Consider the following 144179-nt stretch of genomic DNA (forward strand, 5'->3'; position numbering starts at 1 on the left):
TTCCATGTACTTCTCCCATATATGTAGCATTACATAGCACGGAACAGTCTCAACTCGAAGTTAGTGGTGTGAAGCGGCATTTCAAATCCAGCGGTGCCACAATCAGCAGAAACAACGCTACCAAGATAGACAAATTGATCGATGCCTGCGATGTTCCGTCCAATAATGCAAATAGGAAGAGTGCGCTGACCAGCGTAGTTGACGTGTTCGAAGCCCACCACTTCTTTTGGTGAAGGAAGCATAGAGAATGTCACCAATAACAAGAAGAAATGCTAGCCTAAAAAGATGGATTAGTAGACCACAAAAGGTAGAGGACAGTTTCTCTTCAATCTCAGCACTTCCTCAATTCCAAAACAAAAATAAATTATTTGAAATTTTGCAGATTGAGAACGAATTCAAACTTGGAAGTATTATCAGTAGAACTCGTCCAAATATGAATTTAAAGAGGTTCATCGCCTACCGCCTTCATCCTAGGCGTAAAGGATGAAGCCATCAGTATATTGCTGGAGTTTGATTGGATTTCGATTCAGTTCATGAATTACACTATGAACTCTTCCAGGAAGTTGAGGACAGAACGGGGCCTTTCGATTTTCGAAATGACACTGTCGCATCGTAAGGTCAAAACTGACTTGATTATCGTTTTATAAGGAAGGGTCTTGTAGTCCAGGCTAAATTTTTGTCTTTGGCTTGTTAGCCAGTGAACACTTCTGGCCTTCAGCATTATTTGGGTAAATTGGTTTATTTTTAAAGGCTTTTCTCAATTAAGGGGTCTATCGAGATGGGTTGTTAGATATTCTAATGCTTTGCTTGAGGAATATTTACTCCTTTCAACTTTAATTTTTTAAGCAGTTAATCAACTCATGTTCAAGGTTACTACCTACTGCACTCAGTACAAAAAGAATGAATAGTTTGACGAAGGGTCCAGCAGACGAACGAAGAGAAAAACCTTACAAATGAACAATATCGGGGAGAACTCAAAAGAGTCAAACGAAACAAACACTTGACGAAAAAAACGACCGTAGGATTTCAGCCTATAACCATATTTTTGGGGGGCACAGCAGAGGATCGTATTGAAGATATGGAACAGATAAAATATCAAAATATTTCGAGGAGCAACTCAATGCCACAGCACAATTTCCGCACAGCGTAGGAGCTGAGCCGTCACAGGTACTTGCCACACCATGCAGATTCGAAGAAGTTGAAGATACAATTAAAACACTCAGAAACAAAAAAGTGCCGGGTGTGAATGGAATATCTTCGAAGCTACTAAAAGCTGGAAGTATGGGGTAGCGACGAAGCTTAATGAGGTCTGAGCTTGCCTTAATAAGGTTTTGCTTCAAAGTCCACCAGTTCGATATCCCTAACAGCCTACGCCATCAGACCAAGATCACGATATTATCTTATAAAATTAAAGTGCGCATCGAAGAATAAAGTCCATAACATATAGTAATTTTATTCTTTCGGTCCAGTGTTACTGCAGCGAGGCGTAAACGATAAGCCAGGCCGGAAAATTAATGTTTTCGAACGTTGAGTCCTTGGGATAATTTTAGGTCCACGGGAGGTGGACAGTGAATGGTGAGCGACAAACCTGATGCCAGCATCCATACTAAGATTTAGAGGCTCCAGTGGGCAGGGAGGATTCAGTAGATGGCGCGAGTTGCACGCTGCTCGGTGTTCGAACTTCGAGAACGTGGTAACCGAATGAAAATGAAGACTTTGCGAAGCCGCGGACAGACAGAAGATTATTTGCCCTATATATTTATAGGAAAGGAGATATAGCTCAGTGCAGCAATTATAGAAATATTATGTTACTTACTATGCCCAGAACATCATCGGCCCTTACTAAAGTTTCTTAGCATCCAAAATCGTGCTTTTAGTCGCATTCGAGTACGAACAATTAACGTTCCTCCTATAGGAGGATGGTCGATTATGTAGCCTATATAACGATGAAATTCATGAACGACATCACGTCCGTCTGGTTGTAAATAAAATCTGGCTCAATAGACTGCAATGGGCAGTCATCTAAACCGTATAAGTGAGGATGATCCAGCGCGGACAGTATATAAGGGCAATATCTTTGGTAGAAAAAGAAGACGTTACAGACTCTGTCTCAAATGGAACGATCGCGTAGACCAGGATGCCAGACAGCTTTTAGGGATGTCGAATTGGGGGACCTCGGGGTAAAACAGGGATGTTTGGCGTTCCTTATTAAGACAGTGCTAGACTGAATATCGGTTGCTGCTCCGTTGATAATGATGATGCATATTTCATCATGTGGAATGCTTAGTAAAGCAATGTTAAATTTAAGTCTACTAACATCTTTTAGTGTCCGGATAACTTTATGGTTAGAGCGCTAGGCTGTTCTAATGTGTTTGAAGGTCCTGATCCAATTGGATTATCATGCTAACAATTTTTATTAACATCTTTTGGATAACGTTCTCCAGAGCGCTGTTAAATTGAAGTCTGGTGGGAAGTACTTGGTTACCCCAGTAGAAGATGGACTAGATCTTCCTCAAACCTTTATGTCAACACATAAAGGTAATGTGAAAAAAAAGTAAACTAAAGAATCTGGGCAGTACCTAGACAGAACCCAATTAGAACTTCCTAAATAGATTTAACTGAGAAAACGGCTGCTATCAATGAAGTTTCCTTACTCAAGACGAGAGTGTTATTATGTTGCCAGTACCAGATATATAATACAATTTCGCAATCAGTGTTAAATTGCTAAGAATCCAAGTCTTCGGGGAATACATCAGGACTAGCAAATTCGAGCGGAATAGTTTTGCAACTTGAAATAGGCTCTGTTGGCTGCCAACAACCGTACGCGGATTTCATGATCGTCTTAATTATTCTTGTATCTTTGTTATTTTCATTTGATCATTTGATGATCTTGTTTCTTAGGTTTTTGGTGCTGACGTTGCCACCATGAACTTCGTCTTGCCTTCAAGTATTTGCTTCACTGAAAAAAGTCGGGATATCGGCAGGTGGGTGCCTCTTTCTCTCTCTATGCGCAGTATTCCATCCGTATATAGCTAAAAATGCAAAATATTCCTTCATAAATTACTAAATTCCAGATATGCATATGTCATACATATCAAAGACATAAATATTGTGCTAATCCCAAATAAACCAACATTGCTCATCCAAATTGATCAAAGGTATCTTCATGCATTTCCACTTTAGTCCGTGCACAAAAGCATAACATACATATGTATGTGTCACGTCTTAGAGAGCAATAAATTTACGTGAAATGTAAATCTTTGTCATTCTATAACTTTGTTAATTGTAGTTGGATTTCATTCAAACTTCCCAAGGTTACCTTATATTGCCTCTTATACAAATGCCACATCTTGCACTTGAGATTAAGGGGGGTTTTCGGGTAATCAAATATAGTAATATGCTATTACTTATTTTATTTGAGTAGATATCGTAATGGGATGTATCCGAACGCCTAAATTACCTATAGATGCATCATTGTGATTTTTTCAGATTTTTCGGTTGGATAGGTTCTGAGAACGAGGCCTGTTTCACCTTTTAGGGCACACATTTTGAGCTCTCATTTGATACCATACGTGACCATATTCTGTAAAAATAATGTGCACCTCCCTTTTGCATAGATGGGGGGCCCCCTCAAACTCAACACTAGCGCCACTTGCAGACCACACTTTCTCATCAAATTTCGTGATAATTGGTTCAGCCATTTGCGAGTAAATCAAGAGACAGACAGACATTGAATCAATTTCAATAAGATTTTGTTTCATACAAAGCCTTAAGGATCTGGCCAACCATTGTTTTGCTTCGTTAAAATCCCCTCTATTGTTCGCCGACTATATTTATTGTAAAAAAAATAATCTGATTTTGATAAGATTTTGGACATCAAGAAATGAAGGAACTGGAGAACGAATTTTATGTATTTATAACTTGGCGATTGGGCTGGGCTGCCGTAACGTAAGCATGGCGCCGAAACCGCTAATCATTGAGCGGTTCGATGTTTAGGTGCAACAATGGCCAGGAGTTCAGCTTCGTCTACTGTGGCTGCTTTACTTCAACCCCAGCAGGTTCGCGTAAGAAGCAGATGAAGTGAATTGGGGAAATGAATCTCATCATTTACTCCTACTACGAAATCATAACGGCGGACACAAGTGCAACATCCCAACGTCCTTTGTTGTACGAACGATACGGTGCAGTGAGTTGCTTTATAAATCGCAGCGACACAATCCCGGCCATCATCAGCGGCCGTGTACCACTTGAGGTCATCATCGAAGGTGATCGCCATGAGGCGATGGACGCGGAAGCAACAACATCACACCGCATTGCTTCAGTACTATCTGAAGCATTTTTTTTATCGTTAGACACACTCATACAGAAACTTTCTGTCGCATGGTCCATTACGATACATGTTTGCGTTCACCAGGATCAGTACGAGGCCTAAGCTATCCCAAAACCCAAAGAAAATGTCGGAACTGACCGTGTAAGTACAGCTCTACTGAGATGTCTCCTCGACACGTTGCACATGCTTCCACGATTCTATGCTAACCAGGTTCGGAACTGTAAGGAAGGGGGCCCTTGGGGACACTTTAGAGTCTTTCATGTCATTGAAAAAAATTTCACGTGTCCCTATTCGATGCGTGGAACTGGGATAGAATCTGAAATACCACTGAGAAGGAAGGAAGTGTCAAAAGGACCCTCTCATATTCCCGAGTCTGCCTAGCACAGAGGATTGGAATGCAAGTACGTGTCGACGGGGCACTTCAGTAGGGCTAGTGACCTTGAACCCTCAATTTCACAATTTTTCAACGATTTTTAAGGATGGCTCTGTCCTTGTGATTAGCCATAGTCAACCCGGATGATAATTTCGACTACCTCACAATCCAATAATCATTACAGGTGGTATGGTGAAAATCACTCCGGACTTGTACAAAGAGCAACATATGCGAGGAATCGGCAGAGGTTTTTCAGATCACTTCACGATTCCTGTCAGAGCATCCAGACAGCGCATGTTGGGGTCACAGGCCAGCGTGCTGAGCATGCTGAAAGCACTAGCCACGTCATCATTCCGAGCGTGGGGTTTTATATATGTTACTGAACAGGAATGTGTCAAACCATAAACAGCTCGAAGGGGTCAAGCAGTGTACTGCAGGATACATAGCTCCCTGAGGCCAACCTATCTTTCTCTAAGGATGAGTTGTCTCTCCTCTGGGACGGTGTGTGCCTTTTCAGGGGCCAAGCCTCTCGTCTACCAAGACCGTTAGTGAGTGGTGATAGCCACACCCTGTACAAGGTGACCCTACTATTAACAAAACGCTACGGATCTAGACTGGGGAGTCGAAAAACACCTCCCCCAATCCAGGGTGTCGTGCGAACCGTGCCCATTGGATAGTTTGCAGTCGGGGGTAACTGACTGTATTCGAACGGAGCCTCACTGATACCTGGTCGCCTCAGTGAGTAAGTTAGATCTTACCGTGCTACGGGGGGCTATGGCACGGCGGACCTCTTAACCCCCATACTCGTGGGGAATCAAATGAGTACAAAACTGGAAAAAAAAAACAAAAACCAAAAAAGCGGGGCCCCGTACCGCACCAAAACTGGTTAATCAGGCGGAGGCACGTCTCCGAATTACTGAAAGCCAGGTGACAACACCCAAGAAGGAAGAAGTTGGGACGTCAAGCAGTGGATCCAAGGTGAGCATTGGTATACTGCATGGACTACAGCCAACGAACACCACTGCTCAAAGAGCAGGGACCAGCAAAAGCACGTCTGAGATAAATATAACAGACGTCAGGAAGGAGACAGGTCTCAGTGGCGCCGGGGTTAAATGGTACCTGCGCTATCTGAAGGAAGGCCTGAAACCAGAAGAGGCCCTTAAGAAGGTTCAGGACAGACCTAAGCCATCTCTACCGGAGCCGAGAAAGCGGGGAGCAGCAGAGATCAGCCCGCATGAAGGGAATGCTCCCAAAAAACCCAGACCTGAACCCACGGGAGGAGAAAACCCGGGCAGGTCAGGAGTGAAGGCAGGACCCAGGAAGCCCGGCATTAGCTATGCTAGTGCGGTCAAGGGCATTCGACTGGCCATACTGCCAAAAAGGTTTCCCGAGCAAATACTCACTCGGGAGGAACAGGAAATCATTGAAGAACTTGTCGTCAAGCAGATGATCAAGGGTTGGACGTCGAAACTGGTGTTCACCGGGATACGCTTTCGACCAAGCCTTATACTGGTGGACTGCGCGACGGAAGGTACCGCAGAATGGGTCAGAACCATAATTCCTAGATTGCCAGGCTGGGAAGGGGTGGAACTGTCAACATGTGCTGGAGATGATATACCAGAGCCCACATGGTGACAGTTTTTCTCCCAAAGGCCGCGGCAATAGTAACAGAAGACCTCATGAGACTCCTAATTGCTCAGAACGAAGATCTCCATACTCGACTATGGAGAGTCTTCAGAAGCAAGGTGGAGGGAAAGGGTAAACTCCTCACGATCGGGGTAGATGACCGATCCCTAGAGGCAATTAAACGTCGGAGTTGTCATATCAACTACCGATTTGGCAACATACCCGTGCATGTGCACAAGGAAAAGCCAAGGAAAGAGACCTCGGAGGAGGCATCGGGTGGAAAACTTACCGAGGTCCCTGAAGAAGTCGCGGAAGCCATAGAGGCGGAAAGAACTGGATCAACCAGGGAAATAGACCTGCTGCCCAGTGAAGAGCAGAAGCTGGACGACCTAGACCTAGGACTGCTAGGGCTCGGGGTGGACAGCGACGCGCAGGAAAGCGCCATGTCGGAGGAGGAGGGTGACACTCCGACAGTGGAGAAGAGCTCCAAACAATAACGGAGCCAATGGCCAGCACTAGGATAGCCCAGATAAACCTCCACCATGCGAGAGCTGCATCTGCAGTGATTGCAAGGGCAAATTCCAAGGAGAACATTGGAATAGTGCTGGCTCAGGAGCCCTGGGTGTACCGGGGGCAGATTCGCGGTCTGCAAGGAGGAGACATGCAGGTAATTTGGGACTCCTCTTGTGAAAAACCAAGAGCTTGCATAATTCTCAAACGTAATCTAAAATACATATGTCTTTCAGAGTTCTTAACCGGGGACCTTGTGGCTATCCAAGTCTCATTGGAAGCCGGGAGGAGCACTCGAAAGGTAGTGGTAGCATCGGGATACTTCCCAGGAGACGAGAGCCGGGCTCCACCGGAACAAGTCGCAAAGCTGACGGAGTATTGCGAGGAGAGGGCGTTACCACTTCTTCTCGGCTGCGATGCCAACGCCCACCACGAAGTGTGGGGAAGCAGTGACACTAATCGTAGAGGTGAGTACCTTCTCGAATTTATTCTTAGTAATAAGTTAGAAATATATAACGTAGGGAACACTCCAACATTTGTGACCAGCACCAGACAAGAGGTACTAGATATAACTCTAGGAAATACCCTAATGAACGGGATGGTCAGGAATTGGAGGGTGTCGGATGAACCCTCAATGTCTGATCACAGGATAATCAGATTCGACATTGAGGGTAACTCCGAAATAAAAAGAATAATAAGGAATCCCAAGAGAACGGATTGGGAGTCCTACACAATGCACCTGAGCAACAACATTGCCCACCTTCAAGGGAGCGGTGACATCAGGAGCGAATTAGAATTAGAAACGGTGGTGGAAGACCTCAACACAATCGTCATTGACGCATACGAGGCCAGCTGTCCGGCCAAGACAGTCAAGTCATCAAGGGATGTACCATGGTGGAACAGAAACTTAGCCAGAATGAGAACGGAGGTACGAAAACTCTTTAACCGGGCAAAACGAACCGGGGACTGGCGGAGGTATAAAAATGCACTGACTGCGTATAGCAACGCCATCAGGGAAGCGAAACGGAACAGCTTTAGGGAATTCTGTGAAGGGATTGAAAAGATCACAGAAGCAAACAGGCTGTACAAGGCTGTAGCCAAAGACGGGAGAATATCCTCTGTCTGCTTGAAAAAGGAAGATGGGACATTCACCGAGAATGAGGAGGACAGGGTACACCTGCTTCTCAGAACTCATTTCCCGGGGTCCTACCCCTCGGCGGCAGGCGACAATAATCTGCCTGACACCCCAAAAACGAATAAAAGGGGAAGGAAAGAGAGCTGGAAACTAGCAAAAGAGGTATGCTCAGAAGCTAGGCTAAGATGGGCAGTGGGAACCTTTCAACCAATGAAATCTCCCGGAGCAGATGGCATTTTCCCGGCACTTATCCAGAGAGGCCTAGGAATTATCTTAGAGTCTCTTCTGAGGGTGGTAAGGGGGAGCATAGCACTGGGTTACATACCAAGGGCATGGAGACGGGCAAAAGTGGTCTTTATTCCGAAGGCGGGTAAAAAGGATCCTTTTCACCCTAAATCTTTCAGACCAATCTGCCTAACATCGTTCGTACTCAAAACGGTGGAGAAGGTCATAGACAACTATATTAGAACTAACGTTCTAAAGCGTAATCCCTTACATCACTGTCAACACGCCTACCGGGCAGGAAGGTCTACTGAAACTGCTCTGTATCAGCTGACAGAGGTACTACGGGACGCCATAGAAACAAAAGAAATTGCACTGTGCGCGTTTTTGGATATCGAAGGAGCATTCGACAACCCATCGCACACAGAGATACAGCATGCCCTGAGCCGCAAAGGAGTGGGAAACACCCTGGCACTCTGGATGGGCAAAATGCTAGAAAGCAGACAAATAGAGGTACAAACAGGTACAAATTCTATTATTATGAACACCACTCAAGGCTGTCCACAGGGCGGAGTACTATCGCCGCTGATGTGGAGTATGGTAGTGGATGAACTCCTGGACGTGTTAACTAATACTGGAATACAAGTCCAGGGTTACGCGGACGACATTGTTCTAATCTGTAGGGGCAAATATGAAGATACCCTATGTGATAGAATCCAAACTGGATTAAGGGTTACTAGTGCCTGGTGCAGGAAGGTGGGACTGCGGATCAACCCAACCAAAACCACCATAGTACCATTCACTAGGAGGCGTAAGCTAGATCACCTGAAAGCCATAACATTACATGATATGGAGGTGAAACGAGAAACAGAGGTCAAATACTTGGGAATCACGCTAGACCAAAAATTACTCTGGAAGACACATGTCGGAAACACTTGTCGGAAAGCCACGAGGGCTCTGATGACTTGCAGATCCATAGCAGGAAAAAAATGGGGTTGTAGCCCGAAGATACTACTTTGGATATATACTGCAATAGTAAGACCAATGATTACCTATGGAGCGGTAATCTGGGCAGAAAGAACCCAACTCAGCACACAAGCCAGGGAATTACATAAGCTCCAAAGGCTGGCTTGCGTGTGTATCAGTGGGGCAATGAGGACATGCCCAACGGCATCCCTGGAGGTCCTTCTGGGATTAACCCTTCTCCATCTGCACATACAGATGCAGGCAAGGAGATCAATATTCAGGATGGCCGGTAGCATGAGGGAGGCGGGGAGCTGCCTAAATCGAAGGAAGATTGATATCCTTTCTAGGCGGTATCCCGAATTACTGATACCGAGGGACAACATGACAACGAGGTTTCACTTCGATAAGAAGCAGCAGAGGGAGCGGGTGCCGGTGTCATTGGTCCAAGGAAAATGTACTTTGAGCCAATGGGCAGGTACACTAGCATATTCCAGGCGGAAATTTACGCCATAGACAAATGTGCCTCCTTTAATCTGCAAAGGAACTACAGGGGGCAGAACATAGCTATTCTCACCGATAGCCAAGCAGCGATCAAGGCACTTAGGTCCAACCAGGTGAACTCTAAACTGGTATGGGAATGCCTTGAAAGACTGAATACACTCGGCTCGTCCAACAAGGTCTGGATACTTTGGGTTCCAGGCCATGCTGGGCTGGAAGGCAATGAGGCAGCGGATGAATTAGCCAAGAAGGGAGCAGGGATGCCTTTATACGGGCCAGAACCCTTCTGTGGAATCGGAAACGGTTTCATGGCTATGAATCTAAGAAACGAAGAAAAACGGTTGAGGGAACTATATTGGGCGGGCCTACCAGGGATGGAGCAGTCCAGGGTGCTTATTGGGGGATACGAACCCATGCGCACAAAGGATTGCTTAAACCTCACCAAAAAGAACCTCCGAATCATAGTGGGAATTCTCACTGGTCATTGTCGGCTGAACTACCACCTAGGAAAGCTAGGGATATCTACGGACACTGCCTGCAGGTTCTGTGAGGAGGAGGACGAAACCTCTATGCACGTCCTGGGACAGTGTCCAGCACTTGTGCAAAGTAGGTCGATACATCTGGGAGAACACTTAATACCAGATGCAAAGCTGAAACTTCTGGAAGTGGGGAACATACTAAAGTTCTTAACGGTTACTGGCCTGCTTGAGATACTATGATCAACAGGTACACTATAACCAGTAAAAGGGGCACAATAGTTCTTCAAGGACGCGGTGCGACTTTCCCTTAACAGAATAATAATAAACAGCTCGAAGAACTGGAAGGGCTTTGGCTTGGATTGGGTGTAAAAATTCTGATGCAAAAAGGTCACCAGCAATGTCGGTTTGCATATAGTATAAATCAAATTCTTAGTCGGTCGAGGGATAATTTGGGGGAATTTGGTTGAGACAAGTGTCGAAACCAAGCCATTCACAAAGGTCATCAGAACCGTATACCGAAAATAGCAGGCTGAAATGGTGACCTCCGTATTCAGGTTGTGATTGAGACGGACTGCTATAAATATGTAAGAATTCTGTAAGAAACCCTTGCTCGAGTTGGTGATTTCAAAGATGCTTTGCTGTCGAAATTTCTGTGACATCTGAAGCTAGTGAATGTATTCGTCATCACTTTAGAATATTGCCGGGGATTAAGACGGTTTTAGAAAACACTTGGCGGATCGGCCAGTAGAAGTCGAAGGTATGCATGGCAAACACGTGAATTTTCTCTGGTAACCGTTCCTTGCTCTCCATTAGTCGAACAGATGGCTGTGTGTGGAGATCTTTATGCTGAAATTCAGCGTGGTCCCACTCATATATATAGAGAGACATATATCTGATTTATTGATATGACGCGCACGTAGTACTCGATGTTGCTTTCGGAATGTATTGTGACCGGTAAGTTTAACCGATCATTACATTCCACACAGCAAGCCTGACGTGTTATTAGTTACCAAGGCAAGTCACTGCATGTATATATTCTTTATGTTGCTATGCATCCCCTCCGAGTACAGATTGCTTCTTCAAACAAAAAAGAAATCATCTTGGCCATCAATACACTCAAACGGAGTGAAGTCGTTGAGTTTGAAGATCTCCCCGCAGAGTTATTTACCGCTGCACCTGCAGTTTCTGCTGATCTGCTATTTCCACTCTTACCGGAATCCGAGACCTTTTCCATAGAGAGGAAAAAGGCGATGATCGTTAAGATTCCATCCAGACGATTGGAGGGGTACCTGCGTGCTCCTTGTCGCCTCGAAGATAATAGCTAAAACATCCTGGAACGCATCAAGGAACACCTCGAAAGCTTGATCGACAAAGAGTGAGCTGGTTTCCGCTCAGGATCCTCTTGAATTGACCACATCAACACCCTATGGATCATTTTGGAACAGAGTTTAGGCTTGCGCTTCACCTGTCCTTCATAGATGTCGGGAAAGTGGAAAGGAAGAGTGTAGAATTCTTGAAAAGTTGTGCAAGAGTTTGAAGCGCATTTCAATGTATCGTGTACGTGCAGGATGGTTCGTAAGCACGATTGATACGCTATGCCTAAGGATAGGAGGGGTACAGAGCATCGCAAGAAATTCTGGAAGAATTGAATCTAGTTCTTGTAACACCTTGTGACACACGAGAAGGATACGTATACTGAGGTCTTCTACATCGTTGGCTCACAAGCAGGACAAGGATCTGAGATTTGGGTCTACCTTTTGAAAAAAACGGGAAGTGGGCCTTTTTGTTTTTGAGACGAAATAGCCAAGTGTTTGGGCGTTGAGATATCTTTGGGTCACTTCACAAATTGACCAGGGATACAGAAATAGATTCATAAGAGTTCGATTTATCCCATGCCTTGAGTGGAACCAGCAGGAATGTCAATAACAGCGGCTAAGGCTGCTATCAAAAGGAGGAAACAAGCTTTCTATAAGGATAAGTGGCAGAGGCTGAATGGTGCTGGGCAAATCAGGAAAAGTTTGGTTTGCCTAGCACCATTTAGCCTCTGGCACTGTCAGGACCCGAAAAACATACTGCAAAGTTTATCCCGCCGAAAGTGGGAGGATATTCAGAAGTATTGTGGACTGGTCATAACTCATTCGCTGGAAAAATGATTATGTTCAGATTAAGAGTATTAGAAGATGATACGAGTCCACTCTGTAACGAGGAGGTGAAATTCACGAAACATTTCCTATGGGAGTCTCATCCACTAATGGAAATACTGCGACACATGAACGAATCCGGAGTATCTTGGAAAGCCGGGGGATTGCAATTGACAACAGTGGTGGACCTCCAAGGCTGTGCTTCTCTGCCGCCCATATACATAGATGTACTCGGGCTGATGAACCCTTATCGGCATAGCAAGCAGAAGTGAAAAATGCCCTGACATTTTATGAGTGTTCATTGGTTGACTTCTCAGGCAAAACAAACGGTTTAAAATGTTAAAAAATCATACTTCGAATAAGGAAATTACGTCATATTATTATACGATTTATTCGATGGCTTTGTTAATCATCAAATTTATGATTTAATACGAACCTAGTTAAAGATTGAACCGCATAGCCATTAATCAATAAATCACAATAATTTTTGATGAATACTGGTGTAAATGTAGATGGGGTTATTTGCTAAACATTGTTTGCGCAACTACCCCCTTTTTGTTGTACTATATGTCGCATGTAAGCTGAGTTCGCTTTTTTCCTTGATGGATTGAGGCGAATATCAACAATAACGTAAACTTTCGCTGATGTAGACTGCGAAGGGATACAGTTGTAGCCACGGCAAATTAACTGTCGACACCAAGTATTTTACAGTATTTGTTCAGATTGGTTTAAGGACTTGAATTTTGCTCACCAATTGAAACCGAGTAGCCAGTTATGCGCGTAGAAATACAATATATCCATTAATTACAGGCCATTTTTCTCGCATGGAGAACGAGACGACCCTTTATTTCTTCAGTAGGAAAAATAAAACCCAATCACAATTCAGGATTTCTTCTCAACAATGTGCTTCGTTTCTGCTTACGCAAAACACCCTTGCCATAAAGTTTTAAATGACTACAGGTCTTTTTTTAGGACTGTATACAATATTTACACATACGAACCATAAATCCTTTTTATAGAAGCCAAAAAGGCTCCAAAGTCACCAAAACAAGTATATTGTCTGCTTATTCGCCCCCTCATAAGCATCAGTGGAAGGAATTGGAAATGGGTCGTGCGAACTCATTAGCTATGCACCTTTTGCTAACAAATAAGATATCATTCAGCGGAGGTAAAAGGTCTATTGGACATTTATTGATATTAGACATTAATTGGGTGCAAACTAGTATAAAAGGAAATGACTTCGGGCGATTTTGTCCTGTTCGTAGAAAAGATCTCACGAGTTCGGTTGATAGAATGCTAGTCGAAACCTTAATGTTTTTTGTGGTACTGGTCATATACAAGACTAGCGGATATCGGAACCTTTTTATATCGAACAACCGCGAGGATTTAAACTCTGAGATAATCAATCAAATTTCAACTTTGTTAACATTGGAGACTGGCCTAGTCTTGGTCACCCAATCGACACAGGACTATCAAAATCTTTATGTGAACCACTTCCTGGAAAGTAGTGAATATCCTTTAGAAATCGCTCATAAAAGTATTGCATGGAGCCTTGTGAAATCAAAAAGACTTGACAATTTCATAATTACTACCACCTTGGACGCATTGTACAAAAACACCAAAACATTCGTGATGAAACGAGGATTTTATTTCTTTATCATTATGGATAACGTGATTGTGAATTATAATGAAACGAAACCCATTTTCCAGGCTGCTTGGGAGAATCACAGAACTCTCCATGTTTACCTTCTAACTTATAAGGAAGGAATCATCGCATTTGATCCATTTATCTATAATTACGCCAGTTCGGATTATGGCATAGTATTGCCACTGGCGGAGCGGAAAAGTGTAGAAGAATTATTTACAAATTTAAACGGTTATCCTATAAACATTGAAGTTTTCCGATCGGTGTATTCATATTTAGTGACCGGGAGTGATGGAAACGTGATTGATATCCGTGGAGCTGATGCTGAAGTTGCTTTTGAAATTGGGAAACAGATGAATTTTGTAATACTTTTACAAAAACCAGATAAATTCAATTTTGGGTATGTTCTTATGTAAGGCTGGGTGGCACCCTTTTCACACATAATATTGTTACAAGAAGTCCTGAAGAAAACATTATGCTTGATCATCAGCCCCGTGTAGAGTGGTTGCTAATACGTTGCTTATAGAACACCTAGTGGTTGTCAAGGTTTCGTTCAAAAACAAAACTTTATTAAAATTGGTTTACCATGAAAGGTCGAAAGGCTCAAAACCTACCCTTACCACGCGATTATGTGAGACTGAAACCACCCCGGGAGGCAGCTCAAAAGCATGGCGTCTCGGGACTGGGTCTTCCCTTAACTGCAGCTCGTTTTGGTTCTCTCCTTTCTTGGTTTCATCCGAACTACCTCACACCTATTCGACTTGGTTCCTATGTATAGCCTATATTGCCCCCCCCCCTGGTCTACGCCAAGGAGATGCCCTATCATGCGTCGAGAAAACGATCCGTGATGCTAAGGTAAATGCAAGAGGTACGATCCTCTTTAACGATATCGACATCCAGACATCCAGACATCATCATCCAGATTGAGCAGGCGGCGCGAGATCTTGGGCTGCACATCAATGAAGGCGAGACAAAATATATGGTGGCAACGTTACCACCAAAAACCAACCAACCAACAACTTCAAATCGATAACAGCTACGACGATGAAATCCGCGCACGGTTGTTAGCAGCCACCAGAGCCTATTTAAACTTGCAAAAACTGTTCCGCTCGAAACGTCTCACCGTACGGTCAAGGCTCTTACTGTACAAGACAATGATCTTGCCAGTCCTCATGTATTCCTCGACATCTTGGGTTCTTAGCAAGAAAAATTACGAACTCTTAGCCGCGTTCGAGAGAAGAATCAGCAATTTTTGGCCCCCTACATGAGGATGGATGATTCCGTAGCCTACATAACGACGAAATCTATGATCGATACCATGACCGTCAAGTTGTGGATAAAATCCGGCTCAATAGGTTCCCGTGAGCGGGTCACTTAATTCGTACAGATGAGGATGATCCAACCCGGAAAGGATGATACCCCGGTGCCGGAGTTTTCAAGGAAGCATGGAAAACAGACTTTAGTGAAATAAAGGAATAATAGATAAGACACTGGACCAGGATTTTCTCTCTACAACCCTGCTCCCAATTATTTAAGCACAGGCTGCGATAATTTTCGCTGTTGTCTCCTTCCTTTTGATCAGTACTACAACACTCCTGTTTTATGTTCAGCATGTGATAAAGTCAGTATTTTTCAACCAGGAACTACTCTCCTACATCGACTCGTTTCATGTATATCTCGATTTCTTCGGGGCGTTTTACTCGGATTGCTCCATCTTTCCATATCACACATGAAGCACTGTCTGTCTGTCTGTCACATTGACTTTTCTCAAAAACGGCTGGACTTATTGTAAAGAAATTTAGTAAACATATACACTACGCAATCTTATGCATGGGGTGTGATTTTTCGTGGAACTTAAGGGAGTTCCAATACACAATACACGCCTTAGGTCTAGTGCTTTATGAATCTGATTTATATTATTATAGTTGAGAAGTGGGTTCAAAATTGTTCATCTAGAGTGAAAATTATGCAGAAAAAATGGGCTAGGGCTGAAAATTATCTCTTTTTTCCCCTGTAATTTCTATTTCGGGCCCCGAGAACGTTTTCGACCTTGGGAAATCCCTTTCGCTACCTCTGTCTAAAATACATAAATGTTAGTAAAGTCTTTACCAGAAACTTCATTTGAATTCCGTTGAATTCGAAAAATGAGCAGCATAGGTTGTTTACGGGCGAGCAAGGACTGAATTCGTATTTTTATATGTCTAAACCATGGATTGACCTATAATCCAATTCGCTGATTATATAGATTTTGCAAATCTGATTCAGAATTTTCTAACACACATTCAGAATCTTCCGAACCAATTTAAGCATTTTCCAATCCAAATTCAGACTGTGTCAATCCAAAATCAGAATTTTTCATTTCACATTCCGATTTTTTTGAATATTAAATATAAAATTTTATTCCAACTTCTTACCCCTAGATAAGAATGGAGCTGGGATTCTTTGAAAACAAACAAGAAAGTTTCTAACCCCAATGAAACAGACAGGATTACTATTACACATATCGAAATAATAATCTCAGCAAATGCGCTTTGCGCTCAACCTGAATGAAGTGTCTTTCTAGAACTAGTGTCCTTTGTAGTTGACACACCACACCACACGTTTCAAATCAGAAATCTACGGTAAGGTCATGCCTTGCCCTCCTCTATGGTTTTGAGTCTTGGTCAGCTCTCAAAGGCAATGCACGCAGTCTCACAGTGTTGGAGAAAAAGACGTTGCGTAGGATTAGTGGAGTAATACGCTATGATCATCGATATGGGGATGCACCTCTCATGGAAACATTCTGGAGGAGGTGTCGGGGAAAAGAAATCACTATTTGAGATCGGCCTAAACATTGATTTCGATGGGAAATAATTGTACTAATAGAAACAGCGGTGGCTTTATATGTTAGGTGGTGATTTGAGAAACCCGAGTTTAGCCGAATCAAGCGGGCAATAAAAGTGGCAAATTCGATTTATAGAATATTTTTCGGATAATAGAATAGATCGAATCACATGCAACTGATAACTTTATGAAAAAACTCTCAACGTATATTGTAAATCTTCAGGAGTATAAAAGGGACAGTTTAACAAAAATCACCGATATGGCTGTTTTTACTTCTTTACCTTTGGTGTCATGCATTGCTCATTTAATGTATTGATTTTTTCACACCGCAAATTTACAAGTACAATCAGATATTCTCGGAATGTTTTGTAACCACAATCTATGTTATCTTTGACGTTACCCACCGCCGCGACATGTTGAAGAGAGGGTGCTTCTATTGTATGTAGGTACAACAGTGGACGAAATACAAAGCCCTGTGGAATAATATATTTCTTGACAATTTCTTTTTTGGGGACTGAGGAGTCCTAAGTCCGCATCCATTTAATGTCGGACCGGACCAAATGAAGAGCAGCTTGCTCCCATTCTTTATGGTCCACGGACTCCTCTTTTTGGGTTAACACTCAAAGTTCAAAAATAAAAAAAGGGGCGAAGACGGCTACTGTTTCGTACCAGGGTAGAGGCAACTCATAAGATGCTGCCTCACCTCTGCTCTGGGAGCAGCCATCCCAAAAAAATAAATTGTCCGACTCCGGTCAAGCTTTGGTCTCGTACTCTTGTTGTGTTTTACGAATTATAAAAGGGAGCGTACAACACATGCGAGCTGCTTCGGTCACTCTGTTCCCAGGGCAGAGTCTGATGAGCTGCGCGGTAGGGCGACAATTTCATTTCATTTCTGGCTATGCCATACAGTGGAATTCTTGCTCACAGGATGACCGCGAGTGGATCGGACCTAGAACACTTGGTGCAAAACTGTAGAGGAGATGGTGCGTAGGCGTAGTTGACGTGCAATGTCCCACCAACAGGTGAATGCCAACCATATATGGATGTTTGTGTTTGCACTTGTGCTAGTGCTGTAGACTGATCAGTTGAATAGCATTGAGTGTGATGATAATAAAACTGAGGCATATTCCCATTGAAACTCGAACAGAAGAAAAGAGACAACGTGGCTGGTCTATACTCTACCAGGAAGCAAACAAGAGATATACCACAGAACATTTTCGACTTTTTTGAAATTGGGTATAATTATAGCGAGAACTGGGATAAAGTGCCATCTGGCATGTGGGATGTTGGAGGTTATAGTGATGCCCTTATTCTCTGTAGAGATAATAGTGATAAGGGGTGAGATATTGTCTTCTAAAATTGATCAACCAGTAGCTTACTCCAAACTGTCCTGCTTGCTGTTTATGTTAACCGATTCGGTTTCATTGCGACGAATTAACTAGTTACGGGATTAACTTTCAAACAAACTTCCTTGGTTACATGTTAATGCTTGAAACATTGTCCTAAGCATCCGTGTGAATTGCTGAGATTGTCAGTGGAACGTGATTACATTAATGGAGGTCACGGATTTTTACTAGTTATGCGATGCAACTGTGTGTGTATATGTTTGTGGTGGAGAAGAAGCTTCTTATAGCCTCTGACTCAGGCCGTGGTGGCCCATTGTACTCGATCCCCCGTTTAATGGAATATCCCTGATTAGTTTATGTATCGCAGGTTTTCCGTTAGGGGATGTGATGTTACACGTTGTAACTGGACCACATCAGCACCAAAAATCTGGCGCCTGATGCGTCCATGAGTCCAATGCTACGAATCATCTTGTACAATTCCTATTCTGAACATATGTCCAACTAGAGAATTACGGTCTGTCAGAATACCTAAAATACTTTTGCAAGCCTTCCTGCTTTTCGTCAGGATAAACTTTGTGGTGTGCATGTTAGATTCTGACAGAAAGTTTCGTGTGTCTGGCAGTATTTAGGCTCATCCACCTGTTATTGTGGGAAGTCGTGACTAGGTACCCAGAATAGTTCTATCATATTGAATCTAGAAATAGAGTTCAAGCGGTTTCTACATTCCCGAACGATTTCCGAAATCATCAAAAAACTACTCAACGCCATCATTGCAGCCTGGGTATCGCTGCAGATTGCGATGCACCTGCCCTTGAACAGCTCGTCTTTCACCCAGTTTACCACTCTGAAGTTGAAAGGAAGTTATAAACTTCACTAGAAAAGGATAGATACCATGAAGCCTCGATCGCGTATGAACTGCAATCTCAGCTGCAAGACTTTGTAATTAGATAAATGGCCCTTTTGTTCATAATATCAATCGAAATGAGTTTTACAATGGAGGAATAATTCAGCCAGCTGCATACATATCTGTAGTAATCTAAGTACTCCATTTGTAAAATTAATAACATTTTCTAATTACATTATGTGTCCAGTTCATCCTTACAAAAAATCCTTCAACAGCATGTTTAAACTAAATGCGCATAAATGTTAAACTACAATTTGAATTTCTTTTTTAATTTCCAGATACTTAACAGAAAATGGAACCTTCAATGGTGCCTTGGGGCGTGCCATTTCAAATCAAGTGGATATGACATTAACGGGATACTTTATAAAGGATTACTTCACACGAGACGTTGAATTTACAGTTGCAGTTTCTGCAGATCAACTTTGCTGCTATGTTCCAAAAGCGGAGCGTGTTCCTCAATCAATACTACCATTATTTTCACTCAGCACAGATATGTGGATGTGTTTTTGCCTCACTGGGTTAGCATGCGGGGCAATTTGGAGCGCAATTCGTTGCTTTAACCTTGCCCTATTCAGGCAGCGCAACTTTAATTATAACAAACGTTGGAGACGTTTTCAGTTCGTACAAATATTCATTGATACATGGATTGTTTGGGTTCGAGTCTCTTTACGTAAATTTCCAGGTTTCGATGCAGAAAAGGTTTTTTTAGGATCAGTTTGTTTGGTTAGTGTTATATTTGGTGCTATATTTGAATCCAGTCTGGCTACAATTTATATAAGACCGCTATACTACAAGGACATTACAACACTTCAAGAATTAGACGCAAGTGGGTACGAAATATTATATAAATATGCTTCGATGGGTGATGACGCTTTTGCTAAAGGATCATCGGCGTTATTCACAAGACTTGCAAATAAAATGCGTTTCGTAGATTTCGGTGAGTCCCTAATGGACAGAATGATTAAAAAGAAAGGGTTTGCAAGCATAACACGGAAATCCTCAGTTAAATTGGATAATGTGAAATATTTTGCATCAAATGAACTTTTCATGATACCAGAATGTCCGAAAACTTATACCCTTGCCTATGTTTTGCCGAAAGACTCTCCTTTCGCTGAAAGAGTCAATTTATTACTTTTACGATTTCTGAGAGCTGGATTAATTGATAAATGGGTTGACAAAATGTATTACCAGGCGAAGTTAGATAATATAAAGAAAAATAGAAGAATTGCTGCAGTCGGAGCTAAAGTTTTGACAATGGGAGACTTGCAGTTACCTTTTATAGTTCTAATTTCAGGGGGCACTTTTGGATTTGTCGTATTACTTGGTGAAAAGTATCTAATGCAAAAAATATACTCTACCTATAAAAAGTTATATAAATAATACTTTTAGAGATTGTTATCACAATTTATTTACAAAAACTTTGTATATATCTTTAATAAAAACAATTTCAGAATGAACTTGCATTTATTACTACGGATGATACAATGAGCAAATGGAACACTGACAACACATGATTGAAATCTATTTGCAAGATGCATTTTAGGATATGATTGTTGTATTAATGTACATGAAAAATTAAACTTAAACTTTTCTTTGATGCCACTCCCATTGCGATATATCTGAATCACCAACTTTCTTAATAGTTTCATAAATATCTAATGATTCTCCCTTCGGTATTCCATAGCCAGCTTCTAGTCCGTGCGAATTTGATGGGGTTTTGCAATCCATGCTACTCTCTTTACGTAAAACTGTATCAACTTCAACACTTGAGAAAAATGCTACGGATTGCGGCAAATCATGTAACCCTATTCTGCTCGAACAAAATGACCTCGTTAGAAGATTTGTAACATGCATGGCCAACGCTGCCTTGTAAGCTAATTCCTCTTTAACTAAGTATCGCACCTCATCATGAAAACTTAAACAGAATCGAATGTTTGATCCCATCAGCCAACGCATTGACACGAGCATTAAATGCAGAAAATCAACTGCTCCACTTTGAACAACCCAATTTATCCTAGTTGGCAGGAAGCGCTCTTCGTTACCACCTATTTTAGGTTCTAGGGCGCGACTTAAACGGCAACCAAGAAATGGTGTGACTGGAGATTCACTGCCAGCAATCTCTTCTAAACGGTTGAACATAGCACTTTCCGTTCCTCCTTCCCAGCGTGGTTTCTCGAACATTTCAGGTACTGATCGACCATTTGCAGCAGCGATTTTAAGCGCCTCATAGGAAGAGAAGCTGGAAAAGGAGTAAAATGATATTTGCTGTTTTGGGGTAGTCGATTATCTAATAATGGAACTGATAGAGAAGCTGTCTTGCCAAATTATGCGATAAAGTAATTAGTATAAAACAAGAAGACAGATATGCGCATGCATTTCAAGCAATAATTTGAAGTAAGTATCAACAATTCGAACGTACACAACTAGTACCACTAGTGCTACTTTATTCAAATGAAACTTTCTCATTGAATAATTCAATAAATTTATCTAGTATATTTATAGCGTAATATAGAACAACACAGAACGGGTTTAAATAGATGCAAAAAGGCAGGCTTAAGGGGATTAAATAGAAAGCTTATTCATGGATATATGTAACGTTTGCTTGAAGTGTTCCCCGAATTGTAAATTCGTATACGTTGATAGAACCTGTCACACGAAATTTTGCTTCAAGTCCGCGATCACCAAGATTATGAATTTCGCTGCTTCCCTCTTTGTTAATGCCTGACAAATGCTTTGCACTGAGAGAGTACAATTTGTTTTCGAAATACCCATATTTCCTAAATAAAGATACACTAGTAATGGAAATGTGATTCATTGTTTTATTTTTTTTATACTGATCGTTACCAAATGAAGAGAAAAACTTTCCTCAACTTTTTTGATTCCTGGACCTCTCATTGTGAGCAAAGCATTCAATTTGGTGCAATTTCTGAGTTGTTTGAGCGTCAGCTCCTTGATCTCATTAGCCCAGGTTCAAATCTCGGTTTGTCATGGGCCTTTTCGTTTCTTTTAAAGATGTATCTTTTGCATTATATTGTTTGTGGGGGAGAAGCATAGCCTCTGAGCACTTAGACCATAGTGGCCGATTGTACTCGACTCCCTCGTCTAATGAAATATTTCAGATACATTTATGTATGTGATTCTACCCGTTGCAACTAGAGCACATCAGCACAAAAGATCTAATGTCTGATGCATCCATAGGCGAAGCATTGACATAGAAAATGCTCCGTGGCTTTCGCTTCCTCATTACAGGGGGGACACTTATCATCTTGTACAATTCCTATTCTTTATAGTATGTTTATTGGGTTCTGCTACCTGTCATTATTAGAAGCTTGTTCCCAGTTTTTGAAGACAGCCTTAGCCAACTGCTGGTTCCGGTCTCGACATAGATCACATTGAACCCTCTTTTGCTAAGGCATCCGAGATTTCATTTACCTCTATACCACAATGGTAGGTACCCAGAGTAGTTCCACCGCATTAAATCTAGAAATACAGTTTGATCAGTTTCAACATTCCGGAACGATTTTCATTGCGATCAAAGGACTACTCAACGCCCTCAGGGCAGCCTGACTATCGTTGCGTCGCAGGTTATCGCCCTTAGGATCGCATACACTTAAGCCTGAAAACCGCTGCATATTGTCCCAAAGGAAAAGCCCACCCTCGTTTCTACTCTGTGCCCCTCACGTCCGTCGTTTTCCCATAGATCTAAGCGAATTAGTCTCTGCCTCAATTGCAGTGCTTTGAAAAGTCTATCTAAAGGCTAAAAATTGAGTAATGGATCTAGAGTTGCGCCGGACGCGGCACGAGTAACAACCAGTTGATCAAGGCATTCTCACTCATCACTATCACAACATAACCTTTAGGAAGCGTTTCCCGGACAGTTGCCCATATACAGGATATTTCATTGGTCCATAGCACTACACCTTAAACTAGACAGTAGCACTCCAGAGTCATAAGATTCCATCTTGTGGCAGCTGTCATCACAAACTCATCATCGATTTCGCGTCTAATACTGCTATGCCCACCAGAATGAATACAGCAGGAGGGAGGAAAGTTCCCAGACCCAAAATATCCAGCGATTTTCCTGGGAACTTCAGTCTCTGCTCGACCGCCAAAGGACGTTGTCGAAAAGTCTATCTTTAACCGATGCATGTGCGCCCATAAACAGGGAATACTTTGAGTGATGGAATTCACCAACTCAACGGGATATTTGTTGCTTGAATTGAAAGTGACTACTACCTGCAGTAAATGAGCTTTAAACATATGTACATATGTACATCCACGTATGATAACAAATTTTAATTAAGGTAAATCTCTCCTCATTTCCTCAAATAGAAAATTTTGTCAACGTATGGAGGAAATACATATGATTTGAATTGATTGGAAAGAAAAAGTGGCAGTGAATAGACCACACATCACCGTAACGAACTTTCTGGGCAGAATTTCAGCACGTGGCCAGGAAGCGACAGCTATTTTATGGAATGTAGTCGCAGTACCATGTCCACCAACCTATTTGAATTTATTACTGACAGAAATTGTAATTGAAATAATAAAACTTGTTGTTTCTTTTTCGTTGGTGTTGGTTTGTATTCTTGCAAACCAACACCAACGAAAAAGAAACAACAAGTTTTATTATTTCAATTAATTAATCGTTGGAAACACCGCATAATTTCACTCTGACAGAAATTGTAGTTCTCCAGTGAAATATATTATTGATAAGGAGGAGGAAGATCCATTCCAGGATTGTAGTGGTCTCCCTCTTAAAAAGTTATGGCGTCTCAAAGTGAGGCTATTTTGATGTCATAACAGTACGCCTTAATTTTGAAGAAGGAAATGCAAAGAAGTACGCCACTTCCCAATCCATTGAAAAATCGACGAGGTCGCTCCCTCTTCGAAGGGGGTATTTTGATATCACATGATGATAATGTTTAATTTTCCAACCTCACTTTTGGAGAGGAAACCAGCAAGGAACTTATATAAGAGTCAGGTGGTCCGGCGAGAGGTCATCTACATTACGGTGGTCTCCCCTGACATTGCGACTCTTGCCGGAAAGTGGAAAGTATCAAACCCTATCATACTCTCGAATCACAGGCGCATGACTTCGTAATAATCATGATTCCAATTCCAACTGCTTCTTTACAGAATCTCCGGAAGACACTTTGGGAGGTGGATCAAATTGATTGCAACTAGCATGAGAAAAGCTTTCAAAGAGAGCTATCCACTCAATACACCAAAGAAGTGTAGAACACCATGGTGGAACTGGAATTTGGTAAAATAGAGAAGAACGGCAAGGGTACTCCTCAACCGAGCTTTAAAGACTGATTTACTCACTGGCTGCAATCGTTGCAACGAGACTCAGAAACCTCTAAAGAAGAACATAAAATCGGTTAAATGATCATCATGGAGACGCTTTTGCGAAGAGACAATCTTGAGGCAACCTCAAAGCTAAAGCGAATCCTTGTTAAAAACGTAGCCAGTAGCTGAGCTATCAATGTTTACAGAGCGAAAGATATACAGAAGGCGATGAAGAAGCGGCAAACCATTTGCTTCAATTGAACTTTCCAGGCAGCATCCAAAATTTGATCTCAGGGCCGACACTAGTTTCTTTGGAGCGAGTAAATTGGGCATTTAACTCATCACATAGATACAAGTCTGCGGGTCCGGATAACATTATTCCTGTTCTGGTACAGGGTATTGATGCCCTGGGTCTACATATTTGGTATATATTATACCGTACATACCTAGCACAAGCTTCTATTACAATTTACTGAGTGATGAGGGGTGATATTTATTGCCAAACAAGGGAAACCCACTATACACGGACGTTTCTGATTGATCATTCTAAGTTCCTTTCAAGGGAGAAAGACTAATAGATTGGTTTATAAGGATTATTTACAGTCCTAGGTGGCCACTTCACTGTAGGCAACATGCCTGTCAGAAAAGCAAATCCTCACGAAGAATTGAAAAGACAATGTTCGGAAAGAAAAATACAGCTTAGACGCATTCATGGATGTTGAATGTGCCTTCGAGTATGCCTCATTCACGGCGATTTATGACACAGCTACACAGCATATAATCGATCCGCTGGGAATCAGTGTTAATCAGTTGGATCCTTCACAAGCAGGAATGGAGAAAGATCCACATACTGGTCGGATAGAAGTCTATTAAGGGAAGACGTCTTATGGTCTGTTATGGCTCCTGGTAATGGACACCTTTCTATCGCTCCTCGAAAACACAAAGGTCTTCGCACATAATAATAACTATCGGTAAGTTTACGGACACAGTATGCGACTGCATGTACTCTACAGTTGGTGCCTCAATAGAAGACTCACGGTGAACGCTAGGAAAGATGGACTAGTTATGCTCACGTTATGTGAGACTGCTACACGCTACCCACTTTACCAGAGGGGGAAGTTCAACTAGTAAAAATAATCAAGTATTTAGAAATACATCTCGACTCCAAGCAAACGTAAAAGCACCTTATCCAGGAACAATATCAGAAATTCTGTAGATTGCTCTAGTGCTGTAGGACGGTGATCGGTATGACCTGGGGACTTTCACTACAACGCGTTCGTTGAACGTATAGATCCATAATGAATCCTATTTTGATGTCTTTGGGATTCAAGACTGAACTCTGCTAACACCAGGAAGCAAGCAGCAGGACGTGTAGCACTGATGAAGGGAACAGGTGGTTCCCGAAATATCAATATATGCGAATAAAATAAATGATAATAGCGAAAAAGCACACGGTACACTGAGTTCTCCTAACTCTACCACTGTCAAATCTACATTGAAGGGTGATTTTGCAAGGATTCCCGCAACCGAATGAAAAATTTCAACTCTTGTCGGTAGGCGAAAATGTTTGTAAAAGAAAGAATCCGTAACGGCTAGAGCGGCATTTATGTTATCCCTTAAGAAGTGGGACATGGAAACCCTAGAAGGGCTTTTAATGGAACACTGATTCTTAAACTATCACATCAAAAAACTTGGGTGCAGCCAATGTGAGGAAGAGGAGATTGTCCTGCCCCTATCTTCAACGAAGAATCTGCGCATTCGTCGCCTATTGAAAATGTTCTCGGATTTGCAAAAGCCTGCGAACGCCGCAGGCTTCCTGTCGTATCTTTTTAAAATGAGGTGACTGCCGCAATTATTTAACGAGGCTAGAAAGGGGATACATTTCCCTTTCTGCTGCATACATTCTTTAGTCCCTTCTCTGCTGATGTTTATAAAGCAAGCTTTACCAGAAAAAAAAAATTCCTGTAAAAGTCCCACATTTTTTTAAGAAAGTGTGACCGCTACAAGTTTTAAATGAGTTAGACAGAACTAACCTCCCGATTCCAAACGCTTCTTACTTCATCCAGGGGTGGTGTTCAGAACATCGAAATAGTCTGCTTTTAAAACGTTGTTTGTAAAAATACACTTTTTAATCAATTTAACTTTAAATTTAACAAAATTGAAAGTTGATGTTTTCTTCTCTCGATTTTTCTCACTTTCTGGCTCCCTTAGTTCAGCTAGCGCACGTCAAAATGGACGCGACGCACTCCTGTGGTGTGGACCTTGGTCGAGGAGCTCAAAGAGGCACTCGTAAGGTGGCTGTAGTGGCCTTCGGGAGGCGTCCGCTCTAATTAGGATTTGCGTGCAGGAGTCGATACCTCTAGGCACGATAGCCACGTTTTTTTTTGTATGGTCCTTGAGCAGACACCACGAACCGGTTGTGTTAGGTGCCGACCTACTATCGTGCACAGGGCTGCTGGGAAGTCTCAGGTTCTCCCTGTATAACAGCTCTGCAGGACTTGCAGCAAACTGTTAGAGTGACTGTCCGAAGGCCAAGTAGAACGAGTGGCAGGACTTGCAACCAAAAAAGGATCGTTTTGAGCAATTGTAGCGGCCTTCAGCGTCCTGGAGCACCTTTTTGGCATCTCATTGGATTGCGGGTGGAACGCGAGTGTACAGTAGCGTTTGAAGGCGAGGAGTTTGCCCAACTCCGACAGAGGGCCAATTAGATCGAGATGGATTGTGCGCAAACGCTGTCTGGACCGCAGAAAAACATATATCTCTTTCCTCACATGCTTTCTAGTCTTGCAATCCTGCCATTCGCTGTACTGTCTGGTCCAAGAGTTAATGTCCTTCTTTATGGATGGCCATGCGGTGGGTAAGCGATTCGTTGTCTGGATGCCTGGAGGCGTTAGATCGTAAACGAAGTGAAATACTTCGAAGAAGTTGAAGGTAAGCAGTGAGAAAAGAAATTGCCAGAATTCTAAATTATGAATCTCTCCAATAAGAAATGTCGTACTTTAACGCATGTTGCGATAATGTAATAATCAAAGAAAAGATAAAATAAACAGCCAGTACAAAGACGATATTGTTATAAAAGATTTAGGCAAAAGATTAATAATTAGTACAGTTAAAACAAATGTTTGTGGCGAAAGCAATCGGTGCAAATTTTTATTGATAAATCAAGACGTGTTAGTTTCCCAAAAAAGTACAAATATATCACCGCGACCCAAACGAAATAAATAAAAGTCATGCCAAAAAACCAATTACAAACACTAATTCAGGTCACAATGACTGAAGCGGTACTAATTTATATGTGTAGGAAAAATAAAGCGCTACTTGACAATTAATTGCTGTGATAATCAATAGAGAGATAATAGTCTTACTTTAGTATTATTTACATACATATTACGTTTTAAATTCCCCGAATTTTTCTGAGTGGAACAGTTTAACCATACTTTCCAAATAACCATACATAAACAAAATTTCACTTACCATCTTTTCCTGTATTCTTCCTCATAGCCAGCGAAAATTCGAAAGTTCTTCTTGCCTTTAGTCAATGCAAACATCTTCATTGCCTTCGAACGAGCTTCGCCATCCGAGATAGTTGGATTAAACTGTTTCAGCAAACTTTCCGCAAAATTCTGCCCAGCACCATAAATTCGAGCATAATTAATTACTTTGGCATGATCTCGAGAAATCCCAACGGCTTTTGCAGTCATGGAATGCATGTCAGTCCCTGATGATTTGGTTCCGCTTAGAGTCATCCAACCAAGAGGTGTTGCTCCATGCATACCAGTTGCATGTGCATCACCCAACACTGACGCTATCCAAAGCTCCTGCGAATCGACATCTGCTCCAACTATTTTATACCCTTTAGGAGCTTGAATCATAGATCTTAATTCAGAACCTACTCGTTCACGCTGTGCATTACTTGCTGTCATCCATGTGGGTTCCATTGCTCGACGAGTTAATGTACCACACACAACCACCTGTGGCAGAATGGCTCCATATTCATTGTCGTCCCGCTGCATGTGTTCGGGAAGACTTTCTTGTGGCAACCAAACAACTAATTGACTCATGATTCGATCACGATTATTTCTCCAGTAGGATAACATTCTTGCTATTTCTATTACCCGCTGGGCAGCCGTTCCCTCGCCAGTCAGTACATTTTCGGAAAATTTATTTAGGAAATCCTTTGCTAAAGGATTCCCGACGCGATGAGACGGTCCATTCTTGTGTGGTAGTTTAAAAAACCAACAGCAACCTTCCAAAACAGTATTGCACCATACACCTGTCCCTGTGTATTTTCCAAACGTTTTGTCTTTTTTCGCTTTGCGATAATAGTCTCTTTTGCTCAGGTTTTGCTCAACATCTTTCCAGAGTGAATTCATTGCATCCAAACTCTCATCAGCTGTAGCTTCTCCCTCTGTTTCCACAACTGGACACTTTTTGACTAGTTCTTGAATAGGGATAAGACCATCTTCTCCTTCTGGATGCGATGTTCGAAAAGGAACTAGGAAACCCCAACCATGTTCTCGAATATAGTGCAGTGGATAACCTTCCCAGCACAAAGACAACAGTTTTGGGGTCACTTGCATACCAGTGCCGATTTCACTTGCTCCTGGTGTCCAATTCTCAATGTCAGGTTTTGTACACAACTTTCGATACCAAGCTGGATAGCCAGGCAGAAGTTGTCGCCGAGCGGGTAATTGACTAGTATTATATAAATATTTGAACTTTAAAGCTAATCTGTCCTCTTCGTTGATTTCTTCTCCACTGTCGGTTGTCGGGTTAGACGGATTGGCACCATCGTTTCTGTTTGCTTTGCGTATCGCTTTCTTCAACTTAAAGGGCTGTACACTCCAGTCTTGATCCCACATCCACAAATCATTTTTATAGTTTTCGTTCTCTAATAGCTGGCAGGATTCGTCAGCGCGTCGGGAGAGATGATACTTTGCTTCGATGTCTAAATCTTCGTAGGTGAGATTTGCTTCATCAATGTAGCGATTCCAATTTGAGTTGACTGGAAGGTAAGCGGAACCTGTGGAATGAATTGAAAGAATCAAATAAAATCTGCCAATAAACAAAGATTTTCATCTTTGGATGACAAAAATTATAGAACGAAAGAAAAAATATTAATACATAGTCTAGAAGAAAGCATGTTTTTAATGGCTAATTCAATACTACGAAAAAATACTCATCATCAATATACGGATCTTCACATGTTGATATAAGGGCTATAAGGGCAATATCTATGGCAGAAAAAGAAGACGAGAGAGAGCTTTTAGAGATATCGAATTGGAGGACCTCGGCGCAAAACCGGGGTGCCTTGAGTTCCTTATTAAGGCAGGCCTAGACCGGATACCGGTTGTTGCGCCGTTGATGATGATAATGACATGTTGATATAGGAGAAACCATAACTTTCACATGAATACAAATGGAAATATACAGCGTTTTGTCAACTTTGCTTGTAGTAAGCATCAGATTAACAGCTCTACATGGTTTTCACAGCTTAACGATCGCAAAAGGACATTGCGCCACGAAAAGAACTAACTTCAGCCAGCCATTAATATACCCCGACCGGAAAAAGGGCAGCATCTCCTATCATTTATACTAGGATGTCACCACAAGATTCGGTGTTCCGAAATTGAAAAAAGGAAAAGAGTAAATAAATGCTTCTTTACGCAAATAAATGCTCGCCTATACTGGGTCAGAATATGCAGAACACGAGCACATGCCTAACAGTAAATGGGCTATGAACAAGGTTAAGAGACGGAATTGAAATGACGCCTGAATGAGTACGCAGATATTATCATTGGTGTTTACGAAGGAAGGATTAGGAGCGAACGACTATCAATAGATCAGGAATTTTGAATAAAGTAGATGTCAGCAAGGACGGCTGACGATATTGCGTTACCTCTGCCATAGGAGCAGCGCTACCAAATATGACTAGGGGCGGTAACGTTCCTATATGCATACATATAATCGCAAACACGACGTGAGTGCGAATTATATTTAAATGAAAAACGCCTCATATTCAGACCTCAGCTAGACCGAAGGGAAATACCCGTTTAGAATTACAATTGCATGTAAAGAAGCGATCACTACTTGTAGCCATTTTCGGTCACGCTACTCCCAGGGCAAAGGTACCTGATGCCCTGGACGAAACCGCTAGTCGTTCATTTTGAAAAAAAACTTGTGTGTTTAGTAAAAAGATAATTTCATATGGAGAGTATTTTGACTAGTTTTCGAGAATGGCTCCGTTAAACAAATGATCACTTTCGACCCCGTGCAGCATCAGACGCTGCCTCACCTCAACGAAACCGTCAGTCGCTTTTTTTGATAAACTTGGGTGTTAAAAGAGGAGTCCTGGACCACACAAGAGGAAGTAAGTTGCTTCTCAAGTGGTCCGGTCCGTCATCAAGTGGATGCGGACCCAGGACTCCCTACATCCTCAACAAAAAATTTAATCCAGCCTGGTCTGAACTTACGACGGATTTGATTTCAATATAATTTGTATTCATGTCATGTTTACGATTATATATAAATGGAACGATTACCACCTGCCGATACTTTCGGTTACACTGCTCCCAAGGCAGAGGTAAGGCAGTGTCTGATGAGTTGCCTTTCCCCTGGACGAAGCCGCTAGTCACTTGTTTTTCTTAAAAATGAGTATTCCAAGGGTCTACAATACCGTTGTCGAGGAGAATGTGCATAATCTAAAAGTAAATCAAAAGCCGTTTTCTATGGCCAAAAGCAGTGAGCAGTGAGGCGTTGTTGATGCTTCGATAGCAAGAAAAAAAGCTCATAAATTTCTTTCCTTTTTAGTCACCTTTTAGGACAGTGTATTCCCAGGTCAATTGGTGATCCTGGAAATTTCCACTCGAATGGTTTCTTTCCTCTTTTGTTTCGTTTTTCGTCTAGTCGTCGCGATGTCGATTTTCTTTTCCTAGGATCATCCTGCTACGAACTAAGAAGCAAAAGGCCTAAGACACGTGTAAAGTGACCGTAAAGTATTAACGTCGTCGCCCATATTCCATAGCCAACGCAGTGGCATGCAAAACACTTCTGTGAAGTTGCATTTAAATAGAGGTAGATCTGTACGATCAATATTTGACGCTTCCAGAATATGAAATATGGCTTCGTCCTCGTAGTAAACAAAAGATTATTTCATTTAACATTGGGCAGAGTTCTTCCTAGTCAGGTGCATCACACTTCCATTCTATGAAATGGATTGTTTCCGTTTTATCTATTCGATCTCCGAAACTAGATCTAGTCGGAAAACCGGCAGCTGGACGCTTCAAGTATAAACGGTTTTGTGTTTCCCTATGTGAGGAACTTTGATATATAAGATTTCGGCTTTTAGAGGACACCGCCCTAAATAACGTGTGTGCCTACATCCGTCAGAAGAATGAATGAATGTTGTCGGGGTAAATTAAGGATATTTAGGCGGACTAAGGTGCAGCATAACAAAATGAAAAGATGGCATTGTTTGAAATTATTAAAATAATTGGATCATTATAATTCACTATTTTGAACTCATAATGTCACAGTGCGCCTGTATGATAAAAGGACGTCTTAAATTATATGAAATAATTTTCACATTTCAATATTGTTTCAAAGTAAAGTGTTAATTCAACTTTTTCCATCGTAACATGCGGTAAACTGTTTTTAATTTTAAGGAAAAAAAATAACTTACCCAATTCCAACATGCCTGCTAACGTTGCCGGATGAGGAAACCTCTTCAAAAAGATCGGATAGATTTCCCCAAGAACTCCTCGAGTAGCAACCACATCGGTGGCGCAATAAGTCATCAAACTCTGAAAGTTGCTCCTGACATCGTCTAGGGATCCTTTGATGAAAATATCTCTAGGTTCCTTCTGCAAATCCTTTCCGCAATACAACTTATACACCTCAGCCAGGCTATTCAATGAACTCTGGGCTGACCATTCCAAGTCTTCTATATCCATTTCTTTATTGCTTTTCAAGATTGCCCGCTGGTAGCTAGTTATTCCACTGATACAAACATGAAGGGACATTGTATCCAAGAACCTTGACCCCACATCCTCAAGCAAATACTGCTCACGTACCCGTGCTCGATCGAAAGATACGTTGTGGCCTACTATAATCTTTGGACTTTTCTGTCCTAGAGGAATCAGATCGTCTAATGTATATCGTCTGTTCTCAACATGTTTGAAACTTGTGGCTTTAATTAAGTTGGGACTCACCCAGGAATACCAATGCCTTTTTCCTACGGCACTAGCGATGGTGGGGGCACTCCCTTCCGACATGCATACTTCAATATCGAAAACTAAGGCGTCCTCTTCCGGATAATCAACAGCTTTAGGACCGGAGTCTTCGTACCTTGTCCAGCCTGATTGGAAGGACCATTCCGTAGGCAGTGGAGGAGGGTCATTTAATAGATCTTTAATCAGATTCTTATACGGTTCACATTGTTCATTAGAAATGATGCGAAAATGTTCTTCAACGTCGTTTCCTTTCATAGGTGGCAGCTTGAGGGTAACATCATCAAGTCGAGGACTCTCTCCAATCTGGATTCCATGTCGTTTTAATTCCGCTACGTGTTTCAGGATGTTTTTCTTATCAACATTTCCGATAGTTTTAGACTTCTTGAATATTTGGTCAAACAGATTTTTGGATAGCATTTGAATTCCAACTGCATTTTCACGATATTCCGGCGACGGGTTTTCTACCTCCTTTTTCAAGACGGGATCTGGTGGATCTGCAGGTGCTGGAGGGTCGTCTGCTTGAACTTTGGGTAGTTTCCGGAATACTTTAACGGTGCTATAAGGGAATACTTCCTCTATTGATCGTGAACAGAATCTTCGGCAAATAAGCAACATCTTGGTTGATCCACATTTGGAGGGCGAAATATTCCAAAAACACAACAAAACTTGGAAGCCGGTAAGCAGCTGACTGATTCTAACCTAACAATCATAGTGTTGTCGATATAGTGGAGAGCCAAGAAAAGTTGTTTTTATAAATATACAAGAAACTTCTTGAATACCCAACTAACTGACCAAGACGGGAAGGAATATTTCCTCAATCGAATTTTATCTACTGTAAAAAAGAGTTACTTCCTTGCAGTTCTGATGATTATGACAAATTAGAGAGTGAATTTTTGTTCTTATAATTAGCGATTTACATGTTTCCAACCGTATTTCATTAGTTGAGCATTCAATTACTGTCTGTGTTATCTACACAAAAGATTTGCTTAGCAGAGAATGCGAAAACACGGCAATACTGTCAAATTGAATGAAGGTTGTCAGTTTGACGGCGCGGACGGGACCTGGGGCTGTGAGGTTAGCTCGACAGAAGTCTAGTGATCACAAACGAAGTCATGGCGCAGAGCAGGCTTGAGAAAATAGGGACAATCTTCACCAGGTAACTGGAGTCTTCTCCACACTAAAGCATCTTAGTAACCTCATTCGATGTTCCCCACAGAGTGACCGGACTACTACGATCCGGTGCGATGAAGCCGGAGGACAAGCCCATTTGGTACGATGTCTACGCTGCCTTCCCGCCCAAGCTAGAACCACGTTATGACCGACCTGCTCCTAGTATTCCACTTCGTCAAATATTCTATGAGGAAGACATAGTTCGAGCGTAAGTTCCAGCTTCACACTTTTTGTATCGAAATCAAACTCATGATCCTAATCGTTCCCTTCAGGAAGTTCCACAAACAGACCAAGCACATAGACACTGTGAGCTTAGCGGACACTTCCCGTAAATCAAATGCGCAACAGTTTATTGGCATTTACAACAATCTGAAAGGTCAAGGGGCGTTAGACGATGAAAAGATATTCGAGACAGCACAGGAAATGCTGAAGGAGGAAATACAGAAAAGGGCGTCCAGTGGTCAGCCAGGAGAGGAGGAGTATCGAGAGTCGCCGGGCTTAGTCAGTAGTTTTTCAGAAGCTAAGAATACTGCTACAGTAAATATTAAGGATATCTTTAAGGAATAAGGTATTGTTCTAGAATTTTGTTGAAAAAAAAGTTTAGTGTACATGAAAAGTTCGTTTTTCGAATCTTAATCTGACGAGAGGTGTTTATTGAGGCAACAAATTATGCCAGGTGACTTGCATATCATTTAATTACTTGAAATGCAATCTCCCTTATTGCTTTGAACTTTTAACACTCATGGCTTGAGTTAGTTAGGTGGTTTGTTGGCTAAGTAAGCTAGTCTGATAGTCGGTTTAAATGGCAGGACTTTCTCGCTGTGTTTTATGAGCTTCTCAGAATTGTCTCTCTAGCTTCTGTCACTTTGGTGCTAGAACAAACTTTTATTTTATTGTTTTATTGTCCAGGGACGGACTCAATTTTTCTCGCTCTAATTCTCTGGTTTCCTAAAAAATTATGTATTTGGCTTTGACGGTTTCGATCGCAGGGCAGAGGCGATCTCATCAGACGCGGCCTCAGAGCCGAAAGCGGGAACAGGTGGCAAACCCGACAGGGGTTTGAACCTAGACTGGTTTAAGCTAATGAAATGAAAATTTTGTTTGGAAACAAGGAGCGAAAGGCCACCTGTTGCCGCTTTCGGTCACGCTGCTCCGCAGGGCAGAGGCGCCGAAGAAGCGTCTGATGAGCCGCCTCTGCCCTGCGATCGAAACCATCAAAGCAAATACATAATTTTTTAAAGTACTGGGCGTTCGCCCACGAAAATAGTAGTCCGTGCACTTAACAGAAAGGGTAAGTTGCTTTTCGAACAAGTGGATGGCGGGCTCAGGACAACTCATTCCCAAATAAAATTTTCATTTCATTAGCTTCCTAATTTCTTGGTCTTAGTTCTCTTTCTTGCTTCGAAAAATAATTATTTTTTAGCTGTCAAAATTGGTTTCGACCGTGGCCAACTCATTCACAACTGCGTCACGCAACGCTCCAGCCAACTGATAGGGGTTTCAGCGTGGAATTAGACGTTTGGCTTCCTCAGCTCGGCCGCCGTAAGTCAAAGTGAACGCGTCGCGATCTTTTTTTTCTTGGAAGACGTCTGTCCTAATTAGAATATGCGTGCAGGAGTCGAAATCCCTGGACATGTCGGCTACATATTTTGCATGGTTGGTGGGTGGTGGCGCCTTCAAATTTCGCACTGCGTCCTTGAACAGACGCTGCAATTTGGTGGTTAAGGAACGACCCAAAGTCGAGTCGCCGAGGAGTCTCAGGTTCTTCCACTATACCAACTCTGCATGGCTTGCAGCAAATTCTTTGCAGTTGGCTGTCCGGAGGACGAGTGTCCAGACTTGTGACTATGAAGGATCATCTTAAGCCATTATAGCTACTCTCAGCGTCCTATGCCATATTTGAAGCATCCCCTTGAACTACAGGTCGTATGAGGTTATCCGATGATGCTCGCAGTCGAAGAGTTTGTCTAACTCCGAGAAGAGGGAGGACTCAAACTGCATTCCCTACCTATCGATGATTGTGAGCAATTACCTGAAACGGTGCGAGTTTCGCAAGTGCCAATTAAATCGAGCTGGATTGTATGGAAACGCTTGGTGGACCGAGGGAACACACTTACCCCACTCCTGACATATTTCGTAGTCTTGCATTTCTGGCATGCGATGCACTGCCTATCTCAAGAATTGGATTTTCTTGTTCATGGACGGTCCGGAATATTTTGCAATAATTACTCGATTCATTATCCGCATGCCTGGACGAGCTATATCGTGAATGGCGTGAAATACTTTCTTACTGAAATCGGCTGGAATAAATGACTTTGGTCCCTTGTCTGAACTCGCTGAATGTGTATTTAAAGGTGGTGTTAAGGCTTTGAAAAACTGCGTCGTTTTCCTGTGTCCTCGCGATTGCCGGAAAAACAACGGTGACGGGATCTCTGAAACACGTGACAAAACGTCAGTAATTGCCTTATCTTTTTCAGACACGAGTTGAATGTTGGAAGTGAACTGGTTCATAAAGCCCAGGTGCCGAAATTGGCGAGAGGACGCTTTGTCGGCACCAAAGCTGAGTGGCTTATGGTCTGTGCCGTCGTTTTCCTGTGTCCTCGCGATTGCCGGAAAAACAACGGTGACGGGATCTCTGAAACACGTGACAAAACGTCAGTAATTGCCTTATCTTTTTCAGACACGAGTTGAATGTTGGAAGTGAACTGGTTCATAAAGCCCAGGTGCCGAAATTGGCGAGAGGACGCTTTGTCGGCACCAAAGCTGAGTGGCTTATGGTCTGTGAACACTCTGAATGGGTTGCCTTCAAGGGAATACTGGAAGTATTTAATTCCGATGTACACGGCTAATAACTGACGATCGTATGAGCTGAAGCTTCGTTGAGCAGGGTTCAGCTGCATGGAAAAGAACCTCAAAGGCTGCCAGATTTGGTTCACGTTTTAGTGGAGAGCAGCATTTATAGCGATGTCTGAAGCATCGACGAATAAGGCAAAGGGTTTATCTTGCTGAAGGAATGCCAAAAGTGTAGCTTCCACTAGCTGTTGCTAGGTGATCTCAAAAGCCTGGACGGCCCAGACAAGTAAGCGTTAAGGATCGATTGCCCAAAAAAATTCTCATATCCTTAACTATTTTTGGAAGTGGGAAGCTCGAAATCGATTGCCCTTTAATTAGGTCTGGTTGGATGCCTTCCAGAGTAATCAGGTGACCGAAGAATCTTACCTGTGATTATAGGAATTTCCATTACTCAACGTTGAGTACTAGACCGGTTTTGAGGCAAATACATTCCAGGTGCTCTAAATGATCGAACTCAGAGGAAGATGGGATCAGAACATCATTCAAACAAAAGCTAAAGTTCTGAAATTTCTGCGTCGTATTGCATAGTCCAAAATTCATCTTAGCGAACTCGAAGAGTCCGAAAGGTGTGCATATTGTCGCTTTCGGAATTTGATTATATGCCTTAACTAAGTCAATAATAATAAACGTTGAATGTTGAAGGTCTGCAAATACCCTGCTTACCCCTCATTTCGCGCAACTGCCACCTTCTGTGGTGGTAATGGACACACCTTGGAAGAGATACGCACCCCAGCGATGTGAATGTGGTGCTGAATATCATTCTTAAGTAACTCAGAGAGACTATGTGGTGCTGAATATCATTCTTAAGTAACTCAGAGAGACTATGCTCGGTAGTGATATTGCGGTACATTTGAAGAAATGTGCAAATATGTGGGTCAGTGTCGTCTTCAAATACAATGGCAAGAGTGTTGGGCGTGCAGGTCGAGATTCTTTCTGATGACCTAAGGGAAATTGTGGAATCAATGAGGGACCTGCTGTGTAGATTGTGTAGATCCACTAACAATCCGTAGTGGCACAGGAAGTGTGCCTAAAATGGGAATGCCGACATCCATGAAAATGAAGCGCCAAGAAAATGCTTGTTGAAGTCCTAGACCTATATCTATCTGCCGGAATTTTTTAGAATTGAATTTTAAATTACTATGCCATGCGCTTAAAGTTGCTCACATAGGGAAGCACAAAACGTTTCATACTTGAAGTGCCCACTTTCCGGTTTTCCGACTTGTTATACCATTAACAAGTTTATTGGTAAGGCAATCAAAAAGGGGTTGGAAACAGAGGCCGCTTCGAATTTTTTGTGAGGCTAGAGAGGGGAATTTTCTTCCTTCCCCTGCATATGTGCCTTATCTCGTTTAGCCTAAGAGCAGAAACGCTAAATCAAACTCTACCACAAAAATATCATCCTTCTATGAGACGCCATAACTTTTTAATTCTTCAACAGAGTTGAAAAGAAAGGATCTCCCGTTTCTCCGTCTGCAACGTATAGCCGCCCTACTCTCTCTGGGAGTTAGGTTTAAAAAACCTTACCGCTGTGACTTCCAAATGGCCTTATTCTGAGATATCATAAATTTTTAAAGGGAAAGGGCGCCGAAATCCTCTGACGGGGTTACATAGGGGGGACCTTTCTCTTCTATACACGGGACAGGTTTGAAATTTCAAATTAAAATCAGTCCCCACTTTAAGACGTCATAACTTTTTAGGGAAGGAAGGGGTGAAGAAAGGGATTAATTCGTTACTAGTATCGCACGTTGAAGGGTCAGCCCTGGACAATGAGCAGCTGTTCTGCGGCTCAAATGATCTAATCATTAAATAGTATAGAGCCATTTTCATTCAGGAAATATGTTAGCTCAAATAACAAAAACATTCAAGTCTACTATTCAGTACGTGATAAAAAACTTTAAAGAAAGTAATTCCGTTTATCGAAAACAGGTAGCGGTCGACCTGTGAAAATATAGTCGGAGCAAAGAAAACGACAAACTTTGCGGAACATAAGAAATAATTTCAAGACAACTGCAGTAATTATTACAAAGAAAGGAACAAGGTATATACTGTACATTTTTTTAAATTTTCCTTTTGCATACAATTGCTTCGGAGACCACGTGCCTCGGCCATCAGTGCTAGCACCTAATTAATTAATCTGTCTTGAACTACCCCTATTTATAGGGTAACTTTTAACTCTACTAATTACTCTGTAATTGTTTTTCATTTTCCCCCTATTTTTTATTACATGCTGCTGTTTCCTTCATCGTGATTTAAGGTTGCCAGACTCCCTTCTTTTATGATACATATGCTTTCCGCTGCATCCAAAAGGTGTGTTTTCCGGACCCGCTTTATAATATCCACGTTGTCCATCGCTTTTTCGTTTGGTGTGCTCTCTTATGTGTACCTCGAATCTTGTGGTCACTAGGCTTTTAGTATGACCAATGTACACTTTTTCACATTCTGAGCAGCTGACCTTATAAATTCCACTCATCTCTCCTTTCTTTAATTTGTCTTTGGTTGAATCTAGCTTAGTCCTCAGTTGTCTGTTAACGCTTGTACTTACTACTTTGATGATGTGTTTTGAAAACGTATTTCTTATTTTGCTCGTTACCGATGATAATGTAATGCTCGCTCTGATAGGTGGGTTATCCCTTTTTTGGTGGTGTCACTAGCAATCTATGTACCATACTGTGGTAAGCGGTCATATTAGCTTCTTTCTTGAAACATACGCCCTATACCTCTCTCTGTGCATAAAATTTCGAGCGGTTTGAGGATGAACTCTTACTATACCTTTGTTCCAAAATTCTTTGCAATAAGTTGAAATCTATGAAGTCTTCGGTGTGTGAGTTTTCTTTCTGATTATATCGACCTCGAGTTTATTGTTGTTTCTTATTAAGGACGCGGTGTGGTGCGATAATATTAGATCATACAATGATCCAAAATACCTCCGTGTTCGTTAAGGAATGTGATTTAAATCACGAGCCCCGATTTAAATCATATAGAACATTTGTGTTCACATGTCGAAAAAGAGCTTCGCAAAAGAGAGGGAAAGAACAAAAAGGACTGGAAGAATCACATAAAGGATATCTGCAGGCTATATCTGCAGAAATTACCGAAAAGGGTCAATGGGAAAAAAACTCTCGCAACTTTGCTAATGATCATCATACAAAATATGAATTTACTCAATTTTTGGCATAAATATGTTGTCTTTGTATTAAATTTGCAGTGTCCAAGTTTTTTTTTTGATTGTCAACTCCCATTTTTTTTTATCACTATTCTCACTGTTTAAAATAAAATTAACAAAATAAGAACGGTAGAAAATAGTTTAGATAAAGATATAATCTGACTTTAGTGTTTCGCAGCTTCGCCCAGCATAACTACATTCAGTGAACAACATTTTTGGTGCACACTGTCCGTACCTCTCACAGCTGATTGTTGCAACTGTCATCGGCATGGGGGTTATGGATAAGGTGCCAAGGTCCCCAATATTCTGTTGAATTCTATTGAATCCGGGCGTTGTAATTTATTAATTAAGCAAAAGTATGTTGCGCTGGTGTTATCCCTGTGTTCGCCCATTTCGAGAAATATTCGTGACTCACAAGCAATTTACTGGGAAAGCAGCGAAACGCTTGTTCTGCTCAAAGGACCAACAAAGGAGTGATACCGCCTTGGCTCAAGAACTCGAACGTCGACGCACGAAGATTGACTTCACAGAAATTAAATATCCAACAAAGGTTCCTGAAACTCCGATTAGTTGCATAAATCTTGACAAGTCTCCGGACTACACCCCGTCTCAGATAGTCGACTCGCAAACCCTGCAGCTGCTCGAACGCCTTTCCTTGGTGGATTTGGATAGCAAAGAGGCTTTACGAGCTCTGGAAGACAGCATTGAATTCGCCGAAAAGGTGGTTAAAATACATACCGGGTGTGTACGACCCATGTACACTGTTCTAGAAAATCACCCACTTAAAACTCGCCCAGATAAGGTGACGGACGGTAATATCAAAGAGGACATTCTGAAAAACGCCTCCGTTACCGAGGAAGACTACTTCGTTGCCCCGCCTGGAAATATACCTCTGGAGACAAAGGAGAAGAAGTTTGATTGACAACTATGCGTAAATTATCTGAAATTTTAAGTATCTTAAAGGAATCAGGCTACATTGACGTGCAATTAATCAACCAAGCTCTTGTTAACAAAATCACATTCCTGCCTCTGGGATCTGTTCTTTTGGATAAAATTAGAAGCGAATGCCACTCGAATCGAGGCGGAATCAACACATACAACACGAACAATCAGAACGGGGAAACGATTGACTTATTTCAACATCGAGCAGAACCAAATTCTTTATATAAATCAAAAAGCTTCCGGGAAAATATCCTTCATATTAAAAACCAGTTTCAAACTGATATCCCTCTCGCAATTAGCGAGAATTTGAAATTCTCAAATCATCTAGGTCCCAACTCGGACACGTTTTCAGTAAATCTTCAAAATGGAACACTTATCTCGTGTTCGTATTTCGTTAACGAATCGGCTGCTACCGAATATTTCCACAGGATTCAGCGAGAGCGGAAAATTTGGTGGATGAAGTTCTCATTGAACCCCGGACGATACTTTCTTTCTGATCTGAGCACCCAAGAACTGAACAATTATAAAGTGCAAACAGTAAAAATAAAATCTAGATTCAATTTCGGCGAAATGGATTTGGAGTCGGTGGATGTTGTTCCTCTGAGGGCGTTGGAGTTAGACAATTTAGAAGATTTCTATTTTAAAGACGCTCGGTTGAAAAGAAGGATTTTACCAGCGGTCGTACGGTCTGAGCTGTGCTTAGAAGCGGCGGTTTTAGGTAAGGTATTCTCCAAATAGACCTACATAGGAAAGTATTGATCTCGTTCATTCTTTAGGAATTCTGATGGATTCGGTTGAAGATTCCCGGGACAAGAAAATTAATATCAATCGAAAGATAGCTCCCTACCAATGCAGCGTATTTTGCTTTTCGAAAGGTATTCACATACATTTTATCGTCGAAATAGTATTAACAATATTATATTTTCACGCATGTCTAAATTTCCCTTTCTTCACTTTTAAATTGGCTGAATTACTAAGATGAAAAGATTCTTTTAGAGTTGGAGGATTTGGCTGCGCATTTAACGAATGTAATACGGAGGAGCGGTCTCACGGCTCTAAATCTTCAAAAGTGTCGAACGAATTCCGATCAGATTTTAGTAAGAGAATTAAAGGACATGGACCAGGTAGGAATTCCATATTCGATTATCCTGGAAAATGAGAGTCTGCGAACTGGAGTAATGAAATTACGATCACGTGATACTGGCCTATCGGAAACTATTCATATTACGGATGTGCCTGATTATTTATTAAAAATTTTCAATTCCTAGTTATTTTAGTGTTTTTTTGGTCATAGCATGACAGTGTTGTTTTGGCACGCATAAGTTTGCCAATAAGCAATGCTTGCAGGAAAAGCCTTTAAAGAAGTATTACTGTTTGCTCTTGATAATTTTCTCCTTAGTGTGGTCTGATGAGTTGTCCTTAAATTCATCATCAACGGCGCAACAACTGATATCCGGTCTAGGCCTACCTTAATAAGGAACTCCAGACATCCCGGTTTTGCACCGATGTCCACCAATTCGATAGCCCTAACAACTGTCTGGCGTCCTGACCTACGCCATCGCTCCATCTTAGGCAGGGTCTACCTCGTCTTCTTTTTCTACCATAGATATTGCCCTTATAGACTTTCCGGGCTGGATCATCCTCATCCATACGGATTAAGTGACCCGCCCACCGTAACCTATTGAGCCGGATTTTATCCAGAACCTGACGGTCATGGTATCGCTCATAAATTTTATCGTTATGTAGGCTACGGAATCGTCCATCCATCGTCCATGTAGGGGGCCAAAAATTCTTCGGAGGATTCTTCTCTCGAACGCGGCCAAGAGCTCGCAATTTTTCTTGCTAAGAACCCAAGTTTCCGAGGAATACATGAGGGCTGGCAAGATCATTGCCTTGTACAGTAAGAACTTTGACCCTATGGTGAGACGTTTCGAGCGGAACAGTTTTTGTAAGCTGAAATAGGCTATGTTGGCTGCCAACATCCGTGCACGGATTTAATCATCATAGCTATTATCGGTTGTGATTTTCAACCCTAGATGGGAGAGATTTTCAACGGTCTCAAAGTTGTATTCTCCTATCTTTATTCTTCCCGTTTGACCAGTGCGGTTTGATGTTGGTTGATTGGTTTTCGGTGCTGACGTTGCCACCATATACTTTGTCTTGCCTTCATTGATGTGCAGCCTAAGATCTCGCTCCGCCTGCTCGATCTGGATGAAGGCAGTTTGTACGTTTTGTGTCATTCTTCTCATGATGTCGATATCGTCAGGATAGGCCAGTAGTTGGGTGGACTTAAAGAGGATCGTACCCCTCACATTTACCTCAACATCACGGATCACTTTCTCAAGGGCCAGGTTAAAGAGGACGCATGATAGAGCATCCCCTTTCGTAGACCGTTGTTGATGTCGAATGGTCTTGAGAGTGATCCTGCTGCTTTTATCTGGCCTCGCACATTGGTCAGGATCAGCCTAGTCAGTCTTATCAATTTCGTCGAGATACCGAATTCTCTTAAATTAGTGATTGTTATTGGAATGTTGCCAAAAGCAGGCCGAAAAGTAGCTTATAATAAAGGAGAGAGAGAGAGAGAAGAGTTTTGTCTATTCTTATCCATTATTATGTCTTTTTTCCTTCAGCCTTTGTCCCGTTCACAAGCGGGGTCATCGTGATCAGTTTCGCCGTTTGGCTCTATCGAATGCCTGATTTGGACGCAATCTCGACACTTTTAAATCCCCATCCAGCGTATCAAATCACGGTTGTTTTCGCCTGTCTTTTGGTAGTTTACTATTGACTTCGATGTTCAGACCAATCTTAGCAAGTGAATTCACTTTAGTGCGAATTGCGTGACCATACCATCGAAGACGCCTCTCGCAACTTTTCCACGATCGGTGCAACCTCATAACAATCGCGGATATCCTCATTTCGGATGTGATCAAAACGTATAACGCCACTAGTCCAACACAACATATTCGCTTCCATTACCGCAAAACCCCGTTCATTGTTTTTATAGTTGGCCAACACTCAGAATCATAGAGGGCGACAGGACATTGTGGTAAATTTTAGATTTGAGACGTTTGTTGATACGTCGATCACAAAGGACACCAGTTGTGGAACGAGACTTCATTCAGGTTGCATTAATGCGGGAAGCAATTTCATAACGCAGTTCTCCATTGGCTGATAGCGTTAACCCGAGGTATTTAAATTGCTCAGTTCTGGGCAGATCACTGCTGCTGACAGTGATTGTGACTGTTTCATGGGGATCGGTCCTCAAAAATTCAGTTTTATTCAGATTCAGAGGCGTTCATTCCATTTTTGGACAAGTTACTCGAGATCACCTTTGCTAGTAGATGCTAGGAAAAGATTATCTGCATAAAGCAGTGTATAGGGCGCTGGACATTCTATGTCCCGTGTGACGGTGTCCATAACAAGAACAAAGAGCGCAGCTTTATCCATTATTATATGAAATGGTAATTCTGATCTATGTGACGGTATTTCTTCGTCCTATTGAAATTGACTTGCGGCGAAGATTAAATTGAAAACTTGTTCCAAAAATAATTTAATAGAAACGATAAAGCGTTGAATTTTACACAAAACTTGGAGAAAGGAGAATCTTACGAATTATTTTTCTCTTTGTTGTTATAATGATCTGAGGTGATTTAGCGTACTATTGCTAGCCGCGATGATATACCAGCCCAAAGTTCCGCAAGCAAATATGCCAGTGCTTAGGGGTAGCAGCCATCATTGCCGCCATTTGAAGAAGACCCGATTATCAATCGGCTCTATTCAGGCACTTATTTGCGAGATACTACCGATCACATTATGATATATATAACTTGACATTAGTTCACTAACGAATTTTGTTGATTATCTAACTTTAGCAAGAAGGAAGTTACTGATGTTAAATCATCCAAGTAATTAGAGTTTAGAGCAGAACTTTGCATTGTTTCAAATTCATTTTTGGGCCATTGGAGCAAATTGATGCAAGTTACAATGTAATAACTCGACTGCCTATAATTTAACAATACACTCAAACTATTCCTTGCTTATAAACTGTGGCCAAAAACTGAAAATGCATAAGAAAAAAAGTGGTAAGATTGGTTTTGAAAGGAACTATGATTATTCACTTATGTGTCTTTACTGCGTCCACTCCCAGGAAAACAGATCATTGGCATTCAATAGGAGCCGTTTCTGCTATTCGACTATGTCGTTTAGTTGTGGGAACATATTCTTGCTGGGCAAACGACAAAACCTCTGAAGTACTCGCCCGAGAATATCGACGAAGACTCGGTAACCATTGAAAGTGCTTTTACCTCTAGCGCGAGTCAAATTGCCTTCATACAGGGATGCCAGCAATTGACCGACTGCGGAAATGTGGAGGCGGATCAACGAACGTATAGTGCATAATTACCGGGACGAACTGGGGGGAATGTAACGTACACCGCGACGAGGGGAATTCTACTATTGGGTTCTGAAATGTGCGCACGCTCCTCGACAATAGTAGCGAGGGTCCCTAGAATGCTCCTTTTCTCCAACTAGAGCGAGAATTCCATCGATATAAGCTATTCGATATAAGATATTCTGGGCCTAAGCGTAATAACATGCTGGGCTCCTTTAGAACAATATGCTTTGGAAAGGCAAGTGATAGCCAACGCGAATCCGGTGACGGATTGTTACAGACGGCTACCGCAGGGCACGTTCCCTTGACTTGGGAGCCGGTTTCTGATGCGTGCAATTACTATGAGCAATTACACGCAATTCGGGAGAGGCTTTCTAAAGGTAGCATCATGATCGTGATCTGAATGCTAAGCTTAAGTATTGTGCTTTTTCTTGGGTGCTACGCAGATCGTCGACCGCATTCCAACGGGGTGTTGTAAAATCTGGCTGACTGTAACGTTGGAAGCGGATTGATGAACGCAAGAAATTGATGGCTGCAAGCGATGGCGAGCGTAATATGCCCGAACTCCGATTCCGCGCGAATTATCGAGAAATTAAACGTATTGTGTGCGTTGGGACAAAAGGGAATTTGTTATTACGTGGGTCAGGTAAGCGGAAGATGCCGTAGATCGCAATGATTTCAGAACCGTATTCAGCATCACGAAGGAGCTTGCATGAGGTCGGAAACCTTTCGATGGCCCTGCAAAGCGCCTGATAGCGGTCGACTTCTCAACCTCGATGACGAACAGCTGAAGAGATGGTAGAAGCATTTCGCAACGATTGTTAACCGTGTGACATCCGATGAGGTTCCGGTTCTTGTGGATGAAATCGTTAGCCACCGTAATATGCGGATGCCGACTGCTCCTCCAAGCAGAAGAGCAATTATCAATGCACTCAAATGGAGTAAAGTCACTGCGATTGACGGTCTCCCCGCAGAGTTATTCTTCGATACATCTACAGTTTCTGCAGGTATGCTACTTCCATACGTACGAAAATCCTGGGAATTTGAGACCTTTCCCAGAGTGTGGAAAAAGGGCAGCATCAATCAATTTGTTTATCTAGGAAGTGTGTTTTTTGCCGACTGTGTCATTGAACTGGATGTCGTTTGACGCATTAACAACGCTAGATCCGCATTCGCTGTCTTATCTGAAATCTGGAAATGCAGTTATCTCAGCACTAACATTAAGTTAAGACTGTTCTTTGCTAGTGCTTTTTCTGTAATGCTATATGGGAGTAGCACATGGAAAGTGACTTAACCCTCGATAACTCAAAAGCTTCAAGGCTTCATAAACACTTGTCTGCGACTTATCATTGGGGTACGCTGGCTTGATACTATTTCCAACAAAGAACTTGGTGAGCGCACATTTCAATTACCCGTGTGCGATGTGCTCAGAAAGCAGAAGTGGCAATGGATAGGTTACACATTAAAAACAGGCGACAATTGCATTGCTAGCTATGCCATGCAGTGGAGTCCACTATCACGAAATGGCCGACGAATGGTTCATCCCAGGAAGAAGGAGCGCGAGAGTTCTGGAAGGAGATGAAGCGTATTTCAGCGGACCGTGTATTTTGGTGCGTAGGCGTCATTGACGCGGTCTGCCTCACCAAAGAGTAAATGGGAACCATATATATTTTACCTGTTATAAGCATTTCTATTTAGTGCCTCGAATGTGAATTTCAGGTTTCTTATGGAATGGGAGAACAAAAATCAGTAATGTTTGTGTTTCCTATCTAGAGTCGAAAGTCAAAACCGATAACAGTTATGATGACGAGATCTTCGCACGGTTAACGGCAGCCAGCAGAGGCTATTTCACCTCACAAAAACTGATTCGATCGAAGCTTCTCACTATAGGGTTGAAGTAATTGATGATGATACATATATTCCTCCGAGACTTCGGCGGCTGGCTACCAGAGAGTGTGCGATATCACAACCTTTTCGTTGTTGATGGCGTAGTTCAGGACGGTAGACAACTGATAGGGATATCGAACTGGTGGACCTCTGCAACTTCATACAAGCCGGATTGGCTTGTATGAAGTTCCTAAGGCAGGCCTAGATCAAACGCCGGCTATTGCGTCGTCGATGATGGTAATAAATTTAAACATAGATTAGCATTCGAATTGAAAAAGATAACTTGTACGGAAGAACGGAGTAAATTATTCCTTATATTTACGAAAAGTTGAGGGCATTCCAGCTAAACAAAAAAATATATACTTTACCAGGATGACTATGGGCTGTATCATGATTTGAAGTTAAAATAGACGATAATAACAATCATCTGTGACATTGACTGATCTATAAGGGGTCAAGATAGCGGGACTCAGCTAGAGAGCGCACATTTTAATCCTAGAGAATTATACGTGCTCACAGGATCTGGTTGTTCATTTATTGGACGATGAATTCCACAATGGCTTCGTTGACAATGAAATGTTTCGGAAAAATGTGCGACCTTGCCGGGAATTTACGTATTAGCAGCAAAATATTTAACTATGTATCCGCCGACTAGAAGATTTTCCGGGTTCATGTGCATGGACCGAATGATTAACTTACGCAAAATCTAACTTATAGATGTGGAGCAAATGGTCTTGCTTTTAAAAACAGCAGATGAGCACTACTTTCAAAAGTATAATGGGAAGAATTAGAAGTCATATGTTTTTGTGGACTCCGTGTCCCAAATGCGAGAAGACACTAATTGCTAATCGCCTACTCCCATCCAAAGAGAAGGGTAGGTAGTGAGCACCAAGTGAGGACAACCAAAAAGTTCGACAGTAAAAACCAAGGATGGTTCTTGCCCTCAGAAAGTTCTACTTGCGGTGAAATCATACGCAGAAGCGGGGGCGAACATTACTGCTGACTTGTAAAAAAAATCGGTTATGAAAGGTAGGCTTAGGCAATATCGCAAATAAACTTCAGAGATGCTTATCAGCATCAGTACAGAAGCCAATGCTGGCGGGAGGTGCAATTCATGAATAGTGAAATAATATGATTGAATTAACCATCCGAAAAAGAATAACACTTGCGTACTCTTCAGACAGAAAAATTGGTAATTGGTTGCAATCATGATGGACGAGTCCAGCAAATGTATATGATGTATGACATTTTGCTGCATGAGCGGAAGAATGTTTGTACGCAAGAATGAACGGAAGCAACCTTGTCGCAATGCTGTTAACGGTTACGATGAATACTTGACCTTGCAGACAAGTTCCCATAAGTTTGCAATTTGCGGAAATAATCCACGATGATGATTGATGATGCGTAAATAATTGGTTGGGAATAGATGGAGAAATGTATTTTGGGAATGTTACGATGGACACATTTATCTTTTGAACATTGAATCGCCTGAAGTATCCCGTGACCATTCTCTCGCGTGAAGAAAGATAATCTTTTCCATGAACTTGAGGTTGAGGAAACAATTATTTAATGCGTATATATCTTGGAATGAAACAGGAAAAATATCGATCATGAGTGAAGAAACTGCGTCGATGCCAACGGGCATAGTAACATAGATTTGATTAAATTCATGCAATCAGAACTGTTCGAAACTTGCCAATCATAGATCTGTTTTAATTCTAAATTTAAAATACACTCATGTGCAGCAACCATGGCGTCTATTAATTACTTTTCTTTCAAATTATCTGCAGTGATTCAGTGATTAGGAAGGATATTCGATTTTTTACATCTATAGTCTTCTATAATATTAAAGGCTTTCCTTGCCAGATAATTGGCCTTGTCTTCTTTCGAACGCTTGGATATGGTTTTTAAACGATTGTTTTATTCATTGTACCCTTTTAGTCAGGCAAGCCCGCTTATGTAAAAAAATTAAGTAATAAACTTAGACCGCGAATCAAAGATGATATTTTTCCAAAGCTGAAGAAGAAAGCCAATAATCGATGTATCACAGATATTATTGTAAGACATAGTAATCGCAGCAAACAAAAAATCGAGCAATATACTACCAATATATTAAATAAATATTTTTGTTACATAAAATCACACAGATACTGCATAACATTAAATCCAACGATTCTTCCAATATGTGAAACGAAATCAAGGCCAACGGTGCATTGTAATCTCGCAGATCCTTCCATTAGATTCCCTTCCCCAGAGACAAAAGACAAAAACTTCAAATGAACCAAACTTGAAATTTGCGATAATAAATTACAGGTCAACCCGACCTTTTCATCTAGAATTGCATAGAATATTGCTAATAGACGATCGACCGTGAACGATTTTGGGCCCAAGTTGGTTTGCATTTTCTCTGTTACCTAAAAGAAAATTAACAGGATCGATAAGAATTGTTCCTTGCTTCATACTTGATTTAAAGAGTAGATTACCTTTGCTTGAGCGTTGACTGTTTGGAGTCGTTTCTTTTGCTTCCCATGATTTTTGACGAAAAGCCGTTTATCTTGGTTAGCTGCATTGTGACTGGCTAAATATGCAGCTATTAGAAGATATTTTGCGTAGTAGGGCAGTTCCACAGATTGTGAGATTCGTTTGAAGCTTTGGTTGTCTTCTAATGCTTTGTTGGATTGATTCTGCAAACGCGAAAAAAGGGATAAAGTAACGACTAAACGCAAATATAATAAACAAGTAATGTTTGAATTAGCCAAATTCAAATTGATCTATCACTATCTTCATTAAAGTGCTCTACCAATCACAATCAAAACAACAAATAAACTGCCTCGAATATCAAATTTCCTCTTTCAGTATAAAAGCCGACGGTTATGTTGTTTCAGTCTAGATATCTGATGGTAATAATATGGCGTTTATTGACGTTACATCCTATAACTTGTACTAGGTGGTGATACGGGATCAAAATGCTTTATTATGTGGGTAATTGTTTAGATCTCTACTTTGGAGCTGCCATAAATTATATAATAATAATAATAATCGTTGGCACAACAACCCATATTGGATCAGGGCCTTGAAGTGTGTTAGAGCACTTCATTCAAGACCGTAACGGCACACTACAGTATACTGTAGGAGGCAAATCACGATACAAAACCCACTGCCATCAGTGAGATTTGAACCGCAAACTTCCGTACGACAGCCTTGTGCTCTAACCACTCAGCTATCCGGACACAAATTATATACTAAATTATATATTTTCAAACTTATCAGCTTATCTTGCAGGTAGCTGAAAGACAACTTCTTGAGGGACCAACGATGGCAGTAGTCGTGGCTAATACGCTATGCCCCACATATGGATCAATGGCTACCATACCGTACATAGACACATATGCCGAAAGTTCAGACGTCGAAAGGATTGATGCCTTTGGATGTTTTCAGTTTCAAATTAAATGAACAGATTTGTTTTTGTTGGCGTTTGTAACGCAGATAATTTGGTTTGGAAATGGATCATAGAAAAATTCCCGAACACCAACTAAGAAGTGAGGTGAAACGCAAACGGCCGCCTTGGAACCCCTGGAGTAAATGAGGGGGCTCAGTAGACAGCGCAAGTAACGCTTGCTTGGTTTGGCCAGGTGGAGGACGCGATCGAAAAGGATGCAAGCGAAGACTTAGGGACCGACTTTAGACTGGAACCCAAGACTTCGCGTTGCTTGCTCAATCTGGATGAAGGAAGTTTGCACTTCTCTGGTTGTTCTTGCCATGATGTCGAAATCGTTAGAGTAGACCAGTAGATGGGTAGACTTGAAAAGAATGGTGCCTCTCTGATGATGTTCTGGATGTATAGGGCTATCCAGTCTAGCATGATTGTGGAGAATATCTTATGGATCGTACTCAGTAACGTGATGTCTATAATTGCTTCACTGTGTTATATCCCCTTTTTTATGTATGAGACAGACAATACCTCTGCTACACGTAGAGCATAAGTTGATAAAAGGCCTCCATATTTAACCAGTTCGGCTGTAATTAAATCGACTCCTGGCGACCAATGATTCTAAGCGCGATGAATTACATGGACTGTTTCTTTCATGCTTGGTGGTGGCAACATTTGCTCCTCGTTTTCAGTTGGCGGGACTTCCAACTCACCGATATTTTGATTGTTGATCAGTTAATCAAAATACTCAACCCATCACTCCATTATGCTCATATGGTCTGAAATCAGATTCTCTTCCTCTCGGCAGGTGCTGGAAGGGCACACTGCATGAGAAAATGTGTAAATCGTTTGCCCGTTTTTGTTGCCGGGTCCCTCGTTGTAAAATCCGTTCAGTCTGAGGCTCACTTCGTCGGTTCATAATTTTGGTTTTCCGTGTAAGTTTGTCAGACCTACCCAACCTGGAGAGCCAGTTGGTACAATTTGCGCCGTTTTTAGGTGCGTTTTCATCTTTCACCGCCTGCAGTTTTTCATTAAGAAAGAACTCCCAGCGATCACCATGTGAAAGTGAAGGTAGGGTGGGATAGTATAGCTGTTGGTGTTGATTCAACAGGCACTTCCAGGTCTTATGTTTCGACATGGATACGAATACACATTTCGCCCTGGCACCCATACTACCCTTTGGCCGTCCAGGGAAAAAAAGCAAAAGTTAATGTTGATTCCCAAACTTAATAAGTCAATAAGATCCAGCATCATATCGTCCTGCTGGATACAATATGGGAATTGATGATGGAGAGAGTAATCTACAACAGATTATTACTTATTTTTGCAAGTGGCAATGACTCGTAGCAGCGCTAATATGGGGTCCGAAGAGCATACTCTACGGTGGATGCAATAAGCATGCTTATGAGCCTGGCAAAAGATGCATTGAATTCTGGATGCCAAAAATGCATTTAATTCCGGTAACTGGGGCTGAGTTAAAGGCGCACTGCCTAACATAGGTCTTTCTGCATATTTGCTGAGCTTAGTCGAGAATCACATCACAGGGAAAATTATCTGATACACGACAGATGAGGGCCCAAACAATACATCATCACTGCGTGGGTATCACAGGGCTTAGTTATGGGTCCCTTGGTGTGGAATGTCGTGTATTTTGAAGCGGTTGTGCTTCCCGTCCTAGAGGAGGCTGCGATTGTCCGCCAATTACCTGGCTGTAGTTATTGCATCAAAGCACCCAAAATGGAAGGTTTAAGCGACGGAGACAATAAGAATGGCTGGAAAACACCGGGTCGACCTTGGGGGTTGAGAAAATGAAAGGGGTTTTAATAACGAAGCGTAGAAAGAAAAACACCGAGAAGTTGGAAGTTAGTGAACATACGGTGGTCTCTAAGCCGACTATCAAGTACCTGGGGTTGCAAACTTATGCTTAACTGAGCTTTAGGGAGCACCTAGAGCATTCATGTCAAAAGGCAGCTAGTGCAATTGAAAGAATGTCGGCAATGTGGATGGGCCGAAACACTGTAAAAGACTGCTTTTAGCCGGAGTGGGGGGATTCATTCTGCTTTACGCGTCGCCTGTGTGGGCGGATGCGTTTGTGAGCTCACAAAGACGAAAAAAAGAACTCCGTCATGTTTGAGGCATCCTCAGTAAAACAAAAATAAAGCGCTGAGATCAGGGAAAGAGATAAGTAGAGTATAGTTGGAGTTATTCCACTATGCTAAATCCTACCTGATCTCTCTTGGTGACAGGTCCCGCGGCAGGCCGATTAAGAAAATGCATACAATGTCGTTACAAACATGATGATCGGATTGAGTCACAAGCCTCGGAGAAATACTAGGGCGTCCACTCCACTCGACGCGGCAGGACGGACCCCGTCCTGTCGCCAAATGGGCAAGGGTTCTTGACGCATGGACGGACTAACTGGAAAGACCGAGGAACTCGCAAGAGCCCTTCGGAAAAGGCGCATTGATCTCTGCGCTCTGCAAGAAACTCCATGGTCTGGTGCCAAAAGCTGCGACATTGAACGCGAATGCGGTAAAACCTGGCTATAAACTTCTCTATTCTGGTAGCACAAACACTCAATATGGTGTTGGCATTGCCATCTCAGAGGGTTTCTCTGATGCCATTAAAGAAGTCGAACGATTTGATAATCGGCTGATGAAGCTCACCATTATATCAGCTGATCGCACTATTCACTTCTTCACCGCGTACGCATCACAGACAGGTCGACCTGATGCCCTTTGGCAACTTCTCGATGAAAAGACTTGTCCCGTGCCTGCTGACGTCTATATCATCATTGCCGGCGACCTTAATGGTCATGTGGGTGAAAAGGCAGACGGTAATAGGTGCCATGGGGGAAAGGGCTTCGGAGCCTGCAATGAGGGTGGCGAGCGTATAATCGATTTTGCGGACACTCATGACCTTGTACTTATAAATACATGGTTCATCAAACGATTGTCTCATCTTCCTACATTTTATAGTGGGAACAGTAAAACGCAAATCGACTATATTCTCATACGACGCCGACATTTTACCACTGTCACTGATTGCAAAGCCGTTCCTGATGAGACCATCGCACGTCAATATCGGCCGTTGATTGCCGTCCTGCAACCTGGATGAAGTGGCGTTCCACAACTGGTGTTCTTTGTGATCGACTTATTAACGAACGTCTCAAATCTAAAATTTACCGCAATGTCGTCCGTCCAGTTGCTCTCTATGGTTCTGAGTGTTGGCCGACTATAAAAGACAATGAACGGCGTCTTGCGGTAATGGGGACGAAGATGTTGTGTTGGACCAGTTGCGTGACACGTTTTGATTACATCCGAAATGAGGATACCCGCGATCGTTATGGGGTTGCACCGATCGTGGAAAAATTGCGAGCGAGGCGTCTTCGATGGTATGGTCACGCAATTTGCGCTAACGAGAATTCCCTTGCCAGGATTGGTCTGAACATCGAAATCGATGGTAAACGACCAAAAGGCAGGCCTAAACAACGGTGGCTTGATACGCTACATGTGGATTTAAAAGTCTCGATATTGCATCCAGATTAGGCGTTTGATAGAGCCAAATGGCGAAACCGATCACAACAAGGCGGCCCCGCTTGTGAACGGAACAAACGCTGAAGAAAAAGAAGAAAGAAATACGAAAGAAGGTGAATTACCGGCCGATGGCTCTGAAAGTTTGTAACGCTTTTACAACTACATCAGATGATTCAGCATTGGTGGTGGCGGGCGTGATCCCAGTCGAAGTTCTGGCAAATCAAATGATTGTGCCATACTATGGAAGTTGTATCGAGGGGAACACAGAACGCAGGTATGCGGCAAGGTTAGAGTTGTATGATCTTTGGCAACGCAGATGGGACGACTCTTCCAAGTGTCGATCGACGCACAGGCTTGCTCCCAACATTAGGGAGCGGCTTGAGCGGAAACACAGAGAAATCAATTATCACATCACCCAATTCCTCAAGGGACACACAGGCAGCATCTGCTCCGCTATGGAATGGATCATTCGAATTGTCCTGTATGCAGTGGTACAGCGGAGGATCCAGAGTATCTAATGTTTCACTGCCCAAGGTCGGGATGGGGAGAAGGAACATGAATCAAGTTGGGAAGGAGTGTAAATCCGGAGAGTATAGAGATATTGAGATCGAGGGATGACTAGCTTACTGTTTCCTCCGTAATTGTAAAAATACAGAAGGAGGTAAGGAAGAAGAAAGCTCAAACGACGAGAATCATGGGTGCTTAAAAACAAATCATCCGCGCGAAGCAATACATAAATGGTGGTCCCACGCAGCTGGGATTCGAATGCCCGCTGGTGGTTTTTAGTGGCTATGAATCCTACACACGTATCTAAAGATTTTTGTATTTTAGATAAAAAGGAAAACAAAGCGACTTCTTACCTCTGCTGCGGAATCCATCCTCATATAAACTGCAGTCAAGGCAGCGCTCAAAGGCTTTGAAATATTTCGCCAGAGTTTGCTTACATCATTCCGATCGATGGTTCCATTCAACACAGGCTCCACATAGACTTGAAAGCAATCTCTGGATATCGATCTTAATTCCGGAAAGTCACGGCAGGCGCGATAGAACACATTAAGGAAGATATTCAGGTAGTTATCGTAGAAATCACTTTCCAAATCATCGAGAATCTTAGACCATTCATTGTTGTCCAGTTTCGACGCCAAACGTTTTTTCACATTCACAAAATCATTTCCCAGGATCGTCTGAGTTTCCGCTTTCGTGTATTGAGGGAAGAAAATCGTTTGAACCTCCACCAAGCCCGTTTTCAAGTAGAACTTATCGAATGGCAGTTGAGAGATCAAAATCGTGCAAATATTCAACCCTGTCATTTCTTGGAGGCGTAGTACTGTGGGTAGAATGTTGATATCCATGTCGCGAAGCCGTTCTGCGTCCTCCAAACAGATGATGTAAGAAGAATCGGCCGGAAGTTGACGCAAACTTTCAATGAAACCGTGCATTGATTCGCATTTTACGAATGGCGTGTAGTTGTTGGATTTGGACACTGTGTGTGAGTAGAATGAATTGAGGACATGTTCGTAGAGTAATTTGCTGGTGTAGCATTCAATGCAGCTGAGGATCTTCGATTTGATGGGGAGTGATTGCAGAAATTCAGTTACAATCGCGGTTTTCCCGGTTCCTGTGTGGCCGTAAACGTAAATTGCATTTGGAAGCGGTTCTGATGGGCTGCCGATGAGATCGTTTAGTTCTGTGATTATTTGCTCTCGACAAGGATATTTTCTCGCGATTTCAAGTACATTTGCGATTGACATAGTTGGCAATTAACTATGATTCGCGTCCTAACAAGAACTCACTCCGACTTATTAGGCCGTTTGTTTTCACTGGTGACATTTGGACTTGGCGCCAAAATCAATGTGTGGATGGTAGAAGCGGGGTATTTCGAAAGGAATCTGTTTAGTTTCGAATAGTGCATATTTTATTAGGAGAAAATGGGTCGTTCTTTTTTGTGTCTTCATATAAATCAACTAAGATGAATGGCAAAATAGGAACCTTCCGTCCTGTTATGTGTTCGAGTATTTACTCGATATTTTTTACCAAACACAGCATGTACTTTTCCTTTAAAAATGAGAGGCAAAATCACTGACAGTTCACCCAAGAACTTTTCTTCCGCAAGGTACCCACAGCTGATTTCATCCATGTGGAACGTGCCAGTGCCACAAATATGCAAATACGCCAACACTTGGCAGTCAAAACATTTCATTCAGACAGTTCGGTTTGCGGTGACAATGTCAGAAGTTTGTCGTGGAGATTTACGCCTTGAAAACAAATTGACTCATCAGTATCGTGACCGGTTGAAGTGAAAAGTTGTAATTTCGCGTGAAGTAAACAAATCTACCCGCGTCAACGTGTTTATCGTTTGGAATCTACAATTTTTGTAATGGGATTGTGCTTGCTAGGTTAGGGTATTTTCTGACGTCACATCGTATGATACAAATTCTCGTTTCTGATTGGTCGGGAGTGCGTTCATTGACTGACTAAACAGGAAAATATTGTGGCTGCGAAGAAGCCCAATTGGTTTCATAATTTGCCGCTCTGGTTGCGTTAATTGTGCTGAAGTGTAGTGAAACGTGTCCGCCGGAGGATGGACGAAGAATGGGAGAATTACTCCCGGAACGGGATGGACATGGACTTGTTCAGGGAGGAGGAGGCGATGTCGCTGATTAAGGACTTGACGCCAGGTGAGCGGTTTCTCTTGTTTTTCCGAAATGTTGTTGCTAAGCCCGGTCTTATCTCACAGAGATCTTGAATGATTTCTTGGACAACATCTACCCCATGGATATGGAGGAGATAAGTGCGATTGATCCTAACATGCTGGACATAAAACAGGAGAATAAAAACCAAACCGTTCCCCAGAACAACCTCCCCCAACCTTTCTATAAACCAACCATATCCGACCCCATGCTCTCTTCGAACTTTAGCCCCGTCCACATAACTCCACCGCAGTCAAACAGTTCCCAGATTTCAGCCCATTCGCCATTGCACACCCACTCTCCAGCACCCGTCAGCCCGCCTTCAGCCTCTCCCAGTCAGCAGGTTCCCAATGTGTCCTTATCCTTAAACCAGCAAACCCTCGCCCCGCAACCGGCCCAAGCACCTATGACGGCCGCCCCAACTCAAATCGTCTACACTCAGCCAACGTCTCAGGCAGTGGCACAGAAGCAGACTCCGACTTTCGTCCTGCAAAATGCCCTCGACTCAACAATCAACCAAGGAAAGTCTCTGCCCAGCTTGACGGCCGTTGCCCAGGCGAATGGAACCAAGAAAATCCAGCAGGTCGTGCATCAAGTGCCGCAGGTACTCACCCTACAGAGCGTCGGCAACGACAAGCAGGTTCTGTTGCAGGCCAACCCGACGGTCATGTACACCACGACGGCGCCAACCACCAACGGACCGGTGAGTAAAACCTCAGTAATTTTGATTGAATTTGCAACCGAACCTTATCTTTCCGTTTCAGAGCATCCACGCGCTGGTGAACGGCACGCTGTTGACTACGACGAGGATTCCGGTCGTTCTTGACACCGAGAACAAGGTGCCAGTTAGCAGGGTTCAGCCAAAGGTCAGTGCACAGATAAATTTTACGCGCAGTAAGCGTGCGCGTGATTAGGACTTCTGCTATCGCTTTGCTACTTGACCTAGTCGAAGTTTTGTGTGGAATTTACCGAGAAGATTAGCTCAGCTTGGGTTGCATAAGTTTGTTTTGCTAAGTTGTGTGGTCACTTGTGTCACGTTTACTTGATATGCGCGTGGTTGAGGAGCAGCGCTCAGATTTGTAAACTTCGAATGTTCGTAATGCGTACATGAAGCTTCTGCGGCGCACTCGATTTTGGTCTCTCCTTCATGGCTCATAAACTCCTTATTTTAAAGAGATGACACCAATTAAACCTTGGATGTGACCTGATTTACTTTGTTTTGTCTTCCGTCTGCTACGCTAACAACTTTCCGAGATAATGATGAAATTGTGGTATTCATCCTCACTCGATTGACCATGCGCGATCTATGCAGAATTTTGCATTCTGCCACATACTTCTCTTGTTATCGGAGAGTAGAGGCTATCGCTTTTATTGGGACAGTTGATACGCGCTTTTTTCCAAAAATTCATTGCGTATTCATCATTACATAAAACCCAAGGTCTTCCGTACTATATTAAGTGCTAATCGGGTCTGTAACAAGGAGGTGGGTAATGAGATGTATTTGAGTGGGCGTGGTTTCACAAAAAATCTGGTTCTGCCTACTATTGCTGTGAGAATTCGTTTTTTGAAGTTTAAAGTTCCGTCCGGATAGCTCAGTGGTTAGAGCACTAGGCTTTCATACGGAAGGTCGCGGTTCAAATCTCACTGGTGGCAGTGGAATTTGCATCGTGATTTGACGTCGGATACCAGTCGACTCAGCTGTGAATGAGTACCTGAGCCAAATCAGGGTAATAATCTCGGGCGAGCGCAATGCTGACCACATTGCCTCCTAGTGTACCGTTACGGTCTTGAATGAAGTGCTCTAACACACTTCAAGGCCCTGATCCAATATGGATTGTTGCGCCAACGATTATTATATATTATTATTATAAAGTTCCGTTCGATAGAGGGTTCGGCCTGTCTAGATCCGATTTTCCGTTTTTTTGCGGTCAAAGGCTTAGCCTGAATGAAGGCGAGAGGCTCTCCAATGACCTTCGAGTATATTAAGTCATCGCTATTTTGGTCAGACTTTGGGTCATTTCTTATCCACGTCGTATCTCAGCTGATAAGATCCCGTCTGCGTAAATTACACCATTAAACTAATTTTATCACGATGAGTGTTTCCCCGTATCGATCGCTGATGTTTTAACTTCGGACGCGATCATAACGTGTTAGTCACTGGTCCACCTGTATGTATACAGATGAAGACGTATCATCTGTATACATACCATCACGTAAAATATACAGCACGTACCGTAGCAAACACACTATAGGCAAAACATTTCGCAGCATTGTTCGCATGGTGAATATATGAAAGAATATTATCCGATACACTACGTGTTGGAACGTATAAATAGAACTTTCACGCCACCGCGAGGTGGCGTTGATTGTCCTTGGTAGTCGGTCAGTAACCAGAACAATACAGGCTAACAGAGGGAATCACACTGCGGTAGATTTTGGATTCAAGGCTAGTATATACAGTGCAGGTAAAAATGATAAGACACAACATGCTGACCTGTTGTATGCCAATGGAAGCGATCGACTCCGCTCCCGCGTGGTAGTCTCAAAAGACTTCCAGGCTAATTTGGTTAACCACCTATGTGATGGCGACACTACATCGGCTAAACAAACCATAAAAATACACGAGGCAGATAAAGAGATACTATGGTGCCCTGCATATTTCCCCTTTGACACAGAAGACGTTCTCAGTGGAACGATCATCAAAGCTATCCAATATGCCAAAAGTAGAGGAATGGGAGTAATAGCAGGATGTGATGGCAACGCTCACCACATATGCTGGGTAAGTTCGAACATCAATGCAAGAGGATCGAGACTACTGGAGTATCTAGTAGGAACCGATTTGCAGATTCTTAACTTGGGTAATGAACCCGCTTTTTTCAACGTGGTCAGGCGAGAGGTCATCGATATCACGGTGGCATCTCCTGACATCGCGGCTCTGATCGGAGTGTGGAGAGTATCAAACGATATCACACTCTCCGATCACAGACGCATTGATTTCGTAATGGGCATGGATCCACCTCCACCCACTCCATTTCGGAATCCGCGGAAGATAGATTGTGTGATGTATAAAATAGAATTGAGCGCCCGAGTCACGATCCCTGGGAAGCACAACAAATCCATTGCTGGAATTGAGAAGACAACCCAGATGGTCACAACTAGCATGAGAGAAGCTTTCGAAGAAAGCTGTTCACTCAAGATGCAAAAGAAGGGTAAAACATCATGGTGGAACTCGGATTTGGCAAAACAGAGGAGAACGACAAGGACGCTCCTCAATCGTGCTCTGAAGTGTGATTCAGGCGCTAGCTGGAATCGCTATAAAGAGGCACAGGATGCTCCAAAGAAGAGCATAAGATCGGGTAAGCGATCATCATGGGGACGCTTTTGCGAAGAGACTTACTCTCTTGAGGCAACCTCAAAGCTGAAGCGGATTCTGGTTCAAGAAAGTGGCTAGAAACTGGGTTATTTACGTTTACAGAACGGGAGGTACACAGAAAGCGATGCAGAAACGGCAAACCATTTGCTTGAAGTGCACTTCCCAGGCAGCATCCAAAATCTAATCTCGGGGCTAACAGGTGCATACAGCCCTCAACCGAGAGACTGGAATCTGGCATGCAAATTAGTATCACTGGAGCGAGTAAAGTGAGCATTTAACTCGTTCCATAGATACAAGTCTGCAGATCCGGATGGCATCATTCCTGTGCTAGTAATAGAGAGAATGGATGCCCTGGGTCTACATATTCGGAAAATATATCGGGCATGCCTAGCACATGGTTATATTACAAACTAGCGAAACCCACCTACAGAGACGCAAAAAGCTTCCGATCGATCAGTCTAACGTCCTTTCTGCTAAAAGGACTAGAAAGACTAGTAGATCATAAGGGATACACACATTCCTAAGTGGCCACTTCACCATAGGCAACACGCCTACCAGAAAGGCAAATCCACGGAGGTAGCACTCCATAAACTTACGGCAAAAATTGAAAAGGCGATGTTTGAAAAAGAATACGCCTTAGACGCATTCATGTACATCGAAGGTACCTTCAACTATGCCTCATTCGCGGCAATTTGTGATGCGGCAAGACAGTATGGAATTGAACCGCTGCTGTTGGATTCTTCACATGCTAGAGTGGAGAAAAATCCACATATCGGTCGGCCAGAAGTCTATTGAAGCAGGATGTTTCAGGGGCTGCCCACAGGGAGAGATTCTCTCTCCACTGTTATGGCTCTTGGTAATAGATACCCTGCTGTGGGTCCTGGAGGACAAAAAAGTCTTCGCGCAAGCATTTGCGGATTACCTAGCCGTAATAATTACCGGCAAGTTTGCGGACGCAGTATGTGATCGCTTGAATGCAACTCTGTATGAAATTCACAGTTGGTGCCTCCGCAAGGTGAACGCTAGGTCTACTCTCAAAGGTGAAATTGTAAGGATTCACGTAGTCGAGTGGAGAAATTTGGACCTTGCCGGCAGGCGAAAATCCTTGTGAAAGAGCCTAGGGCTACTAGAGTGGCATTGTTGTTGTCCCTTAAGAAGCGGGACATGAAAACCCTAGTAGGGCTTTTAACGGGACACTGCTCCTTAAACTACCATATGGAAAAGATTGGGGTAGTGGTTTCGGCTATGTGCAGCCAATGTGAGGAGGAGGAGGAGACGGCCCTGCACTTTTTATGGAGCTGCTCGGCATCCTCAGATCTGAGACGAAGACACCTTGGCAAGGTTTTCTTCAATGAAGAATCTGCACACTCTCTGCCTCTGGAGAATGTTCTCAGATTCGCTAAAGCCTGCGAACCCCGTAGGTGGGAAGCCATTGAATAGGCGATTTACGGGGATAGTACAATGGGCCTAACAATGGCCTGAGTGCTCGGAGCTGCGGCTCCCCCCAGTAAACTAAACTAAGTTTTCGGTCTGGACGGAGGATTATTAGATTAGCATCCAATTCTACGCTAACCGCACAACAAGTTGCGGGCAAGGCAGGTGTTGACACTGCCATTAAAAATGTCCGAAATATTATCGCACGAGCAAATCATCTTAAGTGCCTCAAATTACAGAGCAAATCGCCTCTCACAGAAAAGCACAAACTGGCCAGAAGGGCTTTTGCAGAAAATCACTTGCGTTGGAAGAAAAAGTACCGGCGTGACTGTTTTAGCTATTATTTCCATGACTTAAGGAAGGAAGAGAGAGTGTTAAGTAAAAGACAGTTTGGTGGCGGAAGTCTAATGGTTTGGGTTGCAATTGGATACAATGGGCGGTCAACTATTCGGTTTTTAAGAGGGAAAATAGGCAGCTCCAGGTATGTGCAAATGCTACTTGAGGTATTTGGCGACAATTTGGGGCAATCGCGGATCAGCCGTTTATTATCCAGGAAAACAATGCTGCGATTCATTGTGCAAAAGCAGTATTTTCAGCAGCAACACACTGAGGTCTCCTGATATTTTGCTAGGCCGGAGAGCCGCATATGCTCAGAACAGCATCGGCCCATATCAAAGAGGCTTCACTCCAGACAAATCAGCAATAGATCAGATATTCTCTCTCTGCGGCAATAGATGTTCCATCATTTCTTCATCGACATCAAGACCGCCTATGATAGCATAGCCAGGATAAATTATACACGGTCATGAAAGAGTTCGGTATCCCAACGAAACTGACTGACTGGGCTGACCGCGACCATTGTGTGAGGCCAGATAAAAGCAGCAGGACCACTTTCGAGACCTTTTAATATCAACAGCGGTCTAAGACGAGGGGATGCTTTGTCATGCCTTCTCTTTAATCTGGCCCTGGAAAACGTGATCCGCGATGCAGATGTTAACGTGCCATCTACACGTCTACCGAACTACTGGCCTATGTGACGAAATTGACTTCGTGGGAAGAACAACCTGAGATGTAAAAACTGCCTTCATCCGGATAGAGTAGGCCGCGCGAGGTCTTGGGTTGTAAATTAATGAAAGCAAGACGAGGTACATGCTTGCAACGTCACCACCAAAGAACAAAGAAGAACAAAGAAGAACAATAAAGATAGGAGACTACAACTTCGAAACCGTTGCTAATTTCTCCTAACTAGGATCGAAAATCACAACCGATAACAGCTGCGACGATGAAATCCGCACACGGTTGTTGGCAGCCAATAGAGCCTATTTCAGCTTATAAAAACTGTTCCGCTCGACAATGATCTCGCCAATCTTTATGTATACCTCGGAGACTTGGGTTCTTAGCAAGGATAATTGCGAACTCTTGGCTGCGATCGAGAGAAGAATTCTTCGAAGAATTTTTTTCATGTGGATGGACGTAGCCTATGATGAAATTAATGAGCGATACAACAGATGCCTGGTTGTAGATAAAATCCGGTCCAACGGGTTGCGGGGGGCAGGTCACTTAATCCGTATGGGTGAGGATGATTCAGCCCGCCGAGTCTATAAGGGTAATATCTATCCTGAATATCTGGCATATCTGGCTCAGACGGAGCGATTGCGTAGACCAGACAGCTTTTAGTGATATCGAATTGGTGGACCTCGACCCGAAGCCGGGATGTTTGGAGTTCCTTACTAAGGCAGGCCTAGACTGGATACCGGTTGTTGTTTATCTAGTGTCTCTAGCGTCTCTAGCTTGACCTTAGCTAGAACTGGGCAGTTAGAAGTACTTGTAGACTTCTCCCTGTTCTCCAACTTAATTCCAATTTTAGAGTTTGATGGGACTTGTGGACTGGTTCCCTATAGGCCAGTATCCCGTGCAAACCGTCGTAATTCTGTATGCATTCGCCTGGCCCAAAAGCTCTTGTGATCGGGGCTTGTAATAGGCGGGTGAAGTTCTCCTTGACTCCTTTATCATCTGAAGTCAGCGGCTACTTCCTCTCAGATCTGAGGAGGCCGGGAAACTGCATATGCAGGGCCAGATCCTCCTTTCCTTACATATAGCGGTCGCACATTGGTCGACTTTTCACACGTCAAGTATCAGAGCAATTTGAAGGAAACACAAACTTATCAAAATTTATTACGACTAGATCGTCCACGAATCCTTGGGTAAAGCCCATTGTGTCTTCCAGGAGCCATAACAAGGTGTCCACTGCCAAGAGAGAGCCCCTCCCTGTGGACAGCCCCTAAGACATCCTACCTCAATGGATTTCAGTCCGACCAATATGTGGATATTTCTTCCTTCACTCCAGCATGTGAAGGATCCAACTGATTAATAACGGATCGATTTCATGCTGTCTTGCTGCGACATAAATTGCCGCGAATAAACCACACTTGAAGGCACTTTCGATATCTATGAATGCCTTTAAGGCATATTACTTTTCGGATATTGTCTTCTCAATTTTTGCTGTGAATTCATGGAGTGCTGTCCCCATGGATTTACCTTTCTAGTAGGCATATTGCTTTGGTGAAGTGGCCACCTGTATGTATCTCTTATGAACTGATCTACAACTCTTTCCGTTGCTTTTAGTAGAAAGGAAGTTAGGTCGAACGTTTAACGGCTGTGTAGGTGATTTTCCCTGGTTTGCGAATGAATGTTGCCTTCACATCACGCTAGGTAATTGGAATATAAGAGTATGCCAGGCATGTGCGGTATATATTCCCAATAGGTAAAGATGATGCTAGTCTCTCGGTTGAAGACTGTATGTGGCTATCGACTTTCAGCTGTTCCATCTTGCTTGGGGTCTTGTTAGCACCTTTTACAGTGCAGGGAGGACGAGTCCCGCGCAGATGCTTCGATTCATTCCTCCGCCAGATACGCTTGCTCCTAACATATGACCAGCAGGTAAACTCGTCAGTTAGATGAACTTACTCCTAGTCCGGTTTTACTCCTTATGTTCAAAATAGTTCAAAGTTGTTCGACAACCAATTTTGACTTGTCTGGGCAGACGCATCATCCTACAGGAACATGTACGGATTTCCAGACGACACAGTATCGCTCTATGGCTTCACTACATTCTTCAAACTTTTGTATTTTCTTTTTATTAAAGAATTTCGGGGCTTCACATCCACTGGAAACAGCACCTAGCATGTGAACATTCATCAGAAATTTCGTTCTTACAACAATGAGGGTATCTTCAGGGTCGTGGATGAACCTTGGCGCTGTCTTCTTGTTCCTTGGTCATTCTTGCGATTGTTTTTTTGCATCCACAGTAAAAATTTTGTCGTCAAAGGTAACCCTGAGTTGTCTCGCAGCATTATTTCTTAAGAACCATAAAATTGTAACCTTCAACTGTCTTTGACTTAGCAGCTTCAGAATGCATCTGTTTCACTTTGTTTGTGAATGACTTATAGCGGAGATCCTTTTCAACGATTCGTTCTGCATTCACAACAACAACCGATTACAATTTTTAGTTAGCACGAACACTTTAAATTATCGCTGTTTTCATTTATACTCCAAATTTGGAACTTGGCGAGGGGCGACGACCTGTTCCTCTGCGGGTAGTTGCAACAGTGAAATATCAGCGAGGGTGAAAAGTCATCAGATGATGGTCCCTTTAGAGGTCGATGTCAGCACCTTTTTTGCTACGTGCATTCATCTGATGAGGTTTTTGTTACCGGTCAGGCGAAACTCAGCTGATCTTGTCGTAGCATTGTGTTCTAACAGTGCCGCCTATGTGGTGAATGTTGTAGAAATCTACAATCCTTTCACCGGCTTCCAGTCTATAAAGTAGAAGGTGGAGAGTACTCGCCAACTTACTTTTTTTTGAGCCTAGGATGTACAGAATAAATCGCCGGAATCCTAACCTAAGTTGTATAAAGCAAGCATTTTGGACGATTTCGACACCGTTGTCGGAGAGCGTGCGCATATTCTAGAAACCAATTAAAAATCATTTTCGATATGCATAGGTGGAAGCTGAGAGGTAGTTCCTTTCCGAGACGTGGATAACGTTTCATTGATATAATGAATTTCAAAATTCGCAAGTTTTTAGCTCACTAATTTCTATCCCTTTTTAGTCACCCTTTATGATGACAAACAGGGAATACTTGAAGCGAATTCCTAGCCCCCAACTTAAAGGGATATTCACCATTAATATCAATTCTTAGTAATTCAACCAGTTTAGACTGGAAACTCAGGATGCAGATACTAAAAAATAAAAATTTTTACGATTAACGCGGCATGAAGGGTTACCTTCCCATTTGACATACGTAGGAAAAAATATATTTAAAAATATTAACTTGAAAATGAAAGAATATAACGAGTAATTTACAGAATCTCATATATATTTGGTGTTCTTACAGGTAAAAGAAGTGAAACGATCAGCCCACAATGCAATTGAGCGTCGCTATCGTACGTCCATCAACGATAAAATCACCGAATTGAAAAATATTGTCGTCGGTGAAAGTGCCAAACTCAATAAATCTGCAGTTCTACGCAAAGCCATTGAAAAAATCAAAGATTTACACAAACAGAACTATGATCTCAAAGTGGAAGTACAACGCCTGCAACGTGAACTCATGGCCCGCGATGGTTCCAAGGTCAAAGATCTTCTTTTGATCAAATCGCATAAGAACATTTTGAGTGAGGATACCATGTTCGCCGGAAAAGTACCATTAATCACCTCCCCGATGACACCTCCTCGCAGCGATGAGTCGAATCCTTCACTCTCCCCATCACCATTGGATTTGTCGTTGCCAGCATCACCATACAGTGGTGAATCGCAAATGTCCAACTCGATAGTGAAGGAGGAACATGACCTGATACCGTCAGTGCGTGGTATGGGCTCACATTCGCGCCTCGCTTTGTGCATGTTCATGTTTGCATTTTTGGTGTTTAATCCGTTCAAGTCATTCTTGAATAATGGATTGTCAAATGACGGAAGTGGGTACGACATGGGCACGACCAGAAGGAATATTTTGTCGATCGGAGATGATTGTATGTATCTCATGTTGTCAGAATGAAATTTAGTTATAAAATTAAATTTTCTTTAATAGATTCTGGAATGATGATGAATGCAAGCGCTTCAATGATTCTGTGGACCGTAAATATTATGATTCTATTCTGCTGCTTGGTGAAGCTTCTCGTGTATGGCGATCCAGTGATGAGCTCTAAATCTCAAGCTGCTGGCGAATATTGGAAGCATAAAAATCGCGCAGACCTGGAGTTTGCTAAGGTAAGCTAATCTTAGATTCAGATTCGTAGATCTCATACACTCTTTTTCGTATTTTCACTATAATTGAAACTGTCTCAATTTGGAATTTTTGTTGCCAACAGGGGAATTCATCTGCTGCCTATGCTGAATATCTTCTATGCTTGAAAATCTTCGGACTCTCGCTACCCACATCGCGAATTGAAACATTGACGACTACCGCATGGCAATTTGTTCGACTTTTCTTCCATCGAATCTGGGTTGGGCGTTGGCTTTCCCGAAAAGCGGGAGGACTATTTTGCCCACAGGAAACTCGAGTTGAGGCTTTGAATTCCGCTAAGGAACTGGCACTAGTTTTTCATCGTTTGAATCAGCTCCATTTGTCGACGCAAATGAATGATTCGTATGGACTAATGTTGGCTCTATTCGCAATCAATATGTCCGAAGCGTCTGCTGGTGTGATGAATCCATCTGATCTTATTGACATTTATCTGACTGCTGCTTTGCGAATTAAGAAAAGTTGTCCAAAGGCATTGCAGTTCTGTTGTCGGTATTACGTGAGCAAAGCGAAGCAGGAGAATGCCAAGACGTGTGGGCATATTAGTAAGTTTAAGTGGGTTTTCACTCCGAATGGATATCGGTACTTCATAGCGTATGAATTGAAGTACGATCGATCATCGGTGGAGCCATTTTTCACGGCGTTGAGCAACAAATCGGATCCTATGTCTTATGTGGTGAAGGTGGGTTGAAGTTGAAATTATTATTGGCATCAAGACAATAATTGTTTCTCGAAATCTTTATTAAGAACATAAATCGCCTACAATAGTCGTCAGAAATAGAAAACATTTTGCTCATTTAACTCTTATTTGTATTTTATTAGGACTATCGCGAACATTTATTACTTAAAGCCCTCCAGCTTCTGGTTGGTGCTGGGCACGTAAAACCTGATCTTGAACAAGAAGCAATTCAAAGATCTGAGAGTACACCATCAGCTCCAAACATTCGTTTCGGTACTCTCATTGGTGACGTTCTCAACTACATTCTTTTGCTTAACGAAACAATGTCAGGGAAAGATGACTTTAGCGGCAAAGACGATCTAATTGTTTGGTGGTCGAGTATTTTGAGTGTGGCTGCTTATTGGCTTCTCGGTGAGGATACATTTGCGAAGGAGCTTTACGACACCATTGATAAATTACCGGAGCAGCTGAAAAGTGACGACGAAACTTTGCCCAGAGCTTTGTATAACATGTTCCAGGCGAAGAAAATGATCGTGTAAGTTTGAGGATTGATTTTTGGTTTGGGATTGTAAGTAATATTGGAGTTGTTTTTACAGAGGCGGAGACCTTTCTGAGAGCGCCAAGATTTACGAACTTTGCAACCGATCGAGTGTACTTTTGGAAGACAGCTTGACATGCAATAAAATCAAGCCAGCCGAGGGGATGAAGCTGGTGAGTAAAATATTTATTGCATTTCTTATATCCCTTTTCTCGAACATCAACGCAATACTAGTATTTTCACTCGAACCATAAACACACTTAGGTTTCCCCGTTAATTGGATCGTCTCTTAAATTGATAACAATTTTAAACTTCTTAGAGCATAGGAGTTGTTAAATTTTAAGCAATTTTCAGGTAGTGAAGGGTTTTATGATTTATTGAATGACCCTCTATACGCATACGGGAGTTGGACTGTAAGGGCAGATCCCTTAAAAGAAACAAGCTGAAATTTAAATAAGAAATTTGTTTACTCGAGCAGAATATATCTGTTCATAATTTTTAACGTCTTTGATCCTCCTGAAATGTACACATGCCTTATGAGTTCATGCCGTAATGCCTATCATTGTGTTTCAGTATTTTTCTTTTCAAACTTCAATTTTGGCGTATTCGTATTACTTGTACTAATGGTTGGATCCAGTGCCATCTGTCAAGGTTATTTAGAATAAAGCTATCTCACTTAATGTCGTATCTATAATTTAATTTTGTGCTTTTGAGAAGTTACTCATGGTAGGCTTAGTAAGCCAAACTCAGTCTTCTTTTTGCTCACGATATTTTTTGTGAAAATTAACGAAAGAAATCAGTATTGGGGAAGGTCTAGGTGCAATTATGTCGCTTTTACAAGCTATCAAACTGGCTAATAACGTCAAGCATGACGTAGGAGTCTCTGTCTTTATCTATTATTTGAGCATTGCAAAGTAAACGAAAAAAATTTAGCTGAAATTACTCTACTTGATAACGAAAATGGAGCGCACTTAATAGATAAACGTGGGATTTGGAGGTTACACGTTTTACGATAAAATACACATGTGGTATTGACACACTTATAATATTGTGATGAATTTGTGAGTCAAATATGTTTTATTGGATCATCCGGCTGTTATATTCTAACAAGCGTTCATTGAAGGCAAATGTAAAAAAAATGTCAAAATTTTAGGGCATTGTGGTCTCCTTTTTGACTTTCACTACTTTGATCAGTAGGAACAACCTGGTGATATTAGTTATGTAGATAAATTGACGATCAATTTTGCGATTAATACTTTAAACAACACCTGGAATCGTGAAACATCGACAGACATTCAATTGGTCGATTAAAGGGGGTTTTAAACTAATTCAATTGGTGCTTAGGAAACGTTTTAGAATTAAAGTCAACGAAGTCCACAGAATTAAGTCAAGAGCATAACTCCTTCATCAACAACCGGCAATGTTTCCTTGTGTTTATGGAAAAAAACGACAGCCCAAATTTTCGAAACTCATTCTGTAAGGCAGGAGCACCTTTGGGAAAATATATATAGTTATTTCCTGCATATTTGGATTAACAGCGAACTACAATGCAAAAATATGTAGTTAGTGATGAGGTCTTGAAAATGTCGAAGCATGACGTTGCATCGTTGTTGCTAGGTCTAAGGCTTTTTCCTCATCACTTAACACATCGTTCAATAAGTCCCGGGACTAACTATGAAAACAACATTTTATCGGCAAAATTCTTTATTATTTATCAACATAATCTCCTTCAAGGGTTATACAATCATTCCAACGCTTCTCTAACTTTTCAATGCCATGTTTGTAGAACGATTTGTCTTTTGATTCAAAATGAGCCTCAGTAGCAGCGATCACCTCCTCATTTGAGCCAAATCTTTTTCCCTGGAGCATCTTTTTGAGATCCGCAAAAAGCCAGCAGTCGCTGGGGGCCAGATCCGGCGAGTACGGAGGATGAGGAAGCAGTTGAAAGCCTAATTCGTTGAATTTGGTCATCGTTTTGATTGACTTGTGGCACGGTGCGTTGTCTTGATGAAAGATGACTTTCTTCTTCTTCATGTGTGGGCGTTTTTTCGCTATTTCGGCCTTCAAACGATCCAATAACACCATGTATTAGTCGCTTTTGATGGTTTTTCCTTTTTCGAGGTAGTCAATGAAAATTATACCATTCGCATCCCAGAATACGGACGCCATCACTTTGCCGGCCGACTGTTGTGTTTTTGGACGCTTCGGGCGGCTTTTACCGGTTGTACGCCATTCAGCTGACCGCCGACTTGACTCCGGAGTGAAATGGTGAATGCATGTTTCGTCCACTGTCACATATCGACGCAAAAAATCCTGCTTATTGCGAGTAAACAGTGCCAAACAGCTCTCCGAATTATTGATACGTTGTTGCTTTTGTTCCATTGTGAGCAAACGCGGCAGCCATTTGGAAAAAACCTTTTTCATAGCCAATTTTTGGTGCAAAATAGTAAATGCACTACCAGTTGATATCTTCACCATCTTAGCTATCTCGCGCACTTTCATTTTGCGGTCACCCATCACGATTTTCAATACTTGCTTGGTGTTTTCGGGAGTTACTTCCTAATTTGGCCAACCCGAACGTTCTGCATCATTTGTATCAGCACGACCGCGTTTCACGTCGAAAACCACCAACAAATGGTTGTTTTCGACGGAGTAGAGTCCGGATAACGATTTTCAAGCCATTGCTGAGCTTGAACAGTGTTTTTTCCCCATTAGAAAACAATGTTTTATCAACACACGAAACTCGTTTTGGTCCATTTTTCCACGATTGCAAAGGTAGCGTCAGTTTAACCACTATAGCTTTCTTAGTTATGTTTCGAATTACATCAAATTTTGACACATCTTATCTGAAGGTTGGTACTTCTGAACCTTGAACCATTATACGTATTATTAGCGCCATTTCTACGCTAGTCCCGGGACTTATTGAACGATGTGTTATTCCTATTTGTTATTAAAATCCACTTTGGCATTTAGATTTTCACTGGTGATTTCTCAGGACACTCAAAATAATTTATCGTTAAGTTTGTGGGTATTTAAATTGTAGTCAGATTCGCTAAAGACTAAAATTCATACTCGAAAAGACTGTCCAAATCATAAGTAAGGTCATGTTACTTGTAATATTTTTTTTCGGAAATGGTGATTGTCGAGACACTTGAGCATCAACTTCTTGATGATAATTGATAATTTAGTACCATTGTAAGGAAATTGAAGCACACGCTCATGGAAAATGAAATAGGGAAAAATCAATTACATAGTATAGCCATAAGTTCTGTCAGTCAAACAAATCTTTATTTCTCACGAAGTAATAAACCAAATCAATCGAGAAGTACACCATTAGAAAAGGGAAACATAGAGCTTTCAACCGAAAAAAAATATTCAAAATGGCCACCGCTAGCAGCTATACAGGTCCGAAGTCTGTGAGACCATGCATCGATCGCTTCACGCATGGTATGAAGCGGTATTTCTCGAGCTTCACGCACGATGCTGGCCTTCAAACTCTCCAAATCGGTGTAAGTTCGATCGTAGGTAGTCTCCTCTGACTTAGCCCAAAGGCTGTAGTCCAGATGATTCAAATCTGGGCTGCCTGAGGCCCTTTCATCCGCAGTTTTGAAATCAGGAACATGCACCGCTAACTACTGGTGAATTATCTTGGCTTGGTGAGCGGGGGTCGAGTCCTGCTGGAAGCACCACGGCTTTCCAGCGAATAGAGATACACTCAATAGCTCGACTACAGCCTCTAACATCTTTTCGTACACGCTCGCATTGGTTTTGATGCCGGCCTTGCCGAAAAGAATATCAGTTACTCCGTGGTATGTATGAGACGCCCCACCATACCATGACAGAAGTCGGGTGGTGACGACGTTAGAATCGCGAAGCATTTTCGTTGGCTTCATAACAATTATGAGCGTATGCTCGATCATTTTGTCGGTTGAATTTTTCCTCGACAGTAAAAAATTTCTCATCAGAAAATATAATTTTACAATAATTTTTATCGGGAATTCGTTGCAGAAGAGCAGCACACAGAGTCCGCCATATTTTCTTCAGTTTTGGTGTTAACATATGGCTAACGCACCGCCGGTACGCACCGAGACCGATGTCTTCTAGTAAAATACAACTCATACTTCGAGTTGGAACGCCCATTTCCGTCGACATTCGTTTCTGTTTGCAACTAACACGCTCGTGCACAACATGCACGACATTCGGGCGACGTACGGAGCGCGGGCGCCCGTCCCCGAATCCTTCGTTTAACGGCAGCTTTTTAAACAAACTATGAATCTTTCTCGGCGCATTCCCACATTGGTGCAATGCAATAATCGCGATTCTTTTTTCGTAGTTACCGAACTTCATCGTGTTGTTGTTCACGCGCTACTGACCTTCGGAACCTGCAAGTCTGACGGAAGTGGGGTATTTTGAGGTATTTTCCGTGCGGAGTGTTACCAGGCAGGCCTAATATTTCTCGCTATGCGGATCGACTGACAACTTATGGCTATACAATGTAGAAAGAAGATTCTATCTGAATTTTAATGAATACAACGCTTGAAGGCTTAGACTTCCATTTTGGCTGACAGAAGGCCAGAAAGGCAGAGATATCTTCACAACTTGTCCAGGTTCGTCAGCATCTACACGCGCTTGCACGCCTCTGCATTAGCCAAACTTGAGAATGTTTGGTTAATACTTTTTGCGGAAAATCCGCGTATCTAAATCACAGACACAATTGCGATCTGGCGTCAAGATGATGTTGAAGCGCGGCCATCTTTGGGCGTCTACCTTACTTCGGTATCCCGAGGGCTTAATTAATCCGAAACGCCTCTTCGGAACAAGTAACCGAACAGATCGCGACAAAAACCGCAAAGAATCCAAAAATACTTGCGGCACTTTGAATCACTCACAAAAATTAAACCGACAACTTGAAAACAAAAACAAAAATTATTTGTCGAGTCAATCCTCCCCCTCCTCTCATGGAACGTGCGCTCCCTGTACAGAGATGAAGCTGATAAGCAGCTAGCCGATACCCTGTCCCAATATAGGGCTGATGTAACAGCGTTGCAAGAGATGCGATGGACAGGGACCGGTTTCCTGGAGAAGAGCCACTACACCATATATTATAGCGGCCATCCAGTAAACCATGTGCTCGGAGTAGGTTTCTTAGTCAGCCAAAAAATGAAACCTGCTGTTATCGGCTTTGAAAGTATAAGCGAACGGCTATGCACTCTGCGCTTGCGAGGCAAGTTTAGAAATATAAGCCTCATAAACGTTCACGCCCCTACAGAGGAGACTGCAGAGTCGGAGAAGGATACCTTCTACGAGGCAGTAGAAAGAGCCCTCGAAGCCTGTCCCAGATATGATATCAAAATCATACTTGGGGATTTCAACAGCCAAGTAGGGAAGGAGCCCGTATTCAGGCGATACGTTGGCTCCCATAGCTTACACGAAAAAACAAATGATAACGGACTGCGGACTATTCAATTAGCAGGGTCACACGAAATGGTTGTTGGAAGTACCTGGTTTGCGCGGAAAGCGGTCCACAAACATACGTGGGCCTCTCCAGACGGGACCACTTTCAACCAAATTGACCACGTGTTGATCGAACGCCGCCACCTCTCAGCCTTGATGAATGTCAGAACATATAGGGGGGCCAATATAGACTCGGATCACTATCTCGTTGGCATGGTGCTCCGAGCTCGAATAACAATACCACCTAGAATCCCCTCTGACAATCAGGTGAGAGTGAACACTGAAGCCATCCACAACACAACCCTCCGCGACACCTATAAGAGGGAAATGGATGCCGCAATAGAGGACCTGGAGATGAAGCATCAACTAATGATCTTCACAACCACCTGAAGAACGTTATCATGGATACGGCCACAAATATACTTGGCCCCAGCCGCAAAAGGAGTCGGAACGGCTGGTTTGACGATGAATGTAAGCTAGCAACGGAACGGAAGAATGCCGCATACCGAGTAATGTTGCATTCTCAAAGAACGCGGGCACGCGCAGAGACTTATCACGAACTCCGTCGAGCGGAGAAGCGACTTCACAGACGGAAAAAGGAAGCCTGGGAGAACCAACAAGTCTGTGAACTAGAAAAGTACAGGGAGCAACCGCACCAGGCGCGGAAGTTTTACCAACAAGTCAGCAGGATGAAGCCTTATACACCTCGATGCTCATCCTGCCGAGACAAAGAGGGAAATCTGATTTCCGACAGAATGGGCATATTAGAGCGATGGGTTGAGTACTTTGATGAGCTACTGAACAACCAGAACATCGGCGAGTTGGAGGTCCCGCCAACTGAAGACGACGGACAAATACTGCCACCACCAAGTTTAGGAGAAACAGTCCGTGCAATTCATCGGCTAAAAAATCATAAGTCGCCAGGAGCCGATGGAATTACAGCCGAATTGGTTAAATATGGAGGCGACCAGTTACACCAAGTGGTTCATCAACTTGTGCTCAAGGTATGGGACAGCGAATCAATGCCTGACGATTGGCAGCGAGGCATAATCTGTCTCATACATAAAAAGGGAGATATCACACAGTGCAGCAATTATAGAGGTATCACGTTGCTGAGTACCATCTATAAGATATTCTCCACTATCTTGCTAGGCCGGATAGCCCCATACGCCCAGAACATCATTGGCCCATACCAAAGAGGCTTCACTCCAGGCAAATCAGCAACAGATCAGATTTTCTCTCTGCGGCAGGCGATGGAAAAACTGTTGGAATATGGACAACAGTTGCACCATCTGTTCATCGACTTTAAAGCCGCCTATGATAGCATAGCCAGGGTAAAACTGTACACGGCCATGGGAGAATTCGGTATCCCGACGAAATTAATAAGACTGACTAGGCTGACCCTGACCAATGTGCGAGGCCAGATAAAAGCAGCAGGATCACTCTCAAGACCATTCGACATCAACAACGGTCTACGACAAGGGGATGCGCTATCATGCGTCCTCTTTAACCTGGCCCTCGAGAAGGTGATCCGTGATGCTGAGGTGAATGCAAGAGGTACGATCCTCTTCAAGTCCACCCAACTACTGGCCTATGCTGACGATATCGACATCATGGGAAGAACCACCCGAGACGTTCAAACTGCCTTCATCCAGATCGAGCAGGCGGCGCGAGATCTTGGGCTGCACATCAATGAAGGCAAGACAAAATACATGGTGGCAACGTCAGTACCGAAGACGAATCAACCAACAACATCAAACCGCACTGGTCAAACACAAACACGAACAAGAATAAGGATAGGGGAATACAACTTTGAGACCGTTGACAATTTCTCCTATCTAGGGTCGAAAATCACAACCGATAACAACTACGATGAGGAAATCCGCGCACGGTTGTTGTCAGCCAACAGAGCCTACTTCAGCTTACAAAGACTGTTCCGCTCGAAACGTCTCACCATAGGGTCAAAGCTCTTACTGTACAAGACTATGATCTTGCCAGTCCTCATGTATTCCTCGGAAACTTGGGTTCTTAGCAAGAAAAATTGCGAACTCTTGGCCGCGTTCGAGAGAAGAATCCTCCGAAGAATTTTTGGCCCCCTACATGAGGATGGACGATTCCGTAGCCTACACAATGACGAAATCTATGAGCGATACCATGACCGTACGGTTGTGGATAAAATCCGGCTCAATAGGTTACGGTGGGCGGGTCACTTAATCCGTATGGATGAAGATGATCCCACCCGGAAAGTCTATAAGGGCGATATCTATGGTAGGAAAAGAAGACGAGGCAGACCCTGCCTAAGATGGAGCGATGGCGTGGGCCAGGACGCCAGACAGCTTTTAGGGATATCGAATTGGTGGACCTCGGCGCAAAACCGGGATGTCTGGAGTTCCTTATTAAGGCAGGCCTAGACCGGATACCGGTTGTTGCGCCGTTGATGATGATGATGAATCCTCCCGCGACGTTGTTGTCGTCAATCATTACAAATGCCTGCTTCACAAAACAGTGAAGAGGAAATATAATTAACTCTCAGTTGTAAAGCTGGTATTACTTGATCTTCGCAGCATCAATTTTTACTTATGGAAGTTGTTGGAAACATGACAAGTACTTTCCAGCCACAAAGTGTCGTGACCATTGAATCTACAATGTGGGACAGAATTGTGTAAATGTTCTTCATATTTTAGACTGTTTATGAATTGCCCTGAATCGAAAGATAAATTAAAAATCCTTTTTATGGTTTACGAAAGACAATTTATTATAGACAATATAAAAATCAAAAGGTGATGCAAAAACTTATCTATTTAAGCAAAAAACAAATCTATTTTATTTTATATAAACAAGTAGGGAAACCGGAAGCTTGACGCTTCAGGTATAAAAGGTTTTGTGTTTCCCTATGTGAGGAGCATAACGCAGTTTTCCATTGGCTGATATCATTGACTCGAGATATTTAAATCGCTCAGTTCTGTCAATGGTAGTAACCTGCTCAGAACTGAGCGATTTGTCTCTGGTCAACGCTATCAGCCAATGGAGAACCACGTAATGAAATTGCTTCACGCCCTAATGCAACTTGGTTGAAGTGGCATTCTACAATTAGTGTTCTTTGTGATCGACGTATTAGCGAACGTCTCAAATCTAAAATTTACCGTAATGTCGTCCGTCTGCCGCTCTCTATAGTTCTGAGTGTTGGACAATGAACGGCGTCTTGCGGTAATTTGGGACTAAGGTGTTGCATTGGACTAGTGGCGTGATCACATCGGAAATGAGGATATCCGCGATCGATAAGGGGTTGCACTGCGAGTGAGGCGTTTTGGATGACTTAATTCAATATGTACGGCGTTATTTCGCCAATGGCGTCTCCAATGTTGGATCCGAAGTCGTCCAAAGGCGGAGTAAGGACTTGACGTATTTCCAAAGAAAATATGTCAGGTCGAATGATCGCGGGAGTTAATTGATGAACGTTTGTCGGAAGGTGACCTAGCCGCTAAATTTTTCTTTCACAACTTCGATTGTTGTACCGTTTGTGACCCATGCAGCGCCGTCTTGTTGGAATCACAGTTCGGATATATTGATGTTGTTAAACTTTGGCCGCAGAAAGAAAAAAGTTAATATCACTCTATACCGAGGACTATGGATGGTAATGTTGTTTCCCACATTGCCATGCAATAACCTTCACCAAACTGTCAATTTCAGTGGATGCATTGATGCCTGGTCGAATACTTATGGATTGTGACCGCAATTGAATCATCAATCGCAATCACTGAATCAAAAATCGGCTTGGTACGAGAAGATTATATTTTTGGATAAAATCCGAACCGCCGGCCATTATTTCCAGTGCCAGTTAGCGAGCTAATGGTGTTGTATATTGTCGATCAGCTTCAATTATTATGTCAGCATAATCGTTTAAGGATGTTGGCCTAAATTCACCGGCAAAATGAGCTCGATTGGCTTTCTGGCGATGCTTAATTTAGCGGATCGGCGTTTCTTATATACTCGGCGCTCCTATGGCGGCTGTGTTTTCTGCAGTTTGCACAGATCTTTGTCTCATTCGTGGCTTAAGTACCAAAAGAGTATTTGCGCTCAAACTTTTCCAAAATTTTACGTTTCTTATTTGCAATGTGTTTGACAATCGTTGTTGTTTTTTTTGGTGGTCCACGGCGTCCCGGTGAGATGAATATCTCACGATTAGTTGTAATCCTAAGACCTGAATGGCACATTAGTGTCTCAAGAACAACTTGCTTCTTTCTTTAGTGTAAGAAGTCCTTGACATATAAAGACACATTACTAGCGAAGGAAACGGAGTTTACAATTGTTCATTTTTTTAGTTTCTTTGGAAACATGTTTTTCCTGACGTGTGGTTACCTACTGGGCTAAAAGTGTTACCTACAGAACGCGTCCGGTTTTAGTCGTCTCTGGGCTGGTGCAGGACGTCCGTTTACGTTAAATACGGAGGTCCGGCTCCGAAACGTTTCAATTAATTTAGTAATTTTTAGAAGAGATTTTCTGTCCAAATCAAATGGTCCAAAGTGCGCCGAGAAAAAGTGCCAAACTTTACAATGGACTTATATCAACCTCTTGAGTCAATGAAATGTGATAAGCTTTCGTTTGAATACAAAAGTGTTAAAATTTACAGCATTGTAATGGAAGATTTTCAGAAGGAAAAGTGTACATCAGCCTGATTTCAAAAGAGTTGATAGACGATCAAAAGGACATGCTATTTGTATTGTGTCAAGAACTCCTGGAAATGTTTGAAAATTTTAATTTTTAAATACACTTATATACCATTCGGACCAATTTATTATCCTCATTTGGATCAGAGGTTTTGTGCACTACAAGTTCGTACCCACCCGGATTACTGTGAATGCAATTTTCTACTTAAAACAGCTTGGAAGATTGAACAGAGGAGCCGCATATTGCCAAAGGGACATTAAGAATGCTTAAAAATCCCATTACAACAATAGAATTTTGATACGATTCCTGGCCAGGGCAGATAGATTTTCTCTTCGCTACCTAAAAAAGGCGCGCTTACTGGGACCAAATGTACCGGTGCAAATGTCTCACACATCAGACAAATGTTTGAGTCAGCATCAGACATCAGATAGACAAATCTCTGTGTCAGACAAATGTTTATTTCAGAGAAAATCTTTTTCGACATCAGACAAATGGTCTGTCTCACACATCAGACAGACGTCAATCAGACAAATGGCTGGGCCTGCGTCAAACATTAGACAGACGTCTGCCTATCTGCTTTGGCCACGCCCAGCCATTTGTCTGATACAGAGCCATCTTGAAGTAGAGGTTTGGCTGAGACAGACTGATGCAGAAAAAGATGTAGAAATTAAGAAAATAAAAAGGAAGAACATGAAAGGAAGAACTTCTTTTTTTATTCAATCGGAACTGGAGATAAAAAACTTATTTGTTTCGACTGTCTTACACGAATGCTGATTAATCTAGGCCAAATTTTAACACTGTAAGACCAAACCATCTGGAGAAAAGTAGTGGATGTGATCGAAACTATTTCCCTGTATTCGGATGGAAGAATAAAAAGGGAATGCTTTCGGAAGCAGTCACTGTGAAAATCAACGTGAAATGGCGTATATTTGAAATATACCGACTTCAATTGTTAAACTCGATCTACTCTCTGTCTATCTGTCCGTTCGTCGGTCTGTGTGTCATGCCTTATATCTCATAATTGCTTCCTTCTATTGATACGAAATTTGATACAAAGGTGGGACCTGTGTATACCATTGCCTGCAGGGAGTTACATAGTTCCACCTTGAATTTAAGGGGGCGAGGGATCCCCATACATGTAAAAGGAGGATGTACAATTTTTTTCACCGAGTATAGTCATGTGGGGTATCAAATGAAGGCATCGATTAGTACTTTACGAGGCCGGTTTTCGTTTTGACATTGGTTGTAAAGGGGAGGAGTGCGAGGTCCGAAAATGATCAGTTACTCCAACGACCTGTTCTGCGAAACTAGCGAACGCAACTATCTGAAAAAAATATTGTGGTCCATGCAGGTAGTATCTAGGTCTCAAAATACCAATACCGGTTTAAATAAAGTTATAATGGTAGATTACCATATTTATTATAAGTATATTTTTTAGAAATTGAGTGGAAACTCTTCCTAAGTTTATCCTAGAATCACTAACTTTTACAGTAATATAAGCTATACTATAGAGCATGATACTGCAAGCCTTGGTGGAAATCGCATGATTACTATCAAAGTTATATGTCAAAGTTGTTACTTTTGTGCAATTTCGGGCATTCTGAAAGTCAATATCATACTAAAGTGAATGCGTTGACAAACTAAATGCACGTTACGAGTTAGGTACAAATCGGACGATTGGCCGCTCAAATACGCTTATGTAAGCAATACGCAAAGTCTTTCATACCTGAAGCGTTCAGCTTTCGGTCTTTCATAGCTGAAGCGTTCATCTTCCGGTTTCTCGACTTGTTTCGTTTGAAATCAATACCAGGTTGTTCAATAAGTTTTGCGGTTCGATAAGAAATTTATGGGTTTTATGGGTTGAAATACACTTTATTGTTCAGTGTAGTCTCCGTGAACATCGATAGACCTGTTCTAACGAGATTCCAATTTATAAATTCTATCCCTGAAGTGAGAATCTGGAAGGGCTTTCACAGCTGTTATAACCTCATCATTTGATGAAAAACGCTTTCCACGTATGCATTTTTTAGGATTGGAATTGGATTTTTTTTCTTCTGCAAACTTGGTCTTTTTTCATGAATTTGTTCCTTCACCTGGTCTAAAAAATTACATTAATATTCAGAATTTGTTGTTTTACTAGTTTGCAAATAATCCACAAACAAAATTTCTTTCGCCTCCCAAAAAAACTGATGCTAATACCTCCTTGGTCGATTTCTGAACACGAACTCGTTTCGGAGCCTAAGAACCAGATTTGCTCCGCTCTTTGCCTTTTTAAGGTTTTGTGTAAAACAAAACCTTATTAAAATCGATTCAATGTCTGTCTGTCTGTCTGTCACACGCATTTTTCTCCAAAACGGCTAAACCGATCCGAACGAAATTTCGTGGACAGATGGGAACTATGAAATCCCACGCATACAGCGAGTGGCATAAATTTAGGTGGAGTTTAAAGAGGGGCTCCCCATACATGCAAAGGGGGGATTCAAAAATTTTTTTCACCGGATATAGTTGTGTAGGGTATCAAATGAAAGGTCTCGATTTGTACTTTCCGAAATTGACATTAGTTTTGGCATAAATTGCAAAGTGCGTGAGTAAGGAGTCAAAATGTACGCACTTGAAGTGAGACAGGACTCATTTTCGGAAACTACCCAACCTAAAAATCCGAAAAAAATCAGGGTGGTGCGCCTAGATGAAATCTAGGCCTCAAAATATGTCCCATTCCGATATCTGCTCAAATAAACTTACTAATAGTATATTACTACTTTTTAGAAATTTACTGAAAAACCCCCCTTTAATTCATCCTAGGACATCTGAATTCTGTACCAGCATAGGGGACAGTATTTCATATATATGTGCTAAATTTCATGGAAATCAGGCAATTAACGCCAAAGTTATAGCAGTTCAAACTTAGCAATTTCGCGCGAGTTTACTGCTTCCAAAGCCATGCAAATCAGATCCTGACGTCATAATTATCCGGAATAAGTGACATTCGCGTGGAATATTAAAGTCACATTTATGGAGAATCTATTTATCTGCAGCCCTTTTTAAGGTTTTGTGTAAAACACTTATATGAAATCTAATCTTCGAGAGATGTCCCATTCCGGTATCTGCTCAAAAAATTTACTAATAGTATATTATCAACTTTTAGAAATAGACTAAAAAACTCCCCTTAAGTTCATCCTAAGTATACTAAATTTTGCACCGACATAGAGTGTCATACACATGCCAGGTTTCATGCAAATCCAACTATTAGTGGGAAAGTTACAGCAGTTCAAACTTATCAATTTCGTGCTAATTAACAGCATTCTAAGCCATACAAATAAGATGCTGACGTCATAATTAACGAGAATAATTGAAATTCTAGTGAAATACTAAAATTCCATTCAAGAAGAATCTAATTCTCCCTAGCCCTTTTTGAGGTTTTGTGTAAAACAAAACCTTATTAAAATCGATTCAATGTCTGTCTGTCACACGCATTTTTTATATTTGGTGTTGGTTAAATTGTTGGCATTTTCTAATAATATTAAACTCAGAGTGTGAAGCGTATGAGGTTGACCATTATCAACACAGTGCTTTCCATCAAACGATTTATTTAAATCGCTTTCTAGAAAATAGAGGGCAATGGAATTTTTAGCTATATTACACGGAGCTGTCGTGCACTCGTCGCTCCTCACATCTTTTTCTTTGTCTTCAATCTTCAGTTCACAAGCGGGGTCGGCTAGTGGTGATCGGTTTCGTCATTTTATTTTATCAAATGCCTGATCAGGATGTAATCGCGAGACGTTTAAATCCCCATCAGCATATCACATAGGGAAACACAAAACCTTTTATACCTGAAGCGTCAAGCTTCCGGTTTCCCGACTTGTTTCTTTTGGTTCAGGATCATGGTGATAGACCCAAGTCTCAAATATAGTGATGAATCGATTCACAAAATTCACTTTATCCCTTCGAAAAGGCTCTAAATGTTGCTGACAAAGTCGCATTCGAATGTGGATTCGTTCCATTGGTAGCGAATGCGGCACCCACCCATTGTGCGCACAGCTTTTTGAAACCCAATACTTCAGTCAAAATATTGCTTACACTGCTCAATGAGATGCCTAGGGTTCCTACTAAATTTATTTCAGTCACTCAACGATCTTTTAATACGAAATCCTGCATTTTTCCTACGATTTCTGGCGTTGTTGCCGTTTTCGGACGTTCTTGACGTGGATCGTGTTCAAGGTTTGTACGGCCACGCCTAAATTCAGCAACCATCTTTATACTGTACTAATTGAAGGCAAAGAGTCCTTATACGCTTTCAACATTCATAAATTTCCTTTGCTTTTAAACTTTCCAAAAATAGAAAATTCAATCACTGCACGATACTTGATTTTTTCCATTGTAAAAACTACTGTGACAAGTCGATACTAAATGGCTTGTAAACAAAGAATGAATGACAGATTGAAATGAAACTTCACATACGTGTACGTGTAGTGTACTAACGTAACAAAATAAAAATTCGGCTAGTAGCAATGCCCCTCTTATCGAACCGCGAAACTTATTGAATAACCTAGTACAGGGTGCGGCAGCATAACTTCCTTTTTTCAAAACTCAATAAAAACTATTGTATGCGTCGGAAAATATTTATTTATTTTTTATAATGTAGGTACATGTCTAAAGTTTTTATTTACATTGTTGTGAAGATCAAATCTGTTAGGTGACGTCCTCCATTCTCCATACATTGCGTAAACCGATTTCTGGCGTATGTCATGACTCTTGCTAGCATAGCAGGTGTTATGTTGGCAATTTCTTCTTGGATGTTGGTCCTCAAATCTTGTAGGGTTCTTGGACGGTTCACATAAACACGGGATTTCAAAAAACCCCATAGAAAAAAATCACAAGGGGATAGATCGGGAGAGCGTGCCGGCCATTCCAAATCGCCTCTAATTGAGATAAGGCGCTCTGGAAAGTGTTCCCTCAAAACAGTCATCGATGCTCTTGAAGTGTGTGCTGTTGCACCGTCTTGTTGGAACCAAGTGTCCCCAAATCCAAATTTTCTAGCCGTGGGAAAAAAAATTCTGTAGCATGTTTACATACCGGTCCGAATTCACTGTCACTGTAACCTCATTTTCTCAAAAAACCAGGGACCAATAATTCCAGCTGAGGAAATTGCACACCACACTGTGACTTTGGGTGAATGCAAAGGCTTTTGATGCAATTCTCGAGGGTTGGTGTCAGCCCAGTAGCGCACGTTTTGTTTGTTAACCGACCCACACAAACGAAAATGGGCTTCATCGCTAAAAAAAACAATAGCACCCTCGGGAACGACATCAAGAAGAAGCTCACACGTGTTCATCCGAGAATTGGAGTCACGTTCTGAAAGTTCCTGCACTATCGCCATCTTATAGGGATGAAAATCAAGATCATTACGAAGAATTCTTCTCACAGAACGATCGAATAGTCCAAGGGCAGATGCGTGTTTGCGCGCAGAACGCCTTGGCGATCGCAACATTGACGCTCTCACTGCTTCAATGTTCTCAGGTGTTCTAACGTGCCGAGGGACTCCAGTTCTTCCTTTAGTCGCACTTGCAGTTTGTGTGAATGTAGTGACCCATGTAACAATTGATTTGCGGTCTGGGACGGGAGCCAACGGGGCTAAATTAAAGCGATTCCGAAATGCACGCTGTGTTGCAATAACCGAACATCCGCTTGAAAAGTAAACCTCAACGGCAAAGGCCCGCTCCTCACTATTCCAACGCATGATGGCGACTGAACCGTGGCGGGACAAAACTTTACAGTATCCCCTCTTGAACGAGACCACTAGCCCTCCGCTATGACACCAACTAACTGAGTGGCGCGCATTTTAAAAAAGGAAGTTATACTGCCGCACCCTGTATAAGATTTTTCTTACAAATTCTCATTTCGTAAGGATGTACTGAGAAGTTTTCATATAAAAAGTAATTTTATTTTATTTTGGTTAACTGTTCTTTAAGTCTCATCTTAACACATTTAATGTTTATTTTCAATTCTTCTTTTAGACTTGCTTTTGTTGTTGTTAGTGGTAACATCTTCATGCTTCCATTGTCTTATCTTCGCTTGTTTGATATTCATCAATGTGCTGCCCTTACATTGTGAGCTTTACGTTCTCATAACCATTTAAGAAATGATCGCGTCATCTTCATTGAGTAGTTTCGTCAAAAATCTGCAACATTCCAGTCATAGGATTGCATTGTAGTCGCATTGTATGTAGTTTATAAATGTACAGCACTTCTGCAATGCAAATTCAATGATTAGGACTAAACATCTATATTAAAAAACCATCCAAGTGTTTTTGTTATGGTTCTATCAAGTGAATTATTATTTTTTATGTGCGGAAGAGTAAATATTTGCAATTGTGTGATTTAAGTTTAATTAGGATCTTGAATAAATGAATATTCGCTGTTACTCCATGAAAGTTAGTGTTTTATTCAAAAAAAATCCCAAAAAACATGACGGCATTACTATTCCATGTCAAGCAAATGACATGTCTTTTATCTTTTGTCTTTTATCCAAGAGTCAACTAATTTGTTGGGATCTACATAAATTTTTTTTAGGCATTTAGATGGCACATTATACTATTCAGACCTGTCCAGGGGAGGGGGCCGGTTGGATGGAGTTCTCTGCGGGCCCGGACAATTTCGACAATTTCAGTGGGCCCGCGTGATTTTCACCCTGGGTCCGATATTCGTTTCCTAGGACTATGGTACTATCTTATTTCCCCTTGATAACCACGAACATTCGTCACCGTGATTCGAACCAGGGGCGCTTAGGACGCGAATCTGATGCCTCGACCACTTTGAAATTTTTCGTTGCGCCACAGCATTTTTTTTAACTTCAATACTAAAATGGTTGCTTTTGAAGCGTCTAAATCAATCTCTGTGTATTGTTGCCGACAGAGCGTGATCGCGGCAACTTTTAACGCGAATTCTTGCTACTTAAAAATAGTAGATGACAGGTGCGGTATCTTAAACTGCATACATACAATTTTAGTAACGTTATCTGCTCAAAAGTAGCTGAGAACTTATTCAGTCTTAACATGATAAAATGGTTCATTTACAAGACGTAAACTAACATTAATCAAACATTTCGGTCCAAATTGACCTTTAGTTTCCCAGGTTAACGCTTCAAAAAAGCTCATTTTTAGGTAGATTTCCATGAGACATAGTGACACTCCCATGAAATTTGCATTTGGATAAATTAGCTGAGCTTCATTATTGTTATCATGCTTTTATCTAAAAATATTAAATTTCAATGAAAAATCAATCACAAACGATTACAGCAATTATAATTTGGTTTCATCCAACAGCTATTTCAACTTTTAACTTGCGATTGGATCTTAGAAACCCGAACGGCCTTATGGGAAGCTGAAAACATTACATCAGACGACGATGGGTTCTATCAAGTTCCTGGAGATGTCCTCACTAAATTCCAGACCGATTTGAATTCAATGAGAACGATTGTTGAAGAAATTCCGGTATTTTTTTGCTCATTCACTTTCTATTTTCAATTTTTAAATTTTCATCTTGAAGCAGAACGGCCAGTCTCGCATTTACCTCTACGAAGCAGTTTGTCGTTTGATGGCCGGAGCCTCTCCAGGACCCACACAACAATTATTGGATCGAAGTTTGAGAAATCGCGTGTCAAAGACGTCGTTGATTTGCGGTAGAGATCGTCAGCAATGGGAGGGTGGCGAACGAGAACGGGCTGCGGCAATGTACGTTGCTTGCAAGTACCTACCATCTGCATTGCTTTCATCGCCTGGTGAACGGGCCGGAATGTTGGCCGAAGCAGCTAAAACACTCGAAAAGATTGGCGACAAAAGGAAGTTGAAGGATTGTTATCAGCTTATGAAATCACTTGGCAATAGCTCAGTAACAAATTAAACTGATCTTGTAGAATTTAAGAGTATATTGCTTCTAAGTAATGTAGGAGATTAGTTATAGGGTGTAAGATAGATAATTCACTAGGCTTCGCTTCAAAACAGTAAAGTGTACATTGTTTGCTTCTATTGTTGATTAGAATTGCGTTCATTGATTGGATAGAGTAGCTTTATAGAGACTCGAGCCGAAATCAAGCTAATATAATAAAAGTAGTTGCTTTGTTGAATTTCGAGCGCTTGTTCTTTTGCCGGAATTTAGCCACTTTGTTGTACGAGGCTCGCTATTTTTGGAAGTTATATATATATTTATTCAACACTTGTAATAAGCTTAAGTAATTGCTAAATAACAAACTAAAAAAACATATTAGAATATTTATTTCATTTGGCTGGAAATATTTTCCACAATAGAAAATGTCCTGATTAACGCTGTAAGAGTTCTTTCCGATCTTGTTGCATGGGATGTTAGCAAGATTAGATTTTAAAAGACATTTTTTGTAGTCTCTAATCCATTTAGAAAATACATTTTTATAGGATAATCTTGGTCTTTTCCTTTCCTGAATTGTTATTATTTTTAGATCAAACTAGGATGAAGTTCAAGTATACTTCCAGGATCTTAGGAAGTTACTTTTTGTTACAATTGTACGCGCAGGTTCGCTGTGGATCAAATTTCGACAACGACTGATTAATACAGAAATGTCATTGCTCTTAAAGAGAAGCAAGGTTGCCGTAATTTTACACTTCGTCTATTCTAACATTAAGACTGTCTCTAGGTTTGATTTTGGTGGTTTTGTTGCTCTGTATTTCCTCAATCATATTCTTTCTAACAAATTCGTATTCTCGTTCACTTTGGGCAAAGCAGTCAAATCATGGGCCTTAACATCGGGATTTCGGACTTCACTTTGTTGTACTTACCATACTTTACAATATTCGTCTCTCCAAACGATGCTATTTGAAAGCATGCGTTGTATTTTCGAATATACTGTAAAAAGTGTCTTGATTGTTTCTTGAGTAATTCTAGCAAGCTCAGTCAGTAGTGGCAAATGGAACAGCACGCACCAGGCATTTCTTTGTTTGCAAGAATTCCCAATAAAATCGTTTCCTGCACATTGCACAATTGACCAGCTTTAAGGGCCAATATCGGCAAGGTAGCAATATGTAAGGAAACATTTTTGCAGCGTAAACAGGTACGCAATAAGATGCCACTGAGGCAGCATGATCGTAACACTTCCGCATTCCATCACACACGATCGACGACCTTGCGTGTGTTTACTTCCGTCATGCCATCGGAATGAATAAAAGTCGTTGCTTAAGGGGGTCATCCCGTGTGAAGGCCGTTTTTTTTTGCTTTTTTTTGAAAAATGATTTTGAAGGACTGGATAAAGATAGAAACGTGATTTTTTCACCATATGTTTATTGATATCTCTAGTATATGTGATACATTTTTCAGCTTGATATCCTAGCTAGTTTTCGGAATACGTGTCAATTTATGCACCCATCTCCAAAAAAAGGTGTTTTTCGGCTGCCACGCTGGAGGGCGCTGTGTTCATCTGAAGGAAAAAAACTAAACGGCATTTTATTGTGGACAATATTCCACGGTCCGCAAATTAGGATAATTAGAAAATATTAAAAGGTAAATTTTTGGTGGGCTTTTAAACTTAATTTTTTTGATTTTGGTGTTTTCTTACGACTTTTTTATGAATAAAAAAAAACGACCCGTCCGATTGCAATTATCCTAGTTTGCGGACCGTAGAAATATGTACTAAAGAAGCCGTGAAAATTTCAAAGAATGTGGCTGGATAGATTTTGAGCTATGGTGGCAGGCGATTTTCAAGATGCAGTTTCGAGGAAAACGCATTTGAAAATTTAAATATGATTATCAACAGTAAAATTTTAGCTCACCATTAATCTGCTATACCTGGTCCATAGAGAGCACCCTCCGTTTCTTCAAAAAAGTCTTGTAAGGCCGATTGTTGCTCTCTGCTGTCAATTGTGGCTCTTTTAGCGAGGTCAGTCGATCGTTGTTCGGACCGCAAAATTCGCGCTTCATTACGGCGGTCGGCATAAACCTGACATATGTGACCAACTTGACATCCCATTGTCACTAGGATTCCATTGAATCCTTCATTGAAAATAATTACAGCCAGAAAAGTGGCTATTTCTACGACCTTGGCCCCACCATGAAGGTGTTTAGGAGCGAAAGTCCAGATCAATGCATTTGACGATTCATTGTTATTCTGGGTCTCTGCTCCTAAACATCTGTTCGAGAGATCATCTCGTGACAAATCTTCGTAGTCTTCTCGTGGTGGAAACTACCCAGTTCTCCTTTAGGTTCCGCTTTGCGTCATTTGCACCAACTGTCCTCGCCTGCTGGACAATTTTGATGCTGAGGATTTTCGTCTGTAGAACATTTATGGAAGAAAGTTGCCCAAATTTGTGTGTCGACGAATAGCTAGCCCAAAAAATATAGTGAGGTCGTTAATAACCTTATCAGTAAGTTTTCCTTTGTGATTCTTCTTTGCATTTCTAAGCCGCGTTCCCATTCTTTTCTCGACATATCCTACGCATTCCTTTTTTACTACCACGCATATTTTATTATTTGCAGAAATTTGCAGAAGTACCGGAGAAAACTCCAGCAAAATCCAATATACAATATACAAAAGTTGTCGCATTTGGAACATCCATGCTTGCTAAAAGTTTCTTTGCTGATGTTGATGCGAAGTCCTTTTTCTTCTTTGATAAGAATCGATTCCCATGAAATACTCGTTTTTTAGTGCGAGCATGACGTTGAACGTTAAAGCGATCTCCCTTCGTACGATCCATTTAAAAAAAATTACTGAACTCACAAACAGCACAATACTTACAACAAAATATAACTGAGTGTAGCTTGAAAGCCTTTTAGTGCTTTAGTGCTTTGCCTTTAGTGCTCACTCTAGACTGGATTATCCTTTTTATTCCAAACAGCAAATAAGTTTAGACAATTGATTGGTTTTCCACCTTTTTATATTTATACTTGTGTGCGAATTTATAAGGCTCAGGTAAAAAACTAACAGGTAAAAAAAGATTCGATGCTCTTTCTCATCGAGTACTCTAGCCGCGGCTGCAAACTCCTTACCTGTTTAACACTGTAATTTCTGAACGACTCGGAATATCAGAAAATCCCTTTGTCCACATATTCTCCACTATATATAGATACAATTCATGCAAAAAAAATCGATTTCTCCAACCCGACACACGGGATGACCCCCTTAATGGACAGGTGAAGTTGCAGCTGAACCCGGGAGTTCTGAGGGTAATAATGGAATAAAGTAGTTTTACAGTGCAACCAGAAGTAAGTTTCATTTTTAGCAGGCTTTAATCAGCAAGTCCTGGTAAGTGCATATTCTAACGTTGTTTCAGTCACGTCTTCCAGGGAGGTTCTGGAGCTTCATAAGAGAGCCCATGAACACATTGATTGCTGGTCCACATCAACATTTCGTGAAGTCAGGTGAGACCTGCTAGCGCGGATCAGGGGATTCACGAGCCGGAGTAACGATTTGGATAACTCCTTAACAGTCTTTTCGTCAATTTTTTGGGCGAAAAAAAAAATTTAAAATAATTATTTCAATTTATGGTTCACTTACCGGAGGAAACGCGCTTAAAGTAATTTCTTACTTTGTTGTTGATTTATTGTATTTGAAAACAATTGCTAGAGAAGCTGAAGCCCTTTCTCGTTAAAGTCGGCCCTAGTCAAAAGAATAAGGAATTCAGCATCTTGCAGTCCGATTCTATAACATGAGCCTCATTGCAAAAAAGACGGGTTGCGGACGTCCGAGGAAATAAGGTGGGTCCAGGGCCGTTTGCTTGTTCGTATTGTGCGAAAAGATCCGTTTAAAATGAAGTCTTCATGCCCCAGATTACGCCGACAACGCGTGGTGGTTGGGAATGACGACAGGTACGGCTAGAAATATTTTGCGGTGGACAACGAATTTTTTTATATCTTATTTATGTTACATTATATTGTTGTCTAGGTATGCAAAACATTAACATCGAAAAAAACTATTAAGCAAGATTAGAAGGAGAGCACGTTGAGTAAAGTTTCAAAGGTTACACCGCCGTATGGTATGGTGTGGTTAGTCAAAATTTTTGCTTTTTTCAAAAGAAGGGATTTGTCATATCCGATTTTGGAAAACATTAGGATGTCAAATACCAAGTGCTGGCAGTCAAACTGGATGCGGATCTGTGATGTTAAGGTCTTGTTTTCCTCGTGTTACAGCTGGCCGAAAGTTTAAGGTCGTGGGTGTAATGACTGCAGCTAAATACTGTAATTTATTATCAAGGTCTAGGCTAACTCATTCCGCGGCAAATTGGGCAATGATTGGATTTTTATGAACGACACTATTCGGAATGTTTCGTCGACAACCATGTAAATGTCTTTCAATTATCATCAACGGCGCAACAACCGGTATCCGGTCTAGGCCCGCCTTAATAAAGAACTCCAGACACCCTGGTTTTGCGCCGAGATCCACCAATTCGATATCCCTAAAAGCGGACTGGCGTCCTGGCCTACGCTATTGCTCCATGTCAAGCAGGGTCTGCCACGTCTTCTTTTTCTATTAAAGAAATTGCCCTTATAGACTTTCCGGGCTGGATCATCCTCATTCATATGGATTAAGTGATCCGCCCATAGCAACTGATTAAGCTGGATTTTATCCACAATCAGAAAGTTGTGGTATCGCTCATAAATTTCATCATTGTAGAGACTGCGGAATAGTTCATCCCCATGTAGGGAGTCAAATTTTTCTCGAAGGACTGTTTTCTCGAACGTTCCAGCGAAATACAACAACCGTGTGCCGACTTAAACTTCGAAGCTGTTATTAGTTGTGATTTTCGATTCTAGATAGCAGAAATTATCAATAGTGTCAAAGTTCTAGTCTTCTATCTTTATTGTTCTTATTTGACCAGTTTGACCGGTTCTTTGGTTTTTGTGCTGGCGTTACCACCATATACTTTGTATTGCCTTCACTAATTCGCAGCCAAAGACTTCGTGACTTCGTGCTCGGATTGTTCCTCTCATGATGTCGATATTGTCAGCATAGTCCAGTAGTTGGGTGGACTCGAAAAGCATGGTGTCTTTCGCATTAACATCAGGATCGCTGATTACTTTTTCCAGGGCCAGGTTAAAGAGGATATACGATAGGGCGTCCCCTTGTCTTGGACCGTTTTTGATGTTGAATAGTCTCGAGAGTAATCCTTTTGCTTTTATCTGGCCTCGCACATTGGTTAGAATTAGCCTAGTTACTTTTATCAATTTGGTCAGGATATCGAATTCTCTCATGGTTTTTCCGACTGGGTCTAAATAGGTTTGTGGCCGTATCAACGATAACGTTCTTTAGGTGGCTGTGAATATCATTTGTAAATGCTTCATCTAGTCACGATCTGATAGCTGCGATTATTGCGGTAAGATCTTAACCAAGAGGAAATACTTGCCGGAAATCTATACGACTGGAGTTTGGTGCGAAGCCAGGAGTGGTCAATGGAATCGAAAGCTTTGGAGAAGTCAGTATAGATTGCATGGACGTCCTTCTTGTATTAAGGGACTTCGCGACAAAGTTGATAAATTCCAACAAATTGGTCACAGTCGAGCGACCGTGTTCAAACCTATGATGCTCTTTCACAAAGAGGTGACCGAAATGAGACGAAACGTAGCCTTTTAAGTAACTTTAAAAAATTTTGGAGAACGAGGAAAGGATGGATATAGGTCGGTAGGTTTTCGCCCGGGTATTGTCACTAGAGGGATTCAGAAGAGGAATTGAGGCTAGTCAGGGAGAAATCAAATGTATGGTAAAGCTGACAATATTATGGCAACTACAACCACCCGATCAAGACGCCAAATTTCTTCGATTTACCGAGCCAGGGGCTTATAGTTCACCTTCTTCTCCACATATTTCTGTTCAATGTTGCTATTATGGGGGATAGCAATATCAATAATATACGCGGAGCGACCCTTCTTGGCAACTAACAGCATGTCAGGCTTCTTGTGTGGAATGCGCAAATCAGTTAGAACTTGCCGGTCCCAATACATGCTGTAAGCAGAACTATCAAGTATTGCTTGCGGCTCATATCGGTAAACTGGACATGTTCCCGTGATTAGCCCATGCTTGTATGCAAGGTTTTAATGAATCACCTTACATACAGCATTATGCCTGGTGGTGTATTACACCGGTGCCATAACAGTGCAACCAGAAATGAGTTGGTTCAACGTATCTACGCCGAACTACATATTCTGCACTGGTCGTTCTCCACCCGCTCTTTCATGATGAATTTTTTATAAGCTGGGGTGGCGACCACGCCGTCCTGAATGGCACACAGGAATCCTTCCGTGTCAGCAAAGAGCTCCCCAGTCACAGCTATCTGTTAGACAAATGCAAATCGAAAAATGACCGCCAAAGACAATTTACGTGTTTACCGTGCATTGCCTTCGACTTTTATTCATCGATCCGCTCTTGGTCCGACTTCACCCCACTCAGAGGATTGAAAGATCGATCCTTCAAGTTAAGTGGAGTTAGTCCACATTCTGCCTTACAGACAACTGCATGTAAGGGACTCGCCTGCTCTTTGCTGTCAAAGTAAGCCCGCAGCGAGTTGACTTGGCGATGATGTTGTGGCGCCACTCCTACCTAAGATGTCACAAGGCAGGTTCAGCCGCTCCACGGCAGACTTTAGATGCATTCGGACATAGTAGTCCGTATCCACCACTGGACGTTTTCCATGTTGGTTTCCGTCCACGGCAATATTTGCAGAATTTAGTACTAGTATACAACTTGATGTCATCTAAGTACATCAAGTGTGTCAGTTCAAACTTAGCACGTAGGCCATACTTTATTGCGAAAGCATGCCCTCTAGCATCATTCAGTAGCCATGAAAGAGGGTTCAGTGCCATGTAAAACCAAAGGGGACTCAAAGTATCCCGCTGGAAGATGCCCCTCCGTATATGGATTGGCTCTGAGGTATTGGCACCCACAGATGAAGGTACTGTTAAGGTAGTGCGTCACCCTTTCATAACTGTCGCAAAAAACTTTATTAGTTTGTGATCAATGTGATACAGATGTAGGACATCGATTGGCCAGTTATGCGGAACGCTGTCAAAAGCCTTGGCATAATCGATACGTCAACTAAAGAGGTTTCTTTGGCCTCTAGTTGCTTGGCCTACAACTACCGAGTTGATAATGAGTTGCTGTTTGCAACGCCTTGACCCAACTTGGCAGCTCTTCCGCTCCCGGACAGAATGTTGTTGGTCTCGAAGTACGCATTAACCCTTCCACTAATGATGGACGTTATGAATTTGCGGAGGGTTGGTAAGCAAGTAATCGGTCTTATAGGTGCGGGGTCATACACCGTGTCCTTCATAGCAATAAGGTAGGTAATCGCCGCAGTGAGGAAGGGTGGAAATTCCTCCGGCCGACTCATGACCTGATTTATGCTATGAGCCAACCGACTGTGACCATTGAGTGATTTGAAAAAACTCCGCTGATTCCTTGCGTGCGTTGCATTCTGGACACGTCGTCGTAACCGACTGCATACGACAGAAAGTTTCTGCTTTAGTGTGTCCAGAATTTCAGCTACGGATGTTTGACTGGAATGCATAGTTCCTGTAAACCCTCTGTACTTTATTCTTCACTCGTCAGTTGGCAGTGTCAGTGCTGATTTGAATCAGCCTAACGATTTCCTGCCTTAGTGAGTCCCGCCAACGTTCCAGACGAATTTTCCATGGTGGATCTCTTCGGTCACTCGAACCAATAACATGAAAGCGAATCTTCTGACCGTGCAATCTGACAGCTTCAACTGCACCACAATACACAAGTGATTGTAGTTGCAGTAGCAACATATCAGCACACAGCCGAGATGCAATCTTATCATTGATTTGAGATAGACTTCTCGGAATTGGTGGAGATGCATAGAGCCTGGGAATATTTGGTCTATGCAAAGGATCCATATCCAAGAATTCTATACACGCTCGAATTCCAAATTCGTTCCGAACCTCAACGGAAATCTCAACTGGACGGTGGAGAAGAGTGCTTCGGCGAGTATTGAAACTGTTACCTGCAGTGTGGCGTAGTGTTGTTCATGCCGCCGCCTCTGCCCCCCATCGACTCTCGGTACCAGTTTCCTCGATGACTTTAAGTCGAATATGCTCCCTGATGGTGGCCGGGATTGTGTCGGTGCGGTCGGTACTGCGCGAATTGCGGGAAACGCTCGACGAATCTCTGGTCCAGCAAAGGGCGTTAAGATGTTGACATATGCTACTCTGGTGGCGCCTCCACAATATGATGGGGGTAAACGGAAGATGTCGCCTAACGGCAATTAAATTTCTATCCCCCGTGAGTTTACCTAACACTTGTAAATACAGGGCAAAGTAACCATCGAGGAGCTCTCCGTTGTGTACACTAGAATTGAGCCAAATTTCAGGTATACAGATGATGTCATCTATTGCAGATAATCTAAAATTTGTCAGCTTGGTTTTGAGGTTCCTCACTTTTGATAGTATAAGGAAAAAGGCATTAACTGTGACGATGATTGCACGATTCTTCCGGATGAATACATTGGAAGGCCAAAACTAGAGCTGATTTAATCCCTTCAAGTCATGCGGGTAGCTAATTTTGAATGACGTCATGATTTGATCAGGATTGTTGCCCCTCGTTAACTTAGATTTTACATATTCAAATTGACATTTCCTGCTTTCACATTATTTTCTTATTTTCCATTCATCGAATCAATTTCGATTAAATTTTTCTCCAAAACTTGTTTATGGAAAATGCTGCATCCACTCCAATGCAGAGGAAGGAAAACACGCTTTTCTACCCAACCTACATGCATACATATTTACAATTAGATGCATGTAGATTCTGTTATTTGCATTTATAGAGGTTGACAAGGATAATACGGAACTTCCAGGCGGGAAGGAGAAAAAAACGAACAACTACAAGTCTGATATGAAATTCAAATTTCGGATTTATCCGTTGGCAGTTTCAACAAGGATGCTATCCTTTAGCCTATTAGACAACAACTAGGCAACCTGGCCAACAGAGGATTCGAGATTTTACACGGGCACCTATCAAGCCGATAAAATGGAAAACTGGCCTCCGGTATCTTGTTATTACCACGGATCATTGTAGCGTCAACGAGTTGGAGTGTTGAAAGAGGACGTTTGATGGGTACACATTTGTTGACGGGGTGTTCTGCATTTGAGTTAGGGTGACTGTTCTGGGGATATTAATACCGGATAAGGCTGAATATCCCAAAATGTTTCACTCAAATCTGTACGAGTGTAGAATTCGAACATTTTTATTAAATTGCATGCTGACGACATTTTTAATTTCTTTTGGTTTCTGTATGAATGAGTCAAGGAAACCTACCCAATACATCGGATTGGTTAAAGGAGTTAACCCAATGTTGTGACAGTAAAAGTGAGTGAAGGGAAGTAGTTCTACGTGGAGATAATATCAGGGTAACTTTGGTTGGTTGGATCTTGTAGCCCAACTCCCTAATCTTTCCTTGTGATTCCTTTTAAATATATTATCTATATTATCACGACGAGCCGAGCCCGCTTGTGAACGGGACAAAAGTTAAAGCAAAACAGGAAGATTATAGCAAATAACCTCAGAATCAGGATGTCTATCACGCTTTTATCCTGCTCCTTTTAACTCTTACAGTGGCAACCCGTAACCAAAACTGCCCTTGCTTTGTCGGTCCAACATTCTCTTTGCATCCTGTCGCATCCATTTGATATCAAACAGCAATCGAATGGAAATTTCAATCAAGTGTGCGTTTTAATCAACTCGTTTCGATTAGCAAATACACAGAGGCGACTATCACACTTGGATTTATGAATTTCATCGAGTTCGTTTCAACTACTGAAGAACTCGTGTTTGTTTGTTTATGAGTTTTGTTGCATGAAAGATTTGAATCTTGTTTGAAAATGAAATTGAATCAATCGTTTTTATTGTAGTCTGATTGATTGAAACTATACGAAAAGGGTTGGGCAGTTATTGTCCCTTTAAGGTGTCCAAGGAAATAAACGCGCACATTTTACTATATAAGCCTGGATATTTATTAAATTTTAAAATAGATGACTTCTTAGGAGGTGGATATCTTTAAAATACCCCAGGTTTATCGCATGCTGTGAGTGTTCTATGACCGATAATTTCATCTCCCAGCATTCTTAGTGGGAAAACTTTGTAATCAGCCCTACCATCTTGGTTGGTTTTACTGTGGAACTGGTTGTTCCGTCTGAACTTTAGTCCTTCGGGAGTTTGTCGTTTATGAGAGTAAGTCATTCAGCTTAATACTGTTCAGACGTCTGGACAGATTGTGATATCTGAGAACTTTCGCACTTCGTTATTCCCATAGGGTCGTAACCGTTAACTTTGCTTAACTGCATCCTTTTTGATCAAGTGGCTAATCATCTGAATTCGCAGATTTCCATTTCGAATATATCAGGACCATCGATCAAGTTTCTTAATACTTTGCTTCGAGAAGTTTGAATAATTTTCAAATTAGCTTCTTTGCATTTCAGCCTCAGAACCTGTATATAAATTAATACATTTGAGGTCGGTAGTGAGCTGGAAATTTTTCTCCAGCAACAGTACATCTGTTCGTATCTTGCGTTTAACTTTCATTGATCACCATTATGACAGGCTAGTGTCGTTGCTGTTTCTCACATCGATACGCCAGTAAGTAGGCTCTGAGGTGAAATTTGTACTTTTGTGTTCGCCCGACGAAGTTTTTTTTCACCATTGGAAGGTGGGAAAGTTTGAAACCTACTGCTGGATCCTGCCATACATATATATGAGATTATTACTCACTAAAACCATCTCCTTCTCCTTCCACTGTCCCCGCGTGACTGTTCTAAAGTATCGCGTCGTGTGGATTGACAAACGGTCAAACATAACAGTGGAGTGACTGCATGCGTGCGGAGTAAGAGAGCAGTCAAATGAAGTTCATTACATGGACTTGTATGAGACAAAATGCAACAAGTTCGATGCGCAATGAGGCACGCAAAAAAGTTCGGAAAATTGAACCTTTGCGATGCGTGACAGATAATAGTTTGTTGCGTCATTTGGAATATGGCGGCGCTTTTTGTTTTTGGCAGTTATTGTTGAATGTAATTAATTTAAATGAATTCGATTTGAGAACTGCGGAAGGCACTATTTGCGTTCCAAGTGCTAATTATTAAAAAAAAATAAATTTAAGTCAGAGATATGTGCACTCTTAGTGGCATTTATTTGTATGAATTTCATAACATAAAATATAGGAAGATGCATAAGCTAATTGTAAAAACTTGAGGATCAAGATCAAAACGAAAAGCACCGTCAAACTGTAAAAGGGGTAATCTGTCATCAGAACAAACTTTGCCGACGTGGAGCGAACTTTGCCTGAAATCTTCATAGTACATTGAAGCTTCGTGCTGTCCGCAGCTTCTCTCGGCCGCATTCTGTACGCATCCTAATTGTGTTTTCCGTTCTAGTCTTTAATTGCTGCTCTTTGTGGTTGTCTCTCTTTTTCAGAATTCTAGCCGAAGCTGTTCATGAATAATTACCAACACTTTTTCGATTTTGATTTGACTCTAGCATCAATTCCACAATATTTTCAGGTAATAAGCGCCTATTTGCAATAGGCTTTAATTTTGTGCGCAATAAACCTTAGAAACTCGAACACAACATGATTCACATTTTCAACGACATTAACGGATTTTGTACAGAATAGTGAATTATCCTGCCCAAATCTGTCCATCGTTAGTCTGCCCATTCATCTGTCACGGCTGGAAACGATTGGAAATTTGATGGGAAGGCGGGAACAGTGCAGTGAGTAACATCGTTCTAGGCTGAGTTTAAGGGGCGGAATCCCCATACATGCGAAGGAGGAGGGGACCCAAAGTGAAGTTTACTTTTTTTTTTACCAAGAAATTTGGTGCAAATCGCACTAGCACTAACAAAGTTGTAGTATGTCAAATTTGTCGGTTCTGTGCACATTTATTGCAATCTAAGACTTTGAGTATATTACTCAAAAGTGAACAGTTTGACATAATATATGCATATACATTACGAGCCGGGTATAAATTCGACAGAGGTCCACTCAGCAATTTTTATGTAAGAAATACACAAAACCGTTCATACCTGAAGTGGCTATCTTCCGGTTTTTGATTTGTTTTTTTATGCCTAGATGGAAATATTGGAAGGATACTGCGCGCCAGGTTAAGCTGTGTTTGGAATTTTCAGCCACTTACACTACTCTAATTTTCCCTTTTGTCCGCGGGATCGCCGCAAAGCATTACCTTTGTGAGCAGGATTGCACTTTGAGCGAATTCTTATGCTCTTCGCGCCCTGTTTGCGTGGCCTGCTTTCCCAAGTTACGCTTGAATCCTTTTGATTACGAAGTACCCCGACCGCCACTTAGCCTCTGGCTTCACTATCTCCCCGAATTTGTTCCACGAGCCGAGTATTTTTTAGTATCCTCCCCTCTAAGCAAAAACATGGATAGTAGCACTTGATATTCTTTGGGTCCCTCGGTGTGCAACCACATTCAGGGCAGCCATCAGGGTAGAATTATCCAACCTAAATCGGTATAGTTCTTCTCGTAATCACCATGCTCTGACAGGTTTTCTTCTTAACTAGTGTATGGCTCCCACGATTTATCTGTGAGTCATCCCATCGTTGTTACCCCTTTTCCAGCTACCCCCGCCTTGCCGCCCCCTCGATATCCTGTATACTTTTTAGGTAGATTCATTCTCCTTTTCTCGTACAGACAGCGTGCCTCGTTTGTCAGGATCTCCATCGGGCCTATTCTCACAATATTATACGCTACATCGTTTGAGATTGTTCCGAGGGCGTCGCTCAATTTTAGCGCCACTAAGCGGTTAGTCATGTTTACCCTTCTCCGATTGTTCTCACACGCTGGTACTTCCTACCAGACAGGTATTGTGTATAATAGTGTAGAGCGATCCTCTTCAGCCACAAGTTGTCTGTGGCCGTATCTTGGGCCTCCAATGGTATTTTTGGCTTCCTCACAGGCATAGTCCAGGTGTCTTTTGAAATTGATTTTCGAGGTATTTGATAATCAGCTTCAAAGTTATGTTGTGGCGAACACGAATTCTAATCGTCTTTCTTTCTCCTACGATTCATAGCCCAGAACGCCTCCGTTCTTTATTCGCAAACTCAAGTTGAACCATATTTAGTCACGTTTGATAGTTTTATTAGCGAAGTGGTCTTTTCAAGAGGCAATTTTCGAGTGGTTTAGTCAAATAACTAAGAACCGTTTAACGAATGAGATTTTTATCCATTCCAAGCTGGTTGAACATTATCAGGATACAGGAGTTATTACAGGATATTGCGTCTTAAACTACTTTTAAAATCACGTCTATGGTGTCGATCGGTGAAAGTCTTTGATCAAATTACCGCCAATACGTCATTCTAATATTTTATGATAGAGAAAAGTTTATTATAGATGACTCCTCCTAGCGTCTTTTCTGTCGTGGCAATCAGGAAAATAGAGCGGTACGATGATGGGTTGATTATTGAATTTCGGTAGTAGTTTTTGCTCCTTCCACCGAGAAGGGAAAACTCATTCCACTATGCATGCCTCAGATACATGAGAAACTGGTTAACAACGAGTTTAGGGGCATAAGGCTTATTGGGAATGGCATCCAAACCGAGCTCTATTTTCACCGATTCTCCTGCAAATTTCCGCAATTTCCTCCTCGGTCATCGAAGATCAAGTGAAGGTATCAACACTTGCTTATAGTTTTTGTAGTTTTGTCCCCTTGATGCGGGGGAAGGTCGCCGTTACTATATCGAGAAGACTATGGGGGCAGGTCAGTTGTGGTGCTTGGCTTCTCATCTTTTTAATAATGTACGCTATTCACCATAGGTTTTGGTTTGTCTCTGCGGGAAATTCTTTAAAGCATTCATGCTAGTTGGTGCATATAGCTTGATCAAGCTTTCCTCGCCTATTCGCCGTCTCGGTATAGTATGCTCTCGTTGCACATCCCACAATTTGTGCTATTTTTTGCAGTTGCACCATTGGGGGGAATATGGCACCTTATTTACACTTCAGACGAAGATGCCGTGAGCTCCACGTCTCCTTCACTGGCGTTAGGAGCTGACACTTGTAACAGTCTCATGCCCGTAGTAGAATAGGCAGATAATTTGCTCCGGAACCTTCGTAATATCCTATTCAGGAACGCAGAGAGTATGGGCAGTTTTCGCCCTATAAGCTCTCTCTATTGTTTTGTTGCATAGCCCTAGAAAGCACTTTTTTCGGAGATGGTAGCTCAGAGACGCTCTTTAGGCTTAGTCGCGCACCATCTTTGATACTTAGCCGTTGCCCGCCGAACCCTCTTTGCCGCCTTTTAGGCTGAGGCGTTGGGATCATCAGAGCCCTGCTACCATTTCGGTTTGCTCTTAGCTCGGGATTGCAGTTTGCCCGGAGGTGGTTTGCTCGAAGGCGGTATGCCTCGAAGTTGTTTCTGTCCGAACTCAGATGCTTACTCGTGGGTAAGACTTAAGCTTCAGTAGGTGGCATCGACTAGAGCCTGAGGTCAGGAGTGTTGACATAATGGGTCTGCCTCGGTTCGTCCATTAAGAACTGTATCCCAATTGAATGGATGGAGAATCTGAGCCTAGATTCATGTTTTTAATCGATGAGTTCAGGGCTGCCTTTCACTTAGGGTTGAATCGTCGTCACGATCGAAGTTTAGGGTTTGTCTTCTGTTTTTGGATTTTTCATAATTGACTGCCATGGGTTTTTCATTGGGGAAAACGAACCGATCTTGGCAGGGCCCCGTTTTGACGAACAAGGACTAGTTCAAAGTGAGGGTCGACAGAATCACCGTTCACGGCCGCATCTTAATTCTTGTGACCATTCAGCTTTCGGCATGTTAGTCATATCTTGTCTCAGGGCTCGGATTACCGTTTAGCTTCAGATGTTACCTTTGGTTCCCTAGAGGGTCTACCTTGCTGAGCTTTCTCACCACAATAAAGTAGGTGGTTAGTAATATTATTGGTTGAAAAGCTGCTCTCAGAGATCAACCTAAACTTGGCCAGTGGTTCGTTAGATGTATGAGATCAGGGACGCAGAGGTGCATGTAATTTTGAAAGGTGTTGAAGGATGAAGTTGAATTCATTTGGGTTTCATGTTGGACACTTCTTGTAGCTAGCTGGATGGATCGCAGTTATAGCACTGTGGTGTTTCTGTCTTCAGTCGTGGACATTGCCCACGAGGATAGCTTTTTGTACATTTAAAATACTTGTCTACATCTCTAAAAAGTTCTGAGGAATGTGCCCGAAGTTCTAGCACTTAAAACACTGCCCCCATTAATGTTCTTAACTTTGTCAAGAGGGTCTGTTCTGGTGAAGTATATACTGCACTTCGAAAATGTCGTTGAACTCCTGAGAGGCCTGATTGGAACTTCGTTCGGACCAACAAATTCTCGGTGTATAGAGTCTGGTCCTTTTTTGTCTCAAAATTAGCAACCAAAAGAAAAGGATATTCTTCTTTGTAGAGGCTTCTGATAATGAGAGACTGTAAGGGGTCAGGGTTAGTGAAATGTTTGTTGGGGCCTTCAATCGGTACTCATAAAGCCAAGTCCTATTTCTACTGCATTCTGTTTATATTTCTTGTTAAATAGTTGAACAAAAAAGTGTACTTTTTGTGCTGTCATGTGAAACGACTACATGGAATCGTCCTAGCCGAAAATTTCAAGTGTGTCAACACTTGCCTCAATAAATTGGAGCTTAAGAGTACACTCAAAGTCTTCCCTGTTTGTCGTAAGAGCCGACTAAAAGGAATGAAAATTTGTGGGTCAGCAACCTGCTAATTTTGAAACTTTGTTGCTACCGTAACGTCAACAACGCCTCGGATAGGGACTGAGCCCACCGCAAAGACCTTTCGATATCGAAAACACACTATTTCTGGAATGTAGCGGACAACGGTAGCGAAGGTCTTCAGAACTTGAGCGGGAATTCCAAAGATATAAGCTGGACCTTGTGGGTTTAAGCGAAGTAAGATGGTGGGACTCTGGGAAGCACTCATTTCCCTCTTGTATTAATGTGTTTTTGTACTCTGGAAAGCCAAGTGGTAGCATACACGAATCCGGTGTCGGGTTGCTTCTGACGACTATCGCTCTCTTTGCCCGGGAGTCGGTTTCTAAAAGACTTCCGGTCCAGAGTAAGAAGCATCACAATTGTACAATGCCATACACCAACGGAGACTTCAGACACGGTGGAGAAGGGTACTTTCTATGAGCAATTATACCCAGTTCAGAAGAGGCTTTCTAAAGGTGATATTATGATCGTGATGGGGGTTCTGAATGTTAAGATGGGATCTGATAACGCCTTGCTCGGACATGTGAAAGGGAAACACGGTCTGCGCGACCGCACCGGTAAAGGTGGGAGGTTGGTGGATATCTCCAATTTCCACCACCTCGTCATTGTTGGAACAGCACGGAGTCTGCCATAAGGTCAATTGGATTTCAACTGGCCGGCTTCGTGTGAGCAATAAGATTGACCACTTTGCGATCAGCAGTAGATTTAGGAGTTGTCTCCTGGATGTGCTTAACAAGAGAAGCACTGACGTTGGCTTCGAAAGGCATCAACATCTGATGCGCGTTTATCTCCGCTTGCGTGTCGCGTCCGACACTTCTCGCAGGTTGGAAAGCTGCGATCTCCCAAGTTCAATATCGACCGCTTGTATGATTCAGCTGTTGTTCGACAGTGGGAGAGCTGCCTTGCTAATCGGATGGCAGATCTACTGAGTAACGCTCCGGAGAATATCGACGAGCCTTGGGCCACCATTAAAAATGCTCTTTTCTCGGGTGTTGAAGTTGTCAGCAACCCGCAAGGACGTCATAAGATCTGGCTGACTACGGAATCGTGGAAGTGGATGGATGGCCGGAAGAGGTTGAAGGGCTCTATTGTTCGCTGCTGCAAGTAATAGCTGACATGACACGCTTAAGCCTCGATACTATGCGACATTTTAAGTTCATCAAGTTCAAGTTCATCGTTGTGTGTGCCGTGACAAAAGGAAATTTGTTATTGCAATAGTCAGTGTAAACCGCATCACGAACGGGTTTGTATGTGGTCGCAAATTTTTCTATGGTTCTGTGAAGAATGTTAACGGTCGATTTCTTATCCACGATGACGAGCAACTGAAGAGGTGGAGGGAACACTTCACCATGGTTCTTACCCATATAGGTTCCGCCCCTTGTGGATGTGTGGAGAGTGTATCTGGAGTGTTCTATGCAGGAAGGAACTATAATAGCTGTTGTCACAGCGATATATACTGACGCTGCTTCCGGGTAAAATCTTTAAGGGATACGAATTCGAATTATCACCAACAATTCTTCTTTTTGTTATCCGTGGCGTTTTTCATGCTGAAAACTTATCATGCGACTTTTCATTGGAGTACGCTGGTGTGATACTATTTCCAATAAATAACTTGGTCGGCGCATAGGACTACTACCCGTGGACAATATGATTGGCAGGTGGATGATTTCGCTTTTTCACCTCATATTCCTCTTATTTCACATTATTTTTTTTTCATTTTGAGATTTTATGTTTAACGAAATGGTAGAACTGCAATAAGGGCCATTGGGGAAACTCCGAACCTAAAGTGAGAATTATACGGGTGTCCCTCCTGTTTCAAAATCAACCTAAATCTTCATATCACGGAGAAATTCAGGTCTGTTAGGAGTCAAATCCTTTATCTTTCTCTCTTTCTCGACGGGCCCACCAGCAACTTCACGCTCTCACCATTGAATAAAAGAGTTCGTAATCCATAGGTATTTAGCGACAACTAATTTGTTCGTGACGGAGTCTTAAGTGTTTCAGATACACTCTATACGATGTAACATGCATCATCAAGGGCGCAACCCGGTTTTGCGCCGAGGTCCACCAATTCGATATCCCTAAAAGCTGTCCGGCGTCCTGACCTATGCCATCGCTCCATCTTAGGCAGGGACTGCCTCGTCTTCTTTTTCTACCATAGATATTGCCCTTATAGACTTTCTGGGTTGGATTATCCTCATCTATACGGGTTAAGTGACCCGCCCACCGTAATCTATTGAGCCGGATTTTATCCACAACCTGACGGTCATGGTCTCGTTCATAGATTTCGTCGTTATGTAGGTTACGAAACCGCCCATTCTCATGTAGGGGCCAAAAATTCTTCTGAAGATTCTTCTCTCGAACGCGGCCAAGAATTGGCAATTCTTTCTGCTAAGAACCCAAGTCTCCGAGGAATACATGAGGACTGGCAAGATCAATGTCTTGTACAGTAAGAGCTTTGACCCTATTGTGAGACGTTTCGAGCGGAACAGTTTTTGCAAGCTGAAATAGACTCCGTTGGCTGCCAACAACCGTGGGCGGATTTCATCATCGTAGCTGTTATCGGTTGTGATTTTCGACCCTAGATAGGAGAAATTATCAACGGTCTCAAAGTTGTAGTCTCCTATGTTTATTCTTCCCGTTTGACCAGTGCGGTTTGATGTTGTTGGTTGGTTGGTTTTTGGTGCTGAAGTTGCCACCATATACTTTGTCTTGCCTTCATTGATGTGCAGCCCAAGATCTCGTGCCGATTACCGTCTGCTCGATCTGGATGAAGGCAGTTTGTACGTCTCGGGTGGTTCTTCCCATGATGTCGATATCGTCACCACAGGCCAGTAGTTGGGTGGATTTAAAGAGGACCGTACCTCTTGCATTTACCTCAGCATTACGGTTCACTTTCTCCGGGGCCAGGTTGATAGGGCATCCCCTTGTGGTAGATCGTTGTTGATGTCGAATGGTCTTGAGGGGGATCTTGTTGCTTTTATCTGGCCTCGCACATTGGTCAGGGTCAGCCTAGTCAGTCTTATCAATTTCGTCGGGATATCGAATTTTCTCATGGCCGTGTACAGTTTTGCTCTGGCTGTACTATCATAGGCGGCTATAAAGTCGATGAAAAGATGGTGCAACTGATGTCCAACAGTTTTTCCATCGCTTGCCGCAGAGAGAAAGTCTGATCTGTTACTGATTTGCCTGGACTGAAGCCTCTTTGGTATGGGCCAATGATGTTCTGGGCGTATCTTATAGATGGTATTTAGCAACGTGATACCTCTATAATTGCTGCACTGTGTGATATCTCCCTTTTTATGTATGAGACAGATAATGCCTCTTTGCCAGTCGTCAGGCATTGATTCACTCTCCCACACCTTGAGCACAAGTTGATGAATCACTTGGTGTAATTGGTCGCCTCCATATTTAACCAAATCGGCTCTAACTCCATCGGCTCCTGGTGACTTATGGTTTTTAAGGCGATGAATTTTACGGACTGTTTCTCCTATGTTTGGTGGTGACAGCGTTTGTCGCCGATATTTGATTGAAAGTGGTCCCGTCTGGAGAGGCCCACATATGTTTGTGGAACGCTTTCCGCGCAAACCAGGTACTTCCAACAACCATTTCATGCAATACTGCTAATTGAATAATCCGCACTCCGTTATCATGTGTATTTTCGAGTAAGCTATGGGAGCCAGCATATCGCCTGAATACGGGCTCCTTCCCTACTTGGCTGTTAAAATCCCCAAGTATGATTTTGGTATCATATCTGGAACAGGCTTGGAGGGTTCGTTCTACTGCCTCGTAGAAGGTATCCTTCTCCGACTCTGCAGTCTCCTCTGTAGGGGCGTGAACGTTAATGAGGCTTATATTAATAAGGGCCAATAAGGGCCATTGTGAGAAACTCCGAACCTAAAGTGAGAATTATACGGGTGTCCCACCAGTTTCAAAATCAACCTAAATCTCCATATCACGGCTCTTTGGGAGAAGGCCTGTAAGGAGTCAAATCCTTTACCTTTCTCTCTTTCTCGATGGACCCACCAGTAACTTCACGCCTTCACCATTGAGTAGAAGAGTTTTTAGTTGCCTGAAAAGCACCATAATAATCAACATCATCATCATCATCAACGGCGCAACAACCGTTATCCGGTCTAGGCCTGCCTTAATAAGGAACTCCAGACATCCCGGTTTTGCGTCGAGGTCCACCAATTCGATATCCCTAAAAGTTTTCTGGCGTCCTGGCCCACGCCATCGCTCCATCTTAGTCAGGGTCTGCCTCGTCTTCTTTTCCTACCATAGATATTGCCCTTATAGACTTTCCGGGTGGGATCATCTTCATCCATACGGATTAAGTGACCCGCCCATTGAGCCGGATTTTATCCACAACCAGACGGTCATGGTATCGCTCATAGATTTCGTCATTGTGTAGGCTACGGAATCGTCCATCCTCATGTAGGGGGCCAAAAATTCTTCGGAGGATTCTTCTCTCGAACGCGGCCAAGAGTTCGCAATTTTTCTTGCTAAGAACCCAAGTTTCCGAGGAATACATGAGGACTGGCAAGATCATAGTCTTGTACAGTAAGAGCTTTGACCCTATGGTGAGACGTTTCGAGCGGAACAGTCTTTGTAAGCTGAAATAAACTCTGTTGGCTGACAACAACCTTGCGCGGATTTCATCATCGTAGTTGTTATCGGTTGTGATTTTCGACCCTAGATAGGAGAAATTGTCAACGGTCTCAAAGTTGTATTCCCCTATCCTTATTCATGTTCGTGTGTTTGACCAGTGCGGTTTGATGTTGTTGGTTGATTCGTCTTCGGTGCTGACGTTGCCACCATATATTTTGTCTTGCCTTCATTGATGTGCAGCCCAAGATCTTGCGCCATTCGCCGCCTGCTCGATCTGGATGAAGGCAGTTTGTACGTCTCGGGTGGTTCTTCCCATGATGCCGATATCGTCAGCATAGGCCAGTAGTTGGGTGGACTTGAAGAGGATCGTACCTCTTGCATTCACCTCAGCATCACGGATCACTTTCTCGAGGGCCAGGTTAAAGAGGACGCATGATAGCGCATCCCCTTGTCGTAGACCGTTGTTGATGTCGAATGGTCTTGAGAGTGATCCTGCTGCTTTTATCTGGCCTCGCACATTGGTCAGGGTCAGCCTAGTCAGTCTTATTAATTTCGTCGGGATACCGAATTCTCTCATGGCCGTGTACAGTTTTACCCTGGCTATGCTATCATAAGCGGCTTTAAAGTCGATGAACAGATGGTGCAACTGTTGTCCATATTCCAACAGTTTTTCCATCGCCTGCCGCAGAGAGAAAATCGGATCTGTTGCTGATTTGCCTGGAGTGAAGCCTCTTTGGTATGGGCCAATGATGTTCTGGGCGTATGGGGCTATGCGGCCTAGCAAGATAGTGGAGAATATCTTATAGATGGTACTCAGCAACGTGATACCTCTATAATTGCTGCACTGTGTGATATCTCCCTTTTTATGTATACCATAATAATGCTGCTGGATTCTGCTGTTGAAGCAAAGATCAGGTGAGAAATAGTTTCTTCATGGCAGAAAATACTGAGGTTCAGGACATACTTAACTCCCATTTTTTGAAATATCTTCTAATAAAGGCCCTCATTTCTATATTTTAAACTTCATCTTTCAGAGCACGAACCCTACTCCACAAAGTAGACGTAGCGAGCTAGCCACCTGTGTGGTATGGCTTAAGATGTAAATTGGAAATTATGCGCCCCTTGTCTCCGAGAAAATACCTGGCCCAGCGGAATAAATCCCGTTTTCTCCGCTCTGATTCCAAAGAATCTTTCCGACTCTCTAGAGCTATTGTTTTTCCAGTTGTTGTAGGTAATCTTGTTCTACCGATTGCTACACATTATGTTCTCTTGAAGCCAGTCCAGGTTTCCGGAAGTTGGCTAGTCTCCTTTCAGAAGCAGACCTAATCCCAGATGCCAGAGTTTTCGTTGGAGCTTGGGATACGGACTTCATTGAAATAAAGAAATAAGAGGTTCATCTGCGTTATTTTCATCCCAGGCCTGGATTTTCTCGCAATGGCCCTGGTCTCGGGTTCTGATATCCTCATTATTTGTACATAGTATAAGGTGAAGTCCAGTGGAACTAATCCACGAGTCTGTTTCAAAATATTGCAACATCATCTACGGTAACATCTGCATTCTACAACTAACTCCAGCTAAGGAATTAATCAAGATACTTCATAATGACAGATACATTCATTGCTATGATTTTCAATTGCTTTGTATTCCACATTGTGTTCCGAAAACACAACTTAGAACATGAAAGCTGTCTTCAGCTTCGCTGAAAAGGGTTTTATGTTGCAATGTAACATCCTTTAATTACGTACTTGAAAATCACAATTGAAATAAGTTCAGCCGCAGTCATGGTTGCCTTATTCACCCTCCATGCTTATTTTATTCCCTCGAATATGACGTTTTGTTGGATCGCAGTTCCGGATTAGAATGCAACGAACAACAGGGCATGAATTTAGATCAATCCACTTCATATTCTTTTGAGCGAAACTTTCCTGATATGTACAACAAAGCCCCACGAAATGATGACTAGTCTCCACAGTATGTCCTGGTGGTGGCGGAAAAAGGTCTAGGATCTTAGTCATTACATCATTCCCTCAGTAGAACAACTCGTTTGACTCGTATGAATCCTATTGCCAGTAAGGGAACAATGGTTGCAGCAATTGTTTGGATATGTAACTGCTTTTTGGGAGATTTACGGTAATTGTCAATTGAGGGATGGTACCAGGTCCCGAAAATCAGATGGTTTTGTGATGCTAGTGCCGAATCGAATTGTCAGTCAACTGGTCAATTTTCCCCTTTGAGATTTAATGGAAAATAATTAAAGAATTGTTGAGGAGATGCTATGCAACACAGGAAGACTGAATGAATTTTTCATTAGTCCAGAGTTCATGGTACAAAAAAACACGTCCTGATACAATGGAATCCCGGAAAAAATCGACTTTTTGTGGTGCCAATACTTCCCAGTACACCTGTTTGTTCCTCTATATTTCCACCAGCAGAAAACTGTGCCATAACTCTTTCACATTGCATACTATTCGCTACAACCCAGCTGCGGTGCCATAACGTGAAAACAACGCAATAACGAAATAGCGGAACAAGGATAAAGCCCCGAATAAGTTGTGTTTGCATATATCCTTGTACATTAGCGTCGAAATATGAATTCATAACGAGATCCTGCCTAGACTCCAATAACCAGAGTCGAGTATTCCCTGTTTCACTTGTCGCTTGTCGAAATGTACAGCGGAACACGGATGTACTATGCAAGTTGGAATGAGTGTCGACTATAATTCCACAATTTTGAATTGTGCCAAAAAGTTGTTAGGAACGCTAGAGTGAAGTTTCAAGAGTGCACGTTATTGTGTTATGCCACTAAGCTGGGTCGCTCGTTAGACTCATTTCGTACACAAAAATTCAAACTTTGAGCTCTATAATCTTGTCTCCTTGACATTGAACTAGAAGACTAAGAAAAGCCTTATCCATTTTGTATGAATAAGAAGGAAGCGGGAAGATAAGGAAGTTGATGAAGATCCTTGGTTATTCCATATAACGTGATGAATTCTTAAGCAGTTATTACATAAGGAAGCTGGTTGGTTGCTCTATATTCCGAGGCAGATGAAATCTTCATGAAAGTGTATTCTCTTATCCAAATGAAATTAGAGGATTATAATGAGTTTTGTGTTTTCCAGCAGATTCCAGATAATCTCGTTACAAAGGACACCATTCCTTTAAGCGTAACTTGGGATTCACCTAATCAACGAAATCAATGGTAAGCATTGGTGAAGTATTAGTTTCAACGCCTTTTATTAAAAGTGGTAGATCCATCCCATATTCAATTCGTCTTTCATGCGGTTTCTTACTTCCAAAATTCTATCAAGGATAGTCCTAGCCCTGTTTGGAAAAGGATTTGGAAGAGCCACTATTGTGTGAATGAGTGGGAAACTTCTAGGGTGTGATCTTCTTCTTCTTCAGTCTTTGTTCTGCTCAGAAGCGGGGTCGGCTCGCCTTGATCAGTTGCCTTACTTAGTTTGCTTATAGGTCTGATCTGGATGGAATCTCCAGATTCGAGGTTCATTTAGCGTATCAAACCATTATTGTTTCGGTCGGCCTTATAGTTGTTTCCAATCGACTTTCATGCTCAGACTATGATAATTTTGGAAAGTGAGTTCTTGTCAGCGGGAATTGCATGGCCACACCACAATCGGTTCAACCCCATATCGGGGGCGTGTTACGCTACTGGTTCAAAGCGACATCTTCATCATTATTATTGTCAAGTGCCGTTTATTGGTTTTTAGAGTCGGTCAGCATCCGAGAACCCCAGAGAGCGGACGACACTCAAATTTTAGATTCGAAGCGTTCGTTGATACGTCGATCACAAAGACCACCAGTTTTGGGATGTGACTCCCAACTGCCACGAATTGTCGTCTTAATCTGAGACACGAGGATACCATTTTAAACTAACGGCCTGACTAGAGCCTTTTTGCACCATTATAGCGATAGCTTCAGCTTCTCGGCAATTATTTTCTAACAATATAATAAATCAACAATAAACTAAGAAAATTACTTTGGACACGATTTTTTGCCAATAAATGAACCATATATTGTAAAAGACTATTTTGAGCACGTTTTTCTCCGATCAAAAAATTGACGAAAGTGACAATTATGGAAGTGATTGCTTTATGGCAACTTTTTTCAAAAATTGAATTTACACATCTAATTCTATATAAGATATGCTACAAAATCTTATATAGCAAATAACATAAAGATTAAAAATACGTTCGTTTTTTAACGGACAATATCTTGAAAAACTTTCAGTACGTTTTTTTCGCCACTGTTAAAGACGCTAGGAAAACATTATCCGCATAGAGCAGTTATAGGGCGCTGTACATTAAGTGTCCCCTGTGACAGTACCCATAATAAGAGCAGAGAGGAGTGACGAGAGAGCGCTTCCTTGATGAACATCGACTGAGACACGAAGCGGTTTGGTATACCTGCCACACTTGGAAACGCACGAGTTCCTCAGGTACGACGCAGAGCATGGTTGGTAGGTAGTTATAAGTGGCTGCTCCGAGGAATCTAATTGGCTCTGTGGTGCGCTGTTTTGGTTGTTGTAGTAAGAGCAAGGGGGTCCAACCGGTCCAGATTTTCAGAGCCAGCCGTATCATCCACGAAGGAAAGCAGCTTTCTCACTCTTTAAAATGTTCAAAGAATGGTTTACATAACGTCCGTTCCTTGACTCTCCCCCTTCTCTGTAAATTTGGCAGTGCCCTTACAGGCCAGTGCTTCGTGCAGGCCGCCGTAATCTTGTATGTATTTGCACGCGTCTGGCACACAACAGCTCTTGCGATCGGATTTTGCTATAGGTGGGCCAAATCCTCTTTGGCTTGGCATGCCTTGGCATCCTTAAAAGTCTCCAGCGGGACATAGACAGTGCCCATCGAAGGACTGCTAAGAGCAGAGATCCGTTTGGCAAGTCTGTCGGCCCGCTCATTCCTCACCAGGTTCATAATCCTGGGAACCCAGAGGAAGGTGACTCTGAGAGTGTCGCTCAGACTGTTCAGCGCATTTCTGCACTGTTTCATCAGCTTTAATGGGCGTTTGGCTGTGGACCAGAATGGCTATGTTACGCTTGGGGGTCAGATCGTCGTATCGTCGTATGGGATGACTTTGAGCTTTACGAGAGAGTCCCTGGAGAACTGCTATAAAGTGGAACTCACGGACCACCTGAGAGTTACCGAAGCAGGGGATGAATTCCGGTAGTTTGCCACTAGCGGAAGTAGCATCCGCCAGCGCCATTCATAAGTGACTGCTGGCCACGTCGCTGAAGGGTTTCACAATTTGTGATTTGTTGGCCGATTGTGGCTGCTTACTTGTTTGTTGAGAATGACAGTGTCATTCTCTCCTCTGGCTGTGTTGTTTTTCCATCTTGTCTTGACATCGATTGCGTTTGAAGGTAAGCCTTCTGCTGATTCCAAGCTGGAAACCAATAGTTGGTCTGCCGCTTCGCTCCCGGAGGTCACTGCGGTTGGTTTCATCGCAGCGGTATTTCGATTGCACCGATTGTACTGCTCTCGGCGCCTACTGTTTCCTGGTTGGATGGTCGCCTGGCATCATCACCTCTTTTTTTCGTCCGGTCTTCTGTAAAACAAAAGCTTATTTAAATCGTTTCATTGTGTGCCTGTCTGTTCGTTAGTCTGTCACACACACTTTTCTCAGAAATGACTGAACTTATTGACACGAAATTTGGCGAGTAGGTGGGAACTGTGAAACCCAACGCATGCATTGCTTCACGTTGAATTTAAGGGGAATCCTCATATACTTAAAAGAGGCGAGCATTTTTTTCACTGAATGTTGTGATATGCAGTATCAAATGAAAGGTCCCGTTCAGTTTTTTCGAAGCAGATATTGGTTTTGACATTGAGTGTAAAGGGGAGGAGTACGAGGGTCCGAAAGAGGATAATTACTTCAAGAACCCATTCTCAGAAACTACCTAAGTGAGAAATCTAAAAAAAATTATGTTGGTCGGTGCACATGGTATGCAGGCGTTACGATAGAATCAAGTTCTCCCTTTAAGTTCATCTGAAATACGTGAAATTGTGTAGTAAGGTACGCTTTCGCGTCAAATCACTACTTACCACGGGATAAAATGTGAGTACCCCGTCGCATTGAATATCGAGTATAATCAACGTATATATACTTAGAACTATTCACATCCGAAATGAGGATATCCGCGATCGTTATGGGGTTGCACCGATCGTGGAAAAGTTGCGAGAGAGGCGTCTTCGATGGTATGGTCACGCAATTCGTGCAAACGAGAATTCACTTGCAAAGATTGGTCTGAACATCGAAGTCGATGGTAAACGACCAAAAGGCAGACCTAAGCAACGGTGGCTTGATACGCTGGATGGGGATTTGAAAGCCTCGAGATTGCACCCAGATCAGGCATTCGATAGAGTCAAATGGCGAAGCCGATCACGACGAGCCGACCCCGCTTGTGAACGGGACAAAGGCTGAAGGAAAAGAAGAAGATATACTTCGAACTATATTTAGAGAAACCATCGGGTTACATGAAAAATCAACAAAACCTATCATTCCTGTCCTGGTCTTGATTACACGAGTAGTCCGGGAAAATTGTTCACTTTGGCTAGCCCGACTACCAGGGTGAGGATCTTTTTTTGTAATCAGAGTTCGCATCCTAAAGACCAAACCCTCCATTGCCCACACAACCCTCGACGTATGTTGTTCCACTTTGGCTTGGGGTTCTGTTAATGCATTTTCCAGTGCAGGGAGGGCGATCTTCCGGTTGCTGCTTCAGCTCGGTCGCACTCGAAATCCGCTTGCTTCTACCACATGACCAGTAGATAAATAGATCCTTATCAGTTGAATGAGCCTAATTTCAGCTCGGGCTGCCGAATTATGCAACCTTTACCTGAAGCATAACCAGAGCAGGCCACCCTGCAGAGCATATCAGATAAGTTTGTATGGCATAAGGTCAAACGTCTTTTCTACATCCAGGAATGCAATGTAGAGGGGAGGATGCATTTCACCGTGTTTCTCAAGCATGTGGTCCGCTTCACAGTTCACAGTGTCGTGAATACGGTTGTCAAGAATGTGTTCAACAATTTTAATGGTTTGGGGCAGCAACTCGATGGGATGGTAATTCTGCTGGACGACATTTCTTTTTCAATATTGAAACAGTCGTGTTTTTTGCCAATCAGATGTTCTACTCTCTTGAATAGTCCGATTGAAGCTTTCACTGAGCCATAGTGTTTGGTCCCCGCTCTTCGTTTTCCAGAGCTCAGATGCGATGTTGTCAGCTCCAAATATCGGCAATGCTGATGGAAGTGAAAGTCAAATTCTTTTGTTAGAATTTGCTTGAAATATCCTCGCCATCTATCCGTCGCGGCGCACCATCGTCATTCAAGTTCTCGAAAGCTTCGTGGAAATCCATGAAGAGCAGGTGAAACGAAGATCTAAACTCCGCGCACTGTTTCAAAATGATCGGTGGGGTAATGGTGTGGTGAATGCAGGATGGTGCAGAGCGGCAAGCAATCCGCTCTCTGGTGATTAATTTTATTATTTATCTTTGCAACGGTAGAGAGAACGTAATACCAAGGCGAGTGTCTTTCTATGGAGTCTGAACGGTCATCCTCTTCTTCCAACCTCTGGAAAAGGTGCCGGATTTCCAGGATTTCCGTCTGAGTGGAAGCATAATAGCAGTTCTACAGGAACTGCAGGTACAGCGATAGATAACTCTGCGAAAAACCGTCAAGCCTAGCGGGTGTACTTCGTTTGGGTGACCGAAATGATTTGTTTTCTGCTTGGAGGATTAGTATGTTGCGGTGACAAGCCATCTTATCCACAAGTGGAGGACGTTCACCGGACGTGATAGGATTAAGAACCGTGGTGAAGTTTTCTTTCAGTTTTTCATCATCGTGAATGAGCAGTCGATAGTTAATATCCTTCATAGGTCAGTCTTTTATGATGCGGTACACACTTCTGAAATCGTTGCATTCTGATGTACCTTTCGTTTCCCTGACGAATATAATATCAAACTTCATTTTGTTATTCTGCACGCTACGCTGAAGTTCTCGGCATCAGAGTTCGAGGGCCATCACGCGTAACGGTCAATAGAGCCTTGAATCCTTTTCGTTCATCGATCCGCTTCCACGATTCTGCAGGCAACCAGATCTTATGCCGCCTCTTTGGAACGTGGTCGACGATCTGTGTAGCATCCGAGAAAAGAATATTTTTGATGGCGGCCTAACCCAACGGAGTGTTCAGTATGGCTGCCATCTGATCAACAAGATAGCTTTCCCAATTTCGAGCGACAACTGGGTTATATAATCGGTCGATGTTCAACTTGGGGCACATAGTTCTCCAACCCTTCGAGAAGTGATGGACGCAACACGCAAGCGAACGCAAGCGACTATTGGGTGGTGATCCCTTTCGAGGCCGATGTTAGCACCTCTCTGATTACGCACATACAGGAGACATGTCCTAAATCTACTACTGTTCGCAAAGTGGTGAATCTGATTACTTGTACGGTGTCGGTCAGTTGAAAACCAACTGACCATATGGAAGGTTCTCTACTCGAAAAATCTGCCAACAATGATGAGGCGCTGGAAGCTGCAGAATCGACGAGCGTCCCACCAATATTGTTACGGTGGCCAAGACCGTATTTTCCCATCCCATAGTTTTCCCATCCCATATCCGAGCAAGCTGTTGTCAGATCCCGCTTTGGCACTCAAATTAGCCATCATCATCACAACGTCACCTTTAGGCCGCCTCGCCTGAACTGCGTGTAATTGATTATAGAAATATGAAAGCATTTACTGGAATCTTGCTGTCAGAATCCTCTCAGAAAGTTTCCGGCACTATACTAAGAGGAAGAGGAGTGCTTCCGAGAGTGCTACAATTTTACTTTGCTCAGACCCACAATACCGCCGTTGAGGAGCGTGCGCATATTCTAATCGCTAATTTTCGATAGCTAAATGTTTTCGGTGTGAGGAGGGCCCCTATACGAGGCGTGGTTGACATTTCGGTAGAAGTAAAGTTTCGAAATTTGGAGTTTGCTGGCCCACAAATTTCCATCCCTTTAGTCGTCCCTTGCGACAAGCAGAGGAAAATTTTGAGTGTAGTCATAAGCCTCAGCTCACCGGCAGTACGTTGATGACATTTGCTTGATCTCTCTTGGAGTTATGGATTCTTGCTAAATGGCTGAAAATTTAGCATGCAAAATTGGATTAAAAGCGCAGACAAAACTAAGCTCCTCAGCTCGAACGTTATCGTAATTCTCGTATTTGCTATTTACATCAGAGGGCAGTGTTGAAGGCATTGTTGCTGATGAAAACGGCACTTCATGCCGCTCGATGCATTATCTACTAAATCCGCTTCCGTTGGAATCTGGATATATCTGCACAACAACGTTAAGTTTAGGTTGACCAGCGCCAATATTTAGGACATAGAAACATGGACCAGTACATGACAAGCGATCGTCACTGGTTTTTTATTAACATAAAGGAATAATATTCAGAAGATAAAATTCAAAATAACCTATTGTTCTAAGAGGGGGAAAAGTAAATAAATTATTCTACGCTTAAAACTAAGAAAAGGATTAGAGTCAAAGGTAGTACCGACCTAATCTTGGGTGGAAAGTGGTTATCGGGGTCCGCGAAGGAAACTTTGAAAATGTCTGCACTTTACATAGTGTAGCCATAAGTTCTGTCAGCCAAACAAACCTTTAATTCTCACGAAGTAATAAACCAAGTCAATCGGAAAGAAAAGGGAAACATAGAGCTTTCAAACGAAAAAAAATTATTCAAAATGGCCGCTGCCAGCAGCTATACCGGACTGAAGCCTGTGAGGCCATGCATCGATCGCTTCACACACGTTATGAAGCGACATTTCTCGAGCTACACGCACGATGCTGGCCTTCAAACTCTCCAAATCGGTGTAAGTTTGATCGCGGGCAGATTCCTCTAACTTAGCCCAAAGGCTGTAGTTCAGAGGATTCAAAGCCGGGCTGCCTGAGGCTCATTCATCCGCGGTTATGAAGTCAGAAACATGCGCTGTTAACTACTGCTGAATTATTTTGGTTTTGTGAGCCGGGGCCCAGTCCTGTTGGAACCACCACTAGGTATTCTCCGTGCGCAGTGTTACCAGTTTCGGGGGCCTAACATTTCTCGCAATATGCATCGACTGACAGAACTTATGGCTCTATTATGTATATACCACAGTTAGATACTAGACAGCTACCTCACTCCCCCTTGCCCCTCAAGGGGGGAAATCAGTGCGAATACACACGATTTCAAATTGTTTTGCCCTTGAGCATGAGCGAGATGTACCGAAAACCCGATCAGCTGTGTTTGACATACCGCCCGGACTTGCCAATGCATTGGTGAGATTGGCAAGTTTTTGCTTATGTATAAGTGAATACGTGAAACAACTTTTTGCTATATGGGAGAGCACGCCGTAGTACCAGAATAGCAAAAGCTCACCGATCTCTTTCTTACCAATACGATTTGACGAAGATTATGCCTTCTCCTTGTTTAGCGTCTCTGATGTGTACAGATAAGCTTCTGCAAGCACATTTGCAAGTGGGGTAATTTTTGTAAGGGTACTGCCTATAGTAGATCTACTGTGGTATATACTATGAGAAATAGTGCGGAAGATATTATCTGTGGATGTAGACCTGTCCGTCAGGGTATTACAGAGCTTGGAAAGAGTACATATTGCAAGGAAGATTTGACATTGTTGAGGTGATTGAAAGTGCGGAGATAATCCGCATGAGAATGTCTTTTTTTTAAAAAAATGAGGGATTGGGTGAGTTTTCGCTATTCAGCTTAAAGAGCAATGTTCATAATTGCGGAAGGTAGATCAAATCATAGAGCAATATTCAAGGATGTTTATAACGAGGTGGAGTCGGAAGAAAAGTGAAGAATAGACTCATACATTTTTGAAACATGACTGATGATGTCGCGAAGTAACAATTGGGTTATTTCTAGGCCTTGAAAGGAGTTCAGAGATGATAGAGGCTGTCGAATTAAAAGCTTTAGAGAAATCGAACAAATGACGGATATCTAGTTCAAAACAGTAGATCAATCTTTTGAGGATTTTGGAACAGGAGGAGTGAAATGAGGAAGGGCACCAGTTAACAGCTAGATTAGGGTCGCCTTTGAGAATAGGGATAATAACAATGATTCTCTTCGAAATTTTTGTTGTAAATTATGCATAAAGGAAGGGGGGTAGTCAAAAGTTGTTGAGAGCCAAGGAGACGTTTCAATGTGAAGCCCATCTTTCTGTTACCACAGATGAAAACGGGAACAGCGATCTCGATACTATGGAGTTCTGGTAGTTCCCAACAACGTGTTTTTCCGCTGACCGAGGTTTGTGTATGAGAGGAGAAGCCTTAAGGAAGCCTAGGTCAGCTGCTGTTACCAGAAAATGTAGTGCATAAAATGCTAACATGACAGGACGAAAAGGGTGGGATTAACTTTATTATCGGATCTGTTCAACATAAATTGAGAAAAAGAGAGAATATTAGGAGGGTGCCGTTATAAGAGTCGGATATAGAAGAAAAGAGGTGAAGAGCCAGGTGATTCCAGGGGAGCAGGGGGGAGGGGGGAAGTTCAATCGGGCTCCTTTGGTTCTGAGTATTTTCCTTGAAAAATATTCGAATTTAATAAGGAGAAACCACTTATAGCTATTATCACAGTCAAAACGAGTTAATAATCATATTTACACTCCATTATCCAACTTTTTAGGAAATATTTACTGTGCTCAGTCCCATAGATGGTTTCTATCTTACTTCTTGCAACATTGATCGTGCTCCATTCGAGTACCCTGGAAAATTCTGCCACAAATCCAATCTGCCAATCTAGGAATGGTATCCTACTTCTCACGAAGGATACCCGAAAACAAATGTTTGAATATGCCACATCATGTACAAACGCAATAAATGTTAAGGTTTGAAACCATGCCACTTACCTCCCACCTTTCACGCTAATGAATTTATTTTTACAGCCAAATGTAACACCCCTTTTTATTCAGCAACCTATGTCACTTTAATTTCAATAATGAAAACGTATCCTGCTCTGCCATCCTCAAATAAACTTCAGTTTGTCCAGCTTATGGGGTATCTGTCGAAGGTAAATCAAAAATCCCGTCCAGAGCAAATACCGTCATCATAGTAACAAAACTGGCAATAAACATGACATAGCAAAGAAGAAATTCCACTATCCACCATGCCCTACCCTAAATTTACGGTGGCCATCGAAAGTTTCTCAAATAGTGGTGTCACGCCAAGTGTCCTTGCAGCCTTTGAAATTTACGCTGCCGGCATAGTAATGAAATGTGGAGCGTCAAATCAGGCACGTACTCTATCTGTTTAATAGAATTATGAGGTTTGATAGAGCATGTAATTTGCGAAATTGAGTTTTATGAATTCTTCGTCGAGTGCAGTCTTAAGTAATTTTTTATTCATTATACCCTTTAGGGGATGATATTGTATAAATTTGTGAAAAATTTCTGTTAGAATTATTCTGGACCTCAAGGAATAAGAGAGAATAGGAATATACCCGTATTTCTTCGGTTTCTATGTTTTCATTTAATTTCGGACCAATTCACCAAGGCTACAAGGTCACATTAAACTACATACTATTATTTCCTTCTATGTAACGAACAAATATTTAGAAAGGTTTTAGATGGTGTGATGGTCGAGATGGTTGAGTGTCAGCTTTTTAATATGAAGTGGTCGCCAAGACCGTGCTGCTCCATCACATACTGTTACCTTTAGGAAACGTCCTCTGAACTGCGTGTAATTCCTCGTGGAAAGTATCCTTCTCCATTATGTCGGAAATCTCCCTTGGTGCATAGCATTGTAAAATTGCGATGCTTCTTAATCTGGATCGGAATCTTGTAGAAAAGATCCTGTCAGAAACCGGCTCCCAGGAGAAGAGAGCGCGCTTGCGGTAACCGTCAGAAGTAAACCGCCACCTGATTCGTAGTTGCTACCACTTGGTTAGGAGAGGGGTGCTCTTCAAAGTCCCCCACCTCATTTCGCTTGGGCCCATAAGCTATCGCTGAAATTGTCGCTCCTGGGGGCGCTTGACAGCATTGTCGAGGAGCGTATTTTCTAGAACATAATCCTAAGCTGCTTTTGATAAGCAAACCTGTAGTCGTGAGGTTAGCTCCTATCGGAGGTTTCGGTATCAGTAAAGTTTTGAAATTTGCAAGTTAATAGCCCACAAATTTGTGGCGCGGCAGGATTCGCAGCATTCGAAAAACAAATAGATGACGCGGAGCTATCCACTTTGTAGAGCTCGCCACGGGAGTGGAAGATTAGCGAGGAAAGTGTGCCATGAGTTAGGGGCAGAAAGAAACACATGAAGCGAATTGATTCTCTTCTGCCTCTAACGTGTAAATAGTCGTTTGCTCTTACTGATTCATTAATATTAATAAATTATAATAATTTCATCCATCGAGTATTGATTGTAAAAACCTAGTCTATGTTCCGGTGTACCTAAAAATTGGGGTTGCAAAGAAATGGACTATTTTAATTAAAAATTTGTTTAAAAAAATGAAGGGTTATTCCCCTCATATTTGGAGAGCAAACACCTTTCAGTTTTTTCTGAAGCATCGACTGTCAATCAAATCGAAGCTTCTACACACAGTTTCGAGGTCTCGATCAACAGTTAGCACAACCATGTTATCATGGGTGTGTACTTGCAGTGCTTGTAGTCCACATAGAAATGAGTCGACCATCATACTCCACAGAATTAGCGATAGCACGCCTTCTTAGGGACAGCCGTTCATTATTTCAGGCAGTGTGCCATTTAGTGATTAATTACGTCAGCACACAAAAATCTGTGTTAAAATCGCATATATCCATTAACTAAAGCATCATTGTCATAGTTTGTGGAGAGGCGCACTGTCAAAGGACCCTTCAATCTTGACCTTCTCGTGAATGTAATGATCAACCTGTCTCCCCAGCCATTGCAGCGAGAATAATGTTAAGCTGATTTGTCTGAAGTTCTTTGGGTTTGGGCATCTTTCCTAGGAAATAAGCCCAGAGTAAGATAAGGAAGTTTCTTTCGAGTATAATGGACCACTAGGGTCTGAGTGCTCAGTGCTTTGCCTCTCATCCACCTTATGCATAAGATAAGGTCAAAAAATATTTCACAGAAGCTGCATCGACTTACTATGTACCGTTCTTTAGCATTCCATGACAGATGTATTGGAACATTCAAAGGGTTGTATGGCGGATCTTACTTTTTCTCTGGTAACCAACGATTTTCTGCAGTGGCTGCTTTTAACAATTTCGACATTAGAACCTAGGTCTTTCGGATAATCATAGAAGAAGAAGATCCCCTAGATTTTGTTAGTGCGAACTCTGGGCTTTTGCATTAGAAAGAAACAACGGCAGTCATGCAACTTTGACAGCTTGTTGCTTGCTAGCAGAAGCGAAGATTTAATTTGACTTATCTTCACGTTTCTTTGTATAGGCGTATCTTTATATGACATCATCATCAACGGTGCAACAACCGGTATCCGGTCTAGGTCTGCCTTAATAAGGAACTTCAGACATCTTGGTTTTGCGCCGAGGTCCACCAATTCGATATCCCTAAAAGCTGTCTGGCGTCCTGACCTACGCCATCGCTCGATCTCAGGCATGGTCTGCCTAGTCCTCTTTTTCTACAATAGATATTGCCCTTATAGACTTTCCGGGTGGGATCATCCTCATCCATACGGATTAAGTGACTCGCCCACCGTAACCTATTGAGCCGGATTTTATCCACAACTTGACGGTCATGGTATCGCTCGCCGAACGTGGCCAAGAGTTCGCAATTTTTTTTGTTAAGAACCCAAGTTTCCGAGGAATAAATGACGACTGGCAAGATCATTGTCTTGTACAGCAAGAGCTTTGAACCTATGGTGAGACGTTTCGAGCGGAACAGTTTTTGTAAGCTGAAATAGGCTCTGTTGGCTGACAACAACCGTGCGCGGATTTCATCATCGTAGCTGTTATCGGTTGTGATTTTCGACTCTAGATAGGAGAAATTATCAACGGTCTCAAAGTTGTAGTCTCCCATCTTTCTTCTTCCCGTTTGACCAGTGCGATTTGATGTTGTTGGTTGGTTGGTTTTCGGTGCTGACGTTGCCTCCATATATTTTGTCTTGCCTTTATTGATGTGCAGCCCAAGATTTCGCGGCACCTTCTCGATCTGGATGAAGGCAGTTTGTACGTCTCGGGTGGTTCTTCCCATGATGTCGATATCGTCAGCATAGGCCAGTAGTTAGGAGGACTTAAAGAGGATTTTGTCTCTTGCATTTACCTCATCATCAAGGATCACTTTCTTGAGCTCCAGGTTAAAGAGGACGCATGATAGGGCACCCCCCGTCGTAGACCGTTGGTGATGTTGACTGGTCTTGAGAGTGATCCTGTTGCTTTTATCTGGCCTCGCACATTGGACAGGGTCAGCCAGTCAGTCTTATCAATTTCGTCGGGACACCGAATTCGCTCATGGCCGTGTACAATGTTATTTTGAATAAATGGTGCAGTGTCCAAATTTCAACAGTTTTTCCATCGCTTGCCACAGAGAGAAAATCGGATCTGTTGCTGATTTGCCTGGAGTGAAACCTCCTTGGTATGGGTCAATGATGTTCTGGGCATATGGGGCTATCCGGCCTAGCAAGACAGCAGAGAGTATCTTATAGATGGTACTCAGCAACGTGATACCTTTATAATTGCTGCACTGTGTGATATCTCCCTTTTTATGTATGAGCCAGATAGTGCCTCTTTGCCAGTTGTCAGGCATTGATTCGCTGTCCCACACCTTGAGCACAAGTTGGAGAACGATTTGGTGTAATTGGTCGCCTCTATATTTAACCAATTCTGGTGTAATTCCATCGGCTCCTGGCGACTTATGATTTTTAAGCTGATGAATTGCACGGACTGTTTCTTCTATACTTGGTGGTGGCAGTAGTTGTCTGTCGTCTTCCAACCTGCCGATGTTCTGGTTGTAAAACTTAAGCGCCAGACCTGTTGGTTCTCCCAGGGTTCCTTTTCCGACTGTGAAATGGCTTCCCCGCTCGCCGGAGTTCGTGATAAGTCTCTGCGCGTGCCCGCGTTCTTTGATTACTCGGGATGCAGCATCCTTCCGTTCCGTTGCTATTATAGCTTACATTAATCGTCAAACCAGCTGATCCGACTCTTTTTGTGGCTGGGGCCAAGTATGTTTGTGGCCGTATTTATGATTTTTCAGGTGATTGTGAAGATCATTTGTTGATGCTTCATCTCCAGTATCTTTGTTGACTCCAGTTATTGCGGCATCCATTTCCCTCCTATAGATGTTGCGGAGGGCTGTGTTGTGGATGGTTTCAGTGTTAACTCCCACCTGATTGTCAGAGGGGATTCCGGGTGGTGTTGTTATTCAAGCTCGGAACACCATGCCAACGAGATATGTTCTGACATTCATCAAGCCTGAGAGGTGACGGCGTTCGATCAACACGTGGTCAATTTGGTTGAAAGGGGTCCTGTCTGGAGAGGTCCACGTATATATGTGGACCGCTTTCGGCGCAAACCAGGTAATTCCAACAACCATTTCGTGTGACATTGCTAATCGAATGATCCGCAGTCCGTTATCGTTTGTATTTTGGTGTAAGCTATGAGAGCCAACCTATCGCCTGAATACAGGTTCCTTCCCTACTTGGCTGTTAAAATCCCCAAGTATGATTTTGATATCATATCTGGGACAGGGTTCGAGGGTTCGAACCACTGCCTCGTAGAAGGTATTCTTCTCCGACTCTGCAGTCCCCTCTGTAGGCGTGTGAACGTTAATGAGGTTTATATTGAAATTTGCATCGCAAGCGCAGAGTGCATAACCGTTCGCTTAGGTTTTCAAAGCCAATAACAGAAGGCTGACTAAGAAACCTACTCCGAGCACATGGTTGACAGGGTGGTCACTATAATATATGGTGTACCGACTTTTCTCCAGGAAACCGGTCCTTCTCCAACGCATCTCCTATAACGCTGTTACATCAGCCCATTATTGGTATTGGTACCAATCCACGTTTCACCCAGGGACCTATACTATCCTTTGACCACCATCTTTATATGTAATAGAAAAAAAGGCGCGTAGTCAATTTGAAGTTAATCCCCTTGTCGATGTGGACCAATTTAGGTATATTGCCTTACAAGGAGCTTCTGAGACAGTCTAAGGAAGAAGATTGAAGGCATTTGATGGGTGAGTGTAGCGACGGATTTGGGAAAGGGTATACGGGATATGCAAATGGAAACGATTTTACGACTTTGCCGGCATCATAGTGAACGGATAGTGTACAGCGTATCCTCTCCAGGGTCTGGTTCGGCGGCTGGGGAGAAACATCCTATCTGACGTCGGACAGGCAGTATCGCTTCCAAACTGGTAGGTCCACCGAAGAAGCCTTAATGCATGTGAAAAACTTTGTTCTCCGGTGTGTTAGGAGATACGTCTTTAGAATCTTCGTAGATTTCAAAGGCGCATTTGATTACCTGGGTTGGTCATCTGTGCTGTCTAAACTTCGTGAGTGCAGCTACCAGAAATACTTCCATGATAGGAAAGCATTCGTTCGAAGTGCCAATGAATGTTTATGGGTTAACGTGGAGCGCGGTTGCCCACAGGATCTATCGCAGGTCCGTTTATATATAATCTGATCATGGATGAACTTTTGGGAAAGCTTAATTCGGTGGTTGAATGCGTTGTTAGCATTTCTTCCAGTTTAATGCACGTTTTTGATCGACACCATGCAGGTTTTGTTGGGAGTTCCTTCTCTCGATATCTAGATAGTCCGGTGTCCCACGGCCTACAGGATCAGCAGGGGCGTACGTTTGTTGCAAACTGATTTAATGAGAATGGATCAGGCGGAGGGATTAGGATCGCTTTCGGTCAAAAAGCTGTGAGGCGAGAGTATAATATCTCAGTGGCAGCGAATTTGGGAAAGGTTGGGTCACGTACGTTAAAAGTGTGTCAGCCAAAGGAGATTCTGTCGTGGACTTTGTGCTTAAAGTGGGCTTCCCTCTGACCGGGCATGGTAGCATGAATGAGCTTTTCTTCTCGCGGTATCTTGCCTTTAGTCAGGGTTGTGTTCTGTGTGGGGCGCAATCAGAGGACTGGTTTCATGTTCTCTGTATCCACCCAGGGAACTGTGACATCCGTAATCTCGACGAAATGGGCATTCACCTAGTGAATGGCATCTTTGATTTTTGACAGTGATACGTTTCGCTGTACTAATGTATGTGCGTGTGCTGCCACCCGACCAATGAGGGAATTCTTCGACGCGGCAGCATCGGGGCGAATGGCCATAGTGACCGTGGTGAACAGTGCTGTCTTGTGATGCCCTGTATTGTACGCAGAGTGGTAATCGGCTGGTAGAACGGTTTAATTGCTGTTCTATGCACCGACCTAATTCCAGTCAACCCGTTGGAGAATGCCGTCCCCACGTGCTCGAAGAGGGTAATCAGACCCGAGGCTGCAAGGGACTCATCTGAAATCGTTATTGCCACGGAACTTCAATGGAGATTATCTGGTACCATAGCAACCGAGATGACCATCTGAGAGCATAATATCTTGGAGAATTCCTGAGGTATGGTTCTCATCCTCTTTATTTGTGGTTGGTCTCCTTGTGGGAGTTTCATGGTGATTGTGGTTCTCGTGGGCTCAACCGTGGAGTTGCGTTTTATAACTCGGGCGCCGTGCTCCTTAGTTGCGGCAGAGGTGTTAGATAGGCCTTGCATCCACTGTTATGAATGATGAGACTGAACACTGTAAACCAGTGCCATTGTGCCAGACATGTTGGGGCTCTGATTGTGGTCTACGAATCAATCCGGGACTGAAGAGGGCCATGGAATCATGCCTCCATGGTTGACACTCACGTTGAGCCCCTTGGAAGAAACTGTAATTTTAATTGTTGACGAAGCCGAAGTGTCACTCAAAGGGAGCAGAGCTCATGCTCCTGCCATGCTGTCTATTAACGCAGGCTTTCATTTTCCCGAAATTTGACAAATTTCGGCGAGAAAATTACAAACGCATGTAATCATGCGGCTCAGAAAAGTGGGAAAATATGAGTGTATTTTTTAGTTTTCTTCCTCCATTTCATGAATATTCCCAAAAAGTTAATTAGATCCCATCCACAATATGTACAATCTTGAAATTTATTATATTTTATCCATCTTCCCCGACTTCACGTTGTGTGCTTTCATCACATAACAAAACATTTCGTCGTGACTTTCGTATATTACCCGGAAATAGAATCATAAAGAACTCCTGACAGCGAAGACTACAATTAAGAGCTTAATTCAGTTTACTTATCCCTGTCTCGAGAAAACTTAAGTGAAATCTGTCATATTATTTCATGCCGGAGATGCTATTGAGACTAAATCCACCATCCTGCAAATAGCTGTCGGGCTACGATGAAAAAAGTGGAAATCCCAAAAATCCCGCTGTCAAGATGAAGGTAGACTATACACATATTTGTAGGTCATCCGACACCAGTCAATATAGCTGAGTTGGAAAAGTTTTATTATTTTCCCAGAGATTATACAATATTTGCTGCCAGCAGAAATGTTAAGAAGACACTTTACCCTCATGTCAAGCTGTGTAGTAGACAAACATACATACCCATATGTGATCCAGCCCTTGGAAGGGATATGTTGAAAGGTGTATGAAGTCGGTGGGTGGGAAATAAGTAGACCCATAATTAACATTTTTGTAATGGTATCTCTGTTATATCATGCGAATATGACTGGCATTACAGCGAAACCTTGATTACTTTACTAGGAAGACAACCAGTAATTTTACGCTGACAAGTTCGTCTTTTTTAGAGTAACCCTCCATTGCGATTGTTAATGTGATTAGAGTGTCAATGAGAATAAAGATTTTTTAACCCTAGTACAAGGTAATAAGTATATGTAAATTTTCGTAATTCTACTAACTAAAACTCCATTCTGACGTCCCTCTCTCTGAGTCGTCCAACATATACAAGTCAGTTGATTCCAGCACACAAGAACTCCATAGTCATCATGTTGTCAGTCCACCCCCTTATAAAAATGACCCAATCCAGATGTCGTTCGAAGGAGTCAGTACATCTATCAACTGAGATTCGTCTATACAGTGTCCACCAAAGTTTGACCAAGTGGCGGAATTCCATTCGGGAGAACTTGAAGCTTGTTAATTTCACCCAAAGGACATCTCAATGTCCCTGGACCCAACCTTTGAAAGTGGAGATGGTATGGCTTTGTGTTTTCCGATGTTATGGTTTTTTTTCCCTTCTTCTTCAAATCCCTCGAACTTATCGTATTGAAGAGAGCTATCGAGGATTTCGTCCTTATCTATAGATAATAGATAGAACGTAGAAGGGTGGAATTCTCTCGAGAGGATTCGAGTGAGTTTCTTTGTGTATTTATAGTGGCGGTCGTTTGTATTATTTATATTTATTTTGGGGGCGACTATTTGATGTTTGCTGTGTTTGCGTCCGGTGAAAGGAAAAATAGCCTAGGTCATGTACATAGAAGTACATATAATGATATTGGCAATTAATCAAGTTGTTTGTAATACGATACTATTTTTGAATTCCAGCGAGGAAGGAGGAGGATCTTCATGGGAAGTATGAGAGCCTTTACTGGGAGAACAAATTTAAATTCAATTCAAGTCCTTCTTTCTAGAGATACACAAGTATTTGGCTAGGGAATTCTAAGAGTTTCAATCTGAGGTCATGTCGGGCTCTTGGAAGGAAAACCAGCGATTCCTAGTAATGGAATCAACAACTCAAACTTCTCTGAATAATGGGGTTACTTTCCTGATAGAAGTAGCATTTGATTCAATCGGGATACAAATGTAAATTGCAAAAACTTTGTGCTAGAAGAGAAATAGTTTAATCCATAGACAAGGGGATATTACAGGATGTCCTAAGTTCCGCAATGGAGTGTATAGAAGATATAAATTTTTTGGTAAAGACTAAATAGGGCATTATAGGACTCACAATTCAGGTTTTAATTGCAAATATTATTCAATATGAGCCGACAAATTGGAAGAATTGATTGAATCATAGGAAGAAAGGTGGGTGATTAAAGAAATTTCATTGTGAGAAGTGTAGGACTTCCGAGTTCAGTTGGTATTCTCTTAGAGTTTATAAGGGTTTCTTCACTCAGTTGGACTACAAAATATACGAGCATCAATTTATCTGATGTCAGTCTCCCCTGTTCGCAGTTAAGTTTTATCGGAAGATCTTCGTCAAAAGGTGTGGTAAAGAAAATTGAAATTTTAAAATAATTATTATCTGGACTCGAACCTTGTAGTTAAGAGTGGTGTTCAACAGAGCGTGATTTCAGCATAAATCCATCACTGGGTTCGGGATACACCTTGGGAGGTTAATTTGAAATGGTTGGAATTTAATCAAGCGGACATACTTATCCAGTCCCTTCCGAAAATGGTTGAATCTTGCGACCTGAGTCAAATAATAATATTATCAAATCGCGCTGCGATCTAAAAGAATTATTGTGCCCCTGTACTGGTTAGAGTATGCCTATAAATTATAGTATGTTGTTAAAACCCTTAACCGAAAGAACGTTTATTATGTTCTCTACTTCCAAATGTTTTAACCTGGCATCTGGTATTAAATATTCTTCCAGGTGGATCCCAGTGAAACTACCACTGCTATACTTCAGTTGCGGCAAAGTTTACCAAGTATAGGGTTAGTATTCTTTCAATAGACGCGTAGTCCAGGAAACGGATGGTTTAGTAGTTACCTAGATTTCAGATTGTCAGAAGGATTCACTAAGATCGTTAGTGCATAGGATAGCCACATTCTGCACGACGTGAGCTTGCTTTAAAAAAAACGATACGTATCTAGACTGGGGAGGTCAAAAACACCTCTATCAATCCAGGGTGTCATATGAACCGTGTCCATTGTGTAGTTTGCAGTCGGGGGCAACTCACTGCATTCGTCGTTTGAATAGATACCTGGTTGCCTCGGTGAGTATGCCTGACCTTATCATGCTATTGGGGGTTAGGGCTCGGCGGACCTCTTAATCCCCATATTCGCGGAATTCGTATAAGTCCGAGCATTAATTAACATAATAATAAAACACCAAACAAGTGGATTCCATGCCACATGCAAGCTTGCTCATTACGCAGAGGCACATTTTCGCAATATTGCTAAATTATTGGTAATACCCACGAGGAAGAAGCTGGAACGTCGGAGAGGGGAGCCAAGGTGCCAACTGGTCTGTTATGAAGATACAACCAACAGAATGCCTTGATCTGAAGGCAAGGACAGGCAAAAGTATGTCTGAGGATAGCTTATCAGATGTTAAAAAGAATGTAGGTTTCAGTGGCGTAGATTATAAATGGTGTCTAGGCTATCTGAAGGAAAGCCTAGAAACGGAAGGGGCCCTCAAGAATGCTCAGGAGAGACATTAGCATTCAAAGGTGGAGCAAACGGAGAGGGGAGCGGCAGAGATCAGAACACAAGAAGGGAATGCTTTCAAGAAATTTAAAATTGGACCTAAAAAAGAGGAAGCCTCACGTAGGTGGCACTTGTGCGGAACAAGAAGTCAGTGAGAATCTTATCGGTGGGCTGACGTGCAAGGACTGGAGTGCCAAACTTGCGTTCAGGTTATTTCGGAGGATACATTGGGTGTCAAGTCCTTTGGCCAGAAGTGGATCTGCTGACTATTGAGAAGGAGAACTGGGACGCTCTATACTCAGGGCAGACAGTGACAGGCGAACGCCATGTCGGACGAGAAGGACGATCCTCCGGCATTGGAGAAGAGCCCCGAGCATCAATGGAACCAGTGGCCAGCACAACTTCTGCAGTAATTGCAATTTTAAAGGATGACATTGGAATAGTACTTACTTAAAAACAGTGGGCAGATTCTTCGCCCAGAGAGAAGGAGGTAATTCGTGAAAAAGCCAGCGCACTCTTAAGTTCAAATTGAAATATACATTTTTTCACAGTTTCTTACTGGAAAGCACGTGACTGCCCAAGTTCCATTGAAAGCCTGCGGGAGATTTTGATGGGCAACCGTGGTATCGGGTTACTTCCCAGAAGCGAACAACTTGATCCAATCGAAGCAAGTCGTCAGACTGCGGGAGGGAGACGCTTTTACTTGTTCACGGATATGCGATGTCAACGCACATAACGAGAGTTGGCGAAGGTGCGACACCAATCGACCTTCCTGAATTTTCCCTTAGTAATAGATTAGAACTATGCAATATTGGGAACATACTAACACTTGTGACTAGCATTAGGCAAAAGATTCCAGACATAACCGTAGGGAATACTCTAGTAGGGAGCTGGATGTCGGATCATAGAATAATAAAATTCGAAGCTAGGGGCAACTTTAAAATAGAGACAATAGTCAGGAATCCCAGATAAACAGATTGACATTCCTATGTAAGGCACCTGAGCACTTGAGGGAACAGGAGATAGCAAATGAAGATTTTAACAGAGTTATCGTTGACGCGTGTAAGCTTAATTGTTCGGTTAACATAGTTACTTCATCAAGGACGTAGACTGCTGGAACAGAAGTCTAGCCTGTATTAGAATAGACGTTCGAAACCTCTTCAACCTGGTAAAGTAAACCGAAAAACGGTCAAGTTACAGAAATGCACTAATAATGTACAATAATGCGAACAGAGAAGCTAAGCGAAATAAGGGCCTGGGTAAATAAGGTTTCAGCCAAGGTCCTCTGTATGAGAGAAAGATGAAGATGGGTAACTTACCGAGAATGAGGAGAATTGAGCACATCTACTTCTGGAAACTCATTTTCCGAGGTACTATCCCACGACGGACGGAATTAATATCCTGATTGATTTTTCAATAACAGACAGAGGAAGGAAAGGGGAAATTAGGAGAACAGAAGAAGAGGTACGCTCGGAAGCTAGGGTAAAATGGATAGTGGGAACTTTTAAACCATTGAAATTACCCGGAGTGAGTGGTATTTCCCTGGCACCACTTCAAACGGTAATGGTGGGGGCAGTATAGGCTTGGGACATCTAGAGTATGAGGAGGGCAAAAGTGGTCTTCATTCCGAAAGCGAGTAAAAAGGTTTCTTTTACCCTAATCGTTGAGATCAGCCATTTGTCTGACATTCTTCGCACTAAAAATTAATTCAGCTCAGACCATAATGCCACTCACTACAAAGCGTAAGCTTCGCTACTTGAGAACTATTAGACTGCATGGTATAGAGGTAGGTCCATAACATCGAAGAAATGGCGATAGGTTTCAAAAGTAGTTCACTGGTTATATACTATAATTATCTATGGGCAATAATCTGGCCGGACAGAACCAAACGGAACGATAATCAGGGAGTTATATAAATTTCAAAGAGTGACCTGTTTGTGTATCACTTGGGCAATGAGAACATGGTCAATACATCACATCCAGATGCAGAAAAGGAAAGGAATCTTCAAAATTTTCGAGGTATCAGTAAGGCGGGGAGCTGCTTTAACCGACAGAAGATAGGCATGCTTTCTTGGAATGTTTGATTGTTGGGGATAACATGACAATGAAGTTTCATTTCGATAAGAAATTCGAAACCAAAGCACTTGAGTCCAACCAGGCGAACTCTGAACTGGTATGTGAATACCCTAGTAGAATGGCCTTGGTTCTCACAATTAAGATGACCTGGTCAGGAAAGGGGATAACACTGTAAGGTCCAGAACCCTTCTGTGGGATTGGAAAGATGTTCATGGTTGTGACAATAAGGAAGAAAGAGGAAAGATTGAGGGCACTTCTTCTTTTTCTTCAGCCTTTGTCCCGTTCACAAGCGGGGTTGGCTCGTCGTGATCGGCTTCGCCATTTGGCTCTATCGAATGCCTGACCTGGGTGCAATCTCGAGGTTTTCAAATCCCCATCCAGCGTATCAAGCCACCGTTGCTTAGGTCTGCCTTTTGGTCGTTTACCATCGACTTCGATGTTCAGACCAATCTTTGCAAGTGAATTCTCGTTTGCACGAATTGCGTGACCATACCATCGAAGACGTCTCTCTCGCAACTTTTACACGATCGGTGCAACCCCATAACGATTGCGGATATTCTCATTTCGGATGTGATCTAAACGTGTGGCACCACTAGTCCAACGTAGCATCTTTTATGGTCGGCCGACACTCAGAACCATAGAGAGCGACTGGACGGACGACATTAAAAATAAATTTTAGATTTGAGACGTTCGTTGATACGTCGATCACAAAGGACACCAGTTGTGGAACGCCACTTCATCCAGGTTGCGTTAATGCGTGAAGCAATTTCATAACGCAGCTCTCCATTGGCTGATAGCGTTGACCCGAGCTATGTAAATCGCTCAGTTCTGGGCAGATCACTGCCGCTGACAATGATTGTGCCTGTTTCATGGGGATCGGTCGTCAAAAATTCAGTTTTGTTTAAATTCAATCTGAGACCGTGTTGTATTAGGCGATCATTCCATTTTTGAACAAGTTGCTTGAGATCATTTTTGCTATCAGATGCTAGGAAAACATCATCTGCATAAAGCAGTGTGTAGGGCGCTGGACGTTGGATATCCCGTGTGACGGTGTTCATAACAAGGACAAAGAGGAGTAGTGAGAGGGCACTTCCTTGATGAACTCCAACAGAGACACGAAGCGGTTTTGATACACCCGCCATACTTCAAACTTTACTTTTCGGATCGTGGTAGAGTAATTGAACCTAGCGGACGAGTTCTTCTGGCACGAATTGTTGTCGTAAAGCATACCAGATGAGTTCGTGTGGTACACGGTCAAACGCTTTCTCTAGATCCAGAAAGGCAATGTAAAGAGGGCGATGCTTCTCACGGTGTTTCTCCATGAGTAACCGCGCAGCGTGTATTGCGTCAGTAGTTCCGCAGTTCTTGACAAATCCGGCTTGATTCACGGTTATTTCAACGATTTCGCGAATACGGTTGTCAAGTATGCGTTCAAAAATCTTCATGGTTCTGGAACAGTGGTACTTTCTTGCCAGTCAGATGGTGTTCTTCCTTCCTGAATAACCCGATTAAAGAATTCACTGAATCAATGTCGGGTCCCAGCTCTTCGTTTTCCAGAGTTCAAATGCGATGTCCTCTGGTCTTGTGGCTTTCCCCGATTTCATTCGTTTTATTGCCTCTTCGATTTCAGTTGCGCTGACAGTGAAGCCCATAGTGTTTTACGTAGGCACCTGTCGTGAGACTTAATCCTACGATCCTCTTCAGACACGGATTGATTTTGTGACCACAATCAGAGCCCCGCTGAGACAAGTCACAACGGTACCAGTCTATACCAAGTGCATGGCTTAGCATTCATACTGGTGGATGCAAGAATAACCTAAATCTCTACCGAACTAGGGAGTACGGCACCCGTGTTGATACGCAACATCACGTCGAGGCCCGAAGGTATCTTCTCGCTTGAACACAACCACAACCACCATGAAACTCCCACTAGGGGGGCCAACCGCAAATAACCGAGCTGTCCTCACATACAACAGGAGTTCACCCGAAGTATGTGAGTCCAGGGGCTTTCCCGGTTCCCATGGTACCAGTATACCCCTGGTAAGGTTTCGTGACCAATTTGCCACTTCAGATGAGTCCCCGTGCAGACTCGGGTCTGATCGCCCTAATTAGGTCTTTGGAGCATTCGCCTACTGAATCACGGCCGGCAAACCAAAGTAATTACAGCGTCTCCCGGTGCCACCACTATGGAGGTTCTCCTCGACCACTTGGTTTTGGTTTGGCCGATTGTGTTGCCGCCCCATCTTCCTCACCGCCACCTCTGAGCACCAGTTGCGCTTAAATGTCGGCAATGATTGTGGAAGTGGAGGATGAGCAAATTCTTCAGTTGAAATCTGCTCGAAGTATTCTCGCCACCTATCTGTTGCGGCTCGACGGTTGGTAATCAAAGTACCGTTCTTGTCATTAACACAACAGAAGTGTTCGATATCCTGTGTGCGTTCATCACGGCTTTTAGCAAGTCGATATAGATCTCTCTCGCCATCCCGAGTGTCCAGTTTATCGTAAAGATTTTTGAAATGGTTCGCTCGGGTGACAGCGATCGCTTTCTTTGCTTCCCGGTTGGCATTCTTATAAATTTGCCAATTAGCAGGCGTTTTATCGTCGAGAAATTTGTGGTAGAGGCGTTTCTTTTCACGGACCTTCATTTCAACATCATCATTCCAAAGCCAAGTATCTCGGTTGATGTACCGCTTACCCGGCTTGGTGACTGCGAGGGTTGCAGAGGCCGCTTTGTGGATCGTGTCTTTCATTTGGTTCCATGATTCTTCCACATTCGTAATGGTTGGCAATCGTATGAGTGAGACCGTTTCTTCTTTCTTCTCACCAAATCGCCATCATTTAATGCGCGTCGGGCCAGTGCGTTCCTCACGCCGTTTTATCGGTGGCTTAATTCGGAGGACAGCAATCAACGGCCGATGTTGAGGTGCGATGGCCTCATAGGGAACGACTTTGCAATCAGTGACAGGGGTAAAATGTTGGTGTCTTATGAGAATATAGTCGATTTGCGTTTTATTGTTCCGACTGTAAAATGTGGGAAGATGAGACAATCGTTTGATGAACCATGTATTCATAAGTACAAGGTCATGGGTGTTCGCAAAATTGATTATACGCTCGCCACCTTCATTGCGCCCTCCGAACCCCTTTCCCCCATGGCACCTGTTACCGTCTGCCTTTTCACCCACATGACCATTAAGGTCGCCGGCAATGATTATGTAATCGTCAGCACGCACGTGACAAGTCTTTTCATCGAGAAGTTGCCAGAAGGCATCTTTCTCGGCATCAGGTCGGCCTGTCTGTGGTGCATTCGCGGTGAAGAAGTGAATAGTGCGATCAGCTGATATAATGGTGACCTTCATCAGCCGATCATCAAATCGTTCAAATTCTTTAATGGCATCATGGAAACCCTCTGAGATGGCAATGCCAACACCATATTGAGTGTGTGGGTTACCAAAATAGAGAAGTTTGTAGCCATTTTTACCGCGTTCGCGTTCAATGTCGCAGCTTTTGGAACCAGACCATTGGGTTTCTTGCAGAGCGCAGATGTCAATGCACCTTTTCCAAAGGGCTCTTGCGAGTTCCTCGGTGTTTCCAGTTAGGGTACCAACATTCAGCGTGCAGACACGTATTTGTTTTGTTCGTTGTGTGCGGACTAACTTGCTTACGTCCTGACACCGTCCATGCGTCAAGAACCCTTGCCCATTTCTCGACAGGACCGGGGCCCGTCCTGCCGCGTCGACTGAGGTGGACGCCCTAGTATTTCTCCGAGGCTTGTGACTCAACCCGATCATCATGTTTGTAACGACATTGTATGCAGTTTCTTGGTCGACCTGTCGCGGGGCCTGTCACCAAGAGAGATTAGGTAGGGTTTAGCATAGTAGAATAACTCCAACTATACTCTATTTATCTCTTTCCCTGATCTCAGCATTTCATTTTTGTTTTACTGAGGATAGTACAGAGTACGTTGCCTCAAACCCTCCTCCTTTACCTGGGCTTGGGACCAGCATACTATGTTAATAGCATGGTGGAGTTTGGGCACTATACTAGTAGAACTTACCGAGACTGGAACATTCCAGATAGCTCATGCGGGGTTATGAGCCAAAGCGTTCGCAGGATTGTTTAGAACTTAGAGCATTCTCAAGATTATAATAGGAATACTCACGGGGCACTGTAGGCTAAACTAGTTCATAATTCATGCATATTCAGTATAATCACTCATTGTGAACGAACATTCCATCTATTCGCAATTATTGTTCGCCGAAATTCGTAGCCTCTCCTTGAATTCGTTATTTCTTGTTTCTTGATGTTAACTTCATACATTTATCATTCTTTAATATGTTCAATTATCATATTTTTTTCCTTAATTAATTAATATTGCATATATATCTCCTGTACACTTTGTGGAGTTTTGGGCATCGACACTGTCTGTTTTTCGGATTAATTTTTGAGGGTTTGTGTAAAACAAAACTTTATTAGAATCGATTCAATGTCTATTTGTCTGCCTTCCTATCTGTCTGTCTGTCTGTCATACCCGATTTATATGGAAACGGCTAAACCAATTGTCATGAAACTTGGTGAGAACGTAAGTTTGTGAATCCCTTTACATACAACGGGTGGCAGCACTTTGCACGGGGGTTAAGAGGGGCTTCCCATACATGTGAGGGGGGGGGGGGGGGGTGTAATTTTTTTTCACAGAATATGGTCATGTAAGTCTCAATTAGTACATTTCGAAACTAATGATGCTTTTGATACCGCTCAAAATGTGTGCCCAAAAAAGTGTAACAGCTCTCGTTCTTAAAACATATCCACCCGAAAAATCTGAAAAAAATCTCAACGGTTCATCCATACGAAATCTAGGCCATAAAATACATCCCTTTCTGATATCTGCTTAAATAAAGTCAATAATAGTATATTATCATATTTTAGATATTTGGCCGAAAACCCCCTTAAGTTCATCTTAGAAGTACAAAATGGTGCAGTCATAAGTAATAACATAACACATAATTTTGGAAAGTTTGATAATAATCCAACTATTATTAACAAAGTTATAGAAGGTGAAAATTGTGTATTTCACGTGAATTTATCGCTTTCTAAGACGTGTATGACGTCACATCATATAAAGTGAACGCATAACGGAGCTGGCGTTTGGAATTGGTGGTATATATGAATTTCTCACACAGGGTGAACACAAAATCTTTGTACCCGAAACGTCCAGCTTCCGGTATTTCGATTTATTTCCAGTTAGTGAGACTGACCTTCAATTTCATTATTATCACAATTAATACTATGCAAGCGATAAGCCTATGAAGAACCAAGATTCGATCTTGGGGCAACTAGATCGAGTGGCTAGCGCTTTAACCAATTAGGTCATCGCACAACAAAAATGAATTTAATGAATATTTTTTGGGATTAGAGTTTCAGGCCTACATTAAATTCATATATCCACCGATCAGACGAATATCCCGGATTATTTTCCAGGTTGGGATTCAAGGCTTCAAGACTTAGAATAAGTCAATACTATAGAAGATGTAGGATCGTCAATATCGCATTTGCACTAGACGCTTACGCAAACATCTATCTTGTGCTCTAACCACTGAGCTATCCAGTCACAAGGCGTGATTGTCTCTAAAAGTGTAAGTCCCACAACATTACTGTTAAAAGGGAAGTCCTCAGCGAAACTTTTCTAAACACGAAGCAACACTGCATAGTCCCATAATCTGATCCTATGCAAACGCGGAGAAGTTAGTTGGTAATCCGTAGTGACTTATATTGGGAATAGAATTGCCTCAGCATGGTTGCTTCTAACAATTTCGACATCAGAACACAAACCCTCGGTCTTAAAGAACTTTCATCGAAGAAGATCCTAGTTCTCTTGTTGGTGACAGGCCCCGCGACAGGTCGACCAAGAAAATGCATAGAATGTCGTTACAAACATGATGATCGGATTAAGTCAGAGGCCTCGGAGAAATGCTAGGGCGTCCACCTCAGTCGACGCGGTCCTGTCGAGAAATGGGCAAGGGTTCTTGACGCATGGACGACGTCAGGACGTAAGCAAGTTAGTCCACATTTTATAGTGGGGACAATAAAACGCAAATCGACTATATTCTCATAAGACGCCAACATTTTACCACTGTCACTGATTGCAAAGTCGTTCCCTATGAGACCATCGCACCTCAACATCGGCCGTTGATTGCTGTCCTGCGAATTAAGCCACCGATAAAACGGCGTGAGGAACGCACTGGCCCGACGCGCATTAAATGGTGGCGATTTGGTGAGAAGAACGAAGAAACGGTCTCACTCATACGATTGCCAACCATTACGAATGTGGAAGAATCATGGAACCAAATGAAAGACACGATCCACAAAGCGGCCTCTGCAACCCTCGGGGTCACCAAGCCGGGTAAGCGGTACATCAACCGAGATACTTGGCTTTGGAATGATGATGTTGAAATGAAGGTCCGTGAAAAGAAACGCCTCTACCACAAATTTCTCGACGATAAAACGCCTGCTAATTGGCAAATTTATAAGAATGCCAACCGGGAAGCAAAGAAAGCGGTCGCTGTCACCCGAGCGAACCATTTCAAAAATCTTTACGATAAACTGGACACTCGGGATGGCGAAAGAGATCTGTACCGACTTGCTAAAAGCCGTGATGAACGCACACAGGATATCGAACACTTCTGTTGTGTTAATGACAAGAACGGTACTTTGCTTACTGATCGTCGAGCCGCGACGGATAGATGGCGAGAATACTTCGAGCAGATTTCAACTGAAGAATTTGCTCATCCTCCACTTCCACAATCATTCCCGACATTTGGAGCAGTTCCACCAGTCAGCGCAACTGAAGTCGAGGAGGCAATAAAACAAATGAAATCGGGGAAAGCAACAGGACCTGACGACATCGCATCTGAGCTCTGGAAAGCAAAGAGCTGGGACCCAACACCGTGGCTCAGTGAATTCTTTAACCGGGTTATTCAGGAAGGATGAACACCATCTGACTGGCAAGAAAGTACCACTGTTCCAATATGGAAAAAGAAAGGTAGCCCAGCAGAATGTTCAAATTACCGTCCGATCCGGTTACTTTCCCATACCATGAAGATTTTTGAACGCATTCTTGACAACCGTATTCGCGAAATCGTTGAAATAACCGTGAATCAAGCCGGATTTGTCAAGAACTGCGGAACTACTGACGCAATACACACTGCGCGGTTACTCATGGAGAAACACCGTGAGAAGCATCGCCCTCTTTACATTGCCTTTCTGGATCTTGAGAAAGCGTTTGACCGTGTGCCACACGAACTCATCTGGTATGCTTTACGACAACACTTCGTGCCAGAAAAACTCGTGCGCTGGGTTCAATTACTCTACCACGATCCGAAAAGTAAAGTTCGAAGTATGGCGGGTGTATCAAAACCGCTTCGTGTCTCTGTTGGAGTTCATCAAGGAAGTGCCCTCTCACCACTCCTCTTTGTCCTTGTTATGGACACCGTCACACGGGATATCCAACGTCCAGCGCCCTACACACTGCTTTATGCAGATGATGTTTTCCTAGCATCTGATAGCAAAAATGATCTCGAGCAACTTGTTCAAAAATGGAATGATCGCCTCATGCAACACGGTCTCAGATTGAATTTAAACAAAACTGAATTTTTGACGACCGATCCCCATGAAATAGGCACAATCACTGTCAGCGGCAGTGATCTGCCCAGAACTGAGCGATTTAAATACCTCGGGTCAACGCTATCAGCCAATGTAGAGCTGCGTTATGAAATTGCTTCACGCATTAACGCAACCTGGATGAAGTGGCGTTCCACAACTGGTGTCCTTTGTGATCGACGTATCAACGAACGTCTCAAATCTAAAATTTACCGCAATGTCGTCCGTCCAGTTGCTCTCTATGGTTCTGAGTGTTGGCCGACCATAAAAGACAATGAACGGCGTCTTGCGGTAATGGAGACGAAGATGCTACGTTGGACTAGTGGCGTCACACGTTTAGATCACATCCGAAATGAGGATATCCGCGATCGTTATGGGGTTGCACCGATCGTGGAAAAGTTGCGAGAGAGGCGTCTTCGATGGTATGGTCACGCAATTCGTGCAAACGAGAATTCACTTGCCAAGATTGGTCTGAACATCGAAGTCGATGGTAAACGACCAAAAGGCAGACCTAAGCAACGGTGGCTTGATACGCTGGACGGGGATTTGAAAGCCACGAGATTGCACCCAGATCAGGCATTCGATAGAGCCAAATGGCGAAGCCGATCACGACGAGCCGACCCCGCTTGTGAACGGGACAAAGGCTGAAGAAAAAGAAGAAGATCCTAGTTCTCTTGACTGATCCAATACCACAGATTCTGTTAAAAGGAACCCGTGGCTCTTGAACCAGAAATATATAAGGACAGTCTTGCAACTTTGCCAGCCTTGCCGTCAGTAGGAAGAAGCTTTGGCATGCTGCAGGTTGATTTGACTAACCCTTATGTTTGCAGCCATAAGTGCAGTTTAGTTTGAAAACCGCCGCTAACTGAAAAGCCTGGTGCGTTCCGTTTGGATCTCACCGAGGTTACCAGCTTGTCCACACCTTCCGCCGATAGTTCCGCTTTCTTGCATCCGATTTATCTGGATGTCGCCACATTTGGTGATGTAGCAACATCCTTGTCCTTATTTTCAAGAAACTTCACTTTCTTTCGCAGTGCGTTCCGTTGTCATCGGCTAGAAGCTCTCCCAGGTGCACGGTGTCCGGGCTGCATGGATCTGCTTTCTCATACCGACGTCACCACTATACACATTACCAGCTCCACTTTCTACGGGTACAACTTAGAACTTTCTGACAGGCAAGCCTGTAGTCCTTTCTCCTTTGCGGTTAAAGTTCCCTTCCGCCGAGCCTTCCTCCCCCGTATTTTAGAAGAGTTAGGCAACAATATCACCGACAGGCTGGCCGTAGACAGATTTCCAATTCCTCTCATTAAGGGAGTTGCTGTACTATTCCTTTTGGCTGACCGCGCCGTAGACACCGGGTGTAGGTTTTTGACTGAAGTGGAGAGCCTGTTTTCCGTAGATTTCTCCGTGGGGGAACATGAATTAAGTGAGGCCTCCAAAATTCGTGTCTTGGCCACGGCCTGATTTCTCAAAGTCGCGGGAGAATTCGAAGTCTGTGACTTCTTACCATTTGGAGAGTTATGATCCTTTGTTTCCATCTTCATGTGTTTTTGGACACCCTTAGTGTAGTAGTAAACTACCACAAGCTCTCCCACTACGACAAGGTGGTGTCCGAGGAGATGTCTCAAGGTACTAATAGTCCTTTTAGACTTATAACCGTTTCCAAAAAGTGTGAATATGCGCGATTACCCTAGGTGGCGACGCCTGCTACATTTAGGAAAATCATAAGACATTGAAAAGTAAGCAACATACATTAAGCTAAATATACTTCTGGTGATACCTTTTCTACAAATTATTTTCTCTGGTTCTATTTGGATGTATTATGCAAGAGTTATTCAAAGCAAATTAGGACACATTGCAAGTAGCTTTCCGGGAATATGTGAGACTTTCGTCTGCTCCTTTTATATGTTTAGATACACATTTATATACACATCGTTCGGAACATATCCTATGCAAGGTTTAAAGAATGTAATACATCTAATAAAGTTAACTGCTCGTAAGACTTCCTTGGAACCTTTCTCTAGTTCAGTCCTTCAACCGAATCACCTGTATTCGAACTTGGGTCCCGATTCTTTTATGACTTTGTACGTCATCCACGTTTGGCGACATCTCATACTTGTCGTTTTGCTCCTTCATCCATCTGGGGAGCATACAATGTCTGGCGTCCTATATTAAATTCTATTATTTGAACACGTGGCAGGAGGGTTCAGCCCAGATGTTATTCAAAGTAAGGAAACAAATCTCCTAGCGCTACTGCACTAGGGAATCATAGATATTATAGTACGGCTCCGAGATTCGTAGCCAAATAGCTGTGAAACCTTGAAAATTTTGCTTGGAGTGTATAGAATTTGGAAAAAGGGAGATACGAAATGATTGTCCCTGTAACCGGAAGATTTGATTGAAGTTGGGTACCAAATGTGAAATGAAATTCATTCATCGGTCTTGAGGAGGGTTGCGGATTGATTTTTAAAGGCTTCTGGGTGTGTGCGAGTGGCACTGGATTCCTTCCGAAAATAAACTGCCAAAAGCAAGTAATTTCAAGTTCGTTCTTACGCTTACGAAAGGGAAGGATATGTGAAGCATTTTTGAAAATTTTGATTAAATCCCGGAGTTATAAATAGGGTTTAACCTAGAGAAACACAAATGTACTGAGTACAACCCTTCGAACACACCCTGACCGTCCTTCCTATCTGAATTATTTAAATTCAATAAACGGTCACACGTTGGAATCTACTCCTGAAAAAATTTATCTGAAGCTTAAGCTCACCGCAATATCTGTAAAAAGAGGTGATAGCACAGTTCATAGAGATCCCATAAATAATTCCGTGAAACTTGCATGAAAACAAACCATACCCGAAAACCGACGATGTTTCACATGATAATTAACCCTTATCAATGATTTAGATGCTAATAAATCACCGAGGAAAGCGAGGAGAACGTTGAAAAGTGTTTCCTTACCTTTTCCGGGATACACAGCTCGGGAGTCGGAGCGATATAATCTGCGCAGAATGAAGTGGAACAACCAATTCGCGAGGAAAGTGTTAAATCCGTGTATCCTTATTTTGGGCGTTTCGTTGTCAGGAAAGTAGTCGGGATTACCTTTTCATGTTCTAAATAAATTTTAATATTTTTCGACATTTTATGGAGTTGCGACCGGGGTTAAATGAAAAGGAGATTGTAAAATTCAATTTGTAAGTGTTCATGGTTTGGTAACAATAATTTTTATTTGCAAGGATTATGAAAGTGAAAGAGAAAGTGTGGAGAAATAGGAATAAAAAGGTTGGGGAGGGGGTTGAGGTGGAGTGGTGTTTAAATGAATACAGTGGAGCTTGAATGATTGGGGCGGTTATTCAAACCGCTGTCTATCCTGCCGATTTAGGAGCATTGTTTGCATAAGGGAGTCGTCATTCATTCATACTTGTAGATACAAGATTCATTTCTTAGAATTGAAAGTGGTACAACATGTAGAAAGTGACAGCAATTCATCAATTTGTTTGTTCAAGCCGAAACAGTGAGATTTTTATCATCACATCTATTTAGGAATAGAGTTGGGTAGGTGCTGCAGCAATGAAGCGAACGGCCATGCATTCTGCGCTTGCGAGGCAAATTTAGAAATATAAGCCTCATTAACGTTCACGCCCCTACAGAGGAGACTGCAGATTCGGAGAAGGGTACCTTCTACGAGGCAGTAGAACGAACCCTCCAAGCCTGCCCCAGATATGATATCAAAATCATACTTTGGGATTTTAACAGCCAAGTAGGGACGGAGCCTTTATTCAGGCGAAAGGTTGGCTCCCATAGCTTACATCGAAATACAAATGATAACGGACTGCGGATTATTCAATTAGCAGTGTCACACGAAATGGTTGTTGGAAGCACTTGGTTTGCGCGAAAAGCGGTCCACAAACATACGTAGGCCTCTCCAGACGGGACCACTTCCACCAAATTGACCACGTGCTGATCTCTTGTCTATTACCGAATACTGTATTCTACATGCATGTATGTAGGAGAGGATGCAAACCCCCTAAAGAGGATGTGGGGGCCTGGAGAAAGGTGGCTCCTCGGAAAAAGAGAGATAGGAGGAGGATACGACCGGAGGTTATCATTATCTTCAAATGTGGCGAACGGTCGTGCGCTGACATTTTCAAGAGGGTGAAGGCAGATCTCGAACTTACCATTCTGGGAGATAATGTTAGTCGCATTAGATGCTCTCAGAAAGGAGACCTTACGCTGTAGTTAAAGAAGTCCAAGGATATAACGCCGGATAAATTCTTGAGCCAAACTGGAAAGCCCTTGGGGGCAGGAAGCCGAAATCAGGGCTAGCAGACCAGAGATCTCTATAGTCAGTAAGGATATAGATAAAATCACCACGAAGGAGGACGTTCGTTGCATTCCCCATTGGACTTCAAGATTCAGCAGTAAAGACGCTACGAAAAGCTTACTGTGGGCCAGAAATCACCATCATCAGTCTGCCAATGGAGGCAGCATTCAAACTGTTGGCAGCAGAGAGAGTTAAAACAGACTGGGTTAAGTGTCGCCTCAGAGAGCAGGTGTCGCTGAAGCAGTGTTTTAGATGCCTTAGCTTCGATCATATCTCGAAGGCACGTCCCAGTGCCGACGACAGGTCGATGCTATGCCGGAGATGTGGAGCGGGAGCCACATCAGCAAGGATTGTGGAGCAGACCCAAATTGCCTACTGTGAAAAGTAAAGGAGGGGGTAGACCATTGGCACATTGCATGCAGCAGCAGATGCTCGGAATTCAGGACAGTCCTTAACACAAGTCGAAGATGAGGATGATACAAATCAACCTCAACCACTGCGAGGCAACGCAGGATCCACTCTCACAAATCATCTGCGAAAAAAATATCGATGTGGCCATAATTAGTGAACCATATCGAAATCACGGTGGTAGCATTTGGGTCAAAGACCAAAAGGGCCAAGCAACGCTTTGGGTTTGTGGAGAAGAAGTCTTCGAGGAAATGATGGAGCACCCAGAGGAGGGCTTCATCAGAGCGAAGGTGAAAGGCGTCCACATCTACAGCTGCAATGCTCCACCCAGTGCTACACTTGTCGAGTATGAGAAGATGCTGAGCGCTCTGGTTTTGGATCCAAGAGGACGTTGGCCGACCATAACTGTAGGAGACTTTAATGCGTGGGCCCTTGAGTGGGGGGCCGGAATTTTCCTCGAAGCATTCGCGCAGTAAGACGTGATACTAACGAATGTTGGGGCCTCGTACACTCTCCGGGGGAGGGACCTGGGGTCTATAGTGAACTTGAAATATGCGAGTGCTACTTTAGCCAGTAGAGCGCCAGTGGGCAGGTCAGTGAGGACCATACTCACAGCGACTACCAGGCAATCTGCATGGAAATCAAGGGCGGATCGAGCTCGAAAGCTTTTGAGGGGGACACGTTTTCCGTAGTGTTCAAATCCGACACCACCCAAATCACTCAAATGACGGAAGCATGCGATGCTACTATGCCCAGAAGGCGACTGCTCCCCAGTAGGCAACCCGATTACTGGTGGAACAAAGAAATCGCAAGTTTGCGAGCCGCATGTAGAGAGGAGGTACAGAGGTAACTGCGTGGCCGCCTGAAAGAAGTCAGATCCTGAAACAGATTGCTACCACTCTGCTCCCTTATCACGAAAATAGGGGAAGATAACTGGTCGTCCAGCTAAATGAG

The 144179-nt window shown here is 42.6% G+C and overlaps 7 protein-coding genes across 9 annotated transcripts; 5 read left to right on the forward strand and 2 right to left on the reverse strand.

The window, feature by feature from the left end:
* The first annotated feature begins 13384 nt into the window (after window positions 1–13384).
* On the forward strand, window positions 13385–20455 carry LOC119658089. Its single transcript, XM_038065353.1, has 2 exons — window positions 13385–14325; window positions 19277–20455. The coding sequence occupies exons 1-2, from the start codon at window positions 13385–13387 to the stop codon at window positions 20376–20378; spliced, it is 2043 nt and encodes a 680-aa protein (XP_037921281.1). The 3' UTR covers window positions 20379–20455.
* On the reverse strand, window positions 20430–33214 carry LOC119657684 (DNA polymerase subunit gamma-1, mitochondrial). The gene is made up of 3 exons (XM_038064715.1): window positions 31972–33214; window positions 27765–29313; window positions 20430–21237 (listed from the first exon to the last, which is right to left on the reverse strand). The coding sequence occupies exons 1-3, from the start codon at window positions 33134–33136 to the stop codon at window positions 20580–20582; spliced, it is 3372 nt and encodes a 1123-aa protein (XP_037920643.1). The 5' UTR covers window positions 33137–33214; the 3' UTR covers window positions 20430–20579.
* Window positions 33215–33535: 321 nt separating this feature from the next.
* On the forward strand, window positions 33536–34307 carry LOC119657685 (probable 28S ribosomal protein S23, mitochondrial). Its single transcript, XM_038064716.1, has 3 exons — window positions 33536–33677; window positions 33738–33899; window positions 33964–34307. The coding sequence occupies exons 1-3, from the start codon at window positions 33634–33636 to the stop codon at window positions 34256–34258; spliced, it is 501 nt and encodes a 166-aa protein (XP_037920644.1). The 5' UTR covers window positions 33536–33633; the 3' UTR covers window positions 34259–34307.
* Window positions 34308–39831: 5524 nt separating this feature from the next.
* LOC119657885 (glutamyl-tRNA(Gln) amidotransferase subunit C, mitochondrial) lies at window positions 39832–40666 on the forward strand. The gene has a single exon (XM_038065022.1). It carries the CDS (start codon window positions 40066–40068, stop codon window positions 40627–40629), a length of 564 nt encoding a protein of 187 aa, XP_037920950.1. The 5' UTR covers window positions 39832–40065; the 3' UTR covers window positions 40630–40666.
* Window positions 40599–41920, forward strand: LOC119657884 (DNA polymerase subunit gamma-2, mitochondrial). Of its 2 annotated transcripts, none has more exons than XM_038065020.1 (3): window positions 40599–41367; window positions 41426–41524; window positions 41628–41920. In XM_038065020.1, exons 1-3 carry the CDS (start codon window positions 40635–40637, stop codon window positions 41915–41917), a joined length of 1122 nt encoding a protein of 373 aa, XP_037920948.1. In that variant the 5' UTR covers window positions 40599–40634; the 3' UTR covers window positions 41918–41920. The 2 variants fall into 2 exon arrangements, with proteins under 2 accessions (XP_037920948.1, XP_037920949.1); XM_038065021.1 differs by having other exon boundaries at window positions 41646–41920.
* Window positions 41921–49015: 7095 nt separating this feature from the next.
* Window positions 49016–55707, reverse strand: LOC119656614 (origin recognition complex subunit 5). Its single transcript, XM_038063053.1, has 3 exons — window positions 54753–55707; window positions 49410–49610; window positions 49016–49340 (listed from the first exon to the last, which is right to left on the reverse strand). Exons 1-3 carry the CDS (start codon window positions 55641–55643, stop codon window positions 49056–49058), a joined length of 1377 nt encoding a protein of 458 aa, XP_037918981.1. The 5' UTR covers window positions 55644–55707; the 3' UTR covers window positions 49016–49055.
* Window positions 55708–56071: 364 nt separating this feature from the next.
* LOC119656613 (sterol regulatory element-binding protein 1) lies at window positions 56072–86461 on the forward strand. Of its 2 annotated transcripts, none has more exons than XM_038063051.1 (10): window positions 56072–56570; window positions 56630–57285; window positions 57347–57448; window positions 65787–66420; window positions 66480–66658; window positions 66760–67374; window positions 67515–67906; window positions 67968–68082; window positions 85353–85520; window positions 85576–86461. In XM_038063051.1, the coding sequence occupies exons 1-10, from the start codon at window positions 56474–56476 to the stop codon at window positions 85927–85929; spliced, it is 3312 nt and encodes a 1103-aa protein (XP_037918979.1). In that variant the 5' UTR covers window positions 56072–56473; the 3' UTR covers window positions 85930–86461. The 2 variants fall into 2 exon arrangements, with proteins under 2 accessions (XP_037918979.1, XP_037918980.1); XM_038063052.1 differs by having other exon boundaries at window positions 85579–86461.
* The last annotated feature ends 57718 nt before the right edge of the window (window positions 86462–144179 follow it).

The sequence above is a fragment of the Hermetia illucens genome, chromosome 5 (genome assembly GCF_905115235.1).
Source record: "Hermetia illucens chromosome 5, iHerIll2.2.curated.20191125, whole genome shotgun sequence".
Taxonomy (NCBI): Eukaryota; Metazoa; Arthropoda; class Insecta; order Diptera; family Stratiomyidae; genus Hermetia; species Hermetia illucens.

Excerpts from the sequence above, each read along its gene's own strand:
- LOC119658089 (XM_038065353.1), top strand. The coding sequence starts at position 13,385 with ATGGGTCGTGCGAACTCATTAGCTATGCACCTTTTGCTAACAAATAAG. Across the intron at positions 14,326-19,276 it reads CCAGATAAATTCAATTTTGG|ATACTTAACAGAAAATGGAA; the intron begins GTATGTTCTTAT and ends TTTAATTTCCAG.
- LOC119657684 (XM_038064715.1), bottom strand. The coding sequence starts at position 33,136 with ATGTTGCTTATTTGCCGAAGATTCTGTTCACGATCAATAGAGGAAGTA. Across the intron at positions 29,314-31,971 it reads AGCAGGCATGTTGGAATTGG|GTTCCGCTTACCTTCCAGTC; the intron begins GTAAGTTATTTT and ends TTCATTCCACAG. Across the intron at positions 21,238-27,764 it reads GAAGAATACAGGAAAAGATG|CTTCTCTTCCTATGAGGCGC; the intron begins GTAAGTGAAATT and ends CTCCTTTTCCAG.
- LOC119657685 (XM_038064716.1), top strand. The coding sequence starts at position 33,634 with ATGGCGCAGAGCAGGCTTGAGAAAATAGGGACAATCTTCACCAG. Across the intron at positions 33,678-33,737 it reads ATAGGGACAATCTTCACCAG|AGTGACCGGACTACTACGAT; the intron begins GTAACTGGAGTC and ends TGTTCCCCACAG. Across the intron at positions 33,900-33,963 it reads GAGGAAGACATAGTTCGAGC|GAAGTTCCACAAACAGACCA; the intron begins GTAAGTTCCAGC and ends CGTTCCCTTCAG.
- LOC119657885 (XM_038065022.1), top strand. The coding sequence starts at position 40,066 with ATGTTGCGCTGGTGTTATCCCTGTGTTCGCCCATTTCGAGAAATATTC.
- LOC119657884 (XM_038065020.1), top strand. The coding sequence starts at position 40,635 with ATGCGTAAATTATCTGAAATTTTAAGTATCTTAAAGGAATCAGGCTAC. Across the intron at positions 41,368-41,425 it reads CTTAGAAGCGGCGGTTTTAG|GAATTCTGATGGATTCGGTT; the intron begins GTAAGGTATTCT and ends TTCATTCTTTAG. Across the intron at positions 41,525-41,627 it reads CGTATTTTGCTTTTCGAAAG|ATGAAAAGATTCTTTTAGAG; the intron begins GTATTCACATAC and ends TGAATTACTAAG.
- LOC119656614 (XM_038063053.1), bottom strand. The coding sequence starts at position 55,643 with ATGTCAATCGCAAATGTACTTGAAATCGCGAGAAAATATCCTTGTCGA. Across the intron at positions 49,611-54,752 it reads GGATGGATTCCGCAGCAGAG|AATCAATCCAACAAAGCATT; the intron begins GTAAGAAGTCGC and ends TCGCGTTTGCAG. Across the intron at positions 49,341-49,409 it reads CAGTCAACGCTCAAGCAAAG|GTAACAGAGAAAATGCAAAC; the intron begins GTAATCTACTCT and ends ATTTTCTTTTAG.
- LOC119656613 (XM_038063051.1), top strand. The coding sequence starts at position 56,474 with ATGGACGAAGAATGGGAGAATTACTCCCGGAACGGGATGGACATGGAC. Across the intron at positions 67,375-67,514 it reads CTATGTCTTATGTGGTGAAG|GACTATCGCGAACATTTATT; the intron begins GTGGGTTGAAGT and ends GTATTTTATTAG. Across the intron at positions 67,907-67,967 it reads CAGGCGAAGAAAATGATCGT|AGGCGGAGACCTTTCTGAGA; the intron begins GTAAGTTTGAGG and ends TTGTTTTTACAG.